The 114,422-nt window shown below is 32.8% G+C and overlaps 12 protein-coding genes and 1 pseudogene across 18 annotated transcripts; 7 read left to right on the top strand and 6 right to left on the bottom strand.

Annotated features, from left to right (window-relative positions):
• The first annotated feature begins 2,672 nt into the window (after positions 1-2,672).
• Positions 2,673-6,597, top strand: LOC18095650 (cytochrome c-type biogenesis ccda-like chloroplastic protein). Of its 2 annotated transcripts, none has more exons than XM_024603413.2 (12): positions 2,673-2,872; positions 2,942-3,070; positions 3,330-3,385; positions 3,675-3,802; positions 3,906-3,991; positions 4,119-4,150; positions 4,518-4,679; positions 4,864-4,936; positions 5,049-5,149; positions 5,688-5,780; positions 6,031-6,077; positions 6,332-6,597. In XM_024603413.2, exons 1-12 carry the CDS (start codon positions 2,812-2,814, stop codon positions 6,402-6,404), a joined length of 1,041 nt encoding a protein of 346 aa, XP_024459181.1. In that variant the 5' UTR covers positions 2,673-2,811; the 3' UTR covers positions 6,405-6,597. The 2 variants fall into 2 exon arrangements, with proteins under 2 accessions (XP_024459181.1, XP_024459174.1); XM_024603406.2 differs by having other exon boundaries at positions 2,674-2,872; positions 3,672-3,802.
• A 9,511-nt stretch (positions 6,598-16,108) lies between these two features.
• On the bottom strand, positions 16,109-18,209 carry LOC18095649 (uncharacterized). The gene is made up of 2 exons (XM_024607487.2): positions 17,262-18,209; positions 16,109-16,750 (listed from the first exon to the last, which is right to left on the bottom strand). The coding sequence occupies exons 1-2, from the start codon at positions 17,842-17,844 to the stop codon at positions 16,338-16,340; spliced, it is 996 nt and encodes a 331-aa protein (XP_024463255.1). The 5' UTR covers positions 17,845-18,209; the 3' UTR covers positions 16,109-16,337.
• An 11,448-nt stretch (positions 18,210-29,657) lies between these two features.
• Positions 29,658-32,490, top strand: LOC18095648 (GDSL esterase/lipase At5g03610). Its single transcript, XM_006370271.3, has 5 exons — positions 29,658-30,027; positions 30,151-30,381; positions 31,119-31,390; positions 31,662-31,968; positions 32,142-32,490. The coding sequence occupies exons 1-5, from the start codon at positions 29,961-29,963 to the stop codon at positions 32,339-32,341; spliced, it is 1,077 nt and encodes a 358-aa protein (XP_006370333.2). The 5' UTR covers positions 29,658-29,960; the 3' UTR covers positions 32,342-32,490.
• A 2,209-nt stretch (positions 32,491-34,699) lies between these two features.
• LOC18095647 (ADP-ribosylation factor GTPase-activating protein AGD5) lies at positions 34,700-43,568 on the bottom strand. The gene is made up of 11 exons (XM_024588412.2): positions 43,150-43,568; positions 41,835-41,893; positions 41,564-41,654; positions 41,077-41,131; positions 40,887-40,977; positions 40,536-40,770; positions 37,133-37,352; positions 36,808-36,995; positions 36,170-36,592; positions 36,018-36,076; positions 34,700-35,070 (listed from the first exon to the last, which is right to left on the bottom strand). The coding sequence occupies exons 1-11, from the start codon at positions 43,198-43,200 to the stop codon at positions 34,911-34,913; spliced, it is 1,632 nt and encodes a 543-aa protein (XP_024444180.2). The 5' UTR covers positions 43,201-43,568; the 3' UTR covers positions 34,700-34,910.
• Positions 43,569-59,486: 15,918 nt separating this feature from the next.
• On the top strand, positions 59,487-61,019 carry LOC18095646 (uncharacterized). 2 transcript variants are annotated; one of them, XM_006370267.3, is made up of 4 exons: positions 59,487-59,655; positions 59,832-60,026; positions 60,125-60,200; positions 60,760-61,019. In XM_006370267.3, the coding sequence occupies exons 2-3, from the start codon at positions 59,838-59,840 to the stop codon at positions 60,179-60,181; spliced, it is 246 nt and encodes an 81-aa protein (XP_006370329.1). In that variant the 5' UTR covers positions 59,487-59,655; positions 59,832-59,837; the 3' UTR covers positions 60,182-60,200; positions 60,760-61,019. The 2 variants fall into 2 exon arrangements, with proteins under 2 accessions (XP_006370329.1, XP_006370331.1); XM_006370269.3 differs by having other exon boundaries at positions 59,800-60,026.
• Positions 61,020-64,963: 3,944 nt separating this feature from the next.
• LOC18095645 (putative disease resistance protein At4g10780) lies at positions 64,964-69,057 on the top strand. 3 transcript variants are annotated; one of them, XR_008059251.1, is made up of 4 exons: positions 64,964-65,165; positions 65,297-65,377; positions 65,567-67,636; positions 67,726-69,057. XR_008059251.1 is itself a non-coding variant. In XM_052453025.1 (3 exons), exon 3 carries the CDS (start codon positions 65,592-65,594, stop codon positions 67,242-67,244), a length of 1,653 nt encoding a protein of 550 aa, XP_052308985.1. In that variant the 5' UTR covers positions 64,964-65,165; positions 65,297-65,377; positions 65,567-65,591; the 3' UTR covers positions 67,245-69,057. The 3 variants fall into 3 exon arrangements, 1 of the variants encoding a protein (XP_052308985.1); XR_008059253.1 differs by having other exon boundaries at positions 65,567-67,864; positions 68,214-69,057; XM_052453025.1 differs by having other exon boundaries at positions 65,567-69,057.
• A 2,225-nt stretch (positions 69,058-71,282) lies between these two features.
• LOC18095644 (probable disease resistance protein At4g27220) lies at positions 71,283-75,211 on the top strand. The gene is made up of 3 exons (XM_052450117.1): positions 71,283-71,443; positions 71,721-74,584; positions 74,854-75,211. Exon 2 carries the CDS (start codon positions 72,390-72,392, stop codon positions 74,064-74,066), a length of 1,677 nt encoding a protein of 558 aa, XP_052306077.1. The 5' UTR covers positions 71,283-71,443; positions 71,721-72,389; the 3' UTR covers positions 74,067-74,584; positions 74,854-75,211.
• Positions 75,212-83,157: 7,946 nt separating this feature from the next.
• On the top strand, positions 83,158-84,474 carry LOC18095643 (uncharacterized). 2 transcript variants are annotated; one of them, XM_006370263.3, is made up of 2 exons: positions 83,158-83,315; positions 83,838-84,474. In XM_006370263.3, the coding sequence occupies exon 2, from the start codon at positions 83,860-83,862 to the stop codon at positions 84,415-84,417; it is 558 nt and encodes a 185-aa protein (XP_006370325.1). In that variant the 5' UTR covers positions 83,158-83,315; positions 83,838-83,859; the 3' UTR covers positions 84,418-84,474. The 2 variants fall into 2 exon arrangements, with proteins under 2 accessions (XP_006370325.1, XP_024436911.1); XM_024581143.2 differs by having other exon boundaries at positions 83,164-83,315; positions 83,799-84,474.
• A 3,358-nt stretch (positions 84,475-87,832) lies between these two features.
• Positions 87,833-91,800, bottom strand: LOC18095642 (uncharacterized). The gene is made up of 7 exons (XM_024602335.2): positions 91,148-91,800; positions 90,273-90,350; positions 90,041-90,075; positions 89,886-89,941; positions 89,115-89,213; positions 88,771-88,852; positions 87,833-88,198 (listed from the first exon to the last, which is right to left on the bottom strand). Exons 1-6 carry the CDS (start codon positions 91,544-91,546, stop codon positions 88,794-88,796), a joined length of 726 nt encoding a protein of 241 aa, XP_024458103.2. The 5' UTR covers positions 91,547-91,800; the 3' UTR covers positions 87,833-88,198; positions 88,771-88,793.
• Positions 91,801-95,404: 3,604 nt separating this feature from the next.
• LOC18095641 (uncharacterized) lies at positions 95,405-99,061 on the bottom strand. Of its 2 annotated transcripts, XM_024602030.2 has the most exons (6): positions 98,820-99,061; positions 97,938-97,975; positions 97,584-97,860; positions 97,237-97,359; positions 96,283-96,573; positions 95,405-95,932 (listed from the first exon to the last, which is right to left on the bottom strand). In XM_024602030.2, exons 3-6 carry the CDS (start codon positions 97,830-97,832, stop codon positions 95,720-95,722), a joined length of 876 nt encoding a protein of 291 aa, XP_024457798.1. In that variant the 5' UTR covers positions 97,833-97,860; positions 97,938-97,975; positions 98,820-99,061; the 3' UTR covers positions 95,405-95,719. The 2 variants fall into 2 exon arrangements, with proteins under 2 accessions (XP_024457798.1, XP_024457793.1); XM_024602025.2 differs by lacking the exon at positions 97,938-97,975.
• Positions 99,062-101,537: 2,476 nt separating this feature from the next.
• On the top strand, positions 101,538-102,983 carry LOC18095640 (uncharacterized; annotated as a pseudogene).
• A 160-nt stretch (positions 102,984-103,143) lies between these two features.
• On the bottom strand, positions 103,144-104,136 carry LOC18095639 (phytohormone-binding protein). Its single transcript, XM_006370259.3, has 2 exons — positions 103,747-104,136; positions 103,144-103,570 (listed from the first exon to the last, which is right to left on the bottom strand). The coding sequence occupies exons 1-2, from the start codon at positions 103,925-103,927 to the stop codon at positions 103,287-103,289; spliced, it is 465 nt and encodes a 154-aa protein (XP_006370321.1). The 5' UTR covers positions 103,928-104,136; the 3' UTR covers positions 103,144-103,286.
• Positions 104,137-108,943: 4,807 nt separating this feature from the next.
• LOC18095638 (receptor-like protein kinase THESEUS 1) lies at positions 108,944-112,508 on the bottom strand. The gene has a single exon (XM_006370258.3). It carries the CDS (start codon positions 111,823-111,825, stop codon positions 109,282-109,284), a length of 2,544 nt encoding a protein of 847 aa, XP_006370320.2. The 5' UTR covers positions 111,826-112,508; the 3' UTR covers positions 108,944-109,281.
• Between the last annotated feature and the right edge of the window lie 1,914 nt (positions 112,509-114,422).

Below are 114,422 nucleotides of genomic sequence, written 5' to 3'. Positions count from 1 at the left end.
TTAGTGATGTTGGTGATCGTGCTATTAATTTAGATGTCGATTATGAAGAGACATCTAATACATACGATATTGATTAAGGCTTGTCCACTTCGGGCAACAGAAGTGGAACCTTTTCTATAAGTGAGTTATTTTCTGGTAAAATTATTGCATAAAAGAAGACTAAACACTCCATGTAAGTTATGTATTGAAATTATTTATTTTGATTAGGTTATTTTAAGATTTACATTAAATAAAAATAATTGATTGGTGCAAATTTATTTTTAGATTTACAAATATTGAAGTTGACCATTTTATCACGAGTATGAAGAAATTATCGTTTGAGAAACCACTGTTTCAATGGAGTAAGCTCCAAGATCATCATGAATAGATGAATATGATAGATGTTTAGTGGAGAAAGTATAAGGTAAGATAAAATATTTTTTTTTTTGAGTTAGTATATAGTTTTTTTTCTTCGAAAAACTAATTAATTTATAAATTGACAATGCATGGAAGATTTTGGTGGGAAAGAAAAAACGAGGGGTGGTAAGGAAAGTGTGGGAAAACCACAACATAATTAGGTAAGCATCAAACAATTAACAAATTTTATATTTAAATTATAATCTTAAATTTCCTAATCTTATGTATATTTAATAAATTCCTTATACTAGGTTATGTGATTTGTGGTATAATGCTTGCAAATATATAAAAGACAGAGCCGACTCTGATGATATGACGATATGAAAAAAGTATAAACCAAGTCATGTCATAGAGGATAATTGAGCGAAGTCTCAAGAATGTGTGGCATCATAAGGCCTTAAAAGGCGCGATCTAAGTCATATATCCGAAACAAAAAAAAAGCACATGGTTTGATGAGCAAGCACGACGATAGAGCGTTTTTATTTGTCAACCATGCAAAGTGTCTGGTAAGAGTTTTTAAATTATTTTTTCTTAAATTTTTCATTAACTGTTTATCTGCTAAATGAAGTTATATGAGGAAAATTATATAATAAAGGGGAAATGAGTGAAGAACTTTATAGATAGCATAGTGGAAGTTCCACTCTTTTTTGTAAGTTTCTTTTTAATTCTTGTAAGTTTTATAATTATAATTGATTTGTTTTTTAGGAAATAAATAACACTGTAATGGTTGAAAACCTTTGAGAAGACGCTTCCACGTATCCTTCTCGTGATTCTCAGTTGTGGTTGGAAGCTGGAGCAATTGATGGATCCGATAGGAATATGGATTATAGAATGCCTATGACATCAACTTGAGAAATGAGGTCAGGCCATATTGCTTCGACTTTAGGCATATAAAAATCCGACCCAAGCCAGTCAACATTGAAATTTGAAGCAAGGGTCCTAGAACAGGTCGAAGAGTGAGTAACCACATTAAAAGAAGAAAATAGAAAGAATTGAGAAATAATGATGGAATATATGGCTTTACATGATCTTGCTCCCCATTTCGTATCTTTTGAATCAGGATTTTTCCCCTCTACCTCCATATTTATCTGCGTAGCAATGTATTTATTGTTGTACAATTATTTTTAAGTGAAAATTGAAATTAATAAAATTTTGATATTCAATAAAATTGATAGTGTTTGGTTTTTTTTTAATTAACAACTATATAAAAAAATAAAAAAATCATTGAACTTCCGACGGAATCACTTACAGGAAAAAAAATTTTCATGGTGATTTTATCGACAATATAAGTGCCATTTCATCATAAAGTTATAGAATGGTATTTAAGTTTTAGAATTTTTTAATGAAATTAGCTGTGAAAATTATGGTGATAATTGTTTTTTAAAGTGTTTTTTGCTTAGAAATATATCAAAATAATTTTTTTTAATTTATCTTTTACATTAGCATATTAGAACAATCCAAAAACACAAAAAATAATTTGAAGCAAATAAAAAATTTAATTTTTTCTAAAAATACAGTGTCACTGCAAAAACAAACTCACACAAAAACAAACTCATACTAGTATGAGTGTGAGTTTGTTTTTGCATTCAAATTTGAGATTTTTTTTGCTTCATTTTTTTATGAATTTGAATTGTTTTAATATGCTAATGTTAAAAATAAACTTTAAAAATAAAAAAAAATTATTTTAATAAATTTATATAAAAAAATACTTTAAAAAACAACAATTATTACTCTTCATTTCAATATTTTCCCAGTCTAATTTGACCTCTATAAACCATTGGTAAATAAAATGGAAGAACAGAGGAGACTAAGCAGTTGAATGCAAATTCTGGTCCCAGGAGGAAGAAGAAAATGCAAAAGTGGCGTATCTGTTGGGCTTAAAAACAGAGGAAAATGAGTTCCGATGGGCTAATTTCCAAATTTAAACACCGCGACAGCTACCTTAATGGCAAATTAATAATTTTCATTTACAAAGACTATTTAGATATAAAAAAAATTATAATGGTAAACCTATGATATTTTAAATTTTTTCAATGATGCGATATATAATATGAAATTAATTTTATAATTAATAAGATATAAAACATAATTTGGAAAAAAAATGATAGATAGAGTATTTCTATGTTTAAAAGACAAGAAGTTTGTAGTAATTTGCTTTTAAAAAATGCTTAATCAATAATCAAGGTACTTTATTGGTTTAATAATGTTTTCATCAAAACGCAGCCGTATAATAAAACGCGGTAAACCAAATAACCGTTAAATTAAAACGTCATTAACTTAGCCGCCACAAATTCATCTAAGAGACCAGAAATATCTCCCGCTCCCCAAAATCTTCCTTTCCTTTTCTCTCACACTTTCTCGGCAACCAAACATCATTGAAGAGCTTCAATACTCCCCTTTCTCACCTTCACAGCAATGAGCTTGCTTATAAACCACTGTGCTACTTACTGTCGTGTCAACCAGGGACGCAATAATGGTGAGTTCGAATTAGGTCATTTTATTATCTGCTGGCTTTACAAAATATTTAATTTATTTGTGTAATTAGCAAGGAAACATAAGGCGGCAATCAGAATGAGTAGCAAATCCTCCAAAACGGAAGAAGATTTTGTTTCTTTATCGAAGAAGGATAGGAATTGCAGCCTTGGAATTAACACTATTATTAGTTCCATAGCAGGTACGTAATTATGATTTTTTTTTCTTTTTTAAATCCTCAACCTGATTTAATTACTGAATAAGAGTTTTTTTTTTTCAACTTAATTGTGTATGTAGAGCAAGTGGATTTAATCGAATTTCTTAATATTGAGACTTTTGAAGAATTTAGTTGGTCATATTCTCTTTTTTTTTGGGTTGTGTTAATTGATCTAGAGGTTCACAATTGTTTGTATGCTTGTATTCGCGATGATAATTTTTTTTTCTTATTTGTGCTTTCTCAGTCTCAAATTTGGTTGCGATAGACATGGCAAAGGCTGTAACTCTGGATAAAGTACTGGTAAGAATCCATGCTGTCTGTGTGCTTGAACTGGCCACATGAGAAAGAGCCAAAGAGAAGCTTTTGATTCATATTTTGTTCAAACCATTAGTTCCTCGCTCCCTTTAATTCTTCACTTCTCTCAATAAGCATACCTATACTTACACTTTTTTTACCTATTTCTATCTTGAAGTTTTCATATTCGGTGTCCTTGTATCGCAATTGGTTGTGTTATTTTTGGAGTATTTTACAGATTATATCGCTTGTGTAAGCTAAAGGGTTCAATTTGCTTTTCCTTTTGAGTTAGGAGGAGGCTGCTTCTGTTTATACTTTGGCTGATGGAAGCATTGGGGACTGGTTTGGAGGTTTCTTATATTCATCTGGGCAACAAGCTAATGAAGCTGTTCAAGACCAGTTATCAGCACTCAGTTTTACTAGGTTTGTCTCTACAATTTTACCTTCAATTTGCTATCATATTTCTGAAAATTTATTACTGCTTTTTTCTTATGCACTGTGTTTCACTGCTTATTCTGCTTTACAGTTTGGCAGTGATTTTTGGAGCAGGGCTTGTAACCAGCCTTTCTCCTTGTACATTAAGTGTTTTACCGTTGACCCTTGGTTACATTGGTAAGTATTTGTTGGATGTAGATTTGGCAGCGAATGGATTTATACTACTATTTTGTAATATTCCTTCACTCTTTTGCATCTCTTATGAGCTCTGATACTTGATTTCGGCCTTTTTTGGATCATGCAGGAGCATTTGGCTCTGGAAAGAGCAGGGCAGAGGTTATGACTTGTTAAACGGCTTATCTGCATTTTATGTTTCCCTTACTTTCTTATTTCACACATTGAGCTCAAATTGCAAATCTTGAAATTAGTTCAGAATTAAAGAATGAAATGGAAAGATTTTAAAATATTTGGAGTAGAAAAGGAAGTCAAAGATGTTGTTGGCATTTTTTACCACCAAGACTATACAAATCATGTTGTGGCAGGATATGGTCCTTCTCTCGGAGCACTGAAAATTTGCAGTGCAAATATCCCTTTCTCTGTCTCACTTTCTTGCACACACCAGACACACACAGATGGTCAAATATGCACTCACACATATTTCGTGCTCAAAGCCTCAAACATGTTTGATTGTGTTTCTGGTTAGATTGTTGGGGATTCTATTGCATTTGCTTTGGGATTGGCAACTACACTAGCTCTTCTAGGCATAGCAGCCTCGTTTGCTGGAAAGACATATGGGCAGATAGGACAAGGATTGCCCTTGGCTGCTTCTGGTCTGGCTGTTATTATGGGTCTAAATCTTCTTGAGGTGATGATATATTTTGATTGATGTTTGATTTATGTGCATCACAAGTTTTAGGGTTTTTACTTGATGATGGATTTTTCAGTGTTTCAGAGATGGCTTTTGAATGGTTCAGTTGCAGATAGACTTTCTTTTATTTGACTGTCTATTATCTAAATCTCCCTCCTATTTATGGGCTCTTTTTGTGCAGGTTATTGAATTACAACTACCTTCCTTTTTCAACAACTTTGATCCCCGTGCTGCTGCTGCTAATTTTCCATCAAGTAATTGGCCTTCTCTACTCTAAGCAATTTGTCAACTATTCATTATCAAGGTGACCTGTGTTCTCTGCATGTTCTTCAATGTTTTGAATAAGATCGAAGTATGACATTCTAGGTGTGCAAGCATATTTAGCTGGGCTTACTTTTGCACTAGCAGCCTCACCTTGCAGTACACCTGTGCTGGCCACTTTGCTGGGATATGTGGCTGCATCTAAGGTATTCTAAAACTACCAGAGTTCTCTGAGTCCTATTGAGCTTAAGTTCTTTTAAGATTGCAGATCAGACACATATGCAAATGCATAAATGTACTACTTTGAACTTGCCGGTCATAAAACACAAATTTTTGCCTTTTTGTTGGAAGAACTAATCTTGCGCTGTTGGGATTAGTTACTGCAGTTATTTTGTTTCATGTAAACTTCTTCATTATCTGAAACTCGTAAAAGATCAGTCACATTGGGAGAGTTTTTTTTTCCCCGAAATATTTTATTTACTGGTACACCTAGAGGAAAGAAAGAGTTCTATGCTCAGTGCAAATTCTATTTGAAGGTTTGGAAAGTTGAAGGGCTTGTAGTGATGACTTTTTGAGTGGATGTTCACACTGAAATGCTACATGGAAAGGTAAAGAAAATGAAAGGAAGGGAAAACATCAGTGGAGTAATGGATTAGTTATATTCAGAGTAATGCTTGGTGCATTGTATCCCGAATTCATTTTTGAAGGCTCATTTTGTTTGCTTTGCATATTTGTCAATAACAGGATCCAGTCGTAGGAGGCAGCTTACTCTTAACATACACAACTGGCTATGTTGCTCCTCTACTTCTTGCAGCTTCTTTTGCTGGAGCATTGCAGGTACTTGATTTTCTACTGCTGGGGATACAGTCATTATTTCAGTTAAATCAACATTATGTGCAGCTATGTGCTAATGCCTGGAATTGGTCCTGGGCCTAATGCATAATTATTGTAACTCCTGTAACTAGCGGTGCTAGTAGTAGCTTAGCACAGGTATAAGTTTGTTATTGGAGTGGGATTAATTTGTCGTCTTCTGTTCTGATTTTTCATTTTCATTTTTAGAAAACCTGACCTCTAACTACATTTGCAGAGCTTGCTGTCATTCCGCAAGTTCTCAGCATGGATCAATCCAATGAGGTATTATTAGAGAATCTTTTATGCTTTGAATTTTATGACAGGCAAACTACTGCTTCTGACTCCCGTAATCCATCAATTCATTAAACAATTTGACGGTATATATGGCCATGTTGATCGGTCTATTGTCATATGGAACTCGCACCATTGTGTGGCCATCTTATTGAACTGCATGCATGTCACAAGCTTGTATTTTCAGGTCTTAGGTTCCCTGGAGTCTCCTTTCTGATACATGTTTGAATTTGATTGGTTGGCAGTGGTGCACTTTTGTTAGGAGGGGGCGTGTACACTTTCTTGGATAGGCTCTTCCCACCCACGATGGCAATGTAGATTTACCATCCTCAGGCTCTGTATAGACTTACTATACATTTGGAAACTTGCATACAGCAGGATCGAGCTCGCTCATGTTGCTGGTCAGTACTTGTTACTTAAATACACGTTGACAATGTAATATAATATCATTTCTCAACCAAGATCGTTACTAGTGTTGTTATTTAATAAAATTATTATTATTATTTTGTCATGGCGTGTGTGTACACTGTGTGTGTGTGTGTGTGTATATATATTATTTTCTTATCCACATTGGCCAAATTGTCTTCTTAATGGAGCCTTGGAAATCAAATTCACATCTCATCAAAGTAAACCGAATATCAAAACATTTCAATCAAACATTTACAGAAATCGTGAACATTTATATGCTGTGTTTTATAAGACATGCAAGGAATTTGTTATTCAATTATTCTTAAAAAAAATGCATATTTGCCACTATAGAACAGGTTTGCACAATGATGAACATTATCTCAACTAAAAAATGGATTATAGTTTCATTTTATATACAAATGCTTTAGTTTTCTCAACCCTTATTAGTATAGAATATTTTACTATCCATGCGTGTATCCAATAAATGCCCAAATGGCATTTGATAAAAATTTGAAATTTTTTTTTTGATGTTGATATTAAAAATAAATTTTAAAAAATAAAAAATATTATTTTAATATATTTTTAAATAAAAAATATTTTAAAAAACAATTATTACTGTAATATTAAAAATCACATTAACAAGATAAAAAAGAAAAGGCACTACAAGATTTCATAGTTTTACCGACGGAAAAATTCCGTCGGTGTGTGATTAGCAGTTCGTCGGTGATTTTTTTACCGACGTCATCACCGACGGATTACGTCCGTCGGTGATTCCCCATTCCGTCGCTATATCGGTCGGAAAAACAAAAACCATTTGCCGATGGTTTACAGACGGAATTTGAGCGCAAAAAAAAAAAGATTCCCGCTTGAAATATACCGATGGATTTTTAGTCCGTCGGTATATTGTGATGTACCGACGGTTATTTTCCGTCGGTAAATCTGTCGGTGAGTGTATGAAATACCGACAGAATATGTCCGTCTGTAAATTCGTCGGTAATTGTGGAAGCTACTGTTAAATGCCGACGGATTAATTCCGTCGGTAAGTCTGTCGGTGAGTGTTTAAAATACCGACCGAATTCATCCGTCGGTAAAATCCTTGGTAATAGTTTTTTTCTTAATTTGTTTTTAAAAAATTATTTAGGATATATAATATAAAACTATATAAATTAATTGTAATACAAACCAATTATGCAAATAAAATTTATATTAAACATAAAAAAAAAAGTTAAATAATATTCATTACAAACTGAATATGTTTCAAGAAAAATATTAAATGAAGTTTTAAAGGTAAATAATGTTGATTACAAATTAATATAAAGATGATGGAGCTGGAGGAGGAGGAGGAGATCCTGGCGGAGGCTGGTGGTTATACGGCCAAAAAAGATTAGGCGCACATGTTCCGCTATTTAACAATTTCATAATCATTTCGTGAAGCTGTTCATAAGCCGCTTTTTGCTGTTCATGAGCCGCTTCATACTCCGCTTTTTGTTGTGCATGAGACGCTTTGAGTTGTGCATGAGACGCTTTGAGTTGTGCGTACTCCGCTTTTAGGTTATCGTATTTCTCGGTGAGTTGCTGCAAAGCCACGAACTCCTTACATTGGGAGCTCGATATTGATTGGGAGCTCCCAACGGTTGAAACACTACGGGTCGACCGCAAGTTGTCGGCCGTAGTGTTGGAGAGCCCGTAAACCCGATTTTTATCGGGTCCACCTGACGAGCCAACCTCCATCCACAAATCCGGATCGAATTCCGGATGGGTCAAAGTATCGTCTCCGTATCTCTCCCTCAACCGATTATTATAGGTCTCCTGAAAATAAAATAAAAAAGTAATCATCATATTCAATACAATAAACATAATAACTTACAAAATAAAATGGTTGAACAAACATACCACAAAATGCTGAGCACGGTTATCAACGAACTGTTGCGCTCCCTTCTGGCGGTCTTGACTCCGCACGTGCGTCTCCACAAACAGCTCCATCGGGCTCGGCTCACGTCCAAGAGACGCAGCCTACAATGAAAAAAGATATATTAACAACAACTGAATTTAACGATATATTTCATTTAAATTAATCTTACCATCTGTTTCGCATGTGCAGCAAACGGAACGAAGCCGTCAGTGTGCGTTGTCACCCCGCCATGAATTGGCCGATTCCGGTTGCAAGCACCGGACTGTGAGCGTCGTGTGAACCGCTCAGACGTCACGTGCTCAAGATAGTGCGGCCATATATCTTCCAGGATGTATATCGGTTTGAAATCTCTCCAAACCGCAACATCGTTCCAGCCTTGGAAACCCCTATCCCTCGCGGTTTTTTTTGCCTTTTTCTGTGCTTCATACCAAAAATCACGCAACCTACTTCACGCAACCAAAAATTACATTTCGAAACATAAATTTTTGTCTAAAAAAAATCCTGTATTGTTTTTGATCTTACCTAGTTGCCGCGTGATTTTCCCACACCCTCCTCACAACAGTGTTATGCTCAATGTCCCAGCAGAATTTGTGCTGTGTATAAATAAACAAGTTTAATAAAAATAATAATTTATTTACAATTATATTAATAAGCTGAAAATTATAAATTAATACCAATCTCAAACCTGTTAAACCATGCATTGATTTGAGGCATCAATTCAGGATGCTTGGATATCTGACTCCATTGAAACAATGGAATCTCCATCGACGATTTAAATGCCGATGATATTACTCGGGCGGCTTCAATGTTTGTGAACCTGAAAATAAATGAAATAAATTCAATAGTGATTACTTCATAAATTATGTTGTAATTTTTTTTTTAAAAAACTAAAACCTTAACAAACTTACATTGAAAGGTCGTCCTTCCACTGTGCCTCGTACTTGCGGGTAAATTGATTCCGCTGCGAAGGCACGCCGCCTCTGCGCTGTGAAGTACCGCTGGAAGAGGCAGCATCAGTTGACGGCGCAGGTGGTGTAGGTGCCTCTTCTTGAGAGGCACCTAAGGAAATATCATCCTCGCTGCTAGACGAACTAGCTGCGACCGCACCTGAGCGACCAGCTCTGGTTTTCATTCTACGCATCTACACAATTTGATACAAATAATTATATAATTAAATTCAAATGTAAAAAAAAAATTCGACAGCACCTCCCTTATACCGAATACTACCTAAATCCACAAACCTGCACATATTAACAATAGCCACAACCAATTTACCCAATCTATACTAATTATTCCAACATATTCAATTACTAATCCTAAGGTAAATTCAACATTAAGAATTACAATTCAAGTAATTATTCAATAATTATGCCAATACAACAAAACAATAAATAAAAAAAAAACTCTAGAATAACAATCAAAATAAATGGAAAAAATTAAACACAAAGCATGCAATAATAGAGTAAAACTAATAATTATTCCAACATATTCAATTACTAATTCTACGGTAAATTCAACATTAAAAATTACAATTCAAGTAATTATTCAATAATTATGCCAATACAACAAAACAATAAATTAAAAAAAAAAACTCTAGAATAACAATCAAAATAAATGGAAAAAATTAAACACAAATCATGCAATAATAAAGTGAAATTAATAATTATTCCAACATATTCAATTACTAATTCTATGGTAAATTCAACATTAAAAATAAATATTCAACAAATTAACTAATAATAATTATGCCAATACAACAATAAAAAATATTCAATAAATTCAAAAAAAAAAAACTATAGACTTTAGCAATGAATTATGCAAAAAAAAAACTATAGACTTTGTCTACATTACAAAAAATACACCAAAACAAGAAAAATAACCAAAAAAATAGCAAAAAAAAACTATTAAAGTAAAATGAAATAGAGGAAACACTAACCTTTTAAACTGATGAAGATGATGAAGAAAACTTGCTAGAGATTGGAGGTGAAAGCTTTGAAGAATGGAGAGGAAAAAAATCAAATTCTTAAGGTGAGAAACGAAGGAGAAGAAAAAATGAACTGAACGGGCGGTCACTTGAACTTATATGGCAGTTTTACCGACGGATTCACCGACGGATATAAAATTAATTATTATTTTAATTTATTCCGTCGGTGATGTGTTAAAAATCCGTCGGTAAATTTTGAATTTCGCACCAAAATTTTTAATGACCCTCCATATTTTTCGTGGTCCGTCGGTAATTCCGTCGGCAATATGACACGGTCAGAGGCGCATTTAATGCACAACCCTTTGAAATTCGCGCGGTCCGTCGGTAATTTTGTCGGTAAAATTGACCCGCCGACAACTTACCGACGGATTTAAATACGTCGGTGCGGCCGTCGGTGATAGGGTGGCATTTCAAGTAATTATTTTCAAACTCTCTGTGAAATGCCGACGGACTTAAGGCCGTCGGTGATCGGGTGGCATTTCAAGTAATTGTTTTCGAACTTTCTGTGAAATGCCGACGGACTTAGTCCGTCGGTGTGGCCGTCGGTGATCGGGTGACATTTCAAGTAATTGTTTTCGAACTCTCTGTGAAATGCCGACGGACTTAAGGCCGTCGGTGTGGCCGTCGGGATGTGGTGGCATTTCAAGTAATTATTACATGTCACAAAATATATCATCCATGATCAATAATTATTTCAAGTAATTATCTCATAATTGTGGCATTTCAACTAATTATTTCAAGTAATAAATATTTTGTGTTTCAAAATTTATATATCATTCATAATCTAAATTACATGAAAAAAAAGGTTTTACATAGGGCTTCATTTTGGTAGTTAGTCAGAATTTTCTTCTTCTTCGTCATCAATTGAATTGTCATCACCTTCATCGCAATCTTCAATATGAATATCATCTTCTACATCGATATTTGGTTGTCCGCTAGAGCTCAAAACAAAATTTAACTCCTCTACGTCAACATCAACAAGACTATCATCGAAAACACGGAAATTTGAATTTTCTTCCAATTCAATCGAAGGAGCAACTCGATATGGTTCAACCACCTCACTAACTTGAAAGACTTCATCTCGCACACTTGTGTCTTCGTTCTCATCCTGAACAACCTCGACACGACCCCGGGGTTTCGTTTTTAAAACGGACAACCAATCCACTCGTGATCGATCCTTTCTAAATGAAGGGGTGTATGTGTAATAAACTTGTTGACATTGCTTTGCGAAAACAAAGACATCGTTTATGTTGTGAAGTCTAGCTTTTGAGTTGATTTCGACCAGACCATAGTGCGGATCAACTCTGATTTCTCTGTCTGTCGTGTCATACCAATAGCATTTGAATAAAAACACTATTCTGCTCGTTATGATATTGCAGTTCGACGACCTCTTCTAATCTACCATAGTAGTCAACTTCTAACTCACTACTAGTGGATCCCTTAACACAAACACCGCTGTTGTATGTCTTTCTTCCTTGCCCGTATTCTTCATTATGGAAAACATATCCATTGACAAAATACCCGTTGTAGCACTTACATTTTCTTTCAGGCCCCAGGTTTAGTGAAGACAATGACTTAGGTGCACTCCTTCCCATTTGATAAACCTTGTATGTAATGTACATCAATAAACAGTAAATGAACGAGAATCTCGTAATGACATGCATACGTACAGTAATTTTGCAAGTTAGAATGAGTTTGTGATAGTGCTTACATGTGTTCTGAACCACGTGGCAAACTGCTCATCTTGTAATTGAAAGATCTGGGATTCGGTCAGCTGTGAGTTATTGGAGAGCAAATATTGACGATGTTGCCTGCAAGTGATAATGAGTGTATGATATTACAATATATAATTAACAGTATATTACTAACAAAGTTTAATTAGTATAAACTTACTGAATAAAAGGTCTCAGCTCATTACAGTTAAATAGAACATAGTTGTGTGCTTGTTTGAACTCTATTTCCGACAAATATCTTCCTCTTACGACATTTTTAGGTGTGGGTCGTCCAGTATTGAAGAATATTGACAAGTTCCCACTGGAAGGCACTTCACCGCCATCATCATGCCGTGGAACGCGATTGATTCTCATTCTCAGATGAGGTTCGAAATAGTACGAGATAAATGTTGAGATCTCCTTAACAATATAGGCCTCACATATCGAAGCCTCAACATGCGCCTTGTTCTTAACCTTTTTCTTGAGATTAAACAAGTACCTGCATTGAAATATTAATCAAGTATTTTCAATTAAGAAAAACATATAAAATACTTTTATATATGAATTACATTGCAACTGTAATATCTAACCGTTCGAATGGGTACATCCATCTATATTGGACCGGTCCTCCAGCTTTTGCCTCGAACGGTAGATGTATAGGGAGATGCTCCATTGAGTCAAAAAATGATGAAGGGAATATCATCTCAAGTTTGCATAGTGTCTCGACGATATTCGTTTGAAGCCTCTCAATGTGATCAACATTCAACTTGCTGGAGCATATATCTCTGAAGAAATGACTGATCTCCGTGAGTGCATCTCATATTCCCTTTGGCAACAAATCACGAAAAGCTAATGGGATGAGTGTTTGCATAAACACGTGGCAGTCATGACTCTTCATTCCATACAATCTGCAGTCCTCTATATTAACCAGCCTTGATATGTTCGATGCATGTCCATCCGGAAAACGCAGACTCTTAAGCCATTTGTAGACTAGCAGTTGTGCGTTTTTCTCTAACACGAAGCTTGCTCTTGGTTTTGCGACCCGTGACTCATCATAAACCAACTCCATATTTTTAAGGTTACAGTATAAAGCTATATCCAATCTAGCCTTGATGTTGTCCTTTGTCTTCCCCTTCACATCCATGACGGTGTTGAAAATATTCTCAAACATGTTCTTTTCGATGTGCATGACGTCAAGGTTATGGCGGAGCAGATTGGTCTTCCAATAAGGAAGCTCAAAAAAGATCGCTTTACCCAATTATGGGTCAAACCAAAACCAGGAAACTTTTGCTTACCTGATTGAAGGCCAAACACAATGTCACCGTACTCTGAGACAACATCATGCAATTCTTCACCAGAAAGACGCGGGGATGCAACATCTTTTTCAACTCTGCCAACAAAGAAATCTTTTCTGTTCTTTCTGTACCTGTGATGAAGTGGCAAGAAGCGACGGTGACAGTAAAAAAAAGAAGCTTTACCTCCATTTGCTAGCGTGAATGCCTTGTTGTTTTCCATGCAATATGGACATGCGAGTTTCCCATGAGTGCTCCAACCAGAAAGCATTCCATAATCTAAAAAATCATTGATAGTCCACATCAATGCCGCCCTCATAAGGAAATTTTGTTTCCTCGATATATCATAAGTCAGAGCTCCGGAGGACCACAACTGCGTCAACTCATCAATCAACGGTCGAAGACAAACATCTATATTCCGCCCCGAGCTTCTTGGACCGGGTATGACAGTAGATAAAAACATGAACTCCGGCCTCATACACATTCCCGGTGGCAAGTTATAAACTGTGAGTATGACCGGCCAACAAGAATAAGGAGCAACAAATGACCCAAATAGGTTGAATTCGTCTGTACACAACCCAAGACGCACGTTCCTTGATTCAGCTGAAAAGTGAGGATGAACACTGTAAAAGCGTTTCCACGCTTCGCCGTCAGAAGGATGAACCATCACTCCATCAACCGCATGGTGTGCTTGGTGCCATGTCATGTGCTCAGCAGTCCTTGGTGACATGAATAACCTCTGCAATCTAGGTGTGATCGGGAAGTATCTAAGTTTTTTATATGCCACTAGAGTCTTTCCCCCGCCAGTTCTAGGTTTGTAACGGGAATGCCTGCATGTCATGCACTCGGTCATCTCAGCATTTTCAAGGTAGTATAACATGCAGAAGTTAGGGCACATGTCAATTTTTTGGTATCCTAAACCGAGGGGTTTCATCATGGACTTCGCAGCATAAAAGTTCTCTTTCAGCCTGTTCCCTTCAGGTAAAATGCTTCTTGCTCATTCAATAATCTTGTCATACTCGGCCTCACTCAACCCGTGATCTGACTTGATGGTGAACACCTGTGCTACGATCGATAATTTACTGTGGTTCGTGCAGCCATCCCATAATGGTTCGTCAGAATCTTTCAACAAATCAAAAAACCTAGTTGCATCTACATTAGGTTCTTCTTCTATGATTGGACATTAACTGCCATTACCTTGATTCATTCTTATTGCATCCATAACCATATTTCTGTAAGGATTAGTGTTGTCATTTGTCGTTTCATGCACGTTGCTAGCACTAGAAGTAGACCCAACCACCGTTTCTTCCATTCTCCTCTCACTCTCGCTAACAAATACTTCTCCATGTGCATACCAACACTGGTAATTCTCCATAAACCCTTTGTGTAGAAGATGCATCATTACAACATCTGGATGCATATATTTTTTATTTTCACACTTCCTGCATGGACACCTAATACCGCCTCCAGTAAAATTTCTGGGAATAGATGTTGCGAAATTAATAAAACCCCGAACCCCATTACAATAATCCATCCTCCGCAATCCTTGGGGTGAATCTCGATACATCCATGAACGATCATCCATGACTTATATCGAACCTCTATAAAATTATGATGACATCATGTATTAATTAACTAAGTTAGGTAAATAAACTTGTAAAAATATTACTTTACCTCGAGATTATCCAACAAACCAATCACAACTTCTCATAAATATTAAATATTCATTATCATTTATCAACGTCCATACGAATTAAAATATATAAATTTACAGAAATTACCACTCCGTAATAGTACCATTGATAAAACTTTAAACGGGCCTATTAAGCAAGCTATTAATTATTTCAAAATAGCACATGTAATTCGGTAATTCCATAAAGAAATAACAATTTACAAACAAATACAATCTTACAAAATCTAAAACAAACCATAACAGGTACAAAATTATACATTCATATACTACAAGTTTGTTTGAGAAATAACAATAAAACATGTACATCTACTAAAAAATACATATACTAAAAAAAAAAAATTGACATTTAATCAAATGTTAAAATTTAAAAAGATAGAATTACTTACAAAAATTGATAAAATCCGTCGGTAAATCAGAACACGGATGCTGTGACCACAAAACTTCAAGAAATATAACTTGTTGTGCTGATATGAGGAAGATTTTTTTTTGGGGGGGAGGGGGGGCTGGTTGTTTGCAGATGGGGAGAGTTGGGATGAGGAAGAAGAAGGAGAAATAGGGGAGGAGAGGGTCGGCAGAGCTGTCATATATTAACTTTTTCCGACGGTTTCACCGACGGAAACTCCGTCGGTTATTACGTCGGTGATTCTGACGGAAACATAGACACGTCACCGTACGGATCTGCCATTTCAAATCCCTCGGTGAGTCCGTCGGCAATTTAAACGGCGAACCGGTTACATCACTGTACGGGCACTGTACGGGCTGTCGGAAACATTAGACCCACCTTTTTTTTAAATTCAGAAACTTTTCCGTCGGTAATTACAGACTGAATTACAGACGGAAATGTTCCGTCGGTAATTTCGACCTCAAAATACCGACAAAAATATTCCGTCGGTAAATCCGTTGGTATTTAGCGAATTTCTGGTAGTGAGGTTGAAGAGATGAGAAAAGGCACTATTTAAAAAGTAGATGTGCTACTCAACTTGAAGATTTTACTTATTATAGTAATAAGTAATTCCAAATCCAACATAAAAACTGGGACAGTACCATTTTATTTTATTTTTCTTAAAAAGAGAGGAATACATGGGGTTTAAATTAAAATTAATTATAATACATTGTTGTTTTGTATCTGTAAGGTACGTCTAATCCGTGATCAGTTCCTTTACCAACATTGGACGGTCCTAAAATCACCTCCTTTCTTCTCTTAATTCTTACCCCTTTCATTCAAGAGAAGATGGCAATACAAACAAGGTCTAATATGCTCCACGACCAATCATCTCTTGATACTGGTTCAAAGACTCCTGCCTTTGCAACCTCATTTCCTCGTTAAACTTCTTTATAAACGCCTCAACTCGCTTGTTCAACTCGTCCTGACCCAGTGAAGGTTCTCTACCGATCAGTTTCCCTGACCCTTGCGGACTCCGAGCTAGCTTCTCTGGCTTGCTGCTGCTGCTCCTATCGTTAAAAGTCTCAGATTTCTTCGTCAGTTTTGGCGGGCGGGTGCTGTCTCGGCGCACGTGTGTTTCCCACGTGTCGGACTTCTTTAGGTGCCTGGTTAGTGGCATCGGACGGCCATCCGTTATCGTCTTCCACGTGCTCTCCAGCGTGTCGTACCGTTTTGGTTTTGACACTCCCAACGCTGCTGGTGCTGGTGCTTTCCCATTACCTAAAACAAGAATTTACCCAACAATGTTTCATTATGATTATCATAATCATCTGCAACTTTGATTCATGTTTCTCCATTGTTATAAGACTCGGTACGGAATGACGAATCACCAAGTTAACTTATAGGATCTTATAACTCGGTTTCTATGGATTTATTGCATAATGATCCTGTAACATAATTACATGGATTTAATCCTCTTTTACTCGTAACTTAAATAATTAAGAGATAATAAAAAGAATTATTAAGAGGGTCAGGAGGAAAAATAATTTCTTTTTTGTTTTGTTTGTGAGAGCTGATGAGAGAGGTGCTTATTTCAAAGCAGCTTTTTCGTTGTAAAAATAAAAATCCCATGACATATATTGGCCCCAAACATTCAGAAATGCATATTGGGAATCTAGTAAACAAATTGTAATAGTAATTGGTGGAACTCTGCATAGTATTTGCTAATTCATAAGCAATTAGTAGCTAAAATCTTGGTTTTTGTGTGTAAGAATTAAAAAGGAGAATTTACCTTCAGGAGTTGCTTTCAAAGATTTCCTGCGACCCAATCTTGCAGAAACCAATGGTTTCTCTTTCTCAAACAAGAACTCCATAGATGGGGCTGCCTTACCACCCTCTTCCCTTTCATATACCCCAATAGTCTTCACCGTACAATCCTCCACAGCCGCAGCCTTCCAGTCCACATCCGAATCTTGATAATTACTACCATATTGATAACTTGAAACAACAGCAGCATCATTATCATAATCACTTCTTGCACGAACAGAAATATTCTCCACCTGCACCGGAGGGGCAATAATATCCGCTGATGATGGCAAGGGTACTTGTTGCTCTTGGCTTGGCTTTTGAAGTTGAAGCTTGGAAGAGGCGACAATAGAGATGATTATGCAGTTAACGACCAAGTAAAGATAAGGAGGCTGAAGCCAAGAAAGAACGGAGGAGTACATGATAGGTAGCTCAGAGACTGCAAAATCTGCTACTACTGAAAGGACCGATAGCTTTAGTATCACCGCTAAAGATAACACCCCAGCTGATATCAAAGCCACTTTGAGAGAGAGCATTGGATTTCCAGAACTTGATGCAGGAAGCACCATTATTTTCTTCTTCACTCAAAATGGAGCTTCAAGAATCAAGATTGTTCAAGATCCTCGGGCTCTTAACAAGTGCAGATCGCAGAAAGAGAGAAGAAGGGAATGTGAGAAAATTGCGAGGTGAGAAAATGGAAGGTGGTATATTATATGGAGTGGAGTTGCAGAGAGTTTGTGGTGAAATGGGGACCGAAAGATGAAAGTAGGACATGGCAAGGGAAGAATTCAAGGGGCACTGGTGTGGGGCCTAGCGGTGTTTCCACGGACAAAGTAGAACACATGTTATTTGCTGTATAATAAGAGTTTATCCATTAGGGTTTTTCATGTATTTAATTTTGAGCTGATTTTCCCTATAAAAAACAATCTTTTTCGTCCACCAGACAGGATGATCATGTTTTTCTACCGAATATGCATGCCAGTTTCTAATCTGGATATTTATTGAAATTTTAATTTTTCTAATCAGGATATTTATGTCCAAACCCTCTGAATGAGAAGGCCGGGAGTAATTGGATTAGAAAAATATAAGACTATTGTCCAAACCTTAATTAATGACAGTGATCATACGGATCAGATTAGTTGGCTTAATTTCCATTAGTGACAACTAACGAATTATGCCTCACGTAAGAATTAGAGGCGATGAGGGTTCAGACATTTTAATCAGATAACGTCGAGCATCAACATCTTAATTGTTAGGCGATAATTATCAAATCCATGTTTGACGACGCCCCCTAAATCTGTTTGCCGCTATCCGGCCGTTCCAACTAATTTTAGGTTCCCGACTTGCAAAGAAAAGAAAAGGTATGGTTTGGATCCTATGAGTTACCATGTAGTTTCCCTCATTAATTATGCCTTTGAATTCCTTTCCAAGGCAAAATGGAGCTTTAACAAAAGATCAAATCAATCATGCATGATCACCCTTATTTAATATATAAAGTGTTTTGTCTTTCCATTGTCTATTCTGTCGGAGTTTTCAATAATTTTTTTGTTTTATAATTCACCACCTATCAGTAATTATTCACAATAAACCCACAATCATAACAAAAAAAAATTCTTTAAAAATTAAAATGATGAACACAGATTAGAAAATATAAAACAAATTTATCCACCAAATATAGATATAATATATTATAAAGTACCAACAACAACTTACTCCTTTTCAATTTTGCAACACCATGAAACATCAAAACTAAATTAATTAATTACTTTTTAATCAAAATGCTCTTTTTTATTTTAATTATTATTATGTCAGTAATTTAATATGTTAGCAATGCAGATGAAATTGTTAATTTTCATTTAAAATAATTAATTAAAATTTTCTATGATAAACAGTGATAAAATATTTTTCTCAGCGGTGGAATTATGACATTAATTTGCAAGGCACTGCTAATTTATCAAAACATGGCGTGGGAAAGAGAGGTAATTATATATTAAGAACAAGATATGAGGCATAGGGGGGAGGACTGGACATGCATGTGCATTGAGATGGTCAAATGTTTACAGACACTGTTGTGTTGAATAAAACATTACAGGATTTAATTTTAATTAATGTGAACTCCTAATATTTAAATTTAACCATTAAAACCAAGATCTACTAGCTAGCTACAAAACAAATGCATGCCATTTCTCTGCATATATAAAATATATAATTAAAAGGATTAATTGGCGTCGATTCTTAATTTTTTTTATAAAACAATAATATTAATTTCTAGCTTGTTCCTTGTGCATGCACTGCATAAAATATATTTATAAAGGAACTAGTACTCATGGCTTCTCTAAGAGTCTAGACGCTTCATATGATCTTGGCTTAACTTGAATTAATAGTCTTCTTTTTATAATCTAAACACGACAACCTTTTCATGTCCTAAGAAAAATATTAGGTAAACTATATGTTGTGATCCTTATAGTTTCATCAATGTTCCATTTCTACAACTATAGTCTATAATTTTCTATTTTTTTTAGGTTTTTATGAGTGTAAAAGTTTCATTTTTTCCCTTTACAACTAAACAACTAATAAGGACAAACCTCATTTCTTTTCATATTTCTTTTATTTTTCTTGTTATTTTCTCTAATTATTTCATCTTAAATTCCCACAAATATTACTATATCTCACAAGGAAAAACCTAAAACTAAAAGGGTAGCATTGAGAAGTTTTGAACTCCAGGGCAAAAGTAAAGCTTACCCTAAATTTTTTATGCTTAATGCTACAGGTCAGCTAGAACATGTGATTTTTTTTTAATCATAATCTCACCATTAGAGTCGGAGGGATCCTGAATCTCCGGTGATGTTCGAGAGGTAATTAGTCTTATGGGTCTCCCATGTGCCGAGCAGCCTAATGGGTGCCGACCATGAGTTTGTTCCTCGGAAAGAAAACTGTAACAAATGGAATATGAAGACATGGCAGTAGTGGTACTGCTCAGTCCAAGTTGATAAGAAAGTCCACGGATACCCGACGACGAATGAAGACATGTGAAATGCTCACATGCTTTCTTATTTTGCCTGTAACAACACCTTTTAATGTTCTTAATTTTGTTGCTTTTCTCCACTTTCTTTTAACATCGATAAATTGAAATGACTAAGATTTGTGGATCAAATTTCATTTTATTATCACTAACAATTTATTATTATTAAATTAATACTTCTTAAATGTTTTTCTTATAATTTTAACATGTTTATATGAAAATAAAATATTTTAATTTATTTTTAACTAAAAAACATCTTAATTTGAAAAGCAAACACCGGTGTTTACCGATTACATTAGGCAGACCTTCTGTGCTAGTCCACTCGATCGATGCCTAATTTTGGGTGGAAAATGGAGTAACAACGTGCAAGCCGATAATTAATTGGCAACAAATTCAAACAAACAAGATAGCTCGGGTGATTGGTGAAGGTCTCAAAATCTTGGACTTTCAGGAAGACAGAAAAGAAAACACCAACCTTCCAATCATTGTCCGATTTTGACATGTTTCAGAATCCTTCTCAGTTTTTTTCACATTTCTTTCAAGTAAGTACGTCACGAAACCACAATTCAACGATCCAAGATATTTTTTCTTTTTCTGTCTTTTTTTCTGAAAAACAAATCACACGCATTCGTACACGTATGTGCATTCCATTGTGATCTCCTTAATTATTATTTTAGACGAGAAGATGTTAATTTTTACAAATTTTAATAACCTGAATTAGCAACATGGTTTAATTAATAACCTATAAATTAAATTAAAGCCAATTTAGAATTAAATTCAGCCCATGCTTGAAATAAAAATAATTAATAAGAACAAGAGAGAAGAATTGCTTGGTTTTATACACACACACACACACACACACACACACACACTCCCTCAATCTCAAATTAAATTAAATGCCCTATACAGCTTTTCATTTTTTACTATTTTACTTTGAGAGTTCATTTGAAACAACAGAATATAGAATTACCACACTTCAATTAGACAAAATCATTATTTTTTTCCTACAATTAGACAATTTAAGATTTTCAAGAAGAATTTGCTGTCAATATCTTGATCAATGGATTAATTTATGATTTTCATAACTACAAGGACTAACTTATAAAATTGTAAACATAGAGGGATTGAATTGTAACTTACTCTATCTATAATAATCTCTCGATATTTTTTGGAGGATCTTCTTAATTAATTTGTCAAAACAAAATAGTGGGAGATAAACGATCACAAGTTTCCAACTATATAGCTAGCATTTAATCTTAATAATATAAAATGATAATATTAATTACTTAACAATATAGATCAATCTTAATAACTTGGAAGCTTATATAAAGAAGATGATAATTGTAGAAGTTAGTAGAATCACATCCACCAAATAATTTTGACTTTGGCCTTATTAGTCCAATAAAATTACGTTTATCTTATTAGCAATAAGTTCTCTACATTAGTCATCACGCAACGTATTTATTTCATCATTCTGAACCTTGCATCAATCTCAAGTCTCGACCACTAGCTCTAAATCACCAACTAAACACTAGTTTCTTTGACATTTCTTCCTTGCTTATGATACCTTTCCCTTAATTATTGTCAAGTCCCACTCACAGCACCAAATTATTGGGCTTGAAGCTTGAATTAATCCACGTCTTTCCCACCATCACAACATAATGCTGCTAGCACTAAGAAAGTACTTTGAACTGATTGATTCCACGGAACATCACGTTTTGATGGTCATAGATAGATGATGATATCAAGTGATTAGCAAGAACGGAACTTATCATGCTGATAGATAAGTGGCTGAAATCCCGTAACGATTAGGACAGAGACTTGAAGATGCGTAGGAAGGAGGGGGGAACAAAGGTAGGTTGCCTGAATTAACAGTCTTCCCATAACGATTGGGACAGTCTTGAAGATACGTAGGAAGGAGGGGGGAACAAGGTAGGTTGCCTGAATGTAAAGTCTGAAATGATAAATGTTATCACTACCAAGAACATAAACACAATTGGCCCTCGCAGAAAATGACTGGAAAAAGGAGCCAAGTGAATTGTAAAATTTCAGCTATCATCAACGTGCTAAACTATCAATCATGGAGCTTCCTCGGAGAAAGTATGTTCCTTTTCCAGACTTCCAGTATCAGTGCAAGAATGCCCAGTGTGGCTTGCATGAAAGAGCAAATAAAAGCCTCTTTTTGTAGAAACTAGTTTTCTGCACGTGATAAGATCATCTCTATCATTTCTATGTCATTTTAAATACCTTTTCTATTGATCTAACAAAATAAATATATAAAGAGAAATAAGTTTTTTAATTGAAAAAAAAAAATTAACCAATGTTATGCATGAAAATAATTCAATAAAATAAATCCGTTATCTCGTTTATTGCCATTAATTTCTATTTCTTGATCAATCATTTGTTTCCTTACACTATCATTACATTTCTTTCTTATGCTTATGATGAAGTGAATCTCTTTTTACCACCACATAACAAACTTTATGTAGAATTTGCATTTCTCTTGGTTTTTATCATATTAAAATGGGACACTCTTCCATTTTTTTTCTCTGAAATTACAGTTTAAATCATGCATAAAATCAATTTTAAAATTTAAACAAAAATATTAAACTCCCTTGTATATAATATAAAAAAAAAAGTGAACAAATGACAGATCTTTCTTCCTTTCTCTCATTTGTAACCCACCCTAAAATACCACTCATGTTCACTGCTAGAAAGTTGGCTAATACAAACGGATACACCGATAGAATGTTTTTGTTGGTAGATTGCGGTGAGTTTTCTCGACTACATATGCCCTCATAGTATCCATCGGTAACACCGACGAAAATATTTCAGCGGTACAAACCGAGGGAATTACAGTGAGAAAAGAAGGAATGAAAACAAAGTTAAAAAGTACGATGACATGTTATTTTTACAAACAGAATTATTGATAGATTTAAATTCGTCGATTAAATCCATCGGTAATATTTAATTTATGACATGACGAGTGATCCTTTTCTCTCTCTCCCTCATTTCTTCTTCCCCTTTTATTTTTCTCTGCAATAAACACCACAACCCCCCCTAAATCACAAATCAACCTCCCACTACAAATCATGTCACCCTAACACACAGTTTATCAACATTCCTGTTATAATTCAAATTTTATATAGGATTCCCCACTTCAAGTAAGCAAAACTACTCGTTTTCTATTTAAACTCAATTTAAAAATGTTAAATTTTATTGCATAATTTTGCATTATATGTATTTTGTTTGGGTGTTTACTTGTTTTATAACTTTTTTCCCATAAAAAATTGTTGTATGAATGTATGATTTGTACATGTTAGGGTTTGTTTGAAATCTTGTAAAATTATATTTGTTTCTAAATTGATGAAATTTAATTTGAATTTGTGACTTAGGTGTTTTGTGATGAAATAAATAATGACTTATTTAACGAGTTCATTTTATATTTTATCAATTTTATTGTTAAGTTGAAATTTTTGGTTTCTATTGTTTACTATTGTTTTTGTCATGTAAAATATGAAGTTGATTTATGATAGTCACGGGTCGCAAAGCCCAAAGCCAGTTTTGCCTTAGATAAGAATGCACAATTACTTGTCTACCAATAGCTTAAGAGTCTGTGTTTTTTTAATGAATATACTTCGAACATATCAAGGTTGGTGAATTTAAAGGATTGCAAAGTATATGAGATGAAGAGCCATGACTGTCATGTATTTATGCAAACACTCATTCCACTACCTTACTAGGATTTATTGTCAAATGGGATATGAGAAGCACTCACGGAGAGCAGTCACTTCTTTAGAGATATATGATCTAACAAGTTGCAGACACAACAGATGGAGATACTCAAAATGAATATCGTCAAGACAATTTGCAAACTTGAGATGATATTTCCTTCATCGTTCTTCGACTCAATGGAGCATCCACCCATACATCTACTATTTAAGGAAAAATTTGGAGGTCCAATCCAATATAGATAATATATCTATTCGAAAGGTTAGAGATTACATATGCATCGTAAGTAAAATTCTATTGTCTTTTTTAAAAAAATTCAAAACATTCATTTAACTCCATGCATGTACTTATTCAACCTTAAGAAAAAAGTAAAAAACAAAACACATGTTGATGCTTCGATATACGAGGCTTATATTATTGAAGAGATCTCAACATTTATCTCGTATTATTTCGAGTCTCACTTGAGAACAAGAATCAACCGCATTCCAAGGCATGACGACGGTGGAGAAGTGCATTCAAGTGAGAATTTGTCAATATTCTCCAGTCCTGGACGACTCGTACCAAAAAATATTGCGAGAAGAAGACGTTTGACAGAAATAGAATTTTGACAAGCACATAATTATATGTTATTTATCTGAAATGAACTGAGATCTTTTATTCAGTAAATAAAAAAATAACTGATGGAATTACTTACGGTTTTTCTGTTAGTGATATATTATATTCATCGATGGAAATACCGACTGAATGAAGCGAGTAAAAAAAATTTTGGCGCGTTTTGTTTGTCAATAAATACATCGGTAAAATTATTACCGACAGACCACAAATTACTAGCGAGATTTTTTCCAATGGATTATTTTTGTTCGTGAGTCTATCGGTAAAATTCATGCCAACAGACTGTGAGTATATATATATCGACAGAAAATTTCATCTGTAAATCTAAGAATTCTGGTAGTGGTTGGGGCTACTAGTTGAAGAAAAAATTTGATCCCCACTATTTTTGTAAAATAATTGGTCACCCCAAGTCAAATTGACTGTCTAAACTCAATTTAATCTGTTTTGTATTTTGTATTGGAGATTTGGGTTTGAGTTAATGGATGATGACTAGTTTTATTTTTTAATTTAATGGTAAATTTGTAATATCTAACATATTTACTCTTTAATCATTAATTGAAATATAATTACAATCCTAGAAATACATTATTTTTTTTGTTGATTTTTTTTTGTGTGCTCCAAGTATTATCAATTTATAAACTCAATGATATAAACTATAATTTTTTGAAAAATAAAGGTAAAGTAATAAAAAATAATTAAATTATAGAATGATCAGGCTAATTTTCCTATTAAAATTTGTTAAATTGTCGTGTTACTTTTCTTAAATTACATTATTGATATAGTTATTTTTTTCCAGTATTTCCGCACGCATGGTGAGTTTTTTTTAATCTAAATATTGATTTGAAAAATCTCAAAATAGAATTAAAATAATTAATAGATATTAAAAAAACTAATATTGAAGATTTTCAAAAGAAAACAAAAGAAAGAAAGAAGATAATTTCAAGACACGATAGAGCACTTTAAGCCCAGATAAGAGGCCTTATGGCCAGGTAGACAGTCTTGTGAAAGAAACGCAAGCACCCGAACGGACCACGTAGACAAATTCAAGCCCATAACAGGTGACAAGCAAATGGCCCACACTACCCAAATTCACGCTTGCCCATCGCTTTGCTTTAAAGCAAATTAAGGATCAGAGTGCTTAGAAAAATATTAGGTAAACTATATGCTGTGATCCTTATAGTTTCATCAATGTTCCATTTCTACAACTATAGTCTATAATTTTCTCATTTTTTTAGTTTTTTATGAATGAAAAAGTTTCATTTTTTCCCTTTACTACTAAACAACCAAGGACAAACCTCATTTCTATTCATATTTGTTTTATTTTTCTTATTTTCTCTAATTATTTCATCTTAAACTCCCACAAATATTACAATATCTCACAAGGAAAAACCTAAAAACCTGAAAAAAAATTCTCAAACACCAAATTCAAAAGGCAGATTATTTAATGATTAATTAGCGGTACAATATTTGAAACCATCTAAAACTAAAAGGGTAGCATTGAGAAGTTTTGAACTCCAGGGCAAAAGTAAAGCTTACCCTAATTTTTTTATGCTTAATGCTACAGATCAGCTAGAACATGTGATTTTTTTTTTAATCATAATCTCACCATTAGAGTCGGAGGGATCCTGAATCTCCGGTGATGTTCGAGAGGTAATTAGCCTAATGGGTCTCCCATGTGCCGAGCAGCCTAATGGGTGCCGACCATGAGTTTTGTTCCTCGGAAAGAAAACTGTAACAAATGGAATATGAAGACATGGCAGTAGTGGGTACTGCTCAGTCCAAGTTGATAAGAAAGTCCACGGATACCCGACGACTAATTATGAAGACATGTGAAATTTATGCTAGTGCTTAGGATGATATTTTATGACATTTTGATTTTGATTTTTATCTTATAGTGCTCATGACTTTTGATTTTAAGGATCAGAGTGTTTTCATATTTTAAAGTAATTTATTTTAATATCTTTTATAAAAACTTTGAAGTTATGTCCGTAATTGATTACCAAACAGTTAGTGATTTTATTACACAAATAATTTTGATATACTATATGTCATGTGGTTAAATTAAAAAATATATATAAAAAAAAATATTAGACATTATTAATATTTGTAAGACATTATTAATATTTTTTACAATAGAAAAAAAATTTAAACCATTTGAGGATTGTTCTAATATCACCCAGTTAACTTGATAGTTTAAATACAACCCGGATAACTAGTAAAAATATAGTTTAACTTAAAATAAATACTCAAGATGATATTTTTATAAAAATTGAAATGGTAACATATTAGATCGATTCGAATCAACCTGAGTTAACTTGTCAATTTACATGTCGGGTCATTAGACTGTGATAACCTATAGAAAAAGAAAACAAAACAAAACAAATTATAAAACTTGGTTTCTAATAAATTCAATGTTGAAAGATGAAATTGAAAAAAAAAATAATCTGAGTCAACTCGGGTTAACTTTCAATATAAAGCAAATTGAAATGAATTATAAATCTCAATTCTCAATTAACTCAATGTTAAAAAATAAAATTAAAAAATAATCATTTAAAAAAAAGAATAAAAAATAACTTGAGTAAACTCGGGTTAATCCGTCAAACCTGTGACCAAATTCATGAGACTGAGATAACCTCATAGAAATCAAATCAAAATAAATCACGAAACTTAATTCCTAATCAATTCAATATTAAATGATGAAATTAAAAGAAAAAAATCAATTAAAAAAAACTTGAATCAACTGAGTTAACTCGTCAAGCTCGTTGTCCGGGTTATAAAACTTGAATAACCTCATAAAAAGTAAAATAAAAATATTATGAAGTTCATTCTCCATCAACATAATATTGAAGGATAAACTTCAATTTAAAAAAAAAAACTTATTTTTTTTATCTCATTACTTGACATTGATTTTTTTAATAAAAAAACAAGCTTTTTTTTATATATAGAGTTATCTTAATCTTCATCACATGACTCATGGATTTGATGAGTTAACTTAGGTGGGCTCACATTTATTTTTAATTATTTTTTTGTATGATTAATTTATTTTTATTTTATATTTTAATATTTGATCTATTGTAACATGGGTTGATATGTTTTTTTATTGTTTTATTTTTTTGTTTTTATGTTAATTGTTTTTCTTTAAAATAAGCAAGCGTTGGCTAAATATAAAAATTGTTTTCAAATTGTTTTTTTATTTGACCCATGGTGGAGAATAATGGTCAACACGCCTTATATTTTTTATTTTCTTGTTAATTGGTGTATGATCTGTAAAAAGATTAATATATGACTTTAATAGTTTAATTTACAAATTCATGTTTTTGCTTAATGGTCAACACGCGTAGCTTATGAAGAGCTTAGACTGGAAGGTGCGTGCCCACTAGGCTAGTAACAACTACCATGATGAATTTTTGTTTAAGATAAACTTTGCTCTAAATTATATTAGAAAATAATATAAATTATATTTTAAAATTTTATATAACAGTTTAAATTTTTTTAGGTTGAATTAGCTATTTAACATGGTATCAGAACCTTGATAACTAAACGGTCACAAATTCGAATCTCACCATTTTTATTTATATAATAAAAATCAAACACAATGTAGTATGAATATGTGTAAGTTTCAGGCCTAAAATGCTTTTATTTAAGGAGGTATGTTATAGAATAATAAAAATCATATCTTAAAACTTCACCTAACAACTTAAATTTTTAAATTAAATTGATTATTTGATACATTGATCACTCGATTGAGTGGAGGTTTGATTCCTACCTTAACCTTTTGGTCAAATTTATTTTTTCATGGTTTATTTTTTTAAAAAAATACATTACATACAAGTATTTATTTATTTATTTTAACATTTTATGAGGCTGATTATTTAGACGAAAAACAAAAATAAAAACTAGCCTAGGCACATTATTCTTCTTCGTGCCCATGTGCTTGTGTTTTTTTTAATAAACAAGGGATTTTTTTTATTAATCATTTGGTTTTTTTTGTGCTTTTTTTTATTTTTATTTTTTAATATTGAGTTTTTATTAAATTTTACCATTCGGTATTTAATTTATTGTGAATTTATTTTTATAATTTCTATCATATAATAAAACAAAAATATAATTTAACCTAATAAAGTCCATAACTCAGATCACGAGTTTTACGGGTTGACTAGAACGAACCTAATACGTTTTTTTTTTTTTCCTTTGATGTTTTTCTTTAAACCTATCAAATCGATAAGATCATGTCGATGCAACTTTCATACGATTTAATTTAAAACTCTAGCTATATAAAAAGTCGAGTCAAAAATTTTAAGTTTGAATTATTATACCGAGTTTAATCACAACACTATAAAATTTATGATGTTCTAGATATTATTATTTTACGTTCCAAAAACTTTTTTGATCCAAACCGTAATGAAAGCGCGATCAATAAACTAGTAGGTCACAAAGTCAAATGTAAAAAAAAAAAAGGCTAACTATTATCAAGCTACTCAATATGATAGGTTTCTAACGTCGTCTAATCACCTTGCTCATTAATTAATGTCAAGTTTTTTATCAAGCTACCGAGTTTTATGAAAGCTGCTTTTTTCACACGTTCACTAAGGGTATATCTAGGAACACAGTTGAATCATATTTTTTTAAAAATTTAAAATTATTTTGTTTAAAATTAACCTTTTTATATTATCAGATTGTTTTGATTTGATGTATTAGTATTAAAAATAAAAAATATATATTATTTTAATATATTTCTAAATAAAAATTACTTGAATATAATTATTATCATATTCTCGAATATATTATGATATTCTATCTTAAAGTCAGAGAATTTTCAAATCAAAATATCCGCTGGTCAAGCCAAGGCATGGTCTAGACTTGGAACAATATCCAAATGATGAAAGGGGCAATCATAATTGACTAGTTCCATTAATTTCTTTTTGAAATCCCATGCACCGTTCAATTTACAGCATGAAAGAACATATTTAAATAAAAATTGCAATACCCCTTCCAATCACATTCCGCGTCTTGTAATTAAAATTGTAAAAAAGTTGAAAAATCAAAATGAAGCTGCTGAGAGAACCTAGATTTTTGCGGTCATAAAGGGGTTCGGACTGAACATTTCGAAGAAGAACAAAGGCCACGAAAAAGCAAACCTCTACAGTGTGTGCTGCCACCACTATTTAAGGAGGTAATCGAGTCTCTTTACTCAGTCAAAACCCATTTCGGCATACACCTCTATATAACCCTCATCGTCTCCTTCTCCACCGCCCATCATCTCTGTTGCGAGTTTAAACTCTTGTGACACTTGGCTTTGAGTTTTATAGCTGTCCTATCATGGACAAACAACAAAAACTCCTCTTCCACATCTTTCTCTGCTTCTCTTTCCTTTTGCTTCTCTCAGGTATATGGATGTTACTTATCTTTTTTAACCATTTTCATAACTTTGATTTCTTTTTTTAAGGAATATGATCTTGGGCTTGTTTTTTCTCTTCAAAACTTGTATAAAACTACTTATGTATTGCAGAGAACACTAGGGTGAACGGTTCATCTCACCACCACCACCACCACCACCACAGACATCGTCCTCTCTTCAATTTTAGACCTAGCAAGCTCTTTGTATTTGGAGACTCGTACGCAGACACAGGCAATAACAGGAATTCTTTAGCAAGTTCATGGAAAGTTCCCTATGGAATCACATTTCCAGGCAAACCTGCCGGTCGGTTCTCAGATGGCCGTGTCTTGACTGATTTCATCGGTAAGTGGTGTCTCTGGATTCCTCTGTCTAATGATATGTTTTCACCTTTAGCTTTACTTTCTTAGGTGTGTCACCATGTAATCAGCTTTACTTTGCTTTTAGTCTTGTAGATGTATAATTATATTTTAGTGGTGGGGTTTTCCCACTATTTTATCCTCTTGTCTTGTGACGATCACTACCGACTCCGCTGCCTTTGTTTTTTTTTTAGCTGTAAAATGCTTCATTATCGGGTTAACTTTTAAAAAAAAAACAAAAAATCTTGTTTCAGTACTTTCGAAAGGTTCTTCTATCTTCCTTCCATTGTCTCAGCTCCCATCATCCATCTTTACCCCCACCAGGGCCACCACTACCGTCTAAATAGTTTCTTTTTTGTTTTTTATTTATTTATTTATGTTGATATTTACTTTGCTGCAATTATTGAAACTTATTGTTGCCCATATGACAAGATTGTACACTTCAGCACTCTTTACAAGTGACAACGAATTCTTGCAATTTAAGGTTTAGCTATTTACTTAATCCTTGTATTTTAAGAAAATGAATTGATTAGTCCCTGGCTTTAGAATCCGTCGGTTTGATCCCTTTGTTTTTCAAATCCATCCATATTATTTTAGTTCTTTCGCCAATTTCATGTTTTCTTTCCTTTTTAGTTTTCTTATTTGAGAAATAGGAAAAGGAAAAGAGAAACTACAAGTACGAAGCTTGATTTAATTAACGTTAAAAACTATATATATATGCAGCTAAGTCTCTCGGAATCAAGTCTCCGATCCCATACAGATGGAGAAATGTGGGGATCGAGCACTGGAAAAACGGGATGAATTTCGCATATGGAGGCACTGGGGTGTTCCCTACCTTGGCTCCAGATCCGAACATGACCACACAGATTGATTTTTTCCAAGATATCATCAATAAGAAAATCTACTCTGGATCAGACCTATGTTCCTCTATGGCCCTTGTTTCCGTCGCTGGTAATGACTATTCAACTTATGCTACCACAAACGGCTCACCACAGGTAACATTCGATCATCCGTACTCCTCTGTTTTCTTCTTATTTCTGTATTTTGTTCTCGAATTCATTCATGCACACGTATTTGTTCAAGATGATGATGTTACATCATGTTAGTTTTGTATTTTTTATTCTGGAAGCATGGGCTCCAACGATTCAAACATAAATGGAAATTCAGGATGAAAAATTTGTTTCGTTTGCCTCTCTAATCAATAGATGCCTTCAATACTAGACGATGGAATGTGTGATCTTATTTAATTTCTTGTCACTATGGTAGGGCTGGCAACCTTTCATTATAGAAGTAGTGAATCAACTAGTTACGAACATGAAACGCATTCATGGCATGGGAGTGAACAAAGTGGTTGTCACCGCCCTCCAACCTCTGGGGTGTCTTCCCCGCAGCACCTTTACGTCCTCGTTCCAGCAATGTAATGGAACCGAAAACGAGCTTGTCGGTTTCCACAACCTCTTGTTGCAACAAGCAGTCACAAAGTTGAATAATGAAACTAAGGATTCTACGTTTGCCATTCTTGATCTCTATAAGGCATTCATGGCTGTTTTCAAAATCCAAGGCAAAAATCCAGGTTTGTTTCTTTATTTTTTCAGTTATTACATGAAACAATTATTACATAGCAAACCTGCTTGGCGTCTAATTAAACGGGCTTGCTATATCATGCATGTTGTCTCAGTTTAAGATATTTTCAAGCCATGCTCTTGACCGTAGCTCTTCTTCCTTTTCTTTTATTGCCCTGCTCAGGAAGTTCGAAGTTCGGGAATCCGTTGAAGCCATGTTGCACTGGTATATCCACTGAATATGGCTGTGGAAGTGTAGATGCGAATGGAGTGAAAAAGTATGTAGTTTGTGATGATCCTGAAACTGCATTTTTCTGGGACACGGCGCACCCTACGCAGGAGGGATGGCGAGCTGTGTATTCAGCTTTGCTCCAAGAACAATAATTGTAGGAAAAAAAGAAATTGGTGATGTGAAGTAGTTGTTCCTGTTATGTATTCCCCAATAATATGATCTTTGTATCTTCTTTCTTTTATTTTTATTTCTCATCTTTCAAGAATTAGCGAATTGCTATATTAATTAGTTTTTATGATTATCTTTTTTCTTTTTTTTTTCGGAGATGATCAAATTTCTCAGTCAGTTAAGATCCATGTGTGCGATGATAGGCTATTAGATCCTGCTCGTGCACTTTTTAACCAAACAAATCACCTACAGTCTTTTGTTCAAAAACAGTAGCGCTATTAACTTGTGTGAACATTGAATCACATTATTTCTTTTTTCCATTTAATTTTTTTATAGCCTAGTTCAATGAAATTAAACTTGAAATTATGGTAAAAACACAAAATTAAAAGATAAAGAATGAAAATTATATATATATATATATATATATATATATATATATATAACTAATCTCATATTAATAACACCTTTTATTTTGGTCTAAAATTTTTCTTTCTGTCTTTGAGTTAAAAAAAAGAGAGAGAATAACCTAAAAAACAACGAGCAGAAAGAGTAGTCAGTTTGACTACTTTTTGATAGCAAAACTTACTGTTTTTGGTATCAAATGCATAGTTTTTAAACCCGGTCCGGTCCAAGGCCCGGGTTCCGGGTTTTGACCGGGTTACTGGGTTTTGACCGGGTCAGCCGGGTCAATTTCTATTTAAAAAAAAATTCAAAACGGCGTTGTTTTAGTAAAAAAAAAAAAACAAAAGTCAACGGGTTGCAACCGGGTTTTGCCAGGTCAACCCTCCGGGTCGGCCGGGTCATACCGGGTCATGACTTTTTCTATTTTTTCATCAACCCGGTCCGGTTCCAGCCCCGAGTTGGTCGGGTCCCGGATCGACCTGCCTGGCCGGGCCGGGTTTCAAAACTATGATCAAATGATTTCAATTGACTAGAGTAGTTGATGGTTGTAGGTTTTGTGTCTAAGCATGCTTCAAAAAAGAGATTGGGTTTTGTTTTAGTTTTTTTTGTTTGATTAATTTTTATTTTTAGATGATTTTGGAGTGTTCTGAGGTTTTTACATTGTTTAAGATGATTTGTACGGTGTTTATTAAGTATTTTGAATAAAAATGAGTTACCCAAAAAATCCTCCTTTAAATTGTCATCCACAACAATGATGGCTGGATTTTGATGTGTCACCTGCTATTCTTTTTAAGGAGACCTTTAAAAAAGAAACAAATAAAACAAAACCCGGTGCAATAGGCCACCTAAGTCTGCACACTCGAGCTGTTTTTTTAGGAATATTTTTTTGTCATTAAATTTTTTCTAATTTCATTATTCACTGTTATGTTTTTATTGAATTTTTTTAATTTTATTTTTTAATATTTTATTAACGTTTAATTATTATTCATGATTTATTTCAATTTATTTTTTATAGGATTATTGTGGTCTCAAATAAACATCGTAATATTTAGTTGGTGTCCAATTTGGTGAGCAACTATTTTTTTATCATATAATTAAATAAAAAATAATTTTAAAAAAATTATTAAACTCAGTAGAGTTTATGACCCATGTTGTGGACTTGGCAGGTTAAGCCATGAAGACCTTGTCGATTCAATATATTAATGTTTCAATATTTTTAAAAAAATATATATTATCTTGAAAAAAAAAGTTTAAAGACAAATAATGTTTTTAGCAGTTGTTTAGGTTATCTTTAAACCCAAAACATTTACTAGATCACATCAAAATAACTTTTACATAAATTAATTTAAAATTAAAATTAAACAAAAATAATGTCAAAAATTTCCACGTGTGACCAAACTAGATTTAATAATAATATAAAAAAAAATTCCCGTCTTTTTATCCGCAGTGTAGCTGGTCATTGCTAATTTAGATATCGTTTCCTTCCTTGCATTGAACTCATTAGACTTTAGCTCTAAAAAGGAGCAACCATAAACCATATCCTTGCACCTTTAAACGCTACTATTTTTAGACTTGAAAGTCACAACGGTCGTTGATATAATAAAAAGTTGCAGCTTTTCTTTTTACTTATCAGCGAACAAATATATTTTGAGAATTAGATTAGAAAAACAAATATATAAATCACTTGCATTTACTGGTACAGCTTAAAAATGACTGTCATTTTAATATCAATTAGTAAAAAAAAAATAAAATTATAAACGCTATCAGTGCTTAATATTGCTTTATAGAAATTATGATCTCTAAATCATGGCTACCAACACGTTTTGGAGCAGAAGAACACCTACATTTTAAGACAACAAATTCGAACCAAGATGGCTTTCTGTTGTTCAGTTCGGAGTTTGCACAATGGGGGGAAAGGGGGGGAAGGGGAAAGGGGAAAATGACAATCAATCTTAGCCCATCTTTATTACTCTGAATACTCGTACAAATGAACCATCAACGAAATATGAAGGAAAAACTGGAACTGCCTCTACAGAATAGTTTACAATCGCAAACCAAGAAGGGAAGAACAAAATCTTTGAAGTGCTATTTTCATGTAATGCAACTATTTTAGTATTGTATGATGTGGCCAACTTCAACTCCTGATGGCACTCAATGCTTTGAGAACATGCCTTGCATTAAGGAGGAGAAGTCATAATCCTTCCCGGCTGGTGTTGAAGTACCAGATGAGACCGAGGATGACGATTGAGTTTTCCCGACTCCATTGTTTGTCCCACCATTAGCAGGGGTAACTTGCTCAATGTTATAAAGGCTGCAAGCACCAAGGGTAAGAATATGAGTGCAGAAAATAACACAAAATCTAGACAGGAGAACAGATTTTAAAAGTGGAAAAGAGAAGCATCAATGGATATGAATTCAAAGTGTACTTGTAAAAAACTTTCAAATTCCAGCATTTCTAATCATTCTTTTAAGTTTTTTTGACGGCAACATCATTTTACTAACATAGAAAACAGTATGAGGATTTTACACTCTATGCAGCTATAAAACAGGAATACATGTGCTCACGTAAAACTTGAAACTGCAGTGCTTTTCAAGTGGCTCGGAGCTTCCATCTTGTAAGTAACAAAAGGGGGGGAAAGAAGAAATGCAGCAACAAGCTTATGCTATAGCTTTCTCACTTCCATCGTCTTCACTCCACAACACTACGTGAATTTCTTCATGGAATGTTATAATTGGAAACAATTGAGTAATTAGCAATTTTATACCTCATGCAATGGAAGACTGAGGACCAAACTCAAGCAGGAAGATATAGACACGCACACAGAAAAGTGGGGAGGGAAGATAGCATACAGAGAGGAAGAGGAAAAAAGTTGCCATTTGATTTTTCAATTCTGTCTACTTGAAGACCACAAATTCGAAACCAAGCCCAGTTTTACCAATTGAGGAATGATTGTTGGACTTCTGCCAAAATAAAAGGAAGCTACCATGCACATAACAAGATATGCATGTTAAAAATATTCTCTGGCAGTCTAATACTATCTGAATCTTAACTCAACGCAAACAAGCTGATCAAACAAATTAACAGCTGACGGGGGGCCCTCTCCCAAACCCCACACAAACACCAACAAAAAAATAAAAAAATAAAAGGGAAAGGAAAAAGGTTATAAAATTCATGGTTTCAGTTTCAACAGAGTTCAAAGCAAGATCACAGGTTATATATATTCATCAACACCACGGTAGACTGGGGAAAAAAATTACCTCGATGTTGGATATGGTACAGAGCTTCCCCCAGGATGTGTCAGTCCCATGTCAGCAGTCTAGCCCAGTAAAAAAAACATCATCAGAAAACTACTGAATTAAGCTAATTAAGTATCGGCAAAAATGAAAGCAATCCATTCCATAATATGAACCTGCTTAAGTTTCTGTAAGTCACCCTGCCCAGCTACTGGCATCATCAAACCAGGGATTTGGTATCCAATATTTGGCCAGTTTTGTGCAGGTATGCTAATACCATTTGGCCCTTGCTGTTGAATACTGCCTGAAAGTTTTTGGTCCCCACCAGCAGATTTTGCTGCAGTGGCCATAAGAAGTTGCTGTTGCTGCGCCAGTATAGCAAGTTGCTGTTGATTCATTGCTTGTGGGTCCCCGCCAGCAGATTTTGCTGCAGCAGCCATAAGAAGTTGCTGTTGCTGTGCCAGAATAGCAAGTTGCTGTTGGTTTATCGCTTTTGGATCCCCACCAGCAGATTTTGCTGCAGCAGCCATGAGAAGTTGCTGTTGTGCCAGCATGGCAAGTTGTTGTTGATGCATCGCAAACGGTGATACCATATTGGACTATAAAATTTTGCAAACAAAATCATCAGATAATATTTCAATTCCACATTACTTACACAAAGTTGAACTCCAGTGCAACTCAAACTAAGTTGGTTTTTTACGGAGGTGATAGATGTGATCAAGAAATCAGAACATCCAGTTAGAATCTAATAAATCACCAAACAAAGTTTTGAGGAAAAGTTCAAAAGATGCATAAATGATGCCAAAGCATATACCTTCTCAAAAAGGCTCATTATATCATTTTTTACATCTTTCTGGGGTTTCTCCAAGACTGAAGGGGTTGCTAAAGAAGGTGAATCTTTAAATAAATCCTCAATTCCAGAAACGGACTGGGTATCATTTTCTACTGCTTGAGTTGGACCAGTATTTCCAGTTGTTGATACTTCTTCAGCAACTGCTGCAGCTGCAAATTTAGGAAGAGTCCACATTGTTAACAAGAATCACTATATATGTGTGTGTGTGTCTGAAAAAGAAAAAATCAGCAAATTACACATAAAAGGTCATGGTAAGTAATGATTGCCCAAACAGATGAAAACATACATTGAAAACCTGCCCAACTGTTATCATCATTAGCAGCTGCCTCCGAGCCATTTTCAGTAGGGCCATCCATGGAGAGCAAGTCGAAAAGGTCAGTAGCAAAATCAACTTTGGGTGGAGAGACAACTGGAGCAGCATCTGCAACCTTCTTTGCAGCTTCAGTAGCCTCCGCCATTGGTTCAGCTTTTTCAACAACCTGTTGAGGCTTTGTTGGAGCAGTGACCTGTTTGTGAAAAAATATCTTATGCTCAAATAATGATGCATCTAGGAACTTTATGGGTGGTAATGCAAAAAGAAACAGCAGTAAGATGTGAGATGAGTGCAAAGTGAGGAAACAATGAGAATCATGCATTTAACCCCTCAAACCAGTAATCATTGCATAAGAGACAGGAAACTAGATCAAAATGATTTAGATATAGCATAATTTGATTTTATATAAACATTGGGTTATTCTGATTGGTTGTGCTTTTGGAGATAGATTTTACCTTATCGAAACCTTTTCTTCATAACAAGATTTTTATACCCTTAAGCATCCACATCCATGCTCTAATTGAACTCCCTAGCTATAATAGCTAGAAAATATATGTTTTACCCGTAGCATCGTTGCTCCTCAAAGCACTTACTATTCTGGCTTTGTCAACAGTACTCGCTATATATAGTGTATACTGTAGCACTCTCTAATTGCGGTGATGCGGTGGTGGTGAAAAGGAAGAAGTGATTCGCAGGAAATTTGTTGGTGTTGCTGTCATTCTTCTGTCTCCTGCAACTTCTAGTTACTGTTAAAAATAGGAAATTTGTTTGGTTATTTTTTGTTAATTGCTTTGGATTTCAAAGCCTCTGCCTCTTCTCTGCTAGAGCTACCAAATCAACAAATCTCCAGCTTCGACAAGGCAGAAGGTGCAGCCACCATGGTACATCTCCGCATCTCTCTCCCTCTCGCTTCTCTCTCCCTCTCTTTAGCTGCTTCTTGATTCTTTCCTCTTAAAGATCTGCTTCTGCAAGGGCATTAGCTAAAAGGGTTTGTGCCTTCATTCATGTTTGTCTGTTTTGCAACCTAAATTTGGTTTCTTCGTGGTTTTTATCATCTGGGTTTGTGATGTCAAATGTAATTAGCAATCCTAGATGGTTACACTTCATTAGATCCCATTTTGCACATCAATCTATATAGTGTATGAAGCACAACCAGTAATTGAATTAAACAGTACTTGGACAGTCCATGTGTTAAAACTGGGTTGCTGATTTTCTCTCAGGGACATGGTATTCCACATGAGATTCTTGATTTCTGATGTTGCGATTTTTATTATTATTTTTGTTGTCGGGTTTCGTGTTAATCTGCATTTTCTGTATGTTGAATTTTTTAGGTTGCGAATGATGACAAGGATGAAGATGATGTCTATGATTCTAAACAAGCAGATAATGCTCAGCTGCAAGACACAAAATCTGAGTCCTTTACAGAATTGCCCAGGCCTCAGTCTGTTCTTACTATGGATTGTTTTTATAATAAAGAGGCAAAGAGACAAAAAAACTGGTACGTATTTTTCTTTGATTCTTCTGAATTCCATGGGCAAAAAAGATCAATGGCCCAGTATGTTGTAGATATTCTTTGAAAGATTAGCTAAATTGTAATAGATAGCAAAAATCTCTTTGAATTTTACTGAGAGCAACATTGACATAATATTTTTACAGTATTGCAACTTTCTTCAAGCATTGCCTTTGTTGCATGGTCTAGCAACTTTAAATGAATGAGAGCAATACACAAGTTTCAGCAGCCAGTGAGGCATTTGTGAGGGTGTGATATTCCTAGCTGTCATTGCATAGGAGTTCTATGCAAGATTACCTGGGCTCATTTAACATTTTCCTTGATCAGTTTTCTGTAAACTCGTTTCCAGCAACCAAGTCAACTCCTTTTTTCTTTAGCTGTATGTGAAATCTTAAGAATTTCTGAAGAAATTACATTACAGCTTTTTTCGATTTTCTTTTCTAATTTTGCAGAGATGAAGATTAAAAAGTTGATGCAATACTAGACACCCATAATTTTGTTTCTTTTGATATTTCATTTTTGCATATGAACAAATTGTGCTTGTCATACCTCTCCATTTTTCCTCACACGGCTATCCTTGTCATACACCTATTTGAGATGCTCTTTTTTTTGGAAATCAAAACCATTGTGAGCTTAGGATTCAAATGTGTGTGTTCAAATTTTTGATTTAGAGCCTATTTACTGGACAAGTTCCATTTTTTATTTCCCTTTTTTCTATAACTTCCAAAACTGTCATGTGATCCATAATCAGGTTGCTAATACAGTTTGATGCTAGGGTGATGCTAAACAGCTTGATTTGTATATTGTCAATTGCCTTAATAGCATATGTGATCCTTAAACCTTTCATACATGCTAGGGTGACATGCTGTATAACCAGACATACAACCTTGATCAAGTTGCATTTGCTTCTGAGGAAATTAAAGATGCTCAAAAAACTGTACGTTCCAAAACGTCAATATAGTTTTAAAAATGCTCATGTTTGGAGCAACTTGTAGAAGGGCCTTATAAAGCATCTATTACTCAGATGAATTGACACTTAAAATCAGATTTTCTTGTGCAAAAAGTAGTAGACAGTTAAGGCATACATGCAATGAATATGGCATCCCTGTGAGCACTTGTTTGCATGTTGTCTTTGAAGATTAATCTTACACTAGATAGATTTATGGTTGCATTGGGATTTTAGTTGTGAGTACTTTGTGTTCAAAAAAGAAAAACTTGCAGTTGGTTGTCAAGGAATTTTAGTTGTGGTACAGATAAAAAAAAAGGCAAAGACGGGAAGAGGCAGGATTGTTATTATGCAAGAACTTTTATAGAAACAACAAGATGAAGAGACAATATTATGAGATGCGTCAAATGGAGATATTAGTAAAATGATGTAATAGTGATTTTAATTAGTAGGGATTGTTTAAATTTTCTTGTTTTTTTAAGTGTGCATTTTCTTTTTATTATTTTTAATTTCTACTATATTAAAAGAATTAATTTTCAAAAGTGTCACTAAATAATTAGAATATTCATTAACATAATTTGAAAGCAATCAAAAACAAGAAATAGCATACACTTGAATATTCATCTCACATATAATTTGAATAACAAAAAATAATAAAAAAATATTCATGACTCTTTATTTTAGAGAGCATGGATGTGATCACATGTTTTAGAGAGCTAGCTAAAATGGCTTTCTAGCTATTTTAGCTAGGATTTAGCTAAAAAGTAAAGAACATGGATGTGGATGCTCTTAGGTCTTAGTATTTATTGAAGCTTTCTTTTCAAACATAAACAAAGGAAAGAAATGATCAAGTAGTCCACTACATATTCTTTGAATACAGGAAAATCCAACTTGAACTCGAAAGGTAAAACTCAACATACCTGCTCAAATGCCCTAGGAGGAGCAGGAAGACTTATTCTTGTAGCAGGAGCACTGTTTTTTGAATTTGATACTTGAAAATTCTTTCTTTCCTCAAACAAATTTTCAGAACTGCTGGTGTGTCCATGCCCACTTCTTTCAGCAGGTCTCTGCCAATGCAAAGAAGACCTTTCATCCCTCCCACTAGAAGGAGATTGTGGTTTTCCATCTTTAGAGACCCATCTCTTCTCTTCATACCTGAGAAAAAAAGTAACAATCAGGCACACTGCAATCATATGGACACACAAAGAGAATGACCAAACAAAACGGATTGAGAAAACTTGCTAATAATAGGGTTCTAACTATAGACATACTTTGCACGAATGAAATTCTCAATTCCAACTCTGTCGTAGTTCGGTGGTAGGTCTGCTTCCCAATAACTATTTGCTCTCTCATTCCCCATTGCTAAAAAAAACAGCACAAAACAGGCTATTTATTAACCTCAAAAGTAAATGAAAATCGATCAGAATAAATCACAAGTTTGGAACAAGCCAATGAGCTTACATTGAATAAATGCAACCTGCTCTGGAAGCCATGTGTCAAGGGTTGCAGATCGAACCTGCAGAAGAGAACCAGTCAAGAGTCAGAATATCCTCAAGGATAATTGCAGTTTGATGTCTAATAAACAGCATCTCCAAGTGGAAAATTAATAATCAAATTCAAAAGGTATAGACAACAGCAAGATATAACTTTATTGATCAACCAACAGAAGGCCTGGTTACCATGAACATCAAAAAAGAAGAAAATGGACAGCGCGTCATTAATCTCATAATAGTAAATAATCACCATGCCATTTTTCTTTCAATTTTCTGTTTCTGTAATTAAAAGAGGCTAATACAAAAACTATTTCTTCATTGTTTTTCACAAAGCAACTCTTCATAGAAGACCTTGAAGGTCTCATCAAAAATTCCTACTTTATGCCCAAATGTTTTTTAAATTATCTTAGTCTTCAGTTAAAGATGCTTAATTGGATTACAAAGCAGTTAGTCACCTTCGATATGTGTACCCCAAGACTTCTGTGGATCCCTGAACATTGCATGCAAATAAAGATACCCAAATTTACGCTTGCCCATCTTGGACCTCTGCAACAGAAACAGGTTAAACTCAGTAGCTCAAACAGATTGTAAAGCAACAAAAAAACTTAACAGTATCCAGCCACTTAAGAAGATCCATGACTTTAGAGTAATTTTTTATGTTTATGTTGCCAATTATTTACTATTATGCTAATTGTATCATATCTTCATATTCTTCTCGGCACATACTTGGCTTTGCAGTCAGCACATTCCCTATTCTCGGGCAATTTCAGGAGTCCTTCCAATATCTGCATATGCACAAACAGAAAAGATGGAAGTAAATCAACACAATACATTATTAAGAAATAAAAACAGAACAAATAGTCTTGATACTAGAATTCATAAAGTAAAAACATTTAGAATGCAGAAAACAACAAAGCAAAAAAAATATATATATATTAACAAAAATCATAGTCCACTTCAATGACCAACAGCACCAGATGCAGTTAGCCCCAATGGCAGTCATAAAGTCTAAACTTTGACATATATCAAATGTAGCAACGCCTTGCCTTGAGGTTCAAAAAATCACTATAAGAATGGAATGCATGATACAAGAGACAAGATGGAGATCAATAAAGACTCTAGAAAACTCCATGGTGCAACTATGAATCAAATATCAGGAAGAAATCACATTTCCAGCTGCTTATACAAAAACTAATATTTGATCCCAAAAAGCTCAATTCACAATTGCTCCCCAAAAACAAAAGAATCAGACTGCCAAGTTGGCAGATTATGCATACCATACAGGTAACAGATTCGATCATAAAATGAGCACTCCATCCCATTTAACACAAATTACCCAAACAGCATATAATCCCTGTAGTTAATGCACTCGAAATCCAAACAAATTCTAAGGTTGAAGAAATTCAATCCCTCCTAATTCCATAATGCCACATCAGCACTCATGAAAGATGAACAAGAAATACCTATATTTAGCATTAGAGAAGCAAACAAATCACAAGCAGCAAAATAGTCAAGGAAATTGACATAGTTCAGCCTATCTTAATAATTACAAAATGCAAGAATGTTGAGAAAATTTCTTTGTTCTTCATTCCGAATTAGACTGAAATTTCACCACCAGGATATATAATTCAGAGAAAATGCAACTTTAATCTTCTACTTTGATCTCACGATATTATATAACTAACCAACAATAATGCAAATGAATCGCATCATATCAAATATAAATCTCTGCCAATCTAAAACTTGAAATTCACACCCCTACAAGGTTAAACTCCAAAAAATTAACACAATCACCATTAATTAGTGTAACAACCATCGCCATAATCAAGACGTACTTCATCGATACCAAAAATATTAGATCAAATGTAAAATCAAGCAGAAATAAATATCAATGATCTAATTAATCATCTATCCAATCTAAAATCGCAAGACACATCAGATCAAATCAATCGCCACTTAATTCATAACCATAAGAATAAAAAAGAAATCGAGATTAAAGCAAAAACAGGATAGAGATTTCGATCAAGAAAAAAAGACTAACCTTTCTGTGCCTGGCATTGAGCTCTTTAGAGACGTTGGCCTTCTCGTTCATGGTGAGCCTGCAATAACCGCCAGAAAGAAGAAATTGGCTGATCGAGAGAGTGAAAGAAAGTCGTAGCTGCAAAAGATAGAGAGGTCGAGGTCAATTTGGTCTTTTTAGCACCACTTTCTCCTCCCTATATCTCTTTCTTTCCCTCTGATTATTGAGCGATCCAAACAGCACAATAAGAAGATGAGGAAGGAAAAAGGGGGGGTTTTTTATTTTATTTAAGCGTTTCCTTATTTTTAATCTTTATTTTTATCTGTTTATTTTTTTTATTTTTGAATATTTGGAAGTATGGTAAAATTAATGTATCAGAAAATATTTAAAAAAATTAATTTAAAATAAAAATAAATAAAATATTTTTAAAATATAAAAACTATCAAATTATTTTTTTTTATGTATCGTGGTTGGTACGTGTAAGATAATGGGATTAAGACGCGAAACGCGTAGGAGAAATGTATCTTTTGTGCGACCTGGTCGGGTGTAACTAGTTGCATCACACGGTTCTCGTCGAAAACATTTTGATCACGCCCAAGCAATTGCATGGAAAATGTTGTTCTCCAATATGTTTTTTTATTTGACATTAAACGTATTCTCAAACTATAGAAGAAACTAGTTAACTAGCCCACGATGTACTGCATATCAACTTTATTTTTTATAAAAAAATATTAAAAAAAAGTTAAAATTCAAAAGCGGCCTATTGCAATGCTAAATTTAAGATTATTGGATTTAAATTAACATGCAATATTAGATTCAAGAGCCTTTAATCAGGTTAGGTTACAAGATCAAAAAAACTTGGATCTAACGCCTCTATCAACTTAAGCAACTTGGATCAGACGTCCCTTTCCAACCACAAGTTACTTGGGTCTGGAAGGGAATATCAAACCAAAATTAATAATAAAAGTAATAATAATAATAATTGATTTTACCCTTTAAATCAAATCTATATTTTTTTTATGGTAATAATATTTATTTAAAATTTAATAATATTATTAAACTTATCTGACCCAAGTTTTTATAGTTCTTAATTGCTTCCAATAAAATTTATGGTTTTTCTTCTATAGTAATAATATATTTTTTTCAAATTTATTAATGATAATAATAATAATAATAATAAACTTGTCTGACCCAAGTTCTTATAGTTTTTAATCCCTTCAAATCAAATTTATGATTTTTCTTTATTAGTAATAATATTTTATTTCAAATTTAATAATAATAATAATAATAGTTTATAATTTTACCCTTCAAATCAAATTTATGGTTGTTTTTCAATATTAATAATATTTTTTCAAATTTATTAATTATTATATTAATTATATTAATTATAATAAAAATAATAATATTTTTAATATTAATAATAATATTAAACTTCAATAACCCAAGATTAAGTGAGTCTGACTTTAACGTCAAGCCCAAGAACTTTGAGCCCCTCTTAGACGCCATATCTAAGAGCCTTGGGTTTGGCTGCAAAGCCGAATCCAAGAGCTTTGGGTTCGGATACAAGACCTGAAAGCTTTGATTCCGGATGTCGAGCCCTAGAGCCTTGGATCAGACATGGCTGCAAGACCCAAGTGACTTGGATTTGATGTCGTTGTCAGACCCAACCAACTTGGGTCTGCCGTCCATTTCCAGCCCTAAGTCCTTTGGATCTGGAAGGGGATGTCAGATCCAAGTTAATAACTATAATAATAATAATAACAATAATAATAATAATTGATTTTACTCATCAAATCATAACTATGTTTTTTTGGATAATAATAATATTTATTTCAAATTTAATAATATTTATAATATTAATGATAATATTAACCTTTTCTTACCCAAGTTTTTATAGTTTTTAATCTCTTCAAATAAAATATATGATTTTTCTTCGATAGTAATAATATTGTTTTCATATTTATTAATGATAATAATAATATTAAACTCGTCTGACTCAAGTTCTTATAGTTTTTAATCCCTTCAAGTCAAATTTATGTTTTTTCTTCAATAGTAATAATATTTTATTTCAAATTTATTAATGATGATAATAATAATAATAATTTTTAATTTTACCTTTCAAATCAAATCTATAGGTTTTTTTGAATATTAATAATATTTTTAAAAAAAATTTATTAATTATTATATTAATAATATTAATTATAATAAGAATAAGAATATTTATAATACAAACAATCATATTTTTAATAGTAATAATAATATTAAACTTGCATGTCCCAAGTTTAAATGGGTCTAACCGCAACGTCAGGCCCAAGCGCCTTGGGTCTGGTAACAACGTCGGACCCAAGAACCCTGGGTTCAGACGCCACACCCAAGAGTTGTGAGTTCAGATGTCAACCCTAAGAGTCGTGGGTCATGATGATGGACCCAAAAGCCTTGGGTCAGACGCTGGACACCGGACACAAGATCCTTGGGTCAAGTAGGGCTGCAAGACCCAATTGACTTGGGTCTAGAAGGGGATGTCAGATCTAGGTTAATAATAACAACAACAACAATTGATTTTACCCTTCAAATCAAATATATGATTTTTTTATAGTAATAATATTTATTTTAAATTTAATAATATCAATGAATTTAATAATATTTATAATAATATTAAACTTGTATGTCCTAAGTTTTTATAATTTTTAATCCCTTTAAATAAAATGTATGGTTTTTCTTTGATAGTAATAATATTGTTTTTCAAATTTATTGATGATGATGATGATGATATTAAACTCATCTGACCCAAGTTCTTATAGGTTTTTAATCCATTCAAATCAAATATATGGTTTTTCTTCAATAGTAATAATATTTTTTCAAAAATTTATTAATAATAATAATTTTTAATTTTATCCTTCAAATCAAATCTATGGTTATTTTCAATATTAATAATATTTTTTTTCAAATTTATTAATTATTATATTAATAATATTAATTATAATAAGAATAAGAATATTTATGTAACACCCTCGATTTTTTTATGTCATATTCGTTGAAAAACTATGAAATGTTTTTTAGCATATAACTATATATCATGATCCCTGATCCCTAACTATCATGACAATAATTTTAAGCTTATTACTATTATTATTATTATTATACTAGTTATCGACAATTCCGCGGAGTCTCCTCTGTAAATTGACCTTTCCAAGTGTCGACATCAACCTAAAACACAATTTATCTTGCATATTTATGATCAAACCATCCTAGACATTCTTCAACAAAATCTAATTTCTCATCACATCATCCACTTTGAATTATACCTTCACCATTTTCCATTCTAATAGTAGTGTCATATTTCTTTTCTCTTCACACATGATGTCATTAAAATAAGCATATTATAAAGTTATCTTCATGCATATTGAAATTCTTTAATGCCTACACAAAAGAGATTTAATTATCTAAAAAATGGCATATGACTTAACATTAATTACAAGCCCAAAAGACAACTTTAAATCATAATGAACTAGAATATTACATAATCAACATACCCAAAATATACCTAATAAATAACTATCCACAAAAAAAGAGAATCAAGGTTGTCCTGCGATATGAGAAGGACCTGCAACAATGCGACATAATTTATTTAGTAATACTAATTTAATTTATTTACACATATATATAGTTTACACATTTTTTTTCTTTTTAACACCATAATCTCTAATACATTCTGTAGACATATTCTTCAACTTTAATTACTTGAGATGACTTCTCCATTACCAAGCTTCATAGTTTGCTTGTAAACCTTACTTCTTTTTGCCATCTTGGTCTCCATCTTAATGGAAATTCAAGTAATCACACAAATAATCTAGGTCTTCCTCAATTCCTGATCAAATCCATTACCACATTAGCCATTTCATACAAAAATGACTAAGTTCTATATCCACACCTTAGTTTCCGTTCTTACGGATGACTAAGTCATTTGTCCATACCACCTTAGTCATGCCTCTGCGAATGGCTAAGTCAAATACTATTCACCTTAGCTTTCCACCACTTTGAAAAACTAAGTCAAAATCAAATATTCATATCTCCTTAGTTTCTGACCATTTAGATAACTAAGTCATACACATTATCTTTTATATTAATTAATTTCATTCATGGAATAATTCCTCTCATTCTTAACCATGTGTTCTCATAATTCTCTTACAACCATGACACAGTTCAGTTCTAATAATTATCAAACGTACATAACAAAGACAACCCAATCACATATAAGAAAATGAAAGAACAACTATAATAACTTTACATAGTTAAAGAGCGAAACACCTACTTGTAGCTCCAGGTGTTCGAGCTCGCTTCGCTAAAGTTCCAGCCACGAAGGCTCCTCCTATAAATACAAGGAAGGTATGCTTGTTACAATATTCATATCCAGAATTGTAACACATACATAATTTCATTGTCACGTTACATATTTCAACATTACATATTCCAATAATTCTTGTCTCAACATTAATTTCCATTCATACTAATTAATTCTTCCGTTAGTATTTCTTATCAAAAATACATATTTTCCAAACTTAATTTTCCTTAAATATGCATCTTTTATTATCGATAATAAATACCTTCAATCCTTATTGATTTACACTTTCATACTTCAATTCTTTCCTTTTCACCACTCCTTAATTTATTTATTTATTTATTTTATATATTTGATGTTACTAAGTATGGCAAAATAACCATGTCATACGATCATCCAAATAAATCCTCGCACCATTCCTTATACCTTTATAATTAACTAACTTGTTCATGAACATATAATTTAATACTCTTTCCAATAATTTGCATTGTAATACATTAAATTCTTTACCTATACATATTAGCATGCATTGACATTAACCATTTATTTACTTAACTTTTCTACATATTATTATATCTATATATACAACTTAATCATTTATGCATCAACACATCACGATCATACACAATTATACAAGCTTTATTACATTCCATGTTCATCTTCCTTTATTTCAAATGTGACCAGCATTGTTGTTTTTCATAACACCTAAATTTTTTTATCTTCCATCTTTCATTATTTTGCATCATTATCAACCTATCCTATCATAATGTATCAATTTCAACAATTTCATATTTTTCCTCAAATTCTCTCCTAAGAACCCTAATTCAAAAATCTAAGAACAATGCATTAAATCTATTTCTTTCCACCCAAACTTGTTTAAACAACTTAAAACTCATTACCCAACACTAAAATGAACTTCAAAAGCTAACCTGGTGATGTTTTTCCTCCCCTTTAATTTTTCTTCTTCGCCATGACTTACAACCCCTTTCTCTCCTTTCTCCCTCACCTGATTTTTCTTCTTAAATCCTTTCTTGAGGGAGTGATTTGGTGTTTATACCTTTTAGATCCTTGATTTTACACAATTTCTACTCTTTCTCTCAAGGTAATTTTTTGTTTCATGCATTTTCCCCTCCTTCTCTTCTCTCCCCTCTATTTTATCCCTATGTTTTATCACTATGTTACCTCTGTTTCTGGCGTCAAAAAAGGGAGAATAAATTGCAGGACTTTGCCAGCTCATCAGATATTTACAAAACTGCCATTGATGAATTTTATGGTATTTACTATCCGACTATTAGCATTTTTTTTAAATATCTTCCTGAACTCGGATTACTCAAAAATTTTAATCAAATGTAAATATGTTATGAGATTTATCATAAAATTTCAGTTTGATCTAACGGTCGGATTGAGCGTTCTACTCAATAGCGTGAAACTAGTCAATATGAGAAATATTTTTATTTTTTATTTTTATTTTATTTTTTTAACATTTAACCATTTTTTTAATCATTTTTTTTCAGGGTTTCACAATTTATAATACAAATAATCATATTTTTAATATTAATAATAATATTAAACTTGCATGACCCAAGTTTAAGTGGGTCTGGTTGCGAAGCCAGGCCCAAGAGCTTTGGGCTCCTTTTAAACGTCAGACCCGAGAGCCCTAGGTCGGGCTGTAATGCCGAACCTAAAAGCCCTGAGTCGGGCTGCAACGCCAGACCCAAGTGCCCTGGATCTGACCGCCGGACCCGAGAGCCTAGGTTCCGGATATCGAATCCTAAAGCTTGGGGTCCTAGCGCGGATTCAAGAACCTTGGGTTCTGGCCCGGACCCAAGATCCTTGGACCAAGCGGGGATGCAAGACCCAAGTGACTTGGGTCGGCACCTCTGCTAGACCCCTGGCCCGGACCCAAGATCCTTGGACCAAGCGGGGATGCAAGACCCAAGTGACTTGGGTCGGCACCTCTGCCAGACCCAAGCAACTTGGGACAAGCATCCCTTTTTAGCCCGTAATTACTTGGGTCTGGAAGGGGATGTCACACCCAAGTTAACAATAACAATAACAATAATAATTTATTTTACCCTTCAAATCAAATCTATGTTTTTTTTCGATAGTAATAATATTTATTTTAAATTTAATAATATTAATAATAATATTAAACTTGTCTGACCCAAGTTTTTATAGTTTTTAATCCCTTAAAATTAAACTTATGGTTTTTATTTGATAGTAATAATATTTTTTTTAAAATTTATTAATGATGATAATGATAATATAAAAAAAACTCGCCAGCAACTTGGGTCAGACGCCCCTTTCAAGGCGCGGGTCTGCAAACCCAAGCACACGAGTCTGTAACAAATTCATAAACATAAAAAAATAAACTATTTCAATGGGAAAATATGATTTGAATTTTTAGATCTAAAACGTTAAATTAGATTTTTGTGATGGTTTGTTGTTTATAAATTATTTATACTTCATTTATAAATAATTTTTTGACCCACATTATCTAGGTTTGACAAACATGTCTGACCTAAGTTTACTTGAAAAATCATAATAACAATAACAATAACAATAATAATAAACAACAATAACAACAATAATAACCATACTAATAATAGAAGATAGAATTGATATTGATGGAATAACAAATTCATAAATATAAAACATTAACTATTTTAATGGGAAGATATGATTTGAATTTTTACGGAGGTTTGTAGACCCAGGCGCACGGGTCTAGCCCTTGAGTCTATAGTCTAGCTGACATGTCTGACCTCAGTGCCAGGTGCCTATCAGTCATGTCATTCCCCAGCGTAAGACCCTAAAAAACCGGAATTGTCCACAAACATCCTCTCAATGCCAAATGTATCACATGAAAAAGACAATCTCACCCTCAACTACATGCCTAACAAGTTTTTTTTTTTTTTTGTAAAGACAACCACTTTATTACACTGCTCTAATCCACGGTATTTTATATCTTAGTCAATAGTATAAAAATAAATAGTAAAAACTCCACATCATATAACTTTTACGAGATGGCATGCCTGCGCGCTGCCGCGGGCTTATAAAACAAATGTATTTGATAATATTATAATTGTGAACCAGCACTAGATAAGTAATAAAACTAAAGGTATGATGGAGCCAATATTTCATGAGGAAAAAAAAAAGTTGTGTTGGTGATAAAAAACTTAGAGACTGAACAAAATGATTTGTAGCAATCCATAGTGTTTTGTGCGGAAAGATACAGTGCTTTCACCACATGATTTAGCTTTTTTGTTAATAAAAAGTAAAAAAAATAACAAAGCTAAATTCTCTACCAACTTAATATTAAAAAAAATCGACAAAGATAATTTTGGAAGGAAAAAATACCCATGAGGAAATACGTTGTAGCAATTGATAATGTTTTGTGAGAAAAACTACAGTGATTTCCCCAATAAAATTGACAAATACAATTTTAGAAAAAAATCATAAAAAATACCGTTTAGAGAAATATTGTAGCAATCCACAGTGTTTTGTGAGGAAAACAACAACGTTTTCCCATATGATTTAGTTTTATTGTAATTATAATTATTAACCAATACTAAAAAAAAATCGACAAAGATAATTTTGAAAAAAAATCATAAAAAAATCATGTGGGAAAACACTGCAGCAATTCACAGTGTTTTAAAGAAAAAAATTACAAAGTTAAATTCTCAATCAGCTCAATATTAAAAAAATAAAATCGACAGAGACAATTTTAGAAAAAAAATATAACAAAAAAAACAGGGAAAAAAAACTATGTTGGAAACACTGTGGCAATTCACAGTGTTTTGTGATGAAAGCTACAATTATGCTTCCCCACTTGATTTATCCTTATTTGTAATGACTTATAATTGTAATTCTCAACGAGCTCAATATTAAAAAAATAAAATTGACAAAGATAATTTTAAAAAAATCATAAGAAAAAAAAATCATGTGGAGAGACACTGTAGCAATCCACAATATTTTGTAAGGAAAGTTACAGTGTTTTCCCCACATGATTAAGCTTTATTACAAAGTTCAATTTTAATCAGCTCAATATTAAAAAAATAAAATCGACAAAGATAATTTTAGAAAAAAATATTACAAAAAAAGAAAACACAAAAGAAACTGGAAAAAAACCATGTGAGAAAAACTGTATCAATCCATAGTGTTTTGTGAGGAAAGTTACAGTGTTTTCCCCACATGATTTAGCCTTACTTGTATTTACTTGTAATTGTAATTCTTAACCAGCTTAATATTTAAAAAATAAAATTGACAAAGACAATTTTAGAAAAAAAAACAAAAAAAAAACATGTGGGAAAAAACATTGTAACAATCCACAATAATTTGCGAGGAAAGCAGTGTTTTCCTCACATATTATAATTGTAATTCTTAACCAGCTCAATATTAAAAAATAAAATTGAAAAAGATAATTTTGGAGAAATCATAAAAACAAAAACAAAAAAAACCATGTGGAAAAACACTGTAACAATCAACAATGTTTTAAAGAAAAAAATTACAAAACTAAATTATCAATTAGCTCAATATTAAAAAAATAAAACTAACAAATATAATTTTGAAAAATAAAAAAATCAAATAGAAAAACCATATGGAAAAACACCGAGCAATCCGTAGTATTTTAAAGAAAAAAAATTACAAAGCGAAATTTTTAACTAACTCAATATTAAAAAAGTACAATTAAAAAAGATAATTTTGGGGAAAAAAAACAAAACAAAAAAAAAAATATACTGTGAGTGAAAAAAAAAGGTGAAAAAAAAAGTAATACACTATGAATTTATAATGCAATAAACAGGACCTAAGTATAGATAAATAGTAATTTCCCCACTTCCTTTAGCTTTAACTTCGTGTACAACAACTATAAATCACAGACCAACTCGCAGGGACATAACAACGAAAACATTGTTGGAATAATGACAACACAACATACATGGACAATGACAGCACACATGAAACAAGGGATTTTCCTCTAATATTTGTGCTTTTGATTTTTCTTTTTTGCTTGTATTAATTACACTTGTCTATAACCAATAAGAGATTGGGAACTTAGATTATACGCAAAATACGAATAAATTTGGTGCGAAAAAACTAATTCTAGCAGGACTGGCAGCAATAACTAACATGTGGCATATAGTATAGTATATTCACCACGACACAAAATGATTTGTTCTTGTACTCATAGGATTCATATCAGCATGTTTTTAATTTATTGAGTGTTAAAAATTAAGTTTTAAATTAAATTTGATATCTAAAAATACTATAAAATGAAAATAAATAAAAGATCAATCTCTTTGATTTACATTTCTAATAGGAGAAATTTGATATTAAAACTAATTTTCTCATAATACTCTTCTGGTTCTTTTATGAAATTAATATAAGTAATATAAAAAATAAGATTAATTGAATTTTATCTTTTTTAAACATGTAAATTCAACTTATTTATCAATTAAATTTAAATCAAATACTGTAATTAAATTCAATTACCTTATAGTTGGCTCTAAACAACGTTAAAAAGATTGCACTAAAGGCACCAACATCAATAGTTGGTGCCATCTATTATAATTTCGATAAAAAAAAATTAATGGCTATCATAAAAAAACAATGAACAAGCAAACGGAGATGTCAGGTGGCCAAATGGAGAAAGGGGATAGCTGGAAGGAGGAGTATATGATGGTCAACTGGCAGGTCAAAATGAAAGGAGAGGACGCGAAGGATAGGACAACCTTGAGCTTCCAATTGGACAACCACCTCAGGTCCAACAACTCTTTACAATAGACCACGGCCAGTAGATACTAATAGTAATAATAATAATATTAATCGTGATAATAATAATAATAATAATAATAATAATAAATTGATAAGAAAAAAAACTAAAAAAAAAGTTTTCCTTAGCCATATAGACAATACATGACCTTTAAAAAAGGAATTTTTTTTAATGAGAGTATTTTTATCTATTCAATATTTTTAACTATAATAAAATTGTAAAAATACCTTGAAGGATAAAAGAATAACACAGCAGGGCAAGGGTATCTCAATATTTTTTGTTTTTTTATAAGTAGTCAAATTACATAGGAGCTCTTGAATCCAAGAAATATAAGTGATTGTAGTTAGGGGTATTAGAATATTTTAGCCTCAATTTTTTATATATTAATTATAGGTTTAATTGAGGGTGATAACATAATTTAATATTTAAATAATATTTTTAAATTAAAAATAACTATTGGCATGTTAGGGCCACTACTTGCTTTTGATGGCATGTGCAACAGTCCTCGATGGTCAAAAATAAGAATTTATTGTATAATTTTATTTTTCATTGTCTTCTTTTCTATTATAAGTAGCGTATATTATCCAAAAATAAATAATATTATTTTAGTCTTAATTAATGTTTTTACCCATTTATTATTTCCAATTTTTTATGTCATTTGGTAATCCATTTTAATATCTAAATATTATTTTTTTATATAAAAAATAATCTGGTCTCATAAAAAAAACACGGGCACCCAGGCTAGCCTTCCCAGTAGTAAATTGGCCTTTACCATTATGAGCCTAGAAATAGTAAGCAAGAGTAAGTTCATATTCATTTAAAAACTAAATTATTATGAGATGGAGGGTAAACCGGTAAAGCAGAGCCTTGCCTCTAGAGACTCCCGGTAAAAAGAGAACACCATCCCTTGACACGTATTGGCAATGTCATATAACTTGGGCTATATTTTCGATCAATTAAATAAATTGATTTTATTTAAATTATATATATATAAAAAGATAACACACACACATATAATCCATCAATGCGAAGCAAAAACATTACACTATCAACTTGAATTAAATAATAAAATTAAAAACAATAATTTTTTTATAAAAGAGTTAAGAAAAAATAAGAAATTATAAGAGTAAAGATTAAATTGAAAATACCAATATATGATCAAAAAAATTTGAAAAACTTATGCATCCATCCAATTAAATAAATCATAAATCACTGTGTAAATAAATGAAAAATAATAATTATCAATAAATAAAAAAATAATTGAAAAAATTAAGATACTAATATAGATCAAGATATTTAATATCGCAATACATATTATTTATCTAGTTGTGTTTAATGAATTTGTTTATAAAAATCAATTTGTAATAGTGATTGACACGTCTAAAATTACTAAATAAGATAAAAGAAAAAATTATTCAAGGTTGCATATATTAAAAATATTATAAAAATAAATATTTAATCTATATAAAATATACAAAAAAAATTACAGATGAATTATACTGACATTTAAAAAAACTAAACACACCCAATAATCATTATTCAACAAAGGCTACAAAATAAAAACATAGAGATTGGATATCAATTAAAACATAAATTAAAAAAACACACATATAAAAAATCATTAATATAAAAAATTAAAGAAAAAAAAGAATGAAGTTAGGCACTACTAGGTCTAGTAAGTCAGGCCTAGCGCTTGACCAAATGAAGAAAAGGCCCCCGCGTGCGGGTCTTTATTTTTTTAAAGTTAAATGGGGCAAATGATGCGTTATCCGTCCCAACTGATTGGAAAAAAAATAAATAACACGTCGTCTATAAATCTTAGAATCTAGCCACTAATATGGCTGGAAAAACACGATTCTATTTTAATTTGACCCAGAGACCTATTGTTAACTCATTTTTTACCCAAGATATCTAAGAAATACCCTGAGAACTTTGTTAAACCAATTCATGGCCTCCAAAATGCATAACATCGATCGAAAACCCGAAATCAACCTAGAACCAAAAATATTCCTGAGCTTATATATGTTTTTCAGGTGTTTTCAATGTAAAAAAAACACCTAATCGTAACCCTCATTATCTATGGAATCATATGACACAAAAATCAAATGTTTTGGTGGTTTAGATTTTTCCCAACAACAACCTTTTCTTTTTAAGCCTAAATCCGATGAACTCCTCTTTTTTTTCAAAAAAAAAAAAGAAAAATAAAGTTTGGTAACAAATATATATTTTTTAAAATTATAGGGACCGGTTACCTAATAGATTAAAAAGACGGGAGATGTAAATGAACTTATCAAAAAAAAATTCAGACCTGTCACTTATGTTACTTGCTTTTATCACTTCAGTCCTCAGTTATTCAATTGAACCCTCACCCCCCAAAAATATGTAATTTGGCTTTAATTTAGGCTCTAAAGGACTTAATTGTATATATAAAAAAAAGTCAAGGATTAAATTAAATTTTTTTTAAAAAAATTCACCATTACAATTGACGATGAATTGTGAAATGATAAACAATGAAAAACCCTACAATGATTTACCTAGATGTTTTAGTTTTTGTTAATTATTAAGAGTATTGGAACATTGCCAGAGGAGTTTGGTTCAACTGCCATTAAAATCTCCCATCAGCATTGGTTTTTTATTTTATTTTATTTTATTTTCATGAGTGGAACCAACTACTAACAGCATGGTGCGTTCCAAAAAGGATGATGCATCTCTATCAATGAGAGAATGTTCAAAAGAAGGCAGGACTTCAATGTTAATTGTTGTCGGTGTCCATTTTCTTATTTATCCGTGACATTATATTATTTTACGTTATTACCAGATTCTGAGAAGTAAAATAATTATAACCGAATTTGTAAGTGAACGGTGAAAATCTTCTCGTACTGAATATTTATCTTTCAGATAATAAATATTTATGTTTTGTAATTAAAAGTAACGTGGCACCACTTAAGAGTATAGTTTTGAAACCCGGCCCGGTAGGTCGATCCGGACTTGGGGCCGGAACCGGGTCTGGTTGAAGAAAAAATAAGAGAAGAAAAAATCCGGTGTGATCCGGTCAAAAACCCGGTTGCAATCTGTTGATTTTTGTTTTTTTTTAACTAAAATGACGTCGTTTTAATTTTTTTTAAAAAAAAATTGACCCAAATCTTTGACCGAACCGGTTTTGAAAACTATGATTAAGAGTGCATTTTTTTTTTATGTATTTGTAATAGATTAATACTAACTTTATCTAAATATTCTTTCCAAAATTACTTAATGGGGATTTCCAATCATTACATTTGTAGAATTTATTAATTAGTGTGGTTCCATCGTTGAGATAAGATAAGTGATTCTGAGAAAAAGAAATCCCAATATTAGAATTCCCTAGCCGGATTCTTCCTTTTACTTGTATGCCAATATTAACTTTAAAAATATCCAAAAAAAAAAGAAAGAAAAATCTAAAAGATTAAGAGGGTGTTTAGAAAGTGATATTTATTGTTTTTTAAAGTATTTTTTGCTTAGAAATATATTAAAATATATATTTTTATTTTTTTAAAAATATTTTAATATCAATACATTAAAATAATTTTAAAACACTAAAAAATATTAATTTAAAATAAAAAAATTAATTTTTTTAAAAAATACTTTTAAAATATAAATAACAAACAAAATTACAAAACTAACAGGCTTGAGTGATTGGATGGAGCTGCCAGACTGCCTCCATCTTTGCGAACATGATAAGTTCCATGAGGCAATCATTACGAACATAATCGAATATTATTATAAAACATAGTTGCAATGAATCGAATTATATCTTTGAAGAAATTTGATCCACTTTGGAAGAAAAGGACTCGTCGGGAATTTTATCTTCAGAATGTTGAAGAAAAATCCCAAAGAATCATCAACACCGCTGGATGACATTGTCGCTACCACCATCTCGACAAGAATCCGATTGGAATGACCTGATGTGGCCAGATTTTTTTTATTATTATTAATTAGGATATTTGTCCGGCTTGAATATGTCTTAATTAATTTTATATTTTTAAAATTAACGTTCATATAAATTTTTAATAACCCTAAAACAACTTAAATTTATAATTTTTAGAGAATAAACCTAAACCTTCACTGGTTAAATTATATATCAAGATTTTTTCAACAGCCGTTTGATGGAGGAGAAATTCCTGTAAACTTGAAAATGACATTAACACCAACATGTTATCTAGTCATTAGCTGATCAACAATGCAAAGTTAAAAAAAATATTATATTATTTTCTTTTAGTTTTTGCTTCGGCAGTCATCAAAATTCCCTCGGTCCTGTTATGGTAAGCCTCTATGTTCATGTTTTCACGCATAGTCTGTTTTTTTTTATATATATAAAAATTAATATTTATATATTGAAATAGGGTTAAAAAATATAAAAAATTATTCATAACAAATATGTCACAACATTGATTAGAGCTAAGCGAATATGAGATATCTATATCAAATTCGCTGCTCAAATTATATAACTAGAATAATCTAATAAAAAAATAAAGAGAATTATAAAATTTTTTTAAAAAATGGTGTTAATTTTTTTAACCTATGACCCGAGTCATTAGACTTGAAGCACCAAAACTAGAAAAGTCATAAAGTCTAATTCCTAATAAATTAAATATTAAATGATAATTTTTTTTAAAAAAAATCAATCATACAAAAAGATAGGAAAAAATAGCAATTAAAAAAATAAGAATTAAAATCATCATTACCCCTGCCCATGGACTACTATGAAATTTTCATGGGTGGCGCAAATTTTGAGGTGGAGAGAGAGAAGGAGAAAAAAAAATGGACTCCGACGTCAAACCAGTGACGATGTTACACGCGCCACACTACCATGTAGAGGGCATTGAGATCTTTCAAATGCCGCCATAGAATGCTATTTTTGGTGGCCAAAAGGCCTTGCACGCATCGCCTAAAAGGCGCAGGGCCGCCCACACACGCTAACAATTGTTTTTTTAAATAATATTAAATACATGTTGATTATAATAATACCATAAGATACCTCAAAACCTACAAGAAAACCAATATTAAATAACCAAAATACCCTTATTCGAGAGTTATATATTTTTTTTTGTATGAAAAGGCACCAAAGTAATTTAACTATTCAAAAAAATTGAAAGGACAAAAACATCCATGAGGCAAAAGCATAAGAGTTTTGTATCCCAAGGCCAGAATAGTAATTCTATTGCTTAAAAAAAAGTGGAATGACAAATATAACTCCATAAAATATGCTAGAGACAATTGTGTCATGATAAAAAGATAATCTTACCACCGAAGCGTAGTTCATTGTTTTTTTATTGCCAAGGATAGATTTATAATTATACTATTATAATGAATAATAACATGTAAGTAGATGCACAATAATATTACTAGGATTTTTAGTGTTTTTGATAATAATAATGGAGATAGAAGTGAGCCGATAATGAATTTATAAAACTAAGTGTTAAAACTTGTTGAAGTGTGGATCATGAATAAGAGTTTGTTTGTTTTTATATTTTAAAAGTATTTTTGAAAAAAATTAATTTTTTTTCTTTACTTTAAATTAATTTATTTTTAGTTTTTTTAGATTGTTTTAATGTGTTGATGTTAAAATTACTTTAAAAAGTAATTGTTATCACAATACTAAACAATACAACACCGTTTATTTTTACGGTGCAAAAGCAATTTTGATTTTTTTTTATTTTAAATTATTTTTTAAAATAATTTTAAATTGTTTTGATTTATTAATGTTAAAAATAAATTTTTAAAAATAAAAATATTATTTTAATTTATTTAATCGCTAACTTAAGGTAAAATGGGTTTTATATAAATGACATAAGAATGCAGTGGAAAACTTAATTTTTTTATTTAATTGCTAACCATTTTTGTTTTAATAATTTTTAATTATTTTAATATATTAATATTAAAAATAATTTTTTTTTAAAATATATTATTTTAATATATTTAATTATCAACAGATAAAACGAGTTTTATATAAATAACATAAGAAAACAATAAAAAACTTAAAAAGTGTTTGCGAGTGTGATAATGATTGTTTTTAAAGAGTTTTATGTTCAGAAATACATGAAAATAATATATTTTTTTATTTTTTAAAATTATTTTTAATATCTGCACATCAAAATTATCTAAAAATATTAATTTAAAATAAAAAATAATTTTTTTAAAATTATTTTTAAAATACTTTTAAAATACAAAAACAAACCATCATTTCATAAATTACAGCCGTCGCCATCAGAAAAGCGGTGAGTTTTTAGGCTCTGTCTCTCCCCCTTCGCTCTACAACACTTGTCAAAAATTCCTCTCTCCCAAATCGGCAGACGAACGAAACCTGTAACCCTCTCTGTCTCCCCCTCTAATTTTACGCTCTGTTTGGTTACCGAGAAATTGCAAGAAAAGAAAAGATCCGGTACTCTTTATTCTCTCTTTTCTCAGCAACCAAACACTTTCGTAAAGGAACTGTGCACGATTATCTCAATTAATAAGTACTCTAATTTGAATCGTGTGTTTTTTTTCAAAAATTTCTTATCTTTATCTTATTGGGTTTGCACAGATTTGAAGGAAATTGGTGTTTTTGTGGCCTAGTTGACGATGGAGGCTATGGATACTACGACAAATACACAATCATCTACGCCTCGATGGAAACAGACGGGTAAGGAAGAGAAGACGGCAGCAGTTCATGAAGAAATGAAGAGAATTAATCAACTCCCTGCAACCAGCACTTATGCTACTCATCGTTTGCGTGTTCTCAATAAGATCCTCCAACTTATGTCCATTAAGGTATCCGAATTATTTACCAGCAAAAGTTGTGGTCTTAAAAGAGATGCTAATTTGACAGAAAAATTTGAAAATCTTCTTCTGTTTTTCAATTTTGTTAGAGGACTGTATCACAAGATGAGGAATTGGAGTTACTTTTTGCTGGGTTGCATCTGTGATTGATTTCCCAGTGCTTTGGTAAGCTACCCTCGAAAATTGTGTTTTAGAATTTGGTTTTGTTTGTAATTGCTTATGTTTTGAGTTGATGAACTGGCTGGGTGGTATGGTGGATGGAAGGTTCAATTTTGCTGAAAATTTGACATGATTCTGTTATTCCAGTTTTGCATATTAGCTTGATAGTTAGATTGCTGAACTCAACTAACTTCTTTGCGTCTGTGTTTTGGAGCTAGTTCAGTTAAAGATTTTGTCATAGCCCATTCTAAATGCTTGATATTTCATAACCCAAAGCTTAAGGCATTAAGATATTTCTCTTTCTGTGTTTTAAGATTGCATTACCATATCACATGTTAGGAGAGTCTCTGAACTTTAGTAAGCCTTTTAAATTTCAAGGTGCATTCCCTTCTTTGTTTTTTGCTCAATCTCCAATGGTTCTTCTTTTCCTTTTGCACGTCAAAGATGCTTAGGATGTGAAGGTTTCTAATTACCAATGGCTGCCTTGCCTGTTCATTCATGCACATTTCATAAATAATTCATTTGCATACCACCCTCATAGTTGCTGATAAATTTGATTTTGCAGGTTGGCAAACATCATCACAGAATGTTAATCTCCAGACTGTATCTCCAAGGTGTGACAGATATGGTTCGACCTTAGTATGCGGTGTGGGAAGAATACCGGTAGGCTGAAATCTAGTTCTTGTATCTTCTGAAGCTGTTTTCAGGAAAGTGCTCTGTATCTTTTGTTTGATGAGGGTCCTTCTTGCCCATTTTGTTTTTAACTATCTGTGGCAATTGGATAGCTACCAGCAGCTAGTGATATATGAGTCCTTCTCTCGTAAACTTTGCTTCAGCTTTCATTCTCTCTTGTCGGTGAGGGAGTTCAGTTTCAGTTTTATGTTGCGCCAAGATAAGTGATTTTGTTTGGGAATGGATACCTATCAGAACTTCCTTTTGAGCATAAAAGCAAATCACCTACCTCCCGTGCGGACTTGTGGTTAATGCTCGCTGCTTAACGAGCCAGTCTAAACTGAACCAATGGCTGTTTATCCAAATGAACCAGGCCCATAAACGTAATAGTCTTTGGGCAGGTCGCTGGCTTTTATTCTGTAGTAGCTGGAAATGGCTCATAAGGCATGGCAAAAAAAAGGAAGCAGGGAGAGATGGAATTAGGGATGGCGATGGCAATGGATATCATGAGTCGGGTTTTTTTAATATCCATATCTAAACCAGAACTTGAACCTAAATTTATTACCCGGACCCAATTAAAACCCTATTAGGTATAAATCAAACGTGACCGGGTTTTGGGTATCCATTGAGTATTCTTAAAAATTCAAGTAATTTTCTGCAGAAAATATTTGAATGATCATTAAATAAAATCAAGTGAAGATTACCCTATGACTTGGAAAGAAATTGAGCATAGAATGTGCAAAAGCAAGCGACTAGGCAAATATTAAAAAGTACGCAAGGAGTAAGGCATTGACCTGACTAGAATGAATCAAACCAGGCATATTGAGAGGTGTATATACATCTGAATAATAAAACATAGCATTAATATTTATGCAAATCTTTTCAGCTAGGCATAATTAAATTGAAGAAATGAGGTTATTTACCTTGTTTGAGCAAGACAAAGGGCTCTCGCCTCATCCACCATTTAGAGGTTACTAGTTGGATGCCCGTGTATCGGCGGGTCTACTTTTTATTTTCATAAAAAACTAATATAAAAATTTATAATATAAAAAATAATATCTTTTTAATATTAATAATAATTATTTTTTAAAAATTATTAATTATTATAATTAATAATATTAATTATAATTATAATAATATTTATAACATAAATAATAATATTTTTAATATTCATACTATTAATTATAATAAAAATAATAATATTATAACATAAATAATACTATTTTTGATATGAATATTTAGAATTATAATAAACATAATAATATTTATAACATAAATAATTATATTAAGAATTTTAATGATGCTTACAACACAAATAATAATATTTTTCATATCAACACTTTGAGTTATAATAAAAATAATAATATTTATAACACAAATAATAATATTTTTGATATGAACACTTTGAATTATTAGAGAAAAAATAATATGTATAACACACATTATTATATTAACACACACGTGGTTGGGCGCGGATGCGTCCAGATCCAACTTGGGGTGGGCGTGGACCGTTCAGACCCAACCCCTAGTTGGGCGTGGACGAGTCCAGCCACGTGGCGCTAGGCGACCCTTCCCTAGTAATCAGACCCGAGTGCCATATGACGCTTGGGTAAGCCAGGCTGCGCCCGCCCCATATACTAACCCGAGAGCCACGTACCCGAGAGCCACGTGGTGATGGGGTGACTTGGGGAGAGCCAACACACTTGGGTCATGGTAAAGGCCTAATTATCTTGGGTTTGAGGCAGAACTCGATTGTCATGGGTCATAACCCCAGCTCAAATGGGTTTTGCGTGATCCAATTCTATTGGGTCTTGATGAAGGATTTTAAATATTTTAATTTTTATTATAATTAAAAGTATTACTCTTAAAAATAGTATGATTGGTGTTACAAATATTATTATTTTTATTAAAACTTAAAATATTCATATAAAAAATAGTATATTATTTTATTTATAATTAATAGTATGAATACTAAAAATATTATTATTTGTGATATAAGTATTAGTATTTTTATTATAAGTAATCATATTATAATAACAATGACAAATGGACACCTGACGCTTGGATGGCTTTGCTCAAGCGCCACCTTAGCACGCAAACTCGAGCGTCCATTGGCGCTTAGGGGTGAGCCAAATAGCGCCCGCTCATGTGCATACCGAGCACCACATGGCGATGTCAGTCGCTTGGGGTGAGTCAGCCCGTGCTCGCTCAATGTGGGGCATTTGGCGCTCGAGTCTCAAGGAGGACCCATTGTCTTGGGTTCGACATTAGCACCCAAGCTCAATGGGTCTTGCGTGACCCCATTTTATTGGGTCTTGATGAATGATTTTAAATATTTTAATTTTTATCATAATTAAAAGTATTAATATAAAAAATAATATTATTTATGTTATAACTATTTTTATTATAATTTAAAGTATTAATAGTAAAAATAGTATAATTTGTGTTATAAATATTTTAATTTTTCTTATAATTAAAAGTATTACTCTTAAAAATAATATAATTGGTGTTACAAATATTATTATTTTATTATAATGAATAGTATTTGCATTAAAAATATTATTATTTTTATTAAAATTTAAAATATTCATATAAAAAATAGTATTATTTGTGCTATACATATTATTATTTTATTTATAATTAATAGTATGAATACTAAAAATATTATAGTTGTGGTATAAATATTAGTCATTTTATTATAATATCAATGAGAAGCGGAAACAGGGCGCTTGGGCTGCTCTAGCATCATCAAGCCTTTTGCCAAGACCCAAGAGCTAGGTGGCGCTGGGGTTTGCCTGCGCATTGGACCTACACAAGCGCTTAGTGGCACTCGGGTCTGCCCCGCGCAAGGGCCGGACAGCCCAAACACCAGGTGCCCGCTTTCCATAGTCTGCAGCCTTATCAAAACTTGTACGGATCATTTTCTCCCAAACTATTCCTTCACCCCGACAAAAAGACAACCTCACCCCTTTTTTTTCTATCATTGATAACTTTTTGTGTTAAAGACTGCGCTGTCCTCCATCCATAATGCTTTATATCTATATAAATAATAATTGTAGCACTGAGATCTTTTAATATATTGCGTAATATCCTCTCTACACATTGCTAGCTGGATATAGGAGGAATAGAGCAAGAGGGAGAAAGCAAGAGAAGGGAAGTCTGTTGGCTGGGGAGGGGACACCCTACTTTTTCATATATATATATATATATGAGTACGTACAACTGTAATATTTTTAAATCTTTAGGTTATGAGTCCAGTTCGGGCAGGGTTTAGGATTTCGAGTGGATAATATAATATTTATATCCTATCTGAACTTGAGTTTTTAACTTCAGATATTACACGAATCTGGGAAAAAATTGTATAAAATTGTTCCTAATTACTATATCTTTCACATTCTGTCGGTCGTCATTCCTACATGGAATCATAAATAATATCTCATCATTGTTTAAAGGAAAAAAAATGGGAATTCATTGACTTATTGAAATGCTTTGCTTTTTTGCCTGAGCCTTTGTCGGCAATCCTCGTACTCGTACTGGAAAATTTATAAACCTGTGTCGTGTGAGTAGAAGCGTCCTGCAATGTTCATTAATATCATCATTGTAAAAAAAACAAAAAAAAAAGAAAAAAGAAAAGAAGAAGAATATAATTTTAATGTAAGACTAAAGAGCAGTTAATCTTTCTTACTTTTCTTTACGAAGGCAAACCTCTTACACTCTTAAGGAAGAAGACAAGAACAGTTTTACTTGATGCCCGGTTGTTCACGTTTCGTAAATTAACCTTTTTTTCCCCTCTCTCGCTTTCACCAAAATTAATTATTTATTAATTCGTCATCGATGCTTTTCTTGTTGTAAATTTTTTTCTGATGATGCAATTCGAGAGGATAACGTGGGAAGGATTTGGTTGTCTTTGTTTTTACACCTACAAAATCATACAGAAAAGGCAATTCAATCTGGATTATTTGTAACTGGGCCGAATTGCGGTAAAGAAACAAAATCGAGGACCAGAATTGGTAAGAACTAAATTTAATATGAAGCTGACATAAATTACGAGAAGAAACTTGTCCCTTTAGTCACCACGCTCAAGACGAGAACTCTTAAACCAAAACGTAATCTCAAAGGCGGCGGTCTGTCGAAAATAAATGCTAATTTCTTACCAGCATCTTCCCAAGATAAAAGCTTGCGTGGTGGACTCGTTTAAGGTGAAGATTCTAGCAACTGGCTTTGCCTGTTCTTTTCTTGGCCTCAACATCTTTTAAGAAGAAAACCACACCAAACCCAGCCGGCCAGCTAGAGCTAGAGGTATGCTATACTGTCTTCGTTTCGTTTCATTTCATTCTCCTATTTATTTTTTTATTTTCTGCTGTCTGTTGAAGTTACGGTAAAACTACACATGCTTTTGTTTTTCATTCCTTTTGTATGTTTATTTATAGGTTGCCTTGTTGCCTCTTGGTATCATCAACTTCTGGGTGGTTGATTCTTACGCACAGTTTCTTTATAACGGCATACCCCTTGTAAGCTCAGCGACAACAGCACATTACACCACTATTTTGAAGTGTGCGGTTATATATATGGGTGGTGTGGCAAAATCACCACCCTCTACTTCTTTATAAATTAGTTGTTAAAAAAAGAAATTCTAATTTGAATTAATTAATCCAGTTTAACTTACTTTCTTCTCAAATGAATTTTGTTTGTGTATGTAGGAATCAACTTGAAAAGAGATAAAACATGGTTAGACCGAATGATCCCTTCTGGGATTATGTGGAGAAGATGACTGGTGGTCTTTTGAAGTGCATGTTTTGTGAGTATATATTTGCTGCTGCTACTTCAATTTCGAGGATCAAGTCGCATTTCGCTGGAGTCAAAGGGCGTGGCATTAATGTTTGTGCAAAAGTGCCTAAAGATATCCAAGAAGCAGCCTCCCTAGCTATTTATGGCACAAAAAAGAAACGTAAAACCATGCCAAGTTCAAGCAATAATGGGGTGGCTAATATGATTTCAACTTCTTCTCAAGAAGAGAAGAAAGAATTTGAAACTCTTGCGAGAGATGTAGAAGAGATGCTAATGGAAGTTGAAAGCACCGATAAAATAGAGAACAAGAGTGCTGGAGAATTGGTCCAGCTTGTTAAAATGAGTAGCTCTCTTGAAGGGAATATTGTTGATGCACATGAGAGTAGTGGAAATGCATTTCCAAGAACGGACCTAGTTGGTCAATCAATTGAAAAAGATTGGCAGGAGATATATGGTTTGTCAACGGAGAACGATGATTTGAATTGTGGCAGAGAGAACATGGCTGTAGATTTGATTCCAGAAGGGGTACACGAGACAATAGGAGATGCATGGCCGACAACAGAGCAAGTGGGTCAAGCGTTTGAAAGAAATACGGATGATATTTGGTCTCTGTTAAATAAGGAGCAGGTTTTCACTATTGGTGTTTGTGGCAAGGGGGGCGTGGGCAAAACAACACTGGTGATGCATATCCATAATTTGCTTCTAAAAAGACCAAACTATTTTCGTCATGTTTATTGGATTACCGTAACACAAGATTTAAGCATTTGTAAGTTACAGAATCTGATTGCCGAATACATTGATTTGGATCTTTCAAATGAAGATGATGAGAGTAGAAGGGCTGTAAAACTTTCAAAAGCATTCGTTTCAAAACAAAAATCTTTACTGATTTTAGATAATTTGTGGTATCATTTTGACGCAGAGAAGGTGGGAATTCCTATTGGAGCGAAAGAATGCAAGTTGATTTTTACAACTCGATCATCAGATGTTTGTAAATGGATGGGCTGCCTAGAGAACGTGGTCAAGTTGGAGCCTCTTTCTAAGGATGAGGCTTGGAGTTTGTTTGCCAAGGAACTAGGGAATTATGACATCAATGTGGAACCTTTGGCAAAACTTCTTGCGAGTGAATGTGCTGGTTTGCCCCTTGGGATTAAAACATTGGCGAGAAGCATGAGGGGAGTGGAAGATGCTTCTGTGTGGAGGAAAGTACTAGAGAAATGGGAAGAATCAAAACTTGGACAAAGTAGCATGGAACTTGAGGTGTTCAGGATGTTGAAATTTAGTTATATACACTTGAATGATTCATCATTGCAACAATGTCTCTTACATTGTGCGTTATTTCCAGAGGATTCCAAGATCAACAGAAATGAAGTGATAGAGTATTTGATTGTTGAGAGAATAATAGAAGCTATAGGGAGCAGGCAATCCCAATTTGATAAGGGCCACTCCATGCTTAATAAACTCGAGAGTGCATGCTTATTGGAGAGTTTTATAACTGAAGATTATAGATATGTCAAGATGCATGACTTGATCAGGGATATGGCCCTCCAAATTATGATTCAAGAGCCATGGTTGAAGCTGGTGTTCAATTAACAGAATTCCCAGATGAGGAGAAATGGACCGAGGACCTTGACAGTCTAATTAATGGAAATTGACATCAAGGAAATTCCGTCTAACCTTTCACCAAGGTGTCCCAAACTTGCAGCCTTATTGTTATGTGGAAACTACAAACTGGAATTAATTACGGATTCTTTTCTCAAACAATTGTGTGGGCTCAAGGTTCTTGACCTCTGTTTTACTGCTATACATGAATTACCAGGTTCCATCTCTGGTCTTGCGTGTCTCACTGCATCGTTGCTGATGGGCTGTTACAAGATTAGACATGTACCATCATTAGCGAAGCTCAAGAAATTGGAGATGTTGGATTTCTGTTATGCTATACTTGAAGAGATGCCTCATGGGCTAGAATTGCTGTGCAATCTGAGGTATCTTAATCTTGACAGAACTAGACAAGGAATTTCCTGCCACTATGTTATGTAATCTCTCCAATTTACAATTTCTCTGCCTGCACCAGTCTTTGGGAGGTTTCAGATCAGTTGAAGTGGAGGAAGTAGCAGGCTTGAGGAAGGTGGAATCTTCGAAATGCCATTTCTATGATGTCATTGATTTCAACAAGTGTCTCCAAAAATCTCTAGAAGAGAGGCAACTATCAGGTACGTTCATGTTAGGACAACTAGGTGGCCATGTCATAACCTATTTTATACTTTCTACAATTTCAAAGAAACATATAAATAAAGAGGTTCAGTTATATAACTGCAATATTGGGCTGAGAGGAGATTTTCTAGCACTTCCTGAAGGCATACAAAAACTGTTGATTGCTAAATGCCATGGTGCCAGAAACTTATGCAATGTACAAGCAACTGGACTGAAGTCTTTAGTAATTTGTGAGTGTGATGGTATAGACTGCTTGCTCTCGTTATCCAAATTTTCCCCCGATATACTTGAAAGACTTGAAATTCTTCATCTTTACTGGTTGAAGAACTTACTTGTCCTCTTTGGCAGAGAAGGAGCTTCTTTACAACCATTGCCATCTAATGGCACCCTTCTCCTGTCTTAGAACAATTGAGGTGATTAATTGTCCAAGTATAAAAAAGCTGTTTCCTTCTGGCTTGTTACCGAACCTCAGAAACCTGGAAGTGATTGAAGTTGAATTTTGTGACAAAATGGAGGAGATAATAGCAGCCGAAGAAGAAGATGAAGGCAGGATTGTGGGTGAAGAACGAGACAACGGCAGCAGCCGTTCCATTGAATGCAGTCTGCCGAAGTTGCGGCTATTGAAATTGAGAAATTTATCATAGCTAAAAAGCATTTGCAGTGGGGTAATGATTTGTGATGCTCTCCAAGAACTTGAAGTTGTTTACTGTATGAAGCTAGAGAGGATACCGCTCTCTTTAGCCCCGCTTGAAAATGGCCAACCATCTATTGGAAGAATCCAGGTGTATCCAAAAGAATGGTGGGAATCTGTGGAGTGGGACCAGCCAAATGATAAGAATATCCTTTAACCCCTCTATATAATCTTGATGTGCGATATGCTATCATGCAATTCCCAAGCAGTCAACCAGAAGATAATGGCATTCACTCTCATCAGCATCAATTCATTTTCAGTAGGGATTCCTTTAGTCCGTGTTTTTCCCCTTATGATCTGTGTAATTACCTTTTTTCTATCGAATTATTATTTTCTATAATTGGATGATTTGGGGAAAACGTATCTTTGTGCTTAATTTTGAAGTCATGAATTCTTCCACTGAACTCATTAAAGCTATTGGGATTGTAATAGTAACGTTGCTATATCATGTACGTTGCCAATACCATGAATTGAACGTCTACATTTCTCATTCTTGCTCAATTTTACCTCCACATGTACTTGCTATTGCTTGGTTCCTCCTTTCTACTGCTCTTTTTGGTTCAGGCTGGGTTTTAGAATTTTTCAATGTACTTGTGTTTAATAAACAATATCCGTAATAAATCAACATATTTGCAGTGTGTTTATAAAAATAAAACTTACAACACAATGATTACTGGTGTCGATGATTATAGCTGGAAAGGAAGAATCACGGATCCTCTTCTTTCCAGGTTACTAAATGCAGAGTTGGGAAGTTCGGCTGCATAACTGCAATATCAGCAAAAGAGTAGATCTTATCTTCTAAGCTGTAGCTCAACCGGATATCTCATTGTGTAATAATAAAAAAAAAAGAGATCTCCCAGTACCTCCCGAAGGAATTCAAGAACTGATCATTATAATATGCAATGATACTTGCTGTGTAGTTTCTGTACTTTTCGAATAAATTATAGATGGTAGAATATGCACTTCTGTTGGTGAAGTTCTTTCTGGAAACAACCTGTTATCATGTACGTTGCCAATACCATGAATAAGCTCCTTTCTGAGTTAATGTTTCTTGAGTTTTTCCATATGGTTATAGGAAAAAAGGAGGGAATGGTCAAGACTAACGATCGATTGTGGGATTATGCGGAGAAGGTGGATGATTTTCCTTTCTAGTGTGCGTTTTGAGGCTATATATTTGCCGCTGGTACTTTAATTTCAAGGATCAAAAGGCATTTCTCAGGGGTTAAAGGGCGTGGCGTTAGGATTTGCGAAAAGGTGCCTAAAGATGTTCAAGAAACACCCTATCTTGTTATCAATGGTAAAAATAGAAAGCTTAAGATCATGCCATGTGCAAGCAATAATGACGTGAGCAAAACAGTTTCAACTTCTTCAAGGGAACTAAACAAAGAGGTTGAAAATGTAAAACTACAAGAGGGAAGATTGAAAGTGTTTGACTTCAATGCACGACAGTATATTATTGATATTGATTTATACAGAAACTTTACAATATTGATAAATCATTTAAAACTCTGCGATATTTATTTCCACGCCACTCTGGACGAGACATTGCTTGTGTAAAGCAAGGAGGTTCCTGTTCATTTAAAACACTAGAGAACACACACGAAGGATGTTAGTGGAATGATAAACCTCGTAGTTAGGACACTCTTTGGGCATATTATGCCCTGTCTGGGACCTAGTGATGATGGTTGTGGTAAGCGGTTGTCTCATGTTCCGTTGACGGTCGAGATTTGTCTGAGTTGGTAATTCGAATGAGGGTAAAACGTGATCAATCTATGAGTTTTGTGAAGAGTGTTCTATTTGTAATGGAGGAGAAGGAACCGACAGACATTTCATCATTTGAATTTTGAGTAGCAGAGTCTAAAGGGTACAGGTGAAGTCCAAATATCTTAATGAACTGAAGACAGAGGTACCCTAGACTGACAGATTGACTAATAAAAAGGTTATTGTTTGGCTTTCCTTGATGGACAAGCATAAAAAATCTCTAACCTCTTTGACTGAACTGGATAAAGACAGAGATTTTGTGCGAGCTAAAGTCTTCAAAACAAGTATTGATGTGACATTCCATCCTTATGATGTGATATGAGCATTCGCTCCACTGTCGGCACGCCAAACTTGATGTTCGCAAAAGGATTGATATTAATTTAAAACAAATAAAAAATAAAAAATTTTCAAACTTTTTTAAAAATATTTTTAAAATATGAAAACGAGGATGTAAAATATAAAAACAAACCGGAGGATGTTTGCCTTGGTATGGGAAATCAAATTGGTGGTAATAGTCCAGAGCTGTATGAACAGTTCTTCCACAGATTTGACATATGGGTCGATTTTCGAAGGCATTGGGTCCCTAAATTTGTTCACTAGGAATCAATCAATGCTACATAATTCAAGAGCTCAGCATGAAAAGAGTGGTGCTGTGATTTGAAAAAAGAAAGGAGTGGGCTGTGATTTTGTTGGGAGAGAGGAAGGAGGGTGGGCTGTGATTTTTTTGGGACTTGTTTGTTACAAGGATGAAAAGAGAGGGTTTTTTTTTTTTTTTTTTAATGTTGCAGACACGACTATAAAATAATGTCAATGCAATTTGATAAATAATGAATGAAATATGGAGGACGTAATTAGTAGATGAAAAATCTACGAGAAGAAATTAATAAAATCCATATGCTTCAAGGAGTAGAATAGAGTTAATTCTAAAATATAATTATTTATTTGAATTTGGTGGTGGCTGGTGGCGCGTGAGGGTGCTTCTTGGAAGGTGAAAATCAAATAAAAACTTATTGAATTGCGTGGTTTGAAAGAAGAATGAATTCCTTCTTCTTCAATTCACCCTTTCCCTTTCTTTCCATCAGAGTTAAATAAGATATTCATTTTGGAGAACATCTTCATCAGGCAGGTAACCCAATAATCTTATAATCTTTTCATTTGTCGCCATGATTTCTCAGTTATAAATAATCAAGTTCTTTCCTTCTTTTTTTGTCTAATAAATTGTCCTTTTCCTTTGCCTATTCTTATTATTTTCATGTATGTATATAATCGTATCCATGTTTATTTTGTTATTTTTTACTTCTAAACAAGAAGAGTTTGTTCAAGCTTTTTAGCTTCTTTTTTTTTCCCCCAATTAATTCAACTTTCATTTTTTTTAATTCGTTGTTTGGACAAATTTCTTATAGAGACACTGAAGGATAAAGGAGAAAAATGGTTGTTTCAGATGATGAATTCTGGGCTCATGTTGAGGACATGAATGATTGCAGGAAGAAGTGTGAGTTCTGTGGGCATCTTTTTGCTATTCGTACTTCCATTTCGAGGATCAAATGGCACTGGTCAGGTATTAAAGGCCATGGTGTTGCCATTTGTCGACAGGTGCCTAAACATGTTCAAGAAGCAGCCTTTCTAGCTACGGAGGGTGCCAACAAAAAACTTAAAATCAGAGGTAATTGGTCAACGGAGGATGATGATGATGTAGATAACAAGACAGAAGAAGCATTAGTGGAGATTGTTGCAGAAGCTAGCTCTTTTGGGGGCCTTACTCTCAACAAAAGGGTTGCTAGAGAAGATGCATTACCCATTAGAGAGCTAGTTGGTGAAGCATTTGAAGAGAATAAGAAAGCCATCTGGTCTTGGTTAAGGAATGATGAAGTCTTTTGTATTGGCATTTATGGGATGGGAGGTGTGGGTAAAACATCACTGGTGAAACATATCTATTATCAGCTTCGAAGAAAATCTGGGACACTTTCCATCGTGTTCACTGGATCACCGTGTCACAAGATTTTAGCATTTATAAATTGCAGAATCGTATTGCAAAATGCCTTGGTTTACATCTTTCAAATGAAGACAGCGAGATGCAAAGAGCTCAGGAACTCTCAGAATTATTAGGGACGAAACGACCGCATTTCCTCATTTTGGATGATCTGTGGGACACTTTTGATCCGGAAAAGGTGGGCATTCCCATTCAAGAGGATGGATGCAAGTTGATTATTACAACTCGATCATTAAAAGTTTGTCGAGGGATGGGCTGCATACACAAAATCAAAGTGGAGCCTCTCACTTGTGATGAAGCTTGGACTTTGTTTATGGAGAAACTCAAGCATGATGTAGAACTTTCTCCAGAAGTTGAGCAAATAGCAAAATCGGTTACCACGGAGTGTGCTGGTTTGCCACTGGGAATTATTACAATGGCAGGAAGCATGAGGGGAGTGGATGACCTACATGAGTGGAGGAATACGTTGGAGAAACTGAAAGAATCAAAAGTTAGGGACATGGAAGATGAAGGATTCCGGTTATTGAGGTTCAGTTATGATCGCTTAGATGATTTAGCACTACAACAATGTTTCTTATACTGTGCATTATTTCCTGAAGGGATCAGTAGGGATGACTTGATAGGTTATTTGATTGATGAGGGAATAATCGATGGGATTAAGAGCAGGCAAGCAGAATTTGATGAGGGCCATACGATGCTCAATGAACTTGAAAATGTCTGTTTACTGGAAAGTTGTGATGATTATAATGGTTGTAGAGGTGTCAGGATGCATGACTTGATTAGGGACATGACCCACCAAATACAGCTAATGAATTGTCCAATCATGGTTGGCGAAGAATTACGAGATGCGGACAAGTGGAAAGAGGATCTTGTAAGAGTGTCCTGGACAAGTGGTAAATTCAAGGAAATTTCTCCTAGCCATTCACCAAGGTGTCCCAATCTTTCAACCTTATTGTTACCCTGTAATGACGCTTTGAAATTTATTGCAGATTCTTTTTTTAAGCAATTGAACAGGCTCAAGATTCTTGATCTGTCCAGGACAAACATTGAACTGTTACCAGATTCCGTCTCTGATTTGGTGAGTCTTCGTGCATTATTGCTCAAAGGATGCAAGCAGTTGAGGCACGTTCCATCATTAAAAAAGCTCAGGCTACTGAAGAGGTTGGATCTCAGTGATACTGTACTTGAAAACGTGCCTCAAGACATGGAATACCTATCCAACCTTAGGTATCTTAAACTCAATGGATGTAGACAAAAAGAGTTTCCTACTGGAATATTACCTAAACTTTCTAGCCTGCAAGTCTTTGTACTAGATGATGATTGGGTGAATGGACAATACGCTCCAGTAACAGTTGAGGGAAAGGAAGTAACATGCTTGAGGAAGTTGGAAACTTTGAAATGTCATTTTGAACTTTTTTCCGACTTCGTGGGGTATCTCAAATCTTGGGATGAGACCCTATCACTAAGCACATACAATTTTTTAGTAGGACAATGTAACAATGACGATGTAGCTTTTTTGGAATTTTCTGGCAGAAGTAAAATAGTATGGTTGTGTAACTTCAATAATCGAACTTGCCTAGAGTTCCCAACTGACATTCAAGAACTGGTGATTTTGAAAAGTACATTGAAATTGTGTTGTGTGATAGAATGGAGAGTTTGCTTTCATCTTCTTGGTTCTGCTCTACTCCATTACCATTTCCATCTAATGACATATTTTCTCATCTCAAAGACTTTTATTGTTATGGGTGTACAAGTATGAAGAAGCTGTTCCCTCTTGTCTTGCTGCCGAACCTCCTAAACCTGGAAATGATTTCAGTCGAGAGGTGTGACAAAATGGAGGAGATAATAGAAACAAGAGTAGACTGGGTTATGGGTGAAGAAAGCAGCAGTAGCTGCCGTTCCATTGAATTCAATCTCCCAAAGTTAAGACATTTGAGCTTCATATTGTTACCAGAACTGAAAAGCATATGTAGGGAAAATCTGATTTGCAGCTCTCTCCAAACTATTATAGTAAGAGATTGTCCGAAGCTAAAGAGGATGCCACTCTGCCTTCCCGTGCTTGACAATGGCCGGCCATCTCCTCCCCCTTCTCTTGAAGAAATCTATGTAGATCCAAAAGAATGGTGGGAATCAGTGGAGTGGGACCATCCTAACAGTAAGGATGCGCTTCTACCCTTCCTAGTTTTAGGTGGTGGTGCCAGACTGCTTGAAGAAGAAGGAGACGAGGAAGACGTTGAAGACAATGATGAAAAACGTTTTTGAAGTGGAATTTTACTGGTATGGCCTTTAATTTTCTTCTCTCATTTTAAATCACTACCCAACTTTTAAATATAAAGGCTCTTGCTCTGATTCACATATTTCAATCGACACCTGATTGGATTCTTTACTAATTTTCTAAATCCTTTTTGTGCCCCCTTTTGGACTAGGAGTCATGCTTTTGGTCTACAAGTAGTCTTTGAAACTATAATTAATGTTTTGCTTTGAGAGCTACTGTGATTTTTGCTGTAATTGGCTCCTTTTGTGGCTTTTGTATGGCATTTGTGCAGGATACAATACCGTGTGAATGCTGACGCAGAACCAATTTTCACGGGAATGCAAGGGCACTTACTGTTCTGAAATCAATACATTTTAGCGTGCACTTTCCCGTATTCCGTGCCCTTTCCACTCTACTGGTTTGTTTTTTCATGAAATTCTGAAACAAACCTTCAGCACAAGTGGTGTAACTATGAATTTGACCTCTGAAGTTGTGATTTCTGTTGCTGCACTCATAAATGCTATTGGATACTTGGAGTAATGCATCATCTGTTGTCCGAGTTTCCACGATTTGAACTTCATTGTTCAACCGAACTAAGCTATGCATGTTTCTAATGACAAAGAAGACCTATAAAATACTGGAACCATACAGATTAGATTTTGACAAAGCGTTCTTTTGTTAATACCTACTTGGAACTACTAGATCTGTGACTTTCACGTAAGCTACTCTGACTGCCTTAACCATGATGTCTTGAATTATTCTGTTTTCTGCGTATCATTTTACTTCCCTCGAAAGGTTCTGTCCTCCATGCTCGTTGCGGTCATTGTTCTTCCTTTTCATAATCAGATAATTTGAACGTCTTGTCTGGCCAGATAGGTTTTAGTTTCCTATTTTCTATTATCACAAAAAGTGACGTCATTCCCTTCTAACACTTGCATTCAACTGCTAAGAGTTCTATTTCTTAATAGTAGTATTGGAGAATAATCAAGGAGTTCTTGATCGGATGGCAGCTCAGAATTTAGTGGGCTGATTTCAAATTGCTTGAAATGATCTATTGGATTATCTAATATCAGTTTGTCTCCTTCCTTTCGGATTTCCCACATTTCTTGCCGCGGGTATTTTTCTGTCTTTTTTCTCCTTTGTTTAGAACTAGAGCCTTCTGCAGTTTTCTTTGCTCCTGCAAGAATAGAACAACATCTACTGACCTTAATTTGATGAAAGAGCTTATTTCCTCTGAAAATTGAGGATTGAAACAGAAAACATTTATACCTAGTCGAATTCAGTCGGAGTTGTTCGAGTACGAGGCATTTTAGCATTACCGGATGTCGTGGATAGTTGTTAAAAGGACCGGAAAAAAGTGCTCGTGTTTTTTAGCTGGTTCAACACAAACTACAACCTTATAGGAAAAATCTCACAATCTGAGCTTAAAACTCTGCCACAATTTCAATTTATGTGGTAGAGATTAGCCTGACTAGCTATTTACTCAATAATGATCTGTGTCCCAACTCAATCATTCAATTATTCTATCAGGGATATCATTTGGTTTACTCTTAAAAGACAGACACGTTCTTGTTGTGCACATTCGTAGCAGATGCAGAAGCTCCTGAAGAGGGAAACAAGACGGCTTACACTTGGAATATCCTTTGAAGGAGGTCTCCAGGTGAATATATCAAATTTAGAGAAACTAAATACAATATTTAGTCATTGTGGGGAAGAGGATTGCTCTCTCTCTTCATTTTTCGAAGCCTTTTCTTGGAAAGTCACTTGACTTGTTGGAATTGCCCTTCAGTTTCTCTCACTTTTCCTACACTAAACCTTCCCTGCTTTACTTTAGTTCGTCTGCTGTCCTCACTCTTCTAATCCCTCAAAAGATACGGCACCATCCTATTTCTAATCATTTTATACGTAGTGGTTTTTTTTAAAGCATTTAGTTACTTTCTCTTGATAGAATAGATAGAAACTTGAAAAAATAGAAATAAAAATATAAAAATAAATTTGTTATTGAGGTAATTATAAAGTGAGTTTATGTATTTTTAAAACATAAGGTGCAATTGGAACATGTCTAAAATATATATATATTTATTTTTATTTCAAAAAATATTTATATAAAAAAACTCTTAAACATATAAGAATAAAAATGGTTTAAATCATATTTTTTTAACTTGAGAGGGGGTTAACCCGGAACAAGACCTAGATAATAAGTTGAGAGTGTTTGACCTAGGTTAACCTATTTTTTTTTTTTTTAAAAAGAGATAGTTTGAATTTTATTTTAAAAAAAATCAAGAGGTTTTTTACCCAGGTTGATTGGTTGCGAATCATCTTAAGTGTTTGATCGGATAAGACCAAGTTAATCATTTATCTATTGTGTTAGTCCAGACAATCCTTCCAATATATTTTTTCCAGACTTCCAATATTTTTTTTTAAACCGGATTAATCCAAGTTTTATATCAGCTAAGTCTCTTGAGTCGATTTATTTTGTTGGTTTCTTATAATATTATTAACTTTAACAATTAATATAAACAAATCTTACGTACATTGACACCGGGATATTGATATTATAAGTGAAGAAAATAAATATCCTGATTGTTTATTGATTTATAGAATATAAAAATGAAACTAATTAATGATTCGAAGAATCAATTTTCTAATGTTTCCTGTGGGGTTTGTTTAGCTGACTTAATTGCAGAAATAAAAAATTCTGATATTGTTCTCTATCAGCAGTACGTACGACAAAGTAGAATTACGGGTTCCTTATGACCTTTTCATTACAAATACAATTATATTTTGTTCCAATGTCAAGCATATTGAAGTGGTCAATTATTTCAACCTCCTCTACAGTTGCCTGCTGGGAAAGCAGCAATCTCAGGGGATATTCGTCATTCTTGAACTCATTATTTTTTTAAAATTATTTTTGATATAATATATCAAAATAAAAACATAAAAAATAAATTTAAATAAAAAAATTAAATCATTCAGTACAAGCAACACAATAATTTTGTTAGCTCAGGCTGCAGATTGACTTTTACCACGACAGCTTTTAGCTTTATTCTTATCCAAATATTTACATAACAACGGTGTTTCATATATATATATATATATATATATATATATATATATATATATATATTAATAATAAACTAAAACTGCTTAGTGTTTCACTGTGCAAGTCCACGGTGAAACACTAAGCGGTCTTCCTTTTTTTTTTTTCTTTTTTTTTCTATGCTTTTATGGGTTTGTTTTTTTTCTTTCTTTTTTCTTTGTGTATTTTTCTTTTAATGATTTTTTTTTGTTTAATTTAGTTTGTTAATGTTAATTTTTTTTATTTAGTTATCAGATTTTCATAATACGGATCCCGAGTTTGACGGGTTAATCTGATTTGATGAGTTAATCTGAATTTTTTTTTCTTTTTAATTAATAATATATACTAAAATTATTCAGTGTTTCACTGTGCAGTCCACAGTGAAACGCTAAGCTGTTTTTTTTTTCATTTTTATTTTTTTTTTCTGTTTTTTTTTTTTTGCTTTTTATGCCTTTATGGGTTTTTTTTTTGCTTTTTTTTTGTGTTTTTTTCCTTTTAATAAATTTTTTTTGTTTAATTTAGTTTGTTAATGTTATTTTTTTTTTAGTATCAGACTTTCATGACACGGATCCCGGGTTTGACGGCTTAACCTGGTTTGACGAGTTAACCAAGAATTTTTTTTTTGCTTTTTTTAAAGTTTGACGAGTTAACCCGGAATTTGTTTTTTGTTTTTTTAATTAATTTTTTTTCGTTTAGTTTAGTTTTTTAATGTTAAATTTCTTTCTATTTAATTATCAGACTTTCATGACACGTATCCCGGGCTTGACGGGTTAACCCATCATTTTTTTTTTTATATTTAGTTATCAAACTTTCATGACGCAAATCTCAGGTTTGACGGGTTAACCTGGTTTGAAGGGTTAACTCAGTTAATTCAGATTTTTTTTTCTTTTTTTTCATTAGTTTTTTTCTTCCTGTTGGTTTTTTTTCTTTATTTTTTTAATTAATCTATTTAATTATCACACTTTTATGACACGACCTTGCAGCCAGACCCACATTAAAGACTCTTGGGTCCGGTGTTGTAGCCAGACTCACTTAAACTTGAGTAATGTAGGTTTAATATTATTATTAATATTATAAATATTACTCTTGGGTCAAGCGTTGCAGCTAAACCAAATGCGCTTGGACATATCTTTGCAGAAAGACCCAACACTCTTAGATCTTAGCCTTTTTTGATATTTTTTATGCAAGAAAAAAAATTTAACCCGTGGCGTGTGCCTTTTATTTCTCTCTCTTTTCCTTTTTAAGCCTTTTACTGTGGATTGCATAATACAGTTCACAGTGAAAAAGCTGATGCCTTTAGTTTTTTTTTGTCTTTTTTTTAATTATTTTTTTAATTTAGTTTCTTAATATTAATTTTTTTCTATTTAATTATCAGACTTTCATGACATGGACCCCAGGTTTGACGGGTTAACCCGGTTTATTCAGATTTTTTTCTTTTTCTTCATTAGTTTTTTTCTTCCTGTAGGTTTTTTTTTCTCTTTGCTTTTTCCTTTTTAATTAATCTTTTTTTTAATTTATTTCATTAATAATAAATCATTTTTCTATTTAGTTATCACACTTTCATGACACGAATTCCAGGTTTGACGGGTTAACCTGATTTGGCGGGTTAACCACGTTGATTCAATTTTTTTTTCTTTTTTCTCATTAGTTTTGTTCTTCCGATTTCATCTTTTAATATTGTATACAGTCCACAGTGAAAAGGCTAAAGCCTTTAGTTTTTTTTTTTTTGCTTTTTTTTATGCCTTTCACTGTGGACTGCACAGTGCAGTCTACGGTAAAAAGGCTGATGCCTTCTTTTTTTCTTTTTAATTAATTTTTTTATTTAGTTTGTTGATATTAAATTTTTTTCTATTTAGTTATCAAACTTTCATGGCACGGATCTCGGGTTTGACGGGTTAACCCAGTTAATTTAGATTTTTTTTTCTTTTTCTTCATTAGTTTTTTTCTTCTTATAAGTTTTTTTTCTTTTATTGTTTCTTTTTATTTAATATTTTTTTATTTAATTTAGTTCATCAATATTAAATTTTTTTCTATTTAGTTATCGACTGATGCCTTTAGTTTTTTTTTCTTTTTATTTTTTTGTTGTTTTTATGCCTTTAACTGTGGACTTCACACTGTAGTCCACAGTGAAAAGGCTGATGCCTTTTTGTTTGTTTTTTTCCTTTTTAATTAATTTTTTTTCGTTTAATTTAGTTTGTTAATGTTCAATTTTTTTTCTATTTAGTTATTAAATTTTCATGACACGGATCCCGGGTTTTACGGGTTAGCCCAATTAATTTTGTGTTAACCCGCCAATTTTTTTTTCTATTTAATTATCAAACTTTCACGACATGAATCCAAGGTTTGACGGGTTAACCTGGTTTGAAGGGCTAACCCAATTAATTTAGATTTTTTTTCTTTTTTTCATTAATTTTTTTCTTCCTTTTGGTTTTTTTTCTTTTTAATTAATCTATTTAATTATCACACTTTTATGACACGATCTTGCAGCCAGACCCACATCCAAGACTATTGGGTCTGGTATTGCAGTCATACCCACTTAAACTTAGGTCATGCAAGTTTAATATTATTATTAATATTATAAATATTACTCTTGGGTCAGGCGTTGCAGCCACACCCAAGACTCTTGAGTATAGCTTTGCAAAAAGATCTAATACTTTTAATTCTAATTTTTTTTGATATTTTTTATGCAAAAACTATTGACCCGCGGCATCGCGCGGGTCATGTAATTAGTATATATATATTTGGATATCCTGACATCTTTTTAAAGAATGAGATTAGTCCTGTTTGGAGTTCGTGGCTATCTCTTTCAATAAATACGCTTTTTAAAAATCAAACTTGTATTTTCATCTTAATATATATATATATATATATATATATATATATATATATATATATATATATCATAATGTAGATGATTTTATATGGAAAAGATATAATACGATGATTACATGGTTATCTTAAATCTTGATAGAATCACGAAGGTTGCTATTATTTTAAGTTTCTCTTTCACATCAATCTTCTCCAACTTGGAACAGATATTTGCGAGTTGTTGTTTTCTTGACTGATTCGACATAAGCATATTTTGTCAAAGTTAAAAAAGATAATATATATTCTAAGCTTGTCTAGAATATATAAAAATATAATCAAAAGCTCCCTAAAATATTTATATATAACGATAAACATAAACATTATATTCGCTTACCACAAATATAGGAATCAATTCCCATATAGAAAAATAATAAATTTCAAAAAATATATATATAGCGATAAAATCAATATGATATTATTTCACCCAAAAAATAATAAAATCTACTTAAACAACCTTTAAAAAGAGTACTTAAAAACGGAATCATCCGTGTATCCATAAGATATTGGTTTGTTAAAACTAAATAGGTGATTTGTGCTAAGAAATTAATTAATTTAAATTTTTCTTAAAATAAAAAAAGAAAAGTGTCTACATGATGATAGCATTTTTAAAAGAGTAAAACAATTCTAGGACTTGGGTTATTATTTCGAATGAATTCAATAATCTTAATTAATTTAATAACATGATTGAAAAAAAATCCAATGATCAATAAAAAAAATACTTACTAATATTATAAAAGGATATCATCTAAATTTTATAAAAAAGTCTCAATGATCTTATTTGATAAAAAAACAAAAAATAAATGAGAATGTGATAACCTCACAAATAAGAAAATAAGAAAAAAATAAATCCAAAGCTTAATTATCAATAAATCAAACATTAAAGGATTAATTGAGAAAAAAATCAATTTTAAAAAAGAATAAAAAAAACCTGATTTAAGTTAGCATGCCAAATTAGCAGTCTAGTTATGAGACTGAGGTAACTTCATACAAAAAAAATTGAATAAAACAATGAAGGTCAACTCTCAAGTAAACTAAATGATAAAAGACAAAACTAAAAAAAAAACTTAATTAAAAAAACATTGAAAAAAAAACCCCGAGTTAACTTGACATCCTATGACCTAGGATATGAGATCGGAATAACCCCATAAAAAAAGATAGAAAGAAAAAAAACAAAGCTTAAGGCCCAACAACCTAATATGAAATGATGAAATTAAAAAAAAATCAATTTTAAAAAAAATAGTCAAATAAAAACCCTGAGTCAACTTGGGTTAACTCAACTAATCTGTGACCTGGGATATGAGATCATGATAACTCTACATAAATAAAAGTAGAAAAAATCACCAAGCTCAAGGTTCAATAATCTAATGTCGAAGGATAAAATTGAAAAAATATCAATTTAAAAGATGACCTAAAAAAAGGATTGAAGTTAAACCGACTTAGCCCTCAAAACCAATAACTCGTGTAATGAGATTAAGATTACCCCATAGATGATAAACATGAAAAATTCACAAAGTAAAGTTCATAATCATAAAAAATTTAAAAACAAATAGCAATTAAAATAATGAAGATCAAATCTGGTACAAAAACTAAATAAAACAAAATAATAAGGGACTCAATTGAAAAATAAAATAAATTAAAAAAATGATAAAAAAAAACAAAAAATAATAGTAATAAAAAGAATGAAGACCAAAAGTGAATAAAAATATTAAATGAAACTAAAATGCTTAGGGATAAAATTGAAAAAAAAACCTTCAAAAAACATTAGAAACAAAACAAATAATAATCAAAAGAATGTGAACCAAAATTGATACAAATACAAACTAGAGGATGAATTTAATTTTTTGAAGGGCTAGCATGAAATTCGAGGTGAGGAAAGAGAAAAGAGTGAGGATAAGAAAATAAAGTACACTGAATCCTAACTATTGCTTTGCCATGTATACATGCTTGACCATTGGAAAAAGAACGACATGTCATTTCCAATGTTGCCATAAAAAGTGGTGTTTGATCATCGGGAGGCACTACATATCCTGCTCAAATAATGCAAACTCCTCTAAATAGCTAATTAATTTATATTTATTAAAAGCTCAAATTGCTTCTTGTTTATATTGATTATAGCTAAAAAGCTACGATAAAAACATAAAAAAGCTCATGAACATCAGATTTAATTTTTATTTGCTTTGAAAGGCAATACAGTCAATTTACTATACTTTCAAAGCACTGAAAGATGAAAAAACTTTTAAACCCAAGTTTTTTTTTTCGTTTATAAAGATATTTAATTTACTTTGCTATGCATTTAAAATATAAAAAAAGATGTATATGTCACCATTCAATATATTAATTATAAATAGACCCATGAAAATAATTATTTTTCCTTCAATAACTAATTAAATAATTTTGTTTGAGAATAAAAAAAATCTTTTTACCGGTATAATCCATGGTAAAATGTATCTTGGTGCATATCCCTTTTAGTTTTTTTTTTAAAAATTTAATAATAATAATAATAATAATAATAATAATAATAATAATAATGTGTTGAATAATTAACAGATAGCAGCACCTTTGTCCTACCAAATCTCTGAATAAGAACAGACAGTCCTAAACACTTGGTTTTAAATAGTAATTTTTTTGTCTCGGTGTGGAACGTGGACTCAACTTCTTAAATTTCCTTTCAATTTCAATGCCTTATCTATATTATCGCTGCTTCCTCTCTTTCTACCCCTTCTATAAACCTTCCCTCCTTTCCTTCCCTTTTTTCAGATTAAATCAAATCACCTTGAAATCTTTTGGAGAAAATCTCATAGGGCCAGGTAAATTATTGTTTGCTACACTCTCATTTGATTATTGCATGATGTTCTTATAACTGTAACATTGATATTTATTTATTTATTTCTCACTGGTAAATTCCCTTTGAACTTGGTAAAAGAGTTCGAGGTTTTGATCAGAAAATGGTCCAGAGGCCTGCTAGCAGTATCCACCTAATCGCTTGTTGTGGACTCCTACATAATTTGAAGCCATGATTTCCCTTGAAAAATAAAATACTATGAACTTATTCTCTCGTATGTTGATTATTTAGCGAATACGCACACTCTTTAGCTCACCATATTCTGCAAATTTGTTTCTCAGCAACTACGAAACTGATCCTGAAAACTCAAGTTTGGGTTTCGGTTTTCAATTGTTCAGTTATCTTCTTCTGTATGTTTGAAAACTGAATACCTTTTCCTTCTTACAGTTTAATCTTTCTCTTGTTATCTCTAAACAAACGAATATAGTGTTCGTAATTCCTGTTTTAGATATAGCTTTCCTTCACCAGTCAGTGCTCGTGTCTTCAGGGCTGCAAAAGAAAAGGGAGAGATGGTTAAACCGAGTGATCAATTTTGGATTTGTGTTGAGCAGATGAATGGTGGTTCTTTCAGGTGTAAATTCTGTGGGTACGTATTTGCGGTTGATACTTCGATTTCAACGATCATCTCTCATTTGTCAGGAGTTAAAGGATGTGGGGTTGATATTTGTGAAAAAGTCCCTGCAGATGTTCAAGAAGCAACCTATCTAGCTACTTATGGAGCAAATAAAAAAATCAAAGCCATGCTAAGTTCATGCTACGATGAGGCAAATAATACAGCTTTGACTTCTTTGCAAGGGCAAAACAGTGAAGTTGAAATGCTGGAAGGAGATCTCGAAAGAGTGCCAATGGAGGTTCAGGGCATGGAGCAAGAAGCAGGGGAGCATAGAGGTTTATTTCCTGAGGAGACAGGTTATGACAGGGAACATGAGATTGCAGAAACCATGCAGCCTATGGAGAGAAGTATCTCAGCAGAGAGGCTTGAACTTGATCATGATGCAGGTGAGACTAGAAGAGAAGAAACACAAGCATTCCATGAGTTGCGCTGGTTGTATCATTTCTCTTGTTGATATCAAGAACGAAATAATAATAATAATAATAAAATCCTGTTTACATCTTTTACATAATCCCTATGTCCTACATATCCTGTTTTTTTGCTTCATTTTTTGAATTAAAAGGAATTATTAGATATTTTAAAAGTTGCACATTGTCCTTTCGAAAAGAACATGCGTTTTATCGTGAAAATAATTCATCAATATAATATTTTTTATGAGAGAGCAGAGGACAGCGCTGGATATACTGAATTATTCCTTGTAAAATTAATCCTAAATAAAAAAAAATAAAGCCTATAGACATAAAAAATGATAAAAATATTTATATATAGGATTTTTCTCTTTTAATTATATCTGTTTTTTTTATAAATAAACTCATAAAATAACTAATAAAATACCACCATTACTCTATATAGAACATAAAATTCCTCTACTATTTATTATTTATTTTATTGACAACTTCAACCAATCGAATTTTATATTAAGTTATAATTTATCACACGATTGTCTTGACAAATAAATAAATAAATAAATAAATAAATAAATAAAGAGTTGACAAATAATAATGTACAACTTGAGAAATAAGAAAATGACATCGTAAACGGGATTTGATTGAGTTGTTTGACGATGGCAGCCATGCCAAACAACCCTGTGCAGAATTCCATGATTTCTGTGTGGAATTTTTTTTTTTTAATTAACTTGAGTATTTAAACAGCTTATGCGTATTTTGACTAATTTTATGGATTCTAAAATTAACGATCATGTAAGTCTCTAATAACCCTAAAAAAACTCAAACTCATAATCATTAAAAAATAAATTCAAGGTTTGATCAATTAAGCAACTCCTCGGGTTTTTCTGCGTGGATTCTTAGCATATGACATGGAGAACCTTTTGTTCGATATGCAAGTGCTGCAAGAACTAGCACGGTTGAACCACCAACATTAGAATCCGCACCATTGCTTTCATCAAACCCATCCTTCTTGGCTTCATCATCCATATTGTCAACTTTTAGATCTGGAATATCGATTTTTATGCAAATAGCCCCATCAGTTTCTTATATTTCCTCTTTTTTTAGCACTCCTTATATCCAGTAGTCTCTAAGATCCTACTGGTACTCACCTTCCATAACTATAAGTCAGAGCTTAGCTGATCTTAGGCACATGTCTTCCCAAAGACCCCTTGCTTCCTTACAGGTTTCACCTTCCCAAATAGCCTTGATACATGTTTGAATATTATTACAACAAGAAAATGAGTAAAAAGACAATCAAGATGAAGATTGAATTGTAATACTTACCTAGGGATTTGACGAGCTTCAATTTCAGCTTCCAGTATAGATTTTATATCAAGCATCCCTTCCTACTTCGACTGTAATTTACTAAGCAGTTCCTGCAGATTACACTGCTCAGCTATATACACAGACCTCTCAGATGCAAGCTTTTCAGACATGTCATCATTCTCTTCCTTCAGACAACACTTTACAATAATGATATACAACAAATACTGAATTATATTTTTATAATCATCATCAAGATCTTCGCTGAATATAGCTACTATGACAAATAAATAAATAAATAAAATTAAATACTAGTTTTTCAATTAAAACACCATAAAAAAAACCCAAACATTCATGGAAAACATTATGAACAATAGGATATAATTAATTGATCACTTACCCGTGTTTTTTTAATATGCTCTGAAGTGTAAATAATTCTTGTTGAAGAGATGTACTTTGTCAACAATAATTTATAAACATACTGAAGAGAAGCATTGCATTATATAGAATATAGAAAAAAATATAATTGATGAAAATGCAAGTGCATGTCGACATTGTGCTTGGTGTGACCTTCAAGTTATTGCTGTTGTATGGAAAATTTGAATATAACAATAAAAAAAATTGTAGTTTAATTCCCTTTTATTTTGTAACGAAAAAATAAGGAGATGTTGGATCGGGTTTTAGAGTGTGTTTGGTATTGCGGTAGCTGTTGTGGTTGTGATTTAAAAAAAATTGTTTTATAAAAAGTACTTTTAGTTGAGGTTGGTTTGAAAAAATAGGTGTTTGATTAAAACTGTATTTGAAATTGAGGTTGAAGAAAAAATAGTTTAATGTGTTTGGTTAAGAATGCTTTTGAAATTGAGGTTATAAAATAATTTAAAAATATATATTAATATTAATGGTTTTAAATTTAAATATTTTAGAATTAATTACTCCTATTACATCATGAAATAAAAAATACTTTTTATTATTTCATTAAACTATTTATAATGTCATTACATACAAAATTCATCTGATAAGAACTACAATTTTTATAATTTTTTGAGCGTAGATAAAATATTATCAGGTTAATTCACTTTATACTAGTGTTTTTTTTAAAAAAAATGTTAAAAAAATTAACACACTGAAAAAAAAAAAAAGAATTTCACGTGAACAGTGCAATTCTTGCACTGTTTCACTGAACAGCGGACACATGCCTCCACTGTTCACTGAACAGCGGACACATGCTACACAGTTCACTGAATAGTGTACCAACCTCTGAATTGAGAGCCGCGCAAGAAAGCAGTATTTTTCTGCTTTCCATCTGCTTGCGTTTCGCACGCAATTTATGGTGGGACCATGCACAGTAAATCGCTTTTTTTTGTTAACCAAACATTTGCTTCGTGCGTTTTTAACAAAACGCAAACTCTAACGCGTAGCCAAACGTATTCTTAATTTTGAAGAAATAAAAAAGAAAAAATTGTTCATGGTGTAACCAACAAACAACACTGAATCAAAATATCTTTTTAAACAGATCTACAAGATCATTACCTTGGAGAAATATATCAAGCAAAAAGAGAGAAGAAAAATTAATTTTAACGGGAGAGATCGGAGAAGACAGAGCTCTTGAATTTTTTGGGAGAGAAATCATGAATCTGTCCACTCAAAAAACCATTGAATAAACAGGGAGCCATTTTCCGGTAGATATCTTGCTAAAACTTCTATATAATACTGCTTGGAGATCCAAGTTACTAAACATGCTTCCTCTAAAGACTGGTTCATCAGCCCAGAGTTTTCTGTTGCTGTTGATTACCTCTAGATTGTCATATAATCCTTCAAATTTGTCATGGTGAAATGTCATCTACTTGGTGGTGCCAATTCTGATATATCTTATCATGCACTTTATCATCAAGAACATAGATATCTAACTCGAGGATTAAACATAAGATGCTCTGTTTTATTTTTTTGCTTCCATCATGACAATTTTAACAGCCCTAGAATAATTTCATGCATAGCAAGTCCTCAGGTAACGTAGGAACCCTCTCATGCGTGCAATATCCTATTATCTGGCTGCGCTTTGAATTAACCCAGTGGTCAGCGATGAACTTCAGCAACCATTTACTCAAAAGATTTTCAAGCTCGAGATCAAAATTGGAAGAGCAGAAAATAAGAGCAAAAGGATTCAAGTTTTTTAAAATTTGACTACTGCGATTCAGAAGCTGCTGTAATTATTGTTTGTTGTAAAAGTATGTACCTTACTCAATTTCAACCCCAGAGCTCCTAAAATGCAGAGACTAGAGAGAAAGGTGATGAGCAAAGGACCTCAATAGAAAATATAGAAAAGGCTATCATACAAATTACTTTGTTGTCAAAACTTAGAATACAACCAGGAAAGACTTGCTATTCCGTTTCCGTATGATGAATGTTGTGTGGGCAGGGTGACCCAGTTCAGAATGCCAATATATACTCTGAGCTGCTCTTCAACTGAGTTCAGAATGACATATATGCTCTGAGCTGCTCTTTAACTCGGAAAACAGTAGGATGAACCTGTAGAAACGGAAAATGAAACTAGCTTAGAAAAGTAAAACTTGAAGGTTTTTAAGAACAGACAGCATGAGTATGCAATTGTTTGGAACTCCATTGTGGACAAGTTTACCAGGTTGTTAATCTGAGCAAATAAAACCTGATCATGTGTTATATTACACAAAAAATCAGACATAAAGTTCCTGAATTCCTAATTGAACTACAAAAATATAAACCCATCTTTATTGAACAAGACATCTGACGATAAAAGAATAATAACAATACAAAAGAAAAACAAGGTTGGCTAGGTGCTTTGCATTTCAAAACTGAGAAGTCAACAGCATTGCAGATGGAAAAAAATAAAATTGAAGGAGCGCTAATGTTTATGAGGTTTTTTTTTTTCTTATATGAGGATATGGATTTCATTCAAGAATGAAAAAACAAGGAACAAGCTCCAACATTCTTAGGCAGAGCCAGTCCAAAAGAACATCAGAAGGATTATAACAGAGTATCTGCAAGGGCTGTTCTGACCAAGTCTCTAGTTACATCACTCAAATATAACAGATTATTGAAGTTGAAGGGTCTGTATGACAAACCAGGATATTATGGATATGGTCCCTCAGTCTACATCTTTTACTTCTGCTTCAACATCTACAACAGCTGAAGAAGATTCTTTTCCTGAACAAACACAAAGGCAGTTTCAGAATTCACAAATCATTCTACACCAGCAATAAATTGGTGACTTTTAAGAGTTGAATTTCCACTTGATTTCTAAGATGGATTTAAGTTGCGTTAACAATTTGTTCTTAGTGTAGATTATTATATGAGCTCAAAGTTGTTCACTGTTATTCATAGTCATCTCATGCAAACTAATGCACAATGAATTTAATTTACATCAAGGTCATGAACGAAAGAAAGCAGTAGGGATTGGATGGCAAACCTTTCTTGAAACCAGAAGACAAGTCACTGAATGCTTGTCCAAACGGTGTAGATTTTTTGGAGAACCTCACTGAATCACTCACAAACTCATCACCCACCACTGGAATGTATGGAAAATATCAGAAAGAAATGAAGACAATTAAGATAGATACATGCTAACATCTTTGTAGATCAATCAACTAGACATCAAACTTGTCAGGATGTAGAAAATTAGTTCATAAAACAATAACGGGTCACACTTCTACATAAATACCGTGAAAATCAAAACACCCAGAATCAAAAGAAGACCTTTACAATTAGATTTAATCTTTGATAAGCTCAATGTTGAGGTCATATGTTAAAACTTTAATTATCATCCTTCCATTTCATCATTGATTGCACATTCCATGTTTTGCAAATATAAGATTCAGTTCTTAAAAAGAAGGAATTGAAAAGGGATCACATGGAAATCCCGAACATCAAATGCTGCATTTCTAATCAAGAACTGTGAAACTCCACAAAATGGTGAAAATGCAAGAGTGATTTGTGTGGAGGTGTGCACAAAAAACTTAAACTTTAAGAACAAAATAATATCTTCAATTATTTTCTTTATGAAATCAATCCCACTAATTTATGCTGCAGTTCCATGTAAAATGCAGCATAGCTTATAGTAATCTATCACCTTATTTTAACCATTGCACAACAAGTTCAGCACCAACAGTCCACTATTCTAGGAATGTGACGAGAAATTTTTGAACTCTAGAGTAGGATCTATCCAAGGCTTGGCTTTTACCTGAGAATGGTTGACTGCAAAAAGGGCACAGCTGCAATTCATCATTCAAAGTAGATCTGAAAAGGATAACATTATGATCCAAGTCAAACAACTGACAATGCACACCATCTAAAAAATTTGCCTATAAGCTTGATTAAAATCACTGTGTCACTTACTTGAAAATCTGAAATTCATTTCCACAATTTGGGCACTGCATACACACCAAAAAATCCAAAAATAAAATAAAATAAATCAGTTAAAGAAGGAAAAAATCCAAACACATGCATGTGTCTCCATCTTTTAAGGAGGGAAGGCTTATAGAAGAACTAGATGGCATATTTCTAAAAAGATAATAAATGAAAGAAAAGATAGTGCCTAGGAAGCTGGGAATAAGGAGTAGAGCCTCACAGTGCCTTGAAGTATGTCACGTCCTGCCCACCAGAGAAAGACTCCCAAGCCTACAATGGGAATAAATACAGCAAGGAGCTGCACATAGAAGTCACCAATCAGTTAGATCTCATTGCACAAACCGATCTCATTCGAATATAATGCTACGAGGTAATAGCCCAAACACAAAAGTTATTCAACATAACATGGAAAAGCTACTATTAGTTTCAATATAACAAAACACCGCTCATTAGGGGGAAGAAACTCATGGGACATTCCAGTATACGTGTAACTTGGACAAAAATTATTAAGAACCAGAAAATATTTTTCGAACCAGATGGTAGCAAAACCACTATAAACAATTATAACCAATACAAGAACATTGAAATAAAATCAGCTTTACCACATGAAGACAACTTGGACAAAAACAAATCATGTTTAAATTGAAGTATGAAGAACACAGATCATATCAGAGAAGCTTCTGCATACTCCAGAGAGTACAATGAACTTATCATATTAGAATATTATGCATCTCAAAATATAAAAACCGGTGCTTCTCAAATGCCAAAAGGAACAACAGGAAGCTCAACTACTACCTAGAAAATCATAATACTGTACAAATCCGAATAAAATTTATGAACAGAATAATATTGTGAATTAAATACCCCTATATTGCAATATTCAGTAAACAATTAACAGATAGTAGATATTAAGGAACAAAACCAAAGCTCCAAATTTCCAGAAGGTAGAAAGGCATCAATTTGAAAGTGAAACCACACAACTCACCACAAGCTCCTCTATAAATGTCCAATAAAGCATACAATAAACTTATTCAAATTCAAAGAGACAATCATCCAACAGAAAAATAAACAAAAAACTGGGAAAGACAAACACACCCAGATAGAAATTAGCGTGTCCAAGATCCAACCAACAGTATCAAAAACCCAACCAAGTTGTCCAGTCATTGAAAGATATGTCAATCCAGCAGCCAAAGCAATATTTCCCAGAAGCCTAGCAGTACCACTATTATCTCCCCCACCACCACCACCACCACCAAACCCTTGATTAAACCTCACCAAACCCACCCTCCTCTTCCTTTTTAACCCCTCCTCTTTTATCCAAATCCCATCTTTTCTACCTCCCAACAAACTCCATTTTTCCCTGTAGGACCTTGATTTGAAGCTATCTTTCTTCAAAAAAGCCAACTTTGAACTTGGTAGAGAGTGATAAGTAATGGGTTTTTGGTATTTCTTTAAAGGAGAAAAGTAGATAGAGAATTGCAGTAGTGTTGTCATGGCCAAAAAGAGCAAGTTTTGAACACAAGCTATAACACTGGTAGTGGATAGCGCGTGGAAGATTTCATGGTTAATGAAATCAAAATGGATTTGTGCAGTCTCACGGCTGGTTTTAAAGAGTGTCTGCTTTCTTTTCCTGTGAGTTAAATGTAGATTATTAGTCTTCACTAGCCTATGAGGGAGTGCCACTTGTACTTGAAAACGACCTGGTTGGACAGTTCCCTCCCTTCCTATCCCAGCAGGTCTTATTGAGAGAGATATGTGCACTTGTTCTTGGCAGCTTTTGTTAGATTGGCAATTGTACTGATCTTTGAAAAAATTGAGTTTGGTAATTGGACTTGTATACATGCTTGTCTCCTCCAGCTTTTTTACTTTTTATTTTTTTTCGGTTGAAAAGTATTTTTTTTATAAAATTTAATTTTTTAATGTTTTAAAATAATTTTAAAATACTAATTTTAAAAAAAATATATTATATACTTTTGATGAGATGTGCTTTTTATTTTTATAGATGTACCATGCGATGTATCTTACAAACAAATATTTTTTTTATATAATATATTCAAATAACATAATCTTTAAATCCACTAATTTTTAGATAAATAGCACTTGTGGTCCTTTAATTTGATTTTCTGGTCAAATCTACCTCCTCTACTATGAAATTGGACATGATAGATTTCAAAATTTCATTAAACGGTTACCCTATGGTCTCTCTAATATGATTTATAATAAATGGTGAGATTCATGACACAGATTAATAAAGATTTGTTGAAACTATAAATGAATACACCAAATTATAATTTCTAAATATGTATTATTATATTAATATTTACTCTTGGAAAATAAGTAAAAGAAGATATCGTTTCTCCCCAAATCCTAAAAAAAAGAATTATTCCTCCAAACCCATTTTTGGGTAATTATTTTTAGGTTTGGGGGGGAACAAATTTTTCTAGGGGTCATTATTTCTTAAAAAAAATTCTTTTCCACCCAAACCTATTTTGTGGGTAGTTATTATTTATTTTTATTTTTGGAGGAAAGGAATTTTTTTTAGGGTTTGGGGGGGGGGATATCTTATTTTACTTATTTTCAAGAGTAAATATTAAATATTAAATATTAATACATATTTAAATATTTAATATATTGAAGAATGATAGTTTATTGTATTCATTTGTAGTTATTAACACAACTTTATTAATCTCTTAGTGTCAAGAATCTCAACATCCATCCTTGTTAATTAGTTAATCTCATTGGTTTAAAAAAATGAATATTGAATCCATATATTTTCATATTTGATTATAACTTAATCCTTTAATTGGTTTTTCAAAAATAATTAAATTGGTTTTTGTCTAAAATATCATTCATTTGTAATCAAAATTTTCCAATCTCACCTCCAACATACAACATTAAAAATACATTTAAAAAGGGTAATTTAGAAATTTTCTTTAAAAATTTAAAAATCAGCTTTGATGCAGGAACTAATTTATGCTTTTCAAAACCAAAAAAACTAACTTATAAAATCATCAAAATCACAAGAATTAAATCATAATTTACTCAATAAAAACACGAGTAAGAAGTAAGAAAAAACACACACACATATATATATATATATATATATATATATATATATATATATATATATTACAACATATTCTAAATGGTGTGGGGGAATCACTGTTCCCCCACACACAAAACACTGTGGATTACAACAATAATCCACAGTGCTTTCCTCTTTTTTTTTCTTTTTTTTTTGCTAACTTTTTTCTTTTTTTTTTCTTTTTTTTCCTTTTTTTTTTCAATTTTTTTTTCAACTTTCCTATTTTTTCTTTTGTTTTTTTCAAAATTATTTTTTTTATTTTACTTTTTAAATATTAATTTGGTTAAAATTTTTGCTTTGTAATTTTTTTCTTTAAAATACTGTGAATTGCTGTGATGTTTTTCCACATAATTTTTCTATTTTATTTCTTGATTTTTCAAAATTATATTTGTCGATTTTTTTTTAATATGTAGCTGATTGAGAATTTACTTTTGTAATTTTTTTTCTTTTAAACATCGTTGATTGCTACAGTGTTTCTCCGCATGGTTTTTTTTAATAATTTTCTCTGAAATTATCTTGTTTTATTTTATTTTTTTAATATTGAGCTGGTTAAAAATTACAGTTACAATATGTGAGGAAAGCACTGTAACTTTCCTTGAAAATTACTGTTGATTGCTACAATGTTTTTTCCCACATGGTTTTTTTCTGTTTTTGTTATGTTTTTCCCTAAAATTATCTTTGTCAATTTTATTTTTTTAATATTAAGTTGGCTAAGAATTGCAATTACAAGTAAATACAAGTTTTTCCTCACAAAACACTATGGATTGATACAATTTTTCCTCACATGGTTTTTTTCCAGTTTCTTTTGTGTTTCTTTTTTTGTAATATTTTTTTCCAAAATTATCTTCGTCGATTTGATTTTTTTTAATATTGAGTTGGTTAAAATTTAACTTTGTAATAAAGCTTAATCATGTGGGGAAAACATTATAGCTTTACTCATAGAACATTGTGGATTGCTACAGTGTCTCTCCGCATAGTTTTTTTTTTGTTATATTTTTTTTCAAATTATCTTTTTCAATTTTATTTTTTTAATATTGAGTTATTTGTGAATTACAATTACAAGTCATTACAAATAAAGCTAAATCATGTGGGGAAGCACTGTAGCTTTCATCACAAAACATTGTGAATTGCTACAGTGTTTCCAACATGATTTTTTTTTTGGTGTTTGTTTTGCTATTTTTTTTTTTCTGAAATTGTCTCTGTTGTTTTTTTTTTAATATTGAGTTGATTAAGAATTTAGCTTTGTAATTTTTTTTTCTTTAAAACACTGTGAATTGTTGCAGTGTTTTCCCATGTGATTTTTTTATGATTTTTTTCAAAATTATCTTTGTTGATTTTTTTTTAAATATTGAGTTGGTTAAGAATTATAATTACAATAAAGATAAATTATATGAGGAAAGCGTTGTAGTTTTTCTCACAAATCACTGTGGATTGCTACAATATTTCTCTAAATGGTTTTTTATGTTATTTTATTGGGAAAAGTGCTATAGTTTTCCTTACAAAACATTGTCAATTGCTGCAACGTTTTTTCTCATGGATTTTTTTTCTTCCAAAATTATCTTTGTTGGTTTTTTTTTTTTAATATTAAGTTGATAGATAATTTAGCTTTGTAATTTTTTTTTATTAACTGAAAAGCTAAATCATGTGGCGAAATCACTGTATTTTTCCTCACAAAATACTGTAGATTACTACAAATCATTTTATTCAGTCTTTAAGTTTTTGATCACCAACACAACTTTTTTTTCCGTCATGAAATATTTGCTCCATCATACCTTTAATTTCTATTACTTATCTAGTGTTGGTTCACAATTATAACACTATCAAGTACATTTGTTTGTCTCGTATATATATAAAACTTGTTTGTGCTCTTTAGAATTTACAGATGCTTCTCGTAAATAAATAAAAATAAACTTGTTTTGAATCTAAGAAAAAAGAAGAAAAACTCTTCATTAAGAGAAACCAGCTGATTCTTAATAGCTCTCTATCGATTTCTATTCCATGTGTTTGTGAACTTAACATGCTAAATAGATCCATCTTGTTGTAAGAATCTTAAAAACACAAGAACTGTTAATGTTTTTCAGTTCAGCTTTACAGATCATAAGGTCGCTTAGTAACTGGAGGAACATCAAAGTCTTATGCCATGACTTGGGCTTCCTGTTCTTTTATCAGTGGAAGAAGCTCCATTCAGCTAATAAAAAGTGAGTTTTAACCACTCCTCTCATGTCTCTCAAGAAGGCTGCTAAGGAATCGATGACAGTAGAGTAGCATTGTAAGAAAGACTGGGAATTTACTTGTTGTCCATGGAAGAATAGGCTATTTGTTCTCCTCAAAAGTGTACACATGGAACAAATGGCACTGCTGCCCCATTGTTTTTCCTATGATCTCTTCGACTTGTTTTACACATGTTGATACATGTGAAGCAAAACATTTTGCTGATTCTACTTACAGAAAGCAGATACAGGTTCACAATGGGCAAAGTACAGGCAGTGTCTCTCATGCAACCATTACAGGGAGCAATTAATATTGGCATCAATCTTTACGAAAGCATTAAAATTCTCACCAGATTGGTGTTGGCTTCTATGCTAGTCTTTCTTCCTATCCAATTTCACATTTATTGCGGCAATATCATCTCTATATGGCGTAGCACTATATGCATATTTCTGAAAAGCCGAAAAGAAAACCATTTCTAAGCACACCAATGCATTTTGCAAAGCTTCTTCAATGTGCTCTACATCAAGCCAGAAATGATGAGATCGGATTATGCCCAATGCTACAAGAATATCAAGCACAACTCCCTGCAAAGACAATACAAAAAATTACTCAGTCTTTGATTCTCAAGGACTACCTATATAGTCTGGCTGCTGCACGATGGTTTAAATCATGTCCTTTTTCGAAGTAGTCACATTCTAGAGATTATTTTGATTTCCCGAGCTCACAATGTCAGAATTCCAAAACATTTGCTAATTTGAGCATAAAAAATTGTTCTACTTTATCCAAAGCATGCTTCTGTCATAAAAATGTACAAAGGCCTCATTGTTTGATGCAAGTGTGATTTATTAGACATGGCGAGGAACCATCAACTGCAACAAAAAATTCTACGTGTTATGTAAATTGAGCCTGAGAAGGGCGGGTTATGAGAGCATACCTGCCAAAAGCAGAAAAAGACGATTCCTTTGATGCACAAGAACTTGGCAAGAGGTTTGTGTGGCGCCAACTCTTTAGCAAACACATGATAGAAAAGCACCAGAGAATACAAAGCCAGTGATACTGAAATATTCAGAATTATTGTGAATGTCCAGCTCACCCAACCGGAATACAACCCAAGAATTTGAAGAGATATCATCAAGATGGAGCAAATAGGGCGAATCACAACAAACTGCCATGTCCAATACTTCAGGAGCTTTAATGTGTGGTGGTTCAAACGAACAGTGTGTGGCTGCAGTGATAGATAAGGTCAGAGAACACTCAAACATACCACTTAAACACCAGTTGATAAACATTTTTATACATAGTTACCAGTATATCACTAGCAAACGTTGTTTAAGCAAATAAGAAAAGATACAAGGGACAGCAATGAATGGATTGCGATTCCTGTAATCCAACATGACATGTCAGGTAATCAGTCTATAGAACTTTCCAATAATTCAAATGGACTGAACAACAGAACCAGTTCATTGATACAAGTGGTAGTGATTTAAAAAAAAGATGCATCTTACAAACAATTGAACAGAATCCACTACCTTCTAGGTCACAATCCACACTAAAGGACAGCTCCCTAAAAAGGATAGAATAATGGTTATGGTATTCTCTGCTTTCCGTGGCAGAAGGTTGGAGAGTTGACTGCTAATGATACAAATGTCAGCCAACACATATGGACAGTGCAATGGAAAGACAACCTTGTATGGAAGCATAGTAACAGAAATTTGGTTCCACTCCTGTCAATGATAACTTAATGTTCCTAATGCCATGATGCATATTATGCTATTTACCAGCATCATCAAATCAATATGGAATCAAATAAAAAGAACCAATGAACGCGCACATCTCTAATATTAAAACATCAGTTTGATAAAGATGGAAAATCAGAATAAAACTTCACCTGAAAAAGAGTCATTGGAAATGAGTGATGAATCTCCCTTCCCTTGATATCATCTGGAACTATGTTTTTGCTTATTGATATGTTTAAGTAGCTGTACAACAAAGCCAAGAACTTTGCTATCACCTGCAAGTAACACAGTCAACTTGACTTTGAAATCACTTGTGGATGTGTTTCTAAACTTCAATTCCCATTTTCCACATGAAAATTTGAAAACTTCATTTCCAACATATCAAATTTACAATTCTTGTGAATGTGTTTCTAAACTTCAATTCCCATTTTCCACATGAAAATTTGAAAACTTCATTTCCAACATATCAAATTTACAATTCTTGTGAATGTAGTTTTACCAGAGCCTCGTAACATTCCTTGACTGATTCCAAAAGCATAAAAAATGCTTTGCTCCCCTGAAAATCTACCAAACCAACAAAGGAGTCAATGGCATATATGGGGGCCATAAGTATGATGATAATAATAGCCTTTTGCTCCTTTGGCTTCTTCCAGCTGAGTAGATGCTCAGCGAGAAGCTGTCCTGAAAAATGCATTGTAAGCATCACACAGAAAGTGGATGCCAGAAGAGTAAGCTGTCCAGGATTCATTGAGCTTTTATTTTTTCGTAAATAAAACCTGCACAAAGAAGCGGAGTAAATAAAAAACAAAAGAAAAATCCACTTGTCTAGAGGAGCACAATATAGAGACTTTACTCTAATGCAGCGAGTATGACATTTCAAAGTTGATGATCCTGAAGGAAGAAGATCAGATTGCACAATTACCATCAAAGAGTAAGATGAAATCTTCATGAAAAAACAAAAGCACTTTAACAAAGCTTCCATCTAGAATTTTCAAAAAAGCAATGAGTCACCCCTTCCAACGGAGCTCACATTTTCAATCATTCAGTTTACCAAATAATTTGGTGCACATTTTTCGCAACATATTGACATCGTAAAGCATCATTAACAAAGATAATTAGCTTATCGAGTCATATAACAGTAAGTTGTCTAAAGAATCTCTCCTCTAAATAAGAAAGTGAACTCCCATTCCCTGAGAAATACATATTACAAGGGAGTTATCATTTCTTACATCCCTGCCTTTTCTCAGTTCATCTTCAAGAGATAACTTTCACATTACTAAGTGTCCAACTCAAGATTATGAAGATCAAACTTACAATCAAATTTAAATTTTCTTACTAATCGCACGCGTTTTTTAAGTCACAAAAGCAACTTCCAGAATATAAATATTAAAATAAATAATAGATTTCAATATGTCTAACAAATCCAAACAGATCAATTTTTAAAGTCTGAAAAACAATTGACCAAACGAAGCCCCATTTGACAGAGATGATCCAATTCAAAAGCTACTGAAAAATATCTCAAATATGAAGTCTTTCTTAGTTGATGTTAAACGTTTCTTTCTTGTAATTGAAATTTTCTTGATTTTTGAACTTCTAAGAACCAAAGAAAAACGAAAATCTTAACTTTTGAAAACCTTCATGTAAGAAACCAAGTCAGCAGAAACGTATGGATACAGAATTATAAATGAGTATGGTAATAAGAGACTGCTTTTAGCTCAGTACAGTAGTGTCTTACAAAAGTTTTGTTGTTGTTGACGACGGCCGAGGTGGTCTGTCTGTAGTTCAGTACACTGGTTGATTTGGTTGATGCATACTAGGAAGGAAAGTTATATATTCTGGTGATTGATTTTCTTTGTCTGAATGCAAATTATTAATATCGAGTAGTAAAGCATGAGACGGTGAAAGGTGGATGGTGAAGGTGATGATGGGATATGGACACCTCCATTGCCGTCTGATTCCAAGACTATTTCAGTCCTGCCTTTTGATTCCAAAAATTGGGGATATATATATACATATAAAAAACTAAAAATTAAAAATAAATTAATTTTTTTTAAAAAAAAACATGCCAAAAACATTGTTCACCGACAAAGAAAACAACATAGATTGTAATAGTGTTCCCAAAATTCTATTTTTCATCCTTTAATTGTTTATGATATGGTACTTTTTTCTTATTTATCGTTTGAAGTTGCACAGTTTGTTTTGGTTACTTAATTTAGGCATCGTGTGATGTCGAAACAATTATCTTGACTTAGTTGATGCTTGTTTTGATCAAATTATATGATATTTTAATAATTTAGAACAATTAAAACTTTGAGGATCGATCTGAAACACATACACAACTCCTTTTTTTATTAGCATTAGGGATTGAATTGAATACACAGAGAAAAATATTTAACTTTTTTTTAATCACTTGATTTTTTTTATTTGATATTTTTATATTGAATTTATTTTAAAGTGAATTTATTGTGAGTTTGGTAATGCGATGTAGGGTGATTTTTAATTAAAAATGTATTAAAATTATGTTTTTTTTTATTTTTTTATTTTTGATATCAACACATCAAAACAATAAAAAAAACATTTTAAAAAAATATCAATTTAATATTTTTTTCAAGTAAAAAATAATTTAAAAAACACTTTGAAAAATCAGGTCAACCACAAAAACAAACATTCTCTAATGGTTTATTTTGATTGTCTAAATATAAGAATTCAAGGAAAAATCTTGATGAGCGGTTGATGCTAAGTTTCATAAAATAAAAATTAAGTTTACTGATCTAAAACAATTATGGTTCAAAGGGCTAATTTTGAAAATAAAACACAAGTAGATAGGAAACTGAATGGGGCATAAGAGGAATGGTTGGTGCATACACCATATGCACCAGCATGTGAGAAAAGTCTTCGTGTTGTGGAGGCACATATAACCTCTTTTGATCTTAAAAGATTGTTTTATGTTGTGTCTCTAGAATCGTCTCGATGAGGACTACAAGGTGAGGTAACGCGTTGTGGATTAGAAGTGGTGGTGTGTTGCCAATGACCCACTCTTCTTTTCTTTATCTTCCTTTCTTTCCTCTTTCTTCACCTCAAGTTTTGTGCTATTCTTTGTTAATTTTCTTTTATGTGAATTTTGGTCTTTATTTTTTTAATTGCTATTTGTTTTTTTTTCTTTTGGTCTTTTTTAATTGATATTTTTTTAATTTTATCTTTCAGTATTGGACTAGTTGAGTGTTAGTCTTTGTAATTTTTTTCAATTTGCTTTTTATTTGGAAATTATGATCTCATGACTAGGGTCACAAATTTAAAAGGATGACCCGGGTTGACTTGGTTCATTTTTTTAGCGTCTTTTTAATTTTTTTTTCAATTTCATCCTTAAACATTTGGTTAGTTGGGAATTGAGTTTTTTTTTCAATTTCTATTAAGTTATCCTAGTCTCATAACTCGAGTTGCGATTTTTGACATTTTTTTCAATTGATTTTTTTTAAAATTGCCCTTTTAACACTGTGCTAGTTTGAGAATTGAGCTTTATAATATTTTTTAGTTTATTTTCTATAAGGTTATCTCGCTATCATAACCTGAGACACAAGTCTGTTAAGTTTACCTAGGTTGACTCAAGTTTGTCATTTTTAGTTTGTTTTAATTGAATATTTTTCTTTCTCATTTTTATCATTTGATATTGAATTTATTGATAATTGAGTTTTATAATTTGTTTAAATTTATCTATGCTGGCTAAAATTGATCATTCAATTAATGCTCAGCCTGAAACATATGCCTTCAAGATTAATGGTTATTGTCACCATGTTATGGGGTTCCTTTTGCCTATTAACAATGAAGCACAAAGTTTGCTCAACTACATGTTTTTAACATTGAGAATGAGATTCATAATTGGCTTGAGCCATTTACCCAGGAAAACTTTTCGTCGACCTTGATTGAAGCTTTTGTTTGTGGGTTTATGATTATGCTTGATTCTAATAATGAAATGGTTAAGTTGTTCCGACACGCTAAACAAAGACCTGAGAAACTTAACAGTCCCAACCTCAGACTTTGCTTGTTTGGTAAGAGAGATAATGGCTCAAGACATTACAATGATCCATCTTCTAAAGAAATTGGTGGTTTGGTCATTAGAGACATTGGTGATTCTCGATTCGATCTTCTATATTAGGTGAACAACGTAAGTTTTGTGTACCTCATCATTTCTTATTTTACCTTGTTCGCTCTTCTGCAGATCTTCATCCTAACAATATTCACTGAATAGCATTATCCTTGACGGTGAAGTCTAACATTTAACAGTCTCAAGATACCAATTTCCTGTCATTGTAGCCGATCATGTTGAAGTATACATATTACATTTTAATCACAAGCTTAGCAAACGTTTTAGAACCAAAAGAGAAGCTTGAATAGCAAAAGTAACAGTTGGCCTGCAGCTTGTTCAATTCTATATAGAGCACCCAGCTGCATCACTTGGCCTACTTTCTTCGCTTTCCTATATCTCTAATAGCAATTATGAAGATCTTAAGTAGCAGTTCTATTTTCATGATTCTGTTAATCTTTGTTTCAGGATTCATACAAGCGAAAGCAAGAGTACCATTATTCTACTGTGGCACCCCAGGAATCCGATGCTATAACCAGTATATACTTTGCCCCTTTGAATGCCCAAGCAATTACTCACATAACGCCAAGGAAAAAGTTTGCTATGCTGACTGCAACTCTCCACATTGCAAGGCCCAGTGCAAGCTTAAGATATGACCCACTTCTTTTCATTCAATTCTATCTCATAAGTACTAAATATGTTTATCAGGTTGATAGCTAAAATAGCAATTGGAAATAAGAAATTTTGTATTATTGGACTATAAGTGTATACTTGTTTAATAATAGGCTGTCAATTTGCATGTCTCAGTTATGGAAACTAATGTGTTTGATTTTTTTTTCAGACCACAAACCTAACTGTGAAGCCCCGGGATCAGCATGCTACGATCCCTGTTTCATTGGTGATGATGGAATTGTCTTCTATTTCCATGGAAAGAGCAATGAGCAATTCAGCCTAGTATATGATTTTGATCTTCAAATCAACAGCCGCTTCATTGGTCACAGGCCAGCTGGCCGACCCCGGGATTTCACTTGGATTCAAGCCCTGGGAATCCTTTATAACTCTCAAACCTTCTCTCTTGAGGCCACTAAGGCAGCAACTTGGGACAGTGAAGATGACCATTTAAAGCTCACTTACAATGGGCAAGATTTAGTCATACCTGAAGGCTCCTTCTCCACTTGGTACTCCCCAGAGAAGGACTTAAAAGTGGAGAGAGTATCAAGCAAGAACAGTGCCATAATCACCTTCGAGGATAGAGCAAATATTTTGGTAAATGTGGTTCCAGTGACTGAAGAAGATGATAAAATCCACAAGTATCAAGTGCCTGCTAATGACTGCTTTGTCCACTTGGAGGTGAATTTAAGTTCTTTCACCTATCCTCGACAGTTGATTGAGTACTTGGCAGGACTTACAGGCCTGATTTTGAGAACCCCGCAAAGCCTGGTGTCGCAATGCCAGTTTTGGGAGGTGAAGACAAGTACAGAACCACATCCCTTTTCTCTGCTGATTGCACCTCCTGCATATTCTCTCCAGAAAGTGGTTCAAACCAAGAGACCTCCTCTGTCATGCAGTATGGCACTCTAGACTGCACAAAGGGAGCTTCTGCAGGATATGACATTGTTTGCGGGAAGTAAATGCTGCAATGATTTCTGACTCTCCTAACGAACAACAATAGAAGCATGTCTATCTTTGAACTTAAAAAGCAAATGGTGGCTGTCAAATGCTGGCTGCCATGTGTGGGATTTAATAAGTGAATAATGCAAGACGCTTCTTGCTATTCATTGTTATGTTCTTTTCATGTTTGCTGTTTCCATGGTTTTGTGTTGGTAATCATCCATGATAAACTACGACAATCTACTACTTCAAAACTACAGTGATATTGACATATAGTCAAATCATTTATCTTTTGTTAAACATGTACTTGAAATATTATGTATGTAATATTATTGAAATAGAAAGATGTTCTGTGTCTGCATATGTATTTGTTAGTGCTGTTCAAAGACATGGAAACTTTATAACTTCAAAGATTACTGAAGATCAATACATCCAAATGAAATGCCCTCCCCTTTATTACAGTAATTAGGTCGGGCCCAACAGATCACAGCCCCAGGAAATGCAAACAACCTAAGTAGCACCATTCATCAAATAATTTTCCATGTGCTTGATGAAAACTAATGTTGATGATGCTGAATTTGATGGTACGGTGTCTTCTTCTACTTGAGACTCATATGAGATTGTGACATCAATTAGGGTCTCCTGCTCTCCAGTTGAAGTAAGCTGGAAAGTTGTCTTGTAATGAGAAAAACCATGATTCAGGTGCCCTCCTTCTATTACTTCAAGCCCGATTCGATGAACAAACTCATCAAACTCTGTAACCCTTTCTTTCTGGTATGTCATAGTTTTTAAACCTGACAAAATATTTTGAGACCAAAATTTTTTTTGTTACAGCCATCACAGGTGCCAATCAAGACAAGCAGTCCAGATGGCATCTACTAGCTGATTTAATTCATTCAGAAAAAAATAAATGATCCAAGTGAACACATGAAGTCAAGTCATAATCAATAAGTAAAAGAAATGGACTTACCAGGGCCGAAGTTAAAGAGGTAGACTGTATCAAGGCCACCGTCACCTTCAAGCATATCAGCATCCTTCACTAAATTTGGCATCATTTTTGGAAGAATATCCTTCAAATCCTTACCAAAAGCTTTCCATAAGACATCCACCTCAACCCCAACATTTACTTGAGTTTTGACTTCCTTAATCATGACTCTCAAACGCAGAAGTCTTGGGAATGGAGGTGTGAATATGTTAGGAGCCAGGGAAATTAATAAGGCAATATGAACGATCAGGCAATCTTTATAGGACAGGATGCATATATCATGTATGGCATCTTTTCTTTTGTACAGGGAACAAAAATTAAGGTGGCTCTGTGGATGCCTGTGTCTTGTCCAAAGAATCTTAGCGAATAGGGATTAAAAAATAATCAATAATCAATAGATGATGGATGGATAAGTTCAACAACCAGCCGAACAAGATGATATATAAGAAAATGTCACATATAGACTGCTGTGCTCGTAAATGTTCAAGTCGGAAGGCCTGAAAATGTTGGTTTAAGATGACTTTTCCATTTAACATGGGACAGCAACTTCGTCTTTTTTGTAGGATTTGTATGACTAAACAAAGAAATGAAAACAGTGCCCATTTAACCTATTATCAAGAAAGTTCTAGAACTCAGGTTCGAGCCCTGTAGTTATTCATATGATGATCATTGGAGGCTTATATAGTCGTTAACTTCAGGGCCTGTAGGATTAGTCGAGGTGCACGCAAGCTGGCCCGGACACCCACATTAATCTAAAAAAAAAAAAAAATCCCAGTACTGATCCTCAATTTGCACATTTTGATTGGGATTTTATAGTGGTGCATTTTCTTTCTTTAAAGAGTCACTGTCAGAAGCATACAAGCTGGTAAGTAAGAGAATCCCCATTTTCACTGTCTATTATGCGGTTATAAGTTATGGATCATATAAAACTCTCCCTCATTGGAGAAGAGCTGGCCATACCAGAAGGCCATTTATCTTCATGGAAACCCCCATAAAGTCATATTAAAGTACAGAGAACATCGATCAAGAACATCGTCCTAGTCACTCTCCCAGAACTTGCAGAGATCTCAATCAATGTTGTGCTATCGACGAATGTTTTTTTTTTTTTTTTTTTTTTTTTGAAGGTTCAGAACGTGCCAGTAACCAAACAAGATGACACAATTTATAACTGTTTTGCTCACTTAGAGGTTCAGTTCCAGTTCTATGTTCTATCGACGAATGTTGAAGGAGTAAATATAATAAGAAAAAACAAATGAAGGCATGTTAGTTAAAAAAAATCAATATACATTTAAATTAATTAAAAAAATGACCATATTAACTTAACTTAATTAAGATTAAATTATTTTTTAATATTATTTTTGTAAAATGTTTTATTGAAAAATTCGTCATTCTCTTCTTTTTCTATATGTTAAGAAAAATATTTTTTATAAAAATAAAATAGTTATTTCCATGGATTGTTGTGGGATGGTAGCTATGAAATGGAAAAAAAAGGCAATGTTGATGATAGAGTAGCAAGGTGGAAATGGTGATCGTGCATGTAGTTGGAGTGATTATATTTTTTATAGCAATGAAAATTATAATCGTAAATTTATTTTTTTTCAACAATAATTAAGAAGTGTCATACATCGGACTAGCTTATGTAATAACTTGAAGCTAGCATGTAACAAAATACAATCAACTATTTGTGTTTATTATTTTGCAAAGAAATGAAATACATGATAAAATAAATAAATTATGTAAATATTTATAATAGATTATATAATAAAAATTAAAAGATTACGTCACATAAAATATGAGTATTTATAGTTAAACTACAAACCATTTCATTTTCATAAAAAAAAAAAAACAAGATATATAGGAAAGACTTGAATCTTGAACCTTTTCAAGGAGATGAATGGATATTCGATGATAATAATAACCATCTATTATTATTATTATTATTATTTAGTTTAACATGGGTGTCCGGACTAGCTTACGTGCACCTCGACTAATCCCACGGGCCCTGAAGTTAACGACCATGTAAGCCTCCAGTGGCCGTCATATGAGCAACCACAGGGCTCGAACCTGAAACCACAGAAGAAGCAAACCTCTTGATCCCAAGCTCTTATCACTGGCCACCTAGATGGTTTTATTATTATTATTATAGTAGTAGTGTTTGGTATAAGACACAGAGGCATGACTTTGTAAACGGTAAGATAAACAAGACAAAAACAAATTTGTTCAATCTCTATTTGATACTAGGAGATGAGATGGAATAGAATATATATTTGATTTATTCCTATAATTTATTTTTTGTATATGTTTTGCTTGACCTGTGTTTAAATATTTTTTGACATATATTTTAATTATTCTTTGATGGATGTATAATAAAAATATATTTTAATTTCAAATAAAAACATACACGTTAATTTGTGTGTTTTCTTTATAAAAACATTTTTCTATTCATTATTCTATGAATAATTATATTTCTTAATAATAATTTTTTTCTAGAAAAATTATAATAGTTGAAAGTATAAAAATTATAGTATAATAACTTTTGTACACATAAAAATATTTTGTTAGAAAACACAAACAATCATCGCATGGTTTAAAGTGATAAATTCAAAATTAAAATATATTAAAAAATCAAATAAAAAATAAACTTAGATTCGTCTAGGCTACGATCTAGTCGTGTTTGGGTTTAGTCCAAGCCCGCACGTCATCTATATTCAAGTCGTTTTCTTTTTTAGGTTGCTAAATTTCGGCTAAATCGACAACAACATGATAAGTTATTATTTTTTATTTTTCTCAAAAATACTTAATACTTCCCTAATTATTTTAAACTCGAATATAACCTCAAAAAATCATTTTTAAACAACTAATAATGAATAGACAATTAATCATAGTGAAAAGATAATTTTACTCTCAAAACTAGGTACATTATATTTTTTTAGGATAAAATTATAATTACATTATTATAATGAATAGTAATTTATGTTTGCATAGTAACTTTCTTAAAGGATTTATTTTTTGTTAATTTTGAAAAAAAAAAAGAAATTTTGCTGATTTTTTTTTTTCACTTTCAATTAGCAAATGCTAATTCAATTCAATCAAAATTTTTTTTCTAAAGATATCTAAATTTTATTCTATCTGATCCACGGTCAACTCAGGTCATCTTTGAAAGCTTGTGCTTTAGTGAACATTATCAGGGTTGAAAGCATTCAATCTTGAGCCTACACGGGACAAGCTTTGAGCGAATATGCCCTTTCTGCAGCCTATCCAGTGTGGTCGGACTCACACGGTCCAGGATTACTTAACGGACCAGGTGCTGGAGTCCGGTTCACTCGATAATAATCCTCTCTCAGGTCTTAGATTAAGCACAAAAAAGAGTAGTCGTGTCAAATAACAAATTCAACCCAAAAGCTTAAGCTATTAGCAGTGGCGAAGCCAGAGTTTTTTAAATGAGGGGGCAAATTATTAACAAATATTATATTATATAGTTTTGATTGACTCTTCATCCTCAAGAGATTTATGTTTGAAATACTTGTCTACTGACATATTAATTTAATATAAACCTGCTGGATTTTTTTTATCATCATTAGTGTCTACATAATAATTAACACAACTACACAATAATTCACTGTTAAATAAAAATCAGTTGAGTTACACAATAATTCTAAATCTTTCATATGAAATTAATAGCAAAATACACGTCAATTCATCAAAATCAAAACCTATTTCAATTCATATCTATATGCATATAATAAGTATGTTGATTAAATTATACTTAATCATTTCTAGACATTTAATTAAGAAACAATGCTTAGTGTATGTGTAAGAAAAACAATGCTTGAAAAACATGATTTCTACTTGATATTTTACTTACAAACAAATCATGTGAAAATATTAAATTTTAATAAATTACTCTGTCAATGCAAGAGATGTCAAGAATAGTGGTTTTGCATGAATATTAATTTATTTTTTTATAATAAGAAAAGAAACACTTAATTGATTAAATTAACAGATTTAAATATTTATTTTGAACATATTTGAACATATTCATATTAAAACCCCTAAATTATCATAAATCCTAATATTTTTAATAATTAATTATAAAAAAATAAAACTAAAATTAAATAATGAAACAAATAGAAAAGATAAAGAAAATTTACTTAATGTATAAAACAAAAGACAAAAAAAAATTAATTGATAAGAAATTTGCATATAGGAACAGCAGCTGAACAAAAAATCCTTTTTATTAGACAATGGAAGATAAAGAAAAAAAAAAGGGGGGGAAGGGGAAAAATTGGGGCAACTGTGTGTGTGTATTATATTATATTATATTAACATATGTCAAGTCAGTTAACAATAATAAACAATAAAAACCTTCCTTCGTGTAGCAATAATTCATTAAACTAATATATATATAAAATAAGGGGGCAATTGCCCTCTTTTGACTCACTGTGGCTCCAGGTTATTAGGTGAGGTTTTAGGATATAATTTATATTATTTTATAACACACCCCCTCAAGTGAAAGTTTTTTGGGCTTCAAACTTGTATAGACCCATATTACCTTGTGCTTAATTTTTATCAAATAAATAAAGATGATGAGATTCGAACTCGTAACCGCTTGGTCATCAAAACTCTGATATCATGTCAAAGAACAAATTCAACCTAAAAACTTAAATTATTAAATAAAGTCTTAGGATAAGATTTATATTATTCTCTAATACGTCGGACATCGTGCATTAACTAAGCTCTTTTTATTTTATTTTTCGCCTTGAACGGAAGCTTGCCTGTTTCTAAGTTCCTGTGAGTCAATTTGTTCTCTTCATTAACTAAACTCAGGAAGTGGAACAAATGCTGAGATAGCCAGACATAGTGTTGATCAAATGTAAGGCAACCTGAGGTTTTGCTGCATAAAATGCAGTTTATCACATAAGATTATATAGATTTTTTTTTCCCTGAACCACATGAGCTAGAAGATGAAAGTTTTGGAGAATAGATTAAATCTCAGTATTGGGAATGAGTTCACAAAAATCAGGTTCTCCACATGGAGAAAATTTGTCATAGTAGTAGTCAGAGTATTTTAGCAGCATATATATATATATATATATATATATATATATATATATATATATAAAAGACATCACATACTCAAGCATTGCAAATGAATCAGATTACTGAGACAGTGAGCTGTGAGTTATTTCTATAATCAATCTTTGGATATAAATATTGTGAAAGCAATACATTGAATATCTCCAGTAATTGTGTGAAAAATAAATAACATGGCAGCTGAAAGCCAGAAGAATTTTAGATCAAGCCCTTACGGTAACTTGCAATTTCAGATGGATTGATTCGCATCCATCACTGAACAATATTACAAGCTATGGAAGATAAATTTGAGGTAAAAAAAAATTGAACAATGTGATAAGAGATAACCTTAGCTCATTCACTTCCCGTTTTATCACAAACACTCGGTGACCAGACAGCCAAATCTTCACCAGAATGCCCTTTGTCCAAGAATGGGTGGAAGCCTTCTCATCTTCCACGAGGATTTACTAGCTGGGAAAATACAGCACTAGTGGCAGCATCCTCAGCATCATCGTCTGTTCCAGAGTTCCCTCCATCAATTATACTTACGCTGTTATCAAATGGTTCAAGTGGTGTCAACGGAATGCCTGGGATATGGTTTGTGCTGTTATCTTCAGGTTCCATGAGTGCAGATGAGGTCTCCTCAAGCTGAAGAGCATACTCGAGATTCCATAAGACGTCTCCCATTGATGGCCTGTCAACTCCATGCTCTGCAAGGCATTTCTCAGCTGTCTCCCCAAATTTCTTGAGAGAAGCTGGATTCACCTTACCTGCTAGATTGGAGTCCATGATTTGATCCAACATGCCCTTCTTCTGCCAGGTCATTGCCCACTCTGCTATATTGACTTGTTCCCTCGGGAGAACAGGGTTTAGAGCCGGTCTAGTGCAGAGAACTTCCATTAGAACCACTCCAAATGAATACACATCTGACTTCTCTGTGAGTTGTTGCCTTCTGAAGTACTCAGGATCAAGGTAACCAAAGCTACCCTTAACAGCTGTGCTCACATGGGTCTGATCAAGAGATGGGCCTGTTTTTGAGAGGCCAAAATCAGCAACTTTGGCCACGAAATTTTCATCCAACAGAATGTTTGTTGTCTTGACATCTCGGTGAATAATGCTTTGAGCAGCACCTGTGTGGAGATAATGCAGGCCCCTGGCAGCCCCAATGCATATTTCTAGTCGTTGCTTCCATGATAGAGGTGGAAGATCAGTTCCATATAGATGGCTCCTAAGGGGTCCATTAGCCATGTATTCATAGACAAGAATCATTTCTGACCGCTCATCACAATAGCCAATAAGAGAGACAAGATGACGGTGGCGAAGCTTCGATAACATTTCAATCTCAGTTCGGAATTCAGCAAGACCTTGTTCGGATCTGGGATTTCCTCTTTTGACAGCTACTTTGGTTCCATCTTCAACGGTTCCTTTGTACACCCTGCCAAAACCACCAACCCCAAGAAGCAGGCTCTCATCGAACTTGTTCGTTGCATCGAGGATTTCTTGGAATGTGAAGAGCCGACCAAGATTAGAGGAAGTCAATGAGATGCAGCTTGCCGTTCCACTCTTTTGAGAAGTTGTGGACATCTTGGTCATGGTCTGAGAGTTTCCATATAATGGCAATGGCAGCCATGGATGTGCCTGGTGAGTAGTAGTCTTTGACCTGTGTGCTGCCAAGCAACAGTAACAGAGACCAATCAAACCAAATGCAACCACAGCTCCAACAATCGAACCAATGATAATTCCAATCTTGTTTTTCTTCAATGGTGATTGAGGAAGGAGGCTCTCAACAGATGAAAGCCCATCCAAGCTTTTAGCTTCATTACTGATTTTGAAAATCTCCAGCCCATTCATAGTTGCATTTGCCAAATCTGTTGTTAAATCTGGACCAACACTTACAGTGAAAGTATCTGAATCTACTGATGCGTTGGAGACAAAGTCTCTGTAATAGGGTACACTCAAGCCACCGGTAAAGGTTGAGAGGTCAAGACTCTCAACAGCATTATCATCATTTATGTACAGATTGAACACAAGATTGTTCAGAGCCTTACTCACAATGTCACAGAAATGTACCCGCACAAAATAGCGGAAGTTTTGATTGACAGAGAACACCCAAGTTATGTTGAAGTTCATGTTGGCTACATTTGCATCTCCCATCACATCAGCGGAGGCATAAACCCAATTTGGTGCTATTTCAGTAGTGACAGCAGGTGGATATCTTATGGATGCAGGGTTAACTGAAACATTCAATGCAGAGCTGTTCACATGGAGATATTTGGCATCATTCTCCCAAATTCTTCCAAGAGTATCATTTTCTGCAGTGATCAACGGACCTCCAGTGTTTAACCGGAAAACAGTTTCGAAGGCAAGTTCAGAAAGACCACTAAAAGGGGTAGATGGATTTATAGCTACTGCCTGGTCTGGAAAGACTTGATCAGGGATAGAAACAACTTCGATTGCATTAATAAATGTGACAGAATTGTTTGAAGGAATGAAGGAAAGGGTCAAAGTATCAGAAGTCACATTGACTGCGTACTCCTTGAACATGTAAGAACCATTATAGTTCTTGAATGTGAAATTGTTCAAAAGTACAAAATCGTCTGTGGCTACAGTGATTGACGCAGACATCAAGTTTTGGCCTGAGTTTGGAATAGGGTAAAAATAAAGACGGATCCAATGCCTACCTTCTTGCTTAATATCAAATTTGTAAGACGATATGCCTGACAAAATTCGAGCAGATTGGTAGATAGGAGATGGGAAACTAGAATTGGACTTAGCAGCAACAGAAGTTCCAGTGTTTAAAGTGAGAGAAGAATGCCCTGAGTCAGGAACATAAGTTTTTCCTTGGAAGATGACATTTTGTGAAGAACCACAAGCCACCAAGTAGTTATCAGGAGGAGTGAATGCAGCAAATGATCCACTATAACCAAGGAACTCAAATAAAACACAAGCAACAACTACAGGTAACCAGCTCACTAGTTTCATGCTCACCATTTGCAATATCCCAAATCCTCGAGCTCCTAGCAAGCCAAATAATGCACAAGTCCCAATTCACAAAAAAAAAAAACGAAAACTAGAACTGCCTAGCTCCCAAACCCCAATCCCTGAGGCCTTAAGAACCCAAATGCTAGGAACTAGCTCCCAGATCACTGAATGCCTCAAAAACAATATCCTCACAAACCTCAGATCTATCTAGACCAACTTCAACCAAGCTTAGCTCTATGAAAAAAACAGTAATCAAGTACAAGAGAATGCAATCTACATTATTGCAAAGACAAAAACTTTTTGCTGAAATATACACTCTTACCTCAAGAAGAAAACCAAAAAGGAGAGAAACTGAGGGAGAGTGAATTGGCTTGAAGCCAGAGATCAAAGTCCAGTTGATATTTGATGAATGTCGCCGTGAAAACCCATCAAGCAGAGCGCTTTTTAGTGGGCAGCTAATGTTATAACAACCCTTTCCAGGCTGGTGATGAGGCTGTCCTTTACCTGTGAAAAAGGAGGACCCCACAAGAAGAAGAGAAGGGATATGAAACTTCTTGCTTCATTCAAAAAAAAAATCTCCCTCACACAAAACTTAGCTGTTATTGTTTTTTTAAGGATAATTGTTGGTTTGAGTTAGATATTTAGTATATTTTTTAAGGTTGGAATTCACTAACAGAAGCTGCCATGACTATGGTTTGAGTTACATGAATGTCACTGCAAAGTGAGGTCTCTCTATCTGTTCATTGAATTCATGTTTCACAGCTTGTATTTTAATTGTTTTTCATAAGAGACGACCATCTATTATTACTGCTTAATTAATACTAACGTTTAAGTTGTTGATTTAGGTGGTGAGGGTTCGCTCTTCACACATATTACATGTTTGATTACATGTTTGAGATTGTGAGCAGTTCAAATTTTTTTTTTAAATATATTAAAATAAAATAAATTATTTTTTAAAAATAATTTTTGACATAAAACATCAAAACGATATAAAAATATATAAAAAAATTATTTTAAATAAAAAAAATCAAAATTTAAAAAAATATAGTTTGCATCGCGTTTCTAAATACTCTATAATTATTAGTTTGAAAATTAAAAAAAACCAACAAAAATATATATATCCTCTTGGGGATGGATGTTATGTTCAATAAATTTTAGATGGGAATTTAACTCTGTGGATGAAAATTATTTTGAATCCATGAATATTGAAAAAAATAAATATTAGTGAGGCTAGTTTACAAATAAGTATTTTCTCAAAAAAAAAAAAACAAGAAATTAATTGCTTGTTAAGAAGAGTTAAGTTCACTCTTGATGCTAGCGAAATATTGAAAAGAAGTTTTATTTATACGTAAAACTTAAAACCTAATATTTTTTTAGTCAACTTGAACATGTACACTTCTTCTATCTTCATAATATTTTGATTTTTTTTTAATTATTAGATCAAATGTTTTTGTTGACGAAATACTAATGCTAACAGGTTATAAGCTAATTCTAGAGAAATTGGTTTAGTTTTCAAGGATATTTGCTTCTTCTGTTTTTTTGTTATTTGTAGAAAGAATATAGCTTTTATTAAGGTATAAATTAATCTAATAATATATGTTATCGTTAAATACAAAAAAAAAAGTTACAGCTGATTTGAGAATGTGAACAAATTATAGCAAAAAACTAATAATTTATAAATAAGGTAAATATCATAGTTTTCATATCCGGTCCGGTCCAAGACCCGGGTTTTGACCGGGTCATCGGGTTTTGACCGGGTCACCGGATCGTCCGGGTCAATTTTTTTTTTAAAATCAAAACGACGTTATTTTAGTAAAAGAATCAACGGCTTGCAACCAGGTTTTTGACCGGGTCACACTGAGTTTTTTCTTCTCATATTTTTTCTTCAACCCAGCCCAATTCTATCCCCGGATCGGTCAGGTTTCGGGTCGGCCCGCCGAGCCAAACCGATAACTATGACAAATATGTTCTAGTGTAGGGTTTTTTTTTTTTTTTTTTTTTGGGTTAGAAGGGAAATAGTTTAGTATTGACTTGAAATAGTTTTTCTATTTTTCCTGTCCTTAGAAGGGAAATGGTTGCTGTGCTGGGACCAAACGATATTTGGGACCCGCTTTACGCGGCTTTGAGATTGAGAGGGGACAGACTTGGCGGCGTCAGATAACGGTGTCCTACTGTTTGGCAGCACCGTTTGGGGCATGTGTCCTACTCTAATTAATGGCATTGACGGCGGTAAATCTGTGTGAGCTCTCCACAGTTAGCTTTTTGTTTTTATTTATTGAGCAACTCCTCCAATATATAGGTTAATAGATATATCAGTTTATTTTTGTGTTATAAAAATATTTTAAAAAAAATTAAAAAAAATTTCTATTTTTTTATTTTAAATTAATATTTTTTTGATGTTTTTAGATTGTTTTGATATGTTGATATCAAAAATAAAAAAAAACTTATTTTGATATATTTTCAAGCAAAAAATACTTTGAAAAGTAACCGCTACCACAATACCAAAAGAGCTCCAAATAACAAAGCTTGTGTTTTTCAAAGTGTTTTTTTCTTGAAAATACATTAAAATAATTTTTTATTTTTTAAATCAGCACATTAAAACAATT

The sequence above is a fragment of the Populus trichocarpa genome, chromosome 1 (genome assembly GCF_000002775.5).
Source record: "Populus trichocarpa isolate Nisqually-1 chromosome 1, P.trichocarpa_v4.1, whole genome shotgun sequence".
Lineage (NCBI taxonomy): Eukaryota > Viridiplantae > Streptophyta > Magnoliopsida > Malpighiales > Salicaceae > Populus > Populus trichocarpa.
The sequence above is the reverse complement of the archived record's forward strand: the minus strand, read 5'-3'. Positions and strand labels throughout refer to the sequence as shown.

Bases quoted from the DNA above. Each gene is read 5' to 3' on its own strand.
- LOC18095644 (XM_052450117.1), top strand. From the start codon at position 72,390: ATGCAAAGAGCTCAGGAACTCTCAGAATTATTAGGGACGAAACGACCG.
- LOC18095643 (XM_006370263.3), top strand. From the start codon at position 83,860: ATGGTTAAACCGAGTGATCAATTTTGGATTTGTGTTGAGCAGATGAAT.
- LOC18095642 (XM_024602335.2), bottom strand. From the start codon at position 91,546: ATGACAACACTACTGCAATTCTCTATCTACTTTTCTCCTTTAAAGAAA. The intron at 89,942-90,040 runs GTAAGTGACACA...TATCCTTTTCAG, and splicing joins AATGAATTTCAGATTTTCAA to ATCTACTTTGAATGATGAAT. The intron at 88,853-89,114 runs GTTTGCCATCCA...GTGTTTGTTCAG, and splicing joins GTCTTCTGGTTTCAAGAAAG to GAAAAGAATCTTCTTCAGCT.
- LOC18095638 (XM_006370258.3), bottom strand. From the start codon at position 111,825: ATGGTGAGCATGAAACTAGTGAGCTGGTTACCTGTAGTTGTTGCTTGT.
- LOC18095639 (XM_006370259.3), bottom strand. From the start codon at position 103,927: ATGATTAAGGAAGTCAAAACTCAAGTAAATGTTGGGGTTGAGGTGGAT. The intron at 103,571-103,746 runs GTAAGTCCATTT...ATATTTTGTCAG, and splicing joins CCTCTTTAACTTCGGCCCTG to GTTTAAAAACTATGACATAC.
- LOC18095645 (XM_052453025.1), top strand. From the start codon at position 65,592: ATGGTTAGACCGAATGATCCCTTCTGGGATTATGTGGAGAAGATGACT.
- LOC18095649 (XM_024607487.2), bottom strand. From the start codon at position 17,844: ATGGTGCTTCCTGCATCAAGTTCTGGAAATCCAATGCTCTCTCTCAAA. The intron at 16,751-17,261 runs GTAAATTCTCCT...TTCTTGTTTTAG, and splicing joins TTTGAAAGCAACTCCTGAAG to GTAATGGGAAAGCACCAGCA.
- LOC18095641 (XM_024602030.2), bottom strand. From the start codon at position 97,832: ATGAATCCTGGACAGCTTACTCTTCTGGCATCCACTTTCTGTGTGATG. The intron at 97,360-97,583 runs GTAAAACTACAT...TGTTACTTGCAG, and splicing joins AGGAATGTTACGAGGCTCTG to GTGATAGCAAAGTTCTTGGC. The intron at 96,574-97,236 runs GTGAAGTTTTAT...CTATCACTGCAG, and splicing joins TTCCAATGACTCTTTTTCAG to CCACACACTGTTCGTTTGAA.
- LOC18095646 (XM_006370267.3), top strand. From the start codon at position 59,838: ATGGAGGCTATGGATACTACGACAAATACACAATCATCTACGCCTCGA. The intron at 60,027-60,124 runs GTATCCGAATTA...CAATTTTGTTAG, and splicing joins TCCAACTTATGTCCATTAAG to AGGACTGTATCACAAGATGA.
- LOC18095648 (XM_006370271.3), top strand. From the start codon at position 29,961: ATGGACAAACAACAAAAACTCCTCTTCCACATCTTTCTCTGCTTCTCT. The intron at 30,382-31,118 runs GTAAGTGGTGTC...ATATATATGCAG, and splicing joins TGTCTTGACTGATTTCATCG to CTAAGTCTCTCGGAATCAAG. The intron at 31,969-32,141 runs GTTTGTTTCTTT...TGCCCTGCTCAG, and splicing joins AATCCAAGGCAAAAATCCAG to GAAGTTCGAAGTTCGGGAAT.
- LOC18095650 (XM_024603406.2), top strand. From the start codon at position 2,812: ATGAGCTTGCTTATAAACCACTGTGCTACTTACTGTCGTGTCAACCAG. The intron at 4,151-4,517 runs GTTATGACTTGT...GTTTCTGGTTAG, and splicing joins CTGGAAAGAGCAGGGCAGAG to ATTGTTGGGGATTCTATTGC. The intron at 5,150-5,687 runs GTATTCTAAAAC...TGTCAATAACAG, and splicing joins GATATGTGGCTGCATCTAAG to GATCCAGTCGTAGGAGGCAG.
- LOC18095647 (XM_024588412.2), bottom strand. From the start codon at position 43,200: ATGAACGAGAAGGCCAACGTCTCTAAAGAGCTCAATGCCAGGCACAGA. The intron at 41,894-43,149 runs GTTAGTCTTTTT...GTGCATATGCAG, and splicing joins TCAATGCCAGGCACAGAAAG to ATATTGGAAGGACTCCTGAA. The intron at 36,593-36,807 runs GTATATGCTTTG...AAAATTTTATAG, and splicing joins TAATGAGCCTTTTTGAGAAG to TCCAATATGGTATCACCGTT.